At 40.9% G+C, this 144,179-nt stretch overlaps 3 protein-coding genes, 1 long non-coding RNA gene and 1 pseudogene across 6 annotated transcripts; 2 read left to right on the top strand and 3 right to left on the bottom strand.

Annotated features, from left to right (window-relative positions):
• Nucleotides 1–36,165: 36,165 nt before the first annotated feature.
• On the top strand, nt 36,166–55,139 carry BIRC3 (baculoviral IAP repeat containing 3). The gene is made up of 9 exons (XM_084893581.1): nt 36,166–36,763; nt 40,848–44,257; nt 44,349–44,448; nt 46,150–46,228; nt 47,675–47,723; nt 49,819–50,061; nt 53,796–54,050; nt 54,314–54,355; nt 54,472–55,139. The coding sequence occupies exons 2-9, from the start codon at nt 43,408–43,410 to the stop codon at nt 54,663–54,665; spliced, it is 1,812 nt and encodes a 603-aa protein (XP_084749707.1). The 5' UTR covers nt 36,166–36,763; nt 40,848–43,407; the 3' UTR covers nt 54,666–55,139.
• A 6,461-nt stretch (nt 55,140–61,600) lies between these two features.
• On the bottom strand, nt 61,601–63,191 carry LOC311627260. Its single transcript, XR_014795873.1, has 2 exons — nt 63,081–63,191; nt 61,601–62,771 (listed from the first exon to the last, which is right to left on the bottom strand). It is a non-coding gene; the product is annotated as an uncharacterized lncRNA (long non-coding RNA).
• BIRC2 (baculoviral IAP repeat containing 2) lies at nt 62,769–84,414 on the top strand. Of its 2 annotated transcripts, none has more exons than XM_084893582.1 (9): nt 62,769–63,396; nt 64,709–66,846; nt 66,942–67,041; nt 68,274–68,352; nt 69,171–69,219; nt 80,656–80,898; nt 83,040–83,294; nt 83,574–83,615; nt 83,731–84,414. In XM_084893582.1, exons 2-9 carry the CDS (start codon nt 66,012–66,014, stop codon nt 83,922–83,924), a joined length of 1,797 nt encoding a protein of 598 aa, XP_084749708.1. In that variant the 5' UTR covers nt 62,769–63,396; nt 64,709–66,011; the 3' UTR covers nt 83,925–84,414. The 2 variants fall into 2 exon arrangements, with proteins under 2 accessions (XP_084749708.1, XP_084749709.1); XM_084893583.1 differs by having other exon boundaries at nt 63,288–63,396; nt 66,095–66,846.
• On the bottom strand, nt 71,196–72,562 carry LOC311627259 (ubiquitin-conjugating enzyme E2 L3-like; annotated as a pseudogene). The gene has a single exon. The product of its transcript is annotated as a ubiquitin-conjugating enzyme E2 L3-like (transcript).
• A 7,429-nt stretch (nt 84,415–91,843) lies between the features above and the next one.
• Nucleotides 91,844–131,009, bottom strand: TMEM123 (transmembrane protein 123). Its single transcript, XM_084893598.1, has 4 exons — nt 130,677–131,009; nt 98,218–98,559; nt 96,387–96,540; nt 91,844–94,278 (listed from the first exon to the last, which is right to left on the bottom strand). The coding sequence occupies exons 1-4, from the start codon at nt 130,774–130,776 to the stop codon at nt 94,254–94,256; spliced, it is 621 nt and encodes a 206-aa protein (XP_084749724.1). The 5' UTR covers nt 130,777–131,009; the 3' UTR covers nt 91,844–94,253.
• Nucleotides 131,010–144,179: the final 13,170 nt, after the last annotated feature.

Here is a 144,179-nt window from a genome sequence, read left to right as displayed (position 1 = left end):
GGGGGTGTATACGGGGGGCAGCTGGTCGATGTTTCTCATTGATGTTTCTAACTCTCTCCCTCTCCCTTCCTCTCTGTAAAAAAATCAATAAGATATATTAAAAAAAATAAAGAGTATGGACATATAGTGCTGGCATATCAAATGAGGAAAACAGATCTTTTTACTGAGAAGTGGGTGTGAAACTACACACATCACAAAACTCTTCTTGGAACTTATAATAGAAAGAAGGGATACCTTTTCTGCCTTTTTTTTGTGTGTGTTTGTTATGCTTATTTATATTTGTTTTCATGCACACACCACAGGCATTTAGTTATCAGAGTTATCCTAAGATTTAAACCTGAGGAAAATTAGCTGTTGGACTTGAGTCCAGAAATAACATTCATCTGGGCTGTGTGAAGAAATTTAGGAAAATTCCTGGAAGTGCATGTGGTGGGCAGGTGCCTGTGGATTGGACCTGCCAGTTCCGGACCTGCCAGCAGTGGCCTGTCTGACAGGATTGCCTCAAGACCAGAGCTGACTGATCTAAGGGGGAACCCTGAGCCAGATCTCTCAGCAAACATCCAAAATGGAGCCAGAGTATGGTAAGAATGTTAATTAATAATAAAATGTTTAATTTTCAGTTTTTTTATATTTTCCCCATGATGTTCAATAACATAAGAAAACTACTCAAGTACATTCAAGAATTAGTAGCTGGCCTGAGAAATTTTAAGAATTGAGGAAAAGGGAAGTACTTGAGATAGTATAAAGTAGTTAACAAATACAAAGGCACTTGCAAGTTGGCTCATTCAGAAGTTCCTTTACTCGTTATAATCTATTTGTATGTTCTTTATTAAAAGCAAATTTCACCGTTAAAAAAGAGGGGAGCTAGTAGCTGTGTATTATCTTTATGTTTGGCCTCCAAGTTTGAGACCTCTGAACCAAACCAGTGGCTGAGGGCTACAGCACCACGGTGCGGCCTCAGGTTCGTCTGGCTCCCATGAGAATGTAAAGCTCACCAGGGCTTAGAATTACAGTCTCTCTTGTTCACTGTAGTTAAATAGTACTTGTCACATAGTAGACAGGTTTTAAGTATTGGATGGATGGATGGGTGGAAAGTTCAATCACTTGCCACTAGGTGGCGATGTTTACCCGGATCCGTGCTGCAAATCTGCAAGGCATCAAATGGCTACAATAGGATCACATCAACCATACAAGCTAGACCTCCCAGATCCAGCCCCCGCAGGGCTGCCCCTTCGTTCCCACCAACCTCTCCCATGCTATGCAGTGTTTCCCAAACGTTTGACATATGTGTGCCCCTTCTATAATTTTCGTAACGCTGAGTGCCCCTCGTACTCATGAGAAGGTAGAATTAGGCGCAGCTAAGCACGGTGCAGTGCATATCCCCACCAAACTCTTCCCGTACCCCTGGGGGTACGCGTACCACACTTTGGGAAACACTGGGTTAGAGAATCACAAGATTTCTTCTTGGTAAGGAATCATAGATATCATTGTTCTAGCTCTCCAATTTTTCATTCCCACAGGCCAGTGGAAGAGCTGCGTGTGGCTCGTGAGCTGCAGTTTGCCGACCATGGCCCTTGGGTTTGCCAAGCCCAAAGCTCACAGTGGTAGTCGGGCCCTCAGCAATTAGTTTATGTCAGATGTCTCAAACTCGGGAGCCAAAATAAAGATAACACACCGGGCTCCTGGCTCGTGGAAAGAAAAAGACCAGGAGAGTTTCCTGTAGCGGAGACCTCACACCTCCACCTCTGCAGTCACCCCGTTTCCCGTTCTGTGCCAGCTCTGCAGTCCTACTTACTGTTTCCTCCTGGAGCAGTTTCCTGCAGATCGCCTGGCTCCGGCATCTCGGTCCTGAAGCCCGATCTGTTTCTCCATTTGGCCTCAGGCCCAGCTGCCCTGGCTTTCCCGCCATGGCTTCCGTGGGACCCAGAGGTTTTTACTTTTTCGAATCCTAATATTTGACAGCACCAGAGCAGCTCTGCTGTGCATGGTTCCCTTAGTCACATTCCCATGCTTTTTATCCATCATTCAAGGCGCATCTTTTATCAGAGACGTAGAGCAATCGAGCCATCGTTCATTAATCTGTTAAACATTGACTACATAATATTACACTAGAGCAGACTCTATATCTGCCTATAAAAACAACGAAGAGGGCATGTCCACTCTCAAAAATTAGAAGTGCAATCAGATAAAGTACAGTAAAATGCACAGACGCATATTGTTGCGTAGTAAAAATAAATGGGTCTTTGGCCAAACGGAAATGAGAAATCACGCTGGATGGAATACAGACCACTGCAGATGAGCCTTAATCTACAAAACAGGAAAGCCAGTGCCACCTCCCAGGCCGGGGTGAAATCAGGGGGATCTAGTACAGCTCCCGGCCTGCGGTAAGTCCAACAAACCCTCCTTCCTTCCCTTCTCTGGAACGGAGGCATAAACAAGACTTTGTAGCAACACCGAGGAAGGAGCGATAAAGATAAGAATTTCCTGAAAACTCTGCAAAGGAAGTGACATTGGCGTTGGGGCTGGAGGATGAATGGGGATTGGAAGGCACGGGAAGAGGAGAAAGTTCCCGGCAGAGGGCGAAGCAAATAGGCAGAGAGGTTTGTCTCCCAGCCTCTCCTGTCTCTCAGATGCTGAGGCCCAGTGAGGAGTACTGGAGGCTTATTTGGAAGCGATGTCTGTGAGATAGAAAAGAGACTGGGACCGGGGAGTGGGCAGAAGAGCCTCTGACTGCTGCAGGTCTGCCTCTGGCCACCACCAGGGGGCACTGGGGCCAGGCTGCCTCTGGGAGGAGCCCTGCGTGGGGCAGCAATAGCCATGCTGTCCCGGGAAGAGCATGACCTCTGCCAAAACCCCACGGAGCCCGAGGCAGTAACCTCACTCTTGGCAGCTGAACAGCAGGATTGTTCCTGGAGTGAGATCTGAGAGGTACACCTCCATGCCTGTCCCCGGAGGCACACTGCTTCCTCCTCGTCAAAACAATAGGGCCCACGGTCACTTCCTCCTAGGGTTTGCAGAGTGCCACTGTGCCCGGACACTGTGCCCAGACACAGTAGCCCACCCGGTTACTCTCAGCAGCCCTACGAGGCGGGGATTCCCGCTTCACAGTGAGCACAGTGCGTTTCAGCCCGTGGTCTTGCCGAGCCGCCCGCTTAAAGCAAGACCAGAGGCGGCTGTGGTCTGAATCAGCAGAAGGTACCCAGGGCTGGAGCCAGGGTGAGACGTGGATGCAGAAGCACAAGCTGAACATCAACTGGAACTGGCAGGGTCTAGTCAGAACAGTAGGGACCATGGTCCCTGGGTAACCTTGGAAAGGCAAGTTCAAAGAGAGCATGCAGTGTGACGGGAATCATGTGATTCTGCTGTGTGAAACTTCCCGCGCCTTCTCGCCGGCTCAGAATGACATGCAGGCACCTTACCTACCGCGGCCTCCTGGGCCCTGCCTGAGGCTCCAGCCCAGTCCTTCTCCACAGGGGGCCGTGCTGCCCCCCAGGGGGCATTTGGCAATGCCTGGAGTTCGTCACAACTGGGGTGAGGAGAGAGCGTGACCCGTATCTAGTGGGTAGAGGCCAGTGGTGCTACTAAACATCCTGTAATGCACAGGACAGCCCAACGAGAAGCTACCCAGCCCTGGCTGGTGTGGATCAGGTGGTTGGAGTGGTCCTCCCCTCAGGGCACATACTTAGGTTGTGGGTTCGAGCCCTGGTTGGGGCGCATATAGGAGGCAACCAACTAATAGATGTGTTTCTCTCTCTCTCTCTCTCTCTCTCTCTCTCTCTCTCTCTCTCTCTCTCTCTCTCTCTCTTCTCTCTCTCTCTCTCTCTTTCTCTCTCTCTCTCTCTCTCTCATCAATAAACATATCCTCAGGTGAGTTTTTTTTTGTTTTGTTTTTAAGAAAAGAAATTATCCAACTACAACGTCAACAACCCCTTCTGCTCCCCCAACATGCCAAGGCCTCTCCCACTCCAGGGCTCAGCAATGCTGCTCCCTCTTCCGAGAAGCTTGTCTCCCAGCTCCGCCTGCCCTAGTCCTCCCTCAGGTGTCCACTCAGCTGCACATTGGTCAGAGTCACATGGACAGGGGCCCCAGGCGTGTCCCTCCCAAACTCTCCAGATTCATTTCAAGGATTTGATTTTGTCTCCCTCCTCACGCCATAAACTGCACACACCAGGCTCCGTTCCGCTAGCCACGTGCCGAGTGTGTGCACGTGCTCCAAATGGACTTGCTGAGTGCGTGAGTGCCATGACCCGAAAGATGCCTTGGTTTGGGGGGGATCTAAACCCCAGGTGTATTTATCGGGTTAATGTAATGGCAGTTTAGTTGCAGTGAGGTGTTGGTCATTTATTTTATTATGGGTTGTCCCAAAGTTTTAGTCACCAAGTTCTGTTTGGAGAATGTCCTATGATATTTCTAATGTAGACTACGTATCTCATTATAAAAGTGAGTTATACACGAAATAGAAACAAAATGTAAACACCCGCCTTTTCATGGCCTTCCTTGCCCCCACCCATTATCCCGTGCTCACTTAGCCCTGGCTGCACGCCAAGCAGTCTCCGTGCCTCCCGAGCCCTGGACTCCCCTCCCCACACCCCCCCCCCCTCCGCCCGGGCCTCTCCACCTGCTCCCCCTCTGCCGGGCCCCCTTCCCTAGTCCCCCCAACACGGCCTGCTCATGGCTGCATCCTGGCCCCTGAAGTCCCCTGAGTAAATGCCGGTGAGTGGATAGGGGAGTGTCTGAGTTCTGGGGTCAGAGAAGGATACTCAGTACCGCTGGGTAGCAGCAACTGTCCTTTCTATAGAAGGCGCCTCCCGAAGGAAGGGGCAGATCTCACCGCTCCCTCCAGAGATGCAGCCACCGTGTACTCCGCTACGAAGAGTGTGTTTTGAGCCCTAACCAGTTTGGCTCAGTGGATAGCGCGTTGGCCTGTGGACTGAAAGGTCCCAGGTTTGATTCCGGTCAACATCCCCAGGAGGAGGTGTGCAGGAGGCAGCTGATAGATGTTTCTCTCTCATTGTTGTTTCTGACTCTCTATCCCTATCCCTTCCTCTCTGTAAAAAAAAAAAAAACAATAAAAAGCCGAAACCGGTTTGGCTCAGTGGATAGAGCATCAGCCTGCGACTGAAAGGTCCTGGGTTTGATTCCGGTCAAGGGCATATACCAGTGGGGGGTGTGTGCAAGAGGCAGCTGATGGATGTTTCTCTCTCATCCTCTCTGTAAAAAAATCAATAAAATATATTTTTAAAAAACAATTAAAAATATTTTTTTAAAGAGTGTGTTTTGAGCCACCCTCAGATGGACTTCGCACTGTCCTGTGGTACCTCTCACCGCCTCCGCTTGTGTCGGGAGCAGGGAGAGAGGGTGCCTGAGGAGGAGGAGGAGAGGGTGTCAGGAGGAGGGAGAGAGGGTGCCTGAGCGTCTGGTGGGAGGAAAATCCTGGGAACAGAAGTTGTCTCAGACTCAATTCCACTCCTGGTCACGGGCTTCCTATAGTTCAGGACAGTAAAAGCCCTACAGCGTTTTAATGTCCTAAACGACCAAACTAAACACTGGAAGACTTCCCTTACGAGGGAAATGCCAGATGAATTATGTCCAGAGCTCTGACGTGTGGAGAAGAGCGTCAGACGGTCTTCATGAGGGCGTGTCACTGTCTCACCGTCATCAGGACAGGATGCTGCTGGAAGGAACCGGGGGGCTCATTCTTCGTCAGTTCCGTCCCCGCCCAATACGGCCGCATTGTCTTTCTCTTATTACTAAGTGTGCAATGTCATGTCTTCTACCCTTGTTGCCAGATGGATGTCAATGAGCACAATACCGTTCCTATTAGCATTTCTGTCTAAATGTAAGTCAGTGTAATGCTGAGCTGGAAACTATGTAAAAAAGTAATTAACCATCTACAGTTTAAGTAGATGTTGAAAAATCTAAGATATTGTGAAAAGTTACCAAAAAAAAAAAAAAAAGCACAGCAACCTAAAATTTCCTGAAATATCTTGACCTTTTTTTTTTTTAAAAAAAACACCTACCATTCTTGGTTTCATATTTAGGATGAAATTATGTTCTGAATTGACTTTAAAGTGTTTTAGTTTCTTCTTTGAAGTTTTATAATCTTTGTGGCTATACTAACAAAAGGAAAGAAAATAAATAGCACAAAGCTATAAATTATGTTTATTTTTATTTTACTTAAAAAACAACAACAACCCAATACTCCTGAACCACCATGGCCAGGTTTTGCTTTCCTACCACTAGATGGTGCTAACAACACTGTTAAACAGAAGTTCAAGTGCGAGCAGTTATGTGAAGCTGCCAACTGAGCCCACAAGGAAATAATTACGTGTTTATTTTTGAAAATTCAACCCATAATAGTTTGATTTGAAAAGACTACATTAAAAACTTGTTTTTTTGCTGTAATGGAAAAACACCTAATCATACCTTTTGTTTTAAATGTTCAATCTAGAAAAGTAATAAAGAAGGAATGTAAAAAAAAAATTATGTTTTCGTCTCAAAAATATATTGAAGTAACCTGAGGTGTATTCTTGGACTCAGTGACCATTCTTGAAATTTGTGCCAAGATAAAAACATCAGACAGGTGAGCATAAAATGAGTGAATAAAATGTTTATCTCATCCATTTAAAATACTTTAGAAGGGCTCTACTATGGCATCTTCACATAGCGGAGCCGTGTGTAATAAGAAAACAATGGTGCAGATCTGGGCTTATTGCCATGGGAAGCTATCACATCATATTAATTAAATTAAAAATGCAGCTTACAAAATAGTGAGCTAATATTTCATTTAAAGAATTAAACGATGGGGAAAGGGGGACAGCATTCACTAAATGGCATGATTCTTTATTTTCTGGTTGTGTGATCTTGAGACGTAATTGTAATTTCTCTGTACCTCTCAGATTCGTCAGTGGCACCTCACAGCGGGCTGGAGGAAGGGAGTCTGCACAGGACTCCATAGAAATGTCCGAGCCACATGGGCAGTAGGTGATGCAATGGGCCCCAGCGCTTCTGTAAAGCCTGTGTACTTTGGTTGGTGGAATATGGTGAAATGCTACATTTTACATGATTGCTGGTACTGTTTGGACGGAGAAGGCAGGTGTGGATGCAGGATTCTTGAGGCATAGGGGATCACGAGAATACATACATTTCTAGAAATGCATAGACATCTAGGACACCCAAGGCCATGAAACTTGGGCTCAAGGCCATCTAGAGCTTAAGGGACCTGGGAGCGAGGGCTCCAGCACCCAGGTTACATAAAAATGTGTGTGGTGCGTGCATGTATGTGAGAAAGAGAGAGAGAGAGAGAGAAAGGGAGAGGGGGAGGGAGAGAGAAGAGAGAGATAAAGACAGGAAGAGAGAGAGTGGAAGGGGGTAGAGAGAAATATCACAGGTATTGAGGAATGGAGACAGAAATCAGTTGTGCTTATAAAAAAATTCAACTACATTTGCATTGAATGGCCAGATTATTATGATCTCTGAACGCATAATAATCTGGCCACTCAGTGTATATCCTATATAATAAAAGGCTAATATGCAAATTGTCCCTCAACCAGGAGTTCGTCCAGCAGGCAGGCTGGCCAACTGCCCATGTTCCCTCCACCTAGCCAGGCTGCCCGGACCCCACCTGTGCATGAATTCATGCACTGGGCCTCATATCTACACTAATAAAAGAGAAAAGTGCTAATTAACCATACCTTTGCTACGCCTACAACCAGAGGGGGCATGCAAATTAACCCAACAAAGATGGCGGTTAATTTGCATATGCTGAGGGTGGGAGGAGTAAAGACTGAAGACAGCATAGAAGGAAGAGGGAGGGAAAGTGGAAAGCGAGGTGGCTGTGGCTACTGGAGGGAAAGTGTGGGTGGCGCATGTATATACTGAGTGGCCAGATTATTATGCGTTCAGAGATCTGGCCACTCAGCATATATCCTTAATCCTGTAACAGTCGTATTTCACGCAAATGACTCTTCTGGTTTCCTCCTTGCTTCCGATTAGTAGTTGAATGGATTGCCCAATATCCTTAACAAGCAAATATCTCCAGCCATTGCGGGAAGTCCTTTCTACTTTTGAAAAAGTTTCTATTTTAGAAAGTTCTTCATATTGAACTAAAAATGTCATTTATTAATTCACCTAACAAATATTTATTAAGGGTCGACTATGTGCGAGGCGCTGTGCTGTGCGCTGAGGATGTAAGGCCCTTGCTTTCATCAGACTTACTTGGTAGAGGGTGCAAAGAGTAAGTGAATAAAAGGTATATACTGTATCAGGCGGTGTGATGGCGTATGCTAAGTCTACCATTCAGGCAAGTACTGAAACGGAAAACAAACCTCGGGACTGCATGGACTGGAGAGACAAATGAGTGAGCTGTCAGCTCATAACTGCCTTTAGATGAGGGGTGACAGTGGTGCTGAGGAGAGCCCAGCGTTAGCATTCTGGGCGATGGGAAGAGACTGGTAAAGCAGCAAGGTGCAGATTCCTGTAACTTCCGTTCCTGTTCACTGGAGTAGAAGCTCTTCCTTAGGAAGGAAACGGTTTTATATTTGAAGATCACTACCCTGCATGGAACAGGGAAGCAGCTTCCCTCCCTCCACAGAGGAGCTGCTGGGACTGTGCCCAGGCAGGGTGGCAGTGGCAGCAGCCACCAGCAGGGGCAGAGGCCACAAGGCGGCAATGCCAGTTGCTGAAGAAACCTTTACTGGCCCCTGGAAGAAGGGAAACCACCCAGGGGGGAGGGATTTGCATGGGTCCAGAGTTCCTGTAATTTAGAGTGACTAGAGGCTGCAGTCACCATGACCCATTGTCCTGGAACTATATGTTCTCCTCACAGCCCTTCCTGCCCCACCCCGCCCGGGCATGGCCAGGCTAGCACAGCTTACACTGCAAACACACGCCTGCCGTTCCATTCTTGAGCTACCATGCCTTGTGGAGGACAATTCGAAATGAAAACCTCACCCGTTTAAACCTCTAAGCCGCCAATCCTATATTTCTGCCACTTGCAAAAATGATGAGCAGTATCTTCATCCAAGCTGTGCTTTTCATTAGTATTTTTTCAATTGAAGTTGACATTTGATAATCCAATCTATTTTTAAAAAATATATATTTTATTGATATTTTACAGAGAGGAGGAAGGGAGAGAGATAGAGAGCTAGAAACGTTGATGAGAGAGAAACATCGACCAGCTGCCTCCTGCACACCCCCTACCGGGGATGTGCCCGCAACCAATGTACATGCCCTTGTCCGGAATCGAACCTGGGACCTTTCAGTCCGCAGACCGACGCTCTACCACTGAGCCAAACCGGTTTCGGCTCCAATCTATTCTTAATGATATTCACTAAAATATTGTAAAGGGCAAATTTGAGGTCAGACTCCGAGGCATCCTCTCTTCAGACATAACATCAGCATCTGCAGGGAGAACAGACCTGTCTGACAGATACCAAGTTGCCTCGAACATCAGATAGAAATCAGTGCCAAGCATGCCATCATCCCGTCAGTTTCCATCCACTTTGCCACCAAGATACCCTGTTTCCCCGAAAATAAGACAGTGTCTTATATTAATTTTTCCTCCCAAAGTTGCGCTCAGTCTTATTTTCAGGGGGTGTCTTATCTTTCCAGGCGCTAGGTCTTATTTTCGGAGGATGACTTATTTTCGGGGAAACACGGGTATCGTGAGAGTCCTTACCCAGGGCTTTGAGGAAATGCAAATACCTGCTGCGTTGGCTACCTTACTCTCCGTCTCACAAGCTTATCAAACAGGAAGTGGGTGTGTCAGGCCCAGGTTTTCCCAGATGATGGCAAACCATGTCACAGTGATCACTATTTCCTAAGAGCTTACAAACTCCCCTTCGACTAATTCGTAACAGAGTCTTGGTTAAGACGGTTATGAAATGTATTTACTCTAAGCTGAATACAGAATTTCCTTTCTTTTTTTTTCTTTCTTTTTTTTTTTTTTTTTTTGAAAACCATATCCAGTTCTTCCATGATTTGTGTGATTTTCAAAAATAATTGTCAATAGTTCAATAATATTTTCTATAAAGTATTTTTTAAGTCATTTGTCCAAAATGAGAAATAAGAATTATTTAGAGTGGTTACTTGCTTTTCACAGCCTCCTCATTCATCTTGACCTCTGTTTCTGAAGCATCCATCTTATATAAAAACTTCTCTTTGACATTTTAACCCTGCTATTTGCTTCTGTAAATGCTTGCTTGCTTAAATAACAAGGAAAATGAGACTACTCCTACTTCAGAGAGGCCATTAAACCTTCTCCGGACAAAATATCAGTGCTGCCACCAGGCCAGGCCTTTGGTTGAGGTCTCAAGGCCCCAGTACATAGGGGCTCTTTAAGAACTTGTGAAAGGGGCCGGAAAACCCCATATTTGGGAGACAAAGAAGGTGAAAATATATAAAAAGGGAAATTCCTATATGCTAAGGTCCAGAATTTGAGAGACATTTCCTCTGGACCCGCACGTAATAAATGTGACTCCAAACTCTCCGAGCATTGCTTGATTTATTCCGGTTCTCTGTAACATTTCCTTCTTACTCATGTTTGCCCGTCCTATTCCGCCTCTGGCAGGGGATTCGGGCTGGACTGGGAGGAGCCCTGACCAAGGAACTGCGGCCAGAGGATGGGACTAAAAGCTGACACAGAGCTGACTTGTTCAGTGGGCCGCAATGAGAGACTGCCAGAGGAGTCTGAGCTGATGTCTAGCAGGAAGGATCAAGAGTCCAATGCACAGCAAACAGAAGGGAAAAGTTGGGCTTGGAAAGCGAGTCAGGACCAAGCAAGTAGAGGATAAGGCGATTGTGTTACATTCGGTGGCCGCTAACCACCTGGGCTCCTGGGCCGTTGGAAGGTGGGTAGCACCTCTGGGAAACTGGATTTTTAACTTCAGTTTTATTTTAGCTAACTTACATTGGAATTCTAGAAGTGAATCCACGTGAAATACTTTTCTGAGAAATGCAACCCCATTTTAAAACACATAGATATAATTTTTTACTTATTTTTAACACTTAAATTAAAAAAAAAAACACAAAAAACTTTAGACAGAGGAGTTACCAGTGCAGTACAAAGAGTTCGTGTCTACTCTTCACCCAGCTTTCTCTGCATGACTGTGGGACAACCATTGAGCACAAGTAATTAACACCTGAACAGTAAATTAACTAAACTATAGACGTTACCTAGATTCCATCAGTTTCTCCACTCATGTCCCTTTTTGTTGTTTCAGCATCTAATCCAGGACACCACACTGTATTTAGTTGTTGGATTTCCTTTGTCTCCTCTAGTCTGTGATAGTTTCTCTGTCATTTCTTGTCTTTTTCCACCTTGATACTTTTTTTTTATTATTGATTTCAAAGAGGAGGGGGAGGGAGAGAGAGATAGAAATGTCAATGATGAGAGAGAATCATTGACCGTCTGCCTCCTGCATACCCCCCACTGGGGACTGAGACACCAACCCAAGCATGTGCCCAGACCAGAATCGAACTGTGACCTCCTGGTTCCTAGGTCAAGGCTCAACCACTGAGCCACACCGGCCAGGCCACCTTGACACTTTTAAGAAATGCTGATTAGGTATTTTGTAGAATGCCTCCCAATTTGGTTTTGTCTGGTGTTTTTTTGTTTTTGTTTTTCCTTCCTTTATTATTAATTTTTATTTTTAAATATATTTTTATTGATTTCAGAGAGGAAGGGAGAGGGAGAAAGAGATAGAAACATCAGTGATGAGAGAGAATCATTGACCAGCTGCCTCCTGCATGCCCACACATGTGCCCTGACAGGGAATTGAACCATGACTTTCTGATCCACAGGTCAAAGTTCAACCACTGAGACATGCCAGCTGGGCTTTTTTATCTTTTTCAATAACAGTTGACATTCAATATTATATTAGTTTTAGGCTTACAGCTCAGTGTTTAGACATTGATATAACCTGCAAAGTGATTACCTCCATAACTCTAGTACCCACCTGACACATGGGTACATACTACAGTATCACTGACTATATTCTCTAAGCTGTACTTTACATTCCTGGGACTGTTTTTATAACTGGCAATTTGTACTTTCTTACAAATCCCCTCTCCATTTTTTACTCATCCCTCTCTCCCCCCTCCCATCTGGCAACAATCAAAATGTTCTCTGCATTTATGAGTTTCTTTCTGATTTGTTTGCTTGTTTATGTTGTTTTTTAGACTCCTCACACGAGCAAAATAATATGGTAGTTGTGTTTCTCTGACTTATTTCACTTAACATAATACCTCCAGGCCCACCCATTGTCTCAACTGGCAAGATTTTATTCTTTTTTATGGCTGAGTAATATTCCAGTGTGTATATGTACTATATCTTCTTTACCCAATCATCTGTCATTGAACACTTTGGTTGCTTCCATATCTTGGCTAGTGTAAATAATGCTGCAGTGAACATAGGGGTGAATATGTACTTTTGAATCAGTTTCTTCCAATAAATGTCCCAAGTAGAATTGCTGGGTCAGATGGCAGTTCTATTTTTAATTTTTGAGGCACCTCCAAACAGTTTTCCACAGTGGCTGCACCAATTTATATTGCACCAATAGTGCATCAAGATTCTCCGTTTTCTCATCAATACTTGTTTATTGATTTAATGATAGCCATTCTGAAAGGTGTGAAGTGATCTCTCATTGGTGATTAGTGGTGCTGAGGCTCTTTCCATATATCTATTGGCCATTGTATGTACTCGTTGGAAAAATGTCTATTTAGGCCCTCTAACCATTTTTCAATTGGATTTTTTTTTTTTTTTTTTTTTTTTAGTGTTAAGTTGTATGAGTTCCTTATGCACTTTGTATATTAATTTTTTTTACAGAGAGGAAGGGAGAGGGATAGAGAGTTATAAACATCGATGAGGGAAACACCGATTCAGGTGTCTTCTCACACCTCCTACTGGGGATGTGCCCGAAAACAAGGTACATGCCCTTGACCAGAATCGAACCTGGGACCTTTCAACCTGCAGGCCGACGCTCTATCCACTCAGCCAAACCAGTCAGGGATGTGTATTAATTTTTTATTGGATATGTCATTGGTAAGTGACAAATATCTTCTATTGAGTACGTACAACCCCATTTTGAAATAAGGCTACATTTCACTTGTTGTTGTTGTTGTTAAGCCTCCCTGGAGGATATTTTTCCCATGGATTTTAGAGACGGCGGAAGGGAGGGGAAAGGGAAAGAGGGGAGAGAGAGAAAAACATTGATGTGAGAGAGACACATCAATTGGTTGCCTCCTGCATGTGCCTCAACTGGAGCAGAGAACCCAGGTGTGTGCCCTCGATCAAAATTGAACTCAAGACCCTTGGATTGTTGGGCCAATACTCTAACCACTGAGCCACGCCAGCCAGGGCAACTACATTTCACTTTAACTGTTGAATAACATAAAATGTCATTGGATATGGTAGTGTGCATTGTGGGCATGTGTTTTTCAACCCAGTTGATGTCAACAAAATTATTTAAAGTATTTTTCTAAGCACTTGGATGTTTGTGCAGCAAGCAGCACAGTAATACCTATGTAAATTGTAATTGGTAATTAAATGGAAATACTTAGTATTTTAATTATAACATAATTATATAATTGCTTTAATTTAAATATGAAGTATGGACAACATTTTCAGTTTAAAAGTAGGACATATTTAATATAGAATTAAATTTATATTTAATACAGAAACCAGTCCTGTAACCAGAACACTAAAAAAAAAAAAAAGATTGAAGAAGGTTTGTCTCAGATTTCACAATGAATGGCAATTGGAAAGGCAAAACAAAAGAGATGTTAGCTTGATGTTAAGGTAATAAAGTAGGCAATATTTCAGCCAATCCTTAGTGATTTTGATGTTTTCTCTCAACAGTCAAAAAAGAGTTAAAGAAAAAGTAAGTCACCTGAAATTAGAAATAAATATCCAATAAGATTATTAAAAATTGTTTAATAGGTTCTGAGTTTAAAATTTTTGCTAGCTACTAAATGGTTTAGATTATTGCACAAAAAAATCACACAATTTTTAGATGGTGACATGATGATAAAAATTATTTCAGTTATGAAAATGTTATAATTTATTAAGAAAAGAATCTTATTTATGAAGATTCTAAATTAAAAGAATCTAAATTATTAAGAGAAGAATAATATTTTATAAAACAGTAAAATATCTTTACTGAAATTACAAAGCAAGTAATCATAGAATACAAGTCTTTTTTAAGAATATCAAAGATCAATGGATTCAAAATTTGAAAGATTGCAAGTAATTTTCTTTAGCTTGAGATGAGTCATGCATAATTAATACTTTGAGTATGTTTTGTCTCAAAGGAATTTCAGATTTATGAAGAAGTGTTATAACTCATAGACTAAGACATCAAACTTGTGGCGTAGAAATATTTGAAACTTTATGACTGTTAAATAATAATTTCAGCTAAAAAATAGGAAAAATAGTTTCTAACCTGATGATGGAGGTGTTTCAGCTATTAGGTCAAAAATATGGATTTAATAGAATTTTTAAAACAAGAGACTGGTGTTTTCCTTATTGCTTTATTTAACCAGATAACACACATTGAAAATATTTGTGCTCAGTTGTCTGAGTCAGATACATGGAAAGAGATGGATACAGTTATTAAAATTGTTCACAGATACATGTCAATGGGCTGAATCAGCACGTTTTATGGAACAATTGAAAGAAGTAGAAGACAGTGAATTTAATGATCTGGTGTAGTTTACCAATGCTCACTGGTTGAGCTTTGGTAATTTTACAAAGGTTTACTTTGTTGTTAACTCTAGTTCAAGATTTTCTTAAAACAAGCATGTCTGTCGAATTTTCAGTAGGCAAACCTGTTGGCATGGCTTGTGTTTTCTGTCGTATCACACTGCATATGCACAAGCAAAACCTGACACTCCAAGGGACAAAGCTTATCATAACCTAGCTCAATGGGAGAATTCATGTTGATATTAACTTGTTGGGTAAGAAAACTCAGTAATAATCTCACATATTTTTCTAACATTAATATGCATTGTATCTTAATTATAATCAACAGAGCTATGTAAATTGGCTGAAGAACAACTGGAAAAAATTGAATAAGAAACACTTGTTTCTAATGATAATTTAGAGTTGCTTTGCTTCCCCACAGCTTTATTGAGATACTAGAGGCCCAGTGCAGAATTCATGAACAGGTGGGTCCCTCGGCCTGGTCAATGATCGGGGCCAATTGCGGCCGATCAGGGCCAGCCAACCCAGGGAAGGGACCATGGGAGGTTGGCCGGCCACAGGAGGTTTGCTGTGGGAGCACACTGACCACCAGGGGGCAGCTCCTGCATTGAGTGTCTGCCCCCTGGTGGTCAGTGTGCATCATAGCTACCGGCCGGTCGTAATGGCTATTTAGGTTTTTATATATGTAGTAGAGGCCCATTGTACAAAGAGATTTGATCAATAGGCCTTCCTTCCCTTAGCTTCCAGCACCGGTTTTCCTCTAGCACCTGGGACCCAGGCCTTTGCTCTGGCCCGAGTCTGCTGCCTTTGCTGTAGGCTCCAGCCAGAGTCTGCCATCTCGGTCTTCGCTGCAGACTCCAGAGTCTGTAGTCTTCGTCTTCACTATGGCCAGAGTGCCACTCCTATAGATAGATCCCTTTGCTCCCCACCCTCCTCCTCATAGCAGGCGTCTTGTCTCACCCAGCCACTCTGCGCCTGGAGCAGCTGAGTGGTCGCCATCTTTCTCCTTCTAATTTGCATATTCCCTCCTGATTAGCTGGTGGGCATAGCAGAGTGATGGTTAATTTGCATGTTTCTCTTTTATTAGTCTAGATATAGACTAGAGGCCTATATCTATCAAATTTTGTGCACTGCGGGAGGGGATACCTCAGCCTGGCCTGTGCCCTCTCGCAGTCTGGGAGTCTTTGGGGGAAGTCTGACTGATGGCTTTAGCACTGCCATGGAAGCTGGAGAGGCTCCCACCACTGCGGCAGTGCTTGCCAGCCGTGAGCCTGCTTCTGACTGAGTGGCACTCCCCCTGTGGGAGCGTACAGACCACCATGGGGCAGCTCCTGCGTTGAGCAGGATCAAGCCAAAACTAGATCTCCAACATCCTCTGAGGGGTCGCAGGTTGTGAGAGGGTGCAGGCCAGGGTGAGGGACCCCACCAATGCAAGATTGAGGCCGGGAAGGGATGCAGGAGGTTGACCAGCTGGGAAGGGACCGCAGGAGGGCTCCAGGGTGTGTCCAGCCCATCTCTCTCAGTCCCAATTAGCTGGACCCCAGCAGCAAGCTAACCTACCAGTTGTAGCATCTGCCCCCTGGTGGTCAGTGCATGTCATCGCAAGTGGTTGAGCAGCCTTAGCATATTATTAGCATATTACGCTTTGATTGGCTGACTAGATCAGTGTTTTTCAACCTTTTTTGGGCAAAGGCACACTTGTTTCATGAAAAAAATTACGAGGCACACCACCATTAGAAAATGTTAAAAAATTTAACTCTGTGCCTATATTGACTATATATAAAGTAATTCTCTTGAATAGGAATCAAATAAACACAAAGAAAGTATTTTATAATTACTTTATTATGAAATATTAAGTAAACAAAATAGTGAAAAATTATAAAATTCTTGTCTTGTCTGCACCTACGGCACACCAGGCAACATCTCGCTGCACACTAGTGTGCCGCGGAACAGCGGTTGAAAAACGCTGGACTAGATGACCAGATGACCAGACACTTAGCACATTAGGCTTTTATTATATAGGGTAATTTACATATAACATTATATAAGTTTAGAGTGTGCAACATGATGATTGTGTTGTTTACCACAATAAGATTAGTTAACACATCCATCACTTCACATAACTACATTTTTTATTTTTTATTTTTTTGCTAGGACAAGGAGTGTTGAGAACATTTATAATCTACTCTTTTAGCAACTTTCCAATGCACAATACAGCATTGTTGCTTATACTCACCACACTGTATATTAGCTCCTCAGAACTTAATTATCACTGGAAGTTTGTACTCTTTGAACAACATATAGTTGCTTTTCAATTTATACAATACTCCTTTGAATTTGAAATTAATACTAATTTGTCTTAACTTAGTGAATTTATTAGACTTCGATGGACATAGTTTTGAAATTGATATACTTTTTTTTTAAGAATGCCAAACTTGATAAGCCCATATTACATCACAAATAAATAATTAAATAAGTAAAAAGCTGTTCTTGGGGGGAAGGGGAGAGAAGAAAGAATGCCAGTTTCTTTTACTGCATGATGTTTGCATAAGAAGAAATATTATTGAAAACTCTAAAACATCATACAATCATCAATAACCTAATTATTAGCTTTATACTTAAGGTAGGTAGGTAGGTAGATATATAATCTCAAATTTAAAAATTAGTTCCAAAAAAGTAGCATGATGAGCTTTTAAATATGGCTTATATTTGTAGTTTTTTTTAAATATATATTTTTATTGATTTTAGAGAGGAAGGGAGAGGGGGAGAGAAAGAGAGAAACATTGATAATGAGCGAATCATTGATTGACTGCCTCGGGATTGAGCCCACAACCCAGGCATATGCCCTTGGCTAGAATCAAACCTGGGACCCTTCAGTCCGAAGGCCAACTCTCTACTGAGCCAAACCATGGAGGGCTATATTTATAGCTTTATGTTATTGAAAAGTGCTTCCAATGTACTGCTGGAAAGTTTGTAATGGTGCCAGTGGTTATAACATTACAAAGTAAAAAACTAATTATTTTTATGGAATTAGAATGCTAACACTGAGATAGTCAAACTGCGATTAGCTTTGAATTCTCACTCAGATTAAGTTGATATAATCTAATTTAAAAGACCTGTTTTATAACCAATGAAAGTCGATTGAATTGTAGTTATGCATGTGGGATAATCACATACCTGAGTAGGCCTGAATGGGGAGGCCCAGACCCTCTCTGGTTGGTGTCAGTGTTCTGGGCTCTGCAGCAGAAGCCTTCCCGGGAACAGTGCCCTTTGAGCACAGGAAAACGGAAGGGTTGACATTCTGCTTTTCAGAGACACTCACACAGCCCTTTCCTGTTGTCTGACAATAAAAACCAAACATCTCTTGTGACCGCTCCTCACTGGTGGCTTCCCGTCTGTAAGGTCTTATTCCCACATTAAAAGTGGTTTTATCTGTTACTGTGAATCAGGTTCTTCTGATTCTAATGGCCTTTCGTGATCTGCACAATCCACCAGAAATGCAACGCCGCCGCCGAGAGCAGGAAGCAGTTTTTCTACATTCCCTGAGCTTGACTGTGTCCACCCAGGTCATGCTAGAATTGGTGGTTCCTCTGAAGTGGACGCACTGCTGGGACATGCCCAAGTCTGTCATCTGTTAGCATGTGTAGCAATGTTTAACATGTTTGAAACAACTTGGGTATGTCTGTCTACTTTTTCAACTTGGAATATTTATTTATTTATTTTTTAAATAGTTTTTCATTTCTTTTTTTTAATATATATTTTTTATTGATTTTTTTACAGAGAGGAAGAGAGAGGGATAGAGAGCTAGAAACATCGATGAAAGAGAATCATCCATCAGCTGCCTCTTGCACACCCCGTACTGGGGTTGTGCAGGCAACCAAGGTACATGCCCTTGAGACCAGAATCGAAACGGGGACCTTTCAGTCTGCAGGCTGACGCTCTATCCACTGAGCCAAACCGGTTTCGGCTCAACTTGGAATTTTTAGAAATCTAATACAGCTCAAGTGTTTTGATGTAAATTCAGCATCTGAATTGAGATGTGCTGTAAGTGTAGAATACACAAGAATATTAAAAATGTAGTACAAAAACAGCAAAATATTTCTATCTTGAAATGTTAATGTTCTGAATTTATTGAATTAAGTAAAATATATGACAGTTTCACTGCTTTTTACTGTTTAAATGATATGGTTACTAGAAAGTTTCAAGTTACATATTTGGCTCACATTATATTGACATCGTACAGCATGGGTCTAAGGCTCTTGACAGAGTCTAGAACTCATCTTTTCACACCTACGTGGGTATGACCAGAGCCAGAGAAGACAAATTTAAACCTCAGTTCTACTGGATGGTCAGCGAAAGTGGGGTGCATGTTTAACAACTGGCTCTGGGGAAAAAGATCTCTTTCGGAGCATTATCCAATATCTGTGGTGTAAATACCCCTACCATGGGCCATTTCAAGTCACCCACTTGACACCACTGGGAGCTGGGAAGAAATACTGGTGAGTGGCCCTCACAAGCAGGCAGCAGCCGGCTTTGGCACCACTAGTCGGGATTAGTCTTCTTGGCTGTTTCTGCAGGATCTTGCACCAGATCAGCAAGGACTCAATCCGTTCTAAGTATTTGTTCAGTGAATGAATGTTTCTGACACCTACACATCTGTGGTTTCAGCTTTTTCCTAATCCTTTAACCTTTCGGAAATGTGCGTTCCTCAAGTTGAGGGTAGATGTCTGATGACAACAGGCAACAAGCCTTCTCTTCCTTGGCCGTGGTCATGCACGCCCAGATTCCCCGTTAGCCCTGAGGCACGCAGGACCCCGGCTGTTGGAGTCTTGTCTGCTGATGGCACTCAGCGGAGAGCTGAGTCTCCCGAGGCAGTGAATTGAGCTGCAAGGAGCCGCCTCCCCCATGGTTTCCCAGGCAGCATCCTGCATCCAGTGACGGGTCGGTGTGGGAGTACAAGGCCTGGCCCCTGCCATCACAGACATTCCTGCGTGCTGTCCTAGTTTCAGAGCTCCATGGGAGATCTGCCCAGACCTCTGTTGCAACTGCTCTGCAAATCCGTTCACAACTGCTCAATCCTGCTTCTTTCTTTTCTTTTAAAAATATATTTTATTGATTTTTTTTTTTACAGAAAAGAAGGGAGAGGGATAGAGAATTAGAAACATTGATCATCTGCCTCCTGCACACTCCCTACTGGGGATGTGCCCACAACCAAGGTAAGTGCCCTTGACCGGAATCGAACCTGGGACCCTTGAGTCCACAAGGCTGATGCTCTATCCACTGAGCCAAATCGGTCAGGGCTCAGTCTTGCTTCTTTTATTCCTTCCCGGGCATTGTCTGTGAAAGCAGTGTGTCCCATGACCCCCCTGCATGCAATCCCGTCTTAAGGTCTGTTTACCAGAAAATAAAATCTACAGCAGTTATTTTTAAGAAAACCAAAGACCACATTTCTTCTTTCCCTCACGGTCCTTGTTATTTTTTACTTCCTAAACAGTTCTTCCCCGTTGGTTACAATAAGGATCACAAGAGATACCTTTATCAGCAAGGTAAGCCAAGAAGTTATCTTTGAGGATACCCTAAGAATTTTCATTGTGGATGCATTTAACAACATGAGGTGAAACTCTCATAAACTAGTATGTCTTACTACTTTTTTGGCTTGCTACTTGGAAGGTTTTGATTTTCATTACGTCATTGTAGTGAATACGTACTTAGCCACATTTAAATTTCCCCCACACACCAGAACAGGAATGACTGCGCAAAGCTGAAGCATTCCTACCTTAGCAGATGAGGGCAGTTTTCAAAACTCTCTTCCTCACAAAACCGGGCACTCAAGAAATCTGTTTCTGAGTCAGTATGCTGTGCTTTTCATCTGTAGAAATGAATGCTTAAATTTTAAGAGAAAACATTTCTCAATAGCTCCAAAAAGCAAATATATTGACCTTTTCATTTCCAAATTCCTGTTCTTTTATACTTGAGTTCTCAAGTATAAAAATTGGATAGCATAAAGTGAGGTAGATTTATTCAATTGCTGTATAAAATTTTACAGACCATTTTGAAAAAGTCCAGTGCATGAGCCTAGAATTTTTTTTCTTTAACAATTCTTTTTGCCACAAATTAGATTAAATTGTTATTTTTCTAAATTGACCTGCAGACTAAATTAAAGGAAATTATACAAAATGAAATAGTAAGAATTAGGTGTTTTTTTTATTTCCTGATCTTTATTCATTTAGAAATTAATCTAATATTATCATCAAAACGCATAAAAATCTTTTTCCCCCCAATATATTTGCTAGACATCCAGAGGAATATCTCTTATTTATTATAAGGTTTTTTTTTTTTATATATATATAGTACCTAATATGAAAATACAATTGAGGAAAATATCTAAAAATGTTCTCCGTAAACTCATTTTTATCAGCACCAAATCTGACATTTATTCTCATTTTCATAATATACTTCTAGAGAAATCAGAGTTCTTATTGGCAGTTACAAATGGCTTTTCAAATGAGTCTAAGAGATAATCTGTTCTTGAATATTCACTGCTGGCCGCTTGTGGTGAAATGAAGCAGATGCCTGAGGCTTAGTAATTTCTGAGAAAGTCTCAGCCTCTGTATATCGGATTTCCCCGGCTCTTTATTATCTCTTCTGGATCTTGAATTAGGCAAATATAAGACCTGTCCTCCATGTCCACCAACATTTTCATTTTTTAATTTCTTCATCTCTCTTTGCTGCAACTCAGTAGTTTCTGTAAGTTGTCTATCAAATTCACTAATTATATCTTCATTAGTAGTTTAATTATTTCATTAAGGTTTCAATGTCACTGATTATTTTTCAGTTTTTAAATGTTCCATTTTGAGTTTTTACAAATCTGTGCGCTCATTTAAAAAAAAAAAAATCTTCACCTGAGGATATTTTTTCCATTGATTTTTCTAGACAGAGTGGAAGTGATGGAGGGAGGGAAGGAGGAAGGGAAAGAGATAGAGACTGATCTATGTGAGAGAGACAAATGGATTTGTTGCCTCCCGAATGCGCCCTGACCAGGATCGGGGAACGAACCTGCAGCCAGGGTATGTGCTTGTGACCAGAATTGAACCTGAGACCTCGAGCCAACGCTCTACCACTGAGCCACACCAGCCAGGGCTGCGTGCTCATTTTTAATAATCTCTTGTTCCTTACCCATGTTTTCAATTCCCTCTTTTGTTTCTGTGTAAACATGGTAGATGTACTTCTTTTATAGTTGATGATTCCAGTGTGCCCTGTGAGTTTTATGTGTAAACTCATATTTATTGAGGCTTGGGAGACCCAGTGTGAGGATACATTCTTCCAGAGAGAATTTGAATTTGCTTTGTCAGGAACTTATTACTTTTTTATAATATATTGAATTGAATGTTCATGGTCTAAAGCACATGTGTCAAACACAAGGCCCGCGGGCCAAATCCAGCCCGCCAGGCCTTGCAATGTGGCCCGCACCGCGCTGTCATCACTGCACTCCGCTGTCAGTTTATGACATTGTCAGTTTATGACTGTTCAGTAAACCATTCGGCCCGCGATTTAGGCTGGATTTTAGATTTTGACCCCTTCTCTGATTGAGTTCGACACCCCTAGTCTAAAGTTTAGACTCTAAACATTCAATTCAATATATTCAATTATTTCGACTCTGACAGAGCTATTGAGAGGGAGCAGAAAGGGATTGAGTATTTCCTATTATTATATGAACTAGAGGCCCAGTGCCTGAAATTTGTGCATGGGTAAGGTCCCTAGGCCTGGCAGGTGATCAGGGCTGATTGGGGCCTTTGGTCCACCAGCTGGGGCCTTCCTTCATTCCACACCACCCCCAGGTGATCAGCACACATCATAGCAAACTCCCATGGGGACAATTCGAATGTTAGGCTTTTACATATATAGATTACACTTTGAGTTTGTTTTTTCAGTTGTACCACTGGGTTGCTGCGAAGCATTGACACAATTCAGCTCGTACCTTGGAATTTATGGTGTAAGCAAAGACTAACTTGGCCTGAGAAGCACCATTGCTAAAACAAGTGTAATGGTGAGCCATTCTGAAATTCATTTTAAAGAACTGCCATATCTTCATAGAAGATGGTACCAGCCTCTTATATTAACAACTAAACTTACTGACTCTATGTCTCAGACACTGTCAAGTACCTCCCAAGTATCAACTCATGTAATTCTCACAACATTCTTCACATGCGTGTGATATTATTATCCCCATGTTGCTGATGACGCGAAGATCGATACCCAATGGGTTACTTGCTCCAGGCGCCACTGAATTAGCCTCTCCGGGAGCAGAAGCTGGCACAGGGATTCAGAGACATGTGATCTATGGAGAGTGTATATGGGAGGCAGCTGATCAGCAGCAAAGCCTGCAGCCAGGGGGGCAGCAATGCACAGCAGCGGGATTGAGCTGCGCAAGGAAGGAGCCCAGTGTTAGCCTGATCCACAGGAGGAATGGGTATCAATCTGCACATCAGCATTGCAATGGCAACAGCTGTGGGAGTGGCCTCCATCTCATGTCAACCAAGGGCAATGCTCCAGATGGGTTCGGGGGGTAATCCATTAGCAGCAATGAACCATCTGAGATTTGGGTGTACAGGGTGGTCAGGGGGGATCTGGGCTGGTACCAACAGTGTCTGCTGCACTCACAGAGGGAGGAAGGGCGAGGGGGGTTCAAAACCAGACCGCCTGGTCCCAGAGTGGCCCTGCTGCCGGTGCAGGCCTGTCTCGAACTCTCTCACTGTTGCCCTCAAACACCGGAAGCACAGTTTACCAGGAAACCTCTGAATTGCCAAACAAAGCACCACACCCAGATTTGTAAAGTTTAGATTTTTTTGTCTGGAGAAAATTTTGTACCCGATTAATTCAGAGGTTGCAGTATCAGTTCAACAAGAACTCTCTTACAGGTTTCCAGTGCTCCCAATTCAGAGAGGCCTGTTCAAGGCAATTTTGCACGTGCCCAGGGCCAGAGCTAGGGTGCACAGCCCCAGGGCGAGCACCTCCTTCAATGGTGTGCCCTAGGAACCCCTGGGAGAGGGGCTATGATCTCACACCCTCCCTTCAGACAGCAGGGAGTCTGCTTGGTGAGAAGTATTCCTGGTCTTTCTCTCTCTCTCTCTGTACCTTGTCAGTGGGGAACTGGAGAAGGAGGGAAGTCGGCATCTGGAATTAATGACTTTAGCTTTTAAAGTTTCTGGTCTGAGGAATGTACTTAAACCTTCACAGGCATGGAGTGAGCAGTGGAAGGCTGGAAAGCTTTGAGAGTGGAAAAACAGGTCATCACTAGAGTCCTCCTACATGTAAACTACTCTGTGGATCTCTCTCTCTCTCTCTTCTCTCTCTCTCTCTCTCTCTCTCTCTCTCTCTCTCTCTCTCTCTCTCTCTCTCTCTCATAACTTCTTCAGTTATTTCTCCTTTTTTAAATTGAATTTATTGGGGTGACACTGGTTAACAAAATTATACGGGTTTCAGGTGCATAATTCTACAACACATCATTGATACACTGTACTGTGTTTTCACCGCCCCAAGTCAAGCTCTGTCTGTCACCGTTTATCCCTCTATAAACTCTCCTCCACCTCTTTTTATCCTTCCCCTCAGCAGTCACCACACTATTTTCCATTGTTTTTCTTTTTGCTTAATAGCTTCTCCAATCCAGTTCCTACACACACACACACACACACACACACACACACACACACACACACCCTTAAGGTGTCATCCTGCTCTCTATGAGTCTGTCACTATTTCTTAGTTCATTTATTCATTAGATTCCACATATGAGTGAAATCATATGGTACTTGTCTTTCTCTGACTGGCTTATTTCACTTAGCAAAATGCTCTCCAGGTTTATTCGTGCCTTTGTGAAAGGTAAGATTTCTTTTTCTTCTTCTTCTTCTTCTTCTTCTTCTTCTTCTTCTTCTTCTTCTTCTTCTTCTTCTTTTTAATGTTTTTTAAATTGATTTTAGAGATGGAGAGAGAGAAAGAGAGAGAGAGAGAGAGAAATATCAAAGGGACAGAGAGAAATATGGAAGTAAGAGGGTACATCGATCAGCTGTCTCCCATATACACCACACCTAGGGATCAAGCCTGCAACCAGAGCATGTGCCCTGACCAGAAATCAAACTGATGACCCATCAGTACATGAGATAATGCCAAATAGTATTTCATTGTGTAAATGTACCACAGCTTTTTTATGCACCCATCTACTGATGGACACTTGGGCTGCTTCCAAATCTTTATTATTGTAAATAACACTGCAGTGAACACATGGGTGCATATATTCTTTAGAATTAGTGTTTGGTGCCGGAAGCCAATTCCAGCTTGTCATAATTGCAGGAGTTTCATCAAAAGGTTGATGGAACTTGGGGACTCAACAAGGGCTGAGTCACATGCATTATCGCCTGTTGGGAATGGCTAAAGGCATTTCCCCAAACCTGAAAAGGATGACTGCTTGCTGCCAGACAGTGCAGGGCATCTTAATCTACATGTTATTGCCTCCTACTGGCCACACATCTGAATAGCCGAAGGCAGTTTCTCCCAAATCTGATAATCTGACAATGGACTCTGTATAGGAAACCCTATCCTTTGATGTTTATATCTCCATCTTGCCTTAGGACAAATTGTGTTAATAAAGAGCAAGGTGTCCTGAGACTCGGAGAACTTGGTTTCCTTAGCCAAGCTCCTCTGGCCCCATAATGCCTTCAAAAACTATGTTCTGTCTCTGGACTCTTATTTAATTTACGCACAGTGCTTCTCCAGGTCCTTGAACCCTTCTAGATGCTGGATCTAGACTCCCAGCATTATTTCAGGTTTCTTCTGATATATTCCCAGAAATGAAATAGTTGGGTTATCGGCAGTTCCATTTTTAATTTTTTGGGGTTACTCCATATTGGTTTCCATAGTGGCTGCACCAGTCTGAATTCCCACTAACAATGCATGAGTGTTTCAGTTTCTCTACATCCTTGACAACATTTGTTTGTTGATTTATTGATGATAATAATCCTGACACATGTGAAGGGATATCTCATTGTGGTTTAACTTTGCTTCTCTCTGATGATTAATGAAGAGCATCTTTTCATGTGCCTATTGACCATCTGTATGTCTTCCTTGGAGCAATGTCTATTCAGGACCTTTGCCATTTTTAATTGAATTGTTTGTTTTGGTATTAAGTTTTATAAATTCTTTATAAATTTTGGATATTAATCCTTTACCAAATTTATCAGTGAATATGTTCTCCCATTCAATGAGTTGTCTTTTCATTTTGTTGATGGTTTCTTTTGCTGTGCAAAAACTTTTTAGTTTGATGTAGTCTCATTTGTTTATTTTTTCTTTTGTTTTCCTTGCCTAAGGTGATATGTCAAAAAAATACTGCTATGAGAAATGTCTGAGATTTTATTGCCTATGTTTTATTCTATCATTTTTATGGTTTTGAGTCTAACATTTAAGTCTTTAATGCATTTTTTTGTTTATTCTTGTGTATGGTGTAAGAAAGTGGTCTAGTTTCATTGTTTTACATGTATCTGTCCAATAGTCCCCATACCATTTATTGAATAGATTATCTTTACCCCATTGTATGTTTTTGCCTCCTTTGTCAATATTAATTGAGCTTAAAGGCTTTGGATTATTTCTGGGCTCTTCATTATGTTCCATTGCCTATATGTCTGTTTTTTATTTATAATAGTATGCTATTTTAATTACTATGGCCTTGTAATATAGTTTGATATCAGGTTGCCTGTGGTTTCTCCATCATTTTTGTTCTTCTGCCTTACGAACACTGTTGCAATGCATGATGTTTTGTGCTTCCTTATACATTTTTGGAATATTCATTTTAGTCCTATGAAATACACCTTTGGTATATGCTTTTATTTTTTAAATATGTATTTTTTTTAATCGATTTCAGAGAAGAAGGGAGAGAGATAGATAGCAACATTAATGATGAGAGAAAATCACTGATCTGCTACCCCTGCATGCCCTCACTGGAAATTGGGCCTGCAATCTGAGCATGTGCCCCGATGGAGACTTAAACCGTGACCTCCTGGTTCATAGGTCAACACTCAACCACTGAGCTATGCTAGTCAGGCCACCATTGATTCATTGGTATTTTGATAGGAATTGCATTGAATCCATAAATTGCTTTGGATAGTATGGACAATTTATGTTAATTCTCTCAATCCATGAATACAATATATGCTTCCCCTTATTTGTATCTTCTTCAGTTTCTTTTTTAAAAATATATTTTATTTATTTAAGAGAGGAAAGGAGAGGAAGAGATAGAAACATCAAGGCCAAGAGGGAATTATTGATTGGCTGCCTCCTGCACGTTGGACGGAGGCTGCAACCCAGGCATGTGCCCTCGACCGGAATCGAACCTGGGACTCTTCAGTCCGCAGGCCAGCGCTCTATCCACTGAACCAAACGGGCTAGCTAGGGCATCTTCAGTTTCCTTTTTCAGTGTCTTATAATTGTGTGAGTATAGATTTTTTACATCCTTGGTTAAATTTATTCGTAGGTATTTTATTTTATTTACAGTATTGGCATAAGGATAGACAAATAGATTCCTAAAACAGATTAGAGTCCAAAAAGGAATTTCCAGAAATAAATTCAATTGATTTTTAAAAAATATGTTCTTAGTATTGATTTCTAGAGAGAAAGGAAGAGAGGAGAGAGAAACATTAATATGAAAGATAAATAGCAATCAAGTCCTAGCTGATTTGGCTCAGTGGATAGAGTGTCAGCCTGCAGACTGAAGGGTCCCTGCCGGGTTTGATTCTGGTCAAGGGCACATACCTGGGTTGCAGGCTCAGTCCCCAGTAGGGGGCGTGCAGGAGGCAGCCAAACAATGATTCTCTCTCATCATTGATGTTTGTATCTCTCCCTCTTCCTTCCTCTATGAAATCACTAAAAAAAAAATATTAAAAATATATATAAGTAGCAATCAGGTGATCATTTGTCTTATGTCAGTACCCTGCCTGGGGATTGAACCCAAAATCTGGGAGAGTGCCCTGACCGTGAATCAAATCAGCAGGCCTTCAGTGCATGGGATATTGCTCAACCAACTGAGCCACACCAGCCAGGGCAAATTCAATTGATTTTTGGCAAAAACACTAAAGCAATTCAATGGGGAATTGGGACTTTTCAATATATTATGGTTGAATATAATCTTTAGAGGAAAAAATGAACCTTGATCCTCAATTCACACCCATTGCAAAATTAATTTGAGATAAACCATAGTCTTAAGTGTAAAAGCTAATACCACAAAGCTTCTAAAAGAAAATGTAGAAGAAAATATTTATGATCCTGGAGTAGGTAATGATTTCTTAAATAGCACACTATATATAAAAGAAAAAATTGTTAAATTGGATTTCAGAATTAAAATATTCTACTCATTAAAAGAAACTTAATAAAGGCAAAGTCAAGTCACCAAGATGGAGAAAATATTCACAATGCACATATCAAGGGACTCATATCCAGAATATATAAAGTACTCCCTTAAATCAATAATAAATAGTCAATCAATGCAGTTTAAAAAAAGGACAGAAGATTTGAATGGCACTTCACAAAAGATGATATATAAATCATCAAAAAGCATACAAAATATATTAGAGATTATTAAACATGAGGGTAATAAAATTAAAAACATAATGAGATATCACTACATACTGAAAAGAAGACCTCACATTTGTTCTTTTATTTATTTATTCTTGTTAATCCTCACCTGAGGATAGTTTTCTATTGATTTTTAGAGAGAGTGGGAGGGAGAGAGAGAGATAGAAACATCGATGTGAGAGAGATACATTGGTTAGTTGCCTTTGCTGGAGCCTGCAACCCAGGTACATGCCCTTAACCAGAATCAAACCCGGGACTCTTCAGTCTACAGGCGGACACTCTTTCTACTGAGCCAAACCAGCTAGGGCAGAGCTCACATTTAAAAAGTTGACAATTCTGCCAAAACCGATTTGGCTCAGTGGATAGAGCGTCAGCCTACAGACTGAAAGTTTCCGGGTTCGATTCCGGTCAAGGGCATGTACCTTGGTTGCGGGCACATCCCCAGTGGGGGTATGCAGGAGGCAGCTGATCGATGTTTCTCTCTCATCGATGTTTCTAACTCTCTATCTCTTTTTCTTCCTCTCTGTAAAAAATCAATAAAATATAATTTAAAAAATAAAAATAAATAAAAAGTTGACAATTCTAGTCTTAGGAAGAATGTTCAGAAACTAAAATTCTTATATATTGTTGGTGGGAGTATAAAATGGTGCAAACATTTTGTAAACAGTTTTTGGCAGTTTCTTATAAAAATAAGTATACAGCTATTGAATGGCAATTATATGTCCAAGTATTCACACAATAGAAATGGATCTATAGATTCACAAAAAGCCTTGAACTGAAATGTCTATAGCTTCTCTTTTCACAAGGGGTCAAACCAGGTAATCCAAATATCCATCAGCATGAGAATGGGTAAGCAAACTATGGCATATTCATTCAGTGGAATACTACATGGCAATACAATGTGCAAACTACTGCTGCATGCTACAATGTGGATGAAACTAAAAATATGTTAATGGAAGAAGTCTTTATGAGCACAAAGTATTCTAGTCATATGAACTTCAAGAACCGAAAAAACATCTATGACGATAGAAATCAGAATAGTGGTTGAGGTGGTGAGATGGTGATCAGATAGGTATTGACTGGAAAGAAGCAGAAAGGAGCTTTCTCAGGTGATGGAAAATTTTCTTGATCTTGGTCTGGTTGGTGTTCACCTAAGTACATAAAGTTGTTAAAATTCATGAGCTGTACACTGAGGATGCGTACACTCTTGACTATCTAACTTATATGTTATCTAAATTATATGCTATTAAAATATTGTCAAGATAAAAATGAAAAGTCAGCCACCATTTATAAGGCAAACTTCATTGAGAACAGGTCTGTTTATATTTTTAAAAATTTTTATTTGTAGATTTCCTCATTAGCATTTGTTCAAGGCTGATCTCTGATCTAGCAGTATTTTGTTTGCAAGATATAAAGTTATCACATTAGGAAATTCCCAGCATTTACTTTCATAATTACCTTGGAATCAGAACAGTATGTTCCCTTTGTTACATTTCACTTTTACTTTCATTTCTAGATTCCTGAGTAGAGTCCTTATGTATTTATTTTTATATTTTATTTTATTTATTTATTTTTTTTTTTTTTTTTTTTTTTAATTTATTTATTTTTTAAATAAATTTTTATTGTTCATATTATTACAAGTGTTCCTTTCCCCCCCCTTCCCACCCCACCCTCTGCCCTTTCCCCACTCCCCATTGTCCTCATCCATAGGTGCACAGTTTATGTTCAGTCTCTTCCCACATTCCCCTCTCCCCTTTTCCCCAAGAATCATCAGTTCACTCCCCTTCCATACCTCTGATTCTATTATATTCAACAGTTAATATTGTTCATCAGATTTTTTTTTTAATTTCCTTGGTTTTTAGATTCACTTGTTGTTCATAATTTTTATCTTTATTTACTTTCTCTTCTGAAAGAACCCCCTTCAGCAATTCATATAATTCTGGTTTGGTGGTGATGAACTCCTTTAGCTTTTTTTTATTAGTGAAGCTCTTTATCTGACCTTCAATTCTGAGTGATAGCTTTGCTGGGTAGAGTATTTTTGGCTGTAGGTTCTTGCTATTCATCACCTTGAATATTTCTTGCCATTCCCGTCTGGCCTGCATGGTTTCTGTTGAGAAATCAGCTGACAATCGTATAGGTGCTCCTTTATAGGTAACCACCTGCTTAGCTCTTGCTGCTTTTAATATTCTCTCTTTGTCCTTTGCTCTTGGAATCTTAATTATGATTTGTCTTGGTGTGGTCCTCTTTGGATTCCTCTTATTTGGAGTTCTGTGTGCTTCCTGGACTTGTAAGTCCAATTCTTTCCCCAGGTGGGGGAAGTTTTCTGTCACTATTTCTTTCAGTATGTTTTCGATATCTTGCTCTCTCTCATCTTCTGGGACCCCCATGATTCTGATGTTGGATCGTTTGAAGTTGTCCCAGAGGTTTCTTACATTATCTTCAATTTTCTGGATTCTCTTGCCTTCTAGCTTCTGCAGAGGAGTGTCTTCTGGCTCTTTATGTTCCAAATCTTTGACTTGATTCTTGCGATCTTCTATTCTGTTTTTAGGACTCTGTAGAATATTTTTTATTTCAGACAATGTATTCTTTATTTCTTGTTGATCCCTTAGCATTTTTTGTTGATCCCTTTTCATATCCTCATAGGTATCATTTATTTTATCGGCCTTTTCTAGGAGTCTCTTGAAAAACCCTATAAGTGTGGTTTTGAACTCTATATCCAGTTGCTTTTTGTCCTCCATTTCTTTCGTCTGTGATCTATTTGGTTTAGGCATTTTCGCAGGCAGCTTTTCTGATGGGGCGGAGTTTCAGGGTGGAGCCTACAGCCTTGGCTTCCGTCAGCCCCGCCCTATGCGACTCCTGAGACTCAGGGTCCTTCAGTACTTGTTGCAAGCGCCTCTGAGAGAAAGGTGCCCTCGATTTTCGCCTGCTACCAAACAGTGTAAGCTCTCCCGCAATGGGCCCGAAACTGGGGTTCAGTTCAGTTGGAAGTGGAGTTGGAGGTGGCGTTCAGAGCAGTCTGGAGCCTGTCTCCTTCCCGCCAGGGCAGTCCTACGGCACAGCCGGCCGGCCCTTCTCTGCGCGCTGTGTGTGCGCCTCTGGGACCTCCTTTCGCGGCTTCCCCGGGTACCGCCTTACAGCCCAGCTCCCTCTGGATGAGCCTGGGTCCCCGGGGTCTGGCCCAGAACTGGGGTTCAGAGCAGTCAGGGGCCCAGCACAGTCGGAGTTTTATCTCCTTCCCGCTAGGGAACGCCAGCCAGGCACTCGGCCTCCCTCCTCTCCGGCTCCGTCCTCTCCACGCGCGCCCGCGTGTCTCCGTACCTTGGGCTTTTACAGCTCCTCCGTGCTTCCTTCTGGTTTTCTCCTTGCTTCTCGTTGTAGAATTTCCAGTCAGTTGACTTTCCTGTAGTTCTGGGTAATGTCCATTTTATATTTTAGTTGTATTTTATTGAAATTGTTGCATGCGGCTGCGGCTAGGTGCCTACCCGAGCAGCCATCTTGGATTCTCTCTCTTATTTTTATATTTTATTTTATTGTTATTCCTCACCCAGCATATTTTTTTCCCATTGATTTTTAGAAAGCGTGGAAGGGAAGAGTAGGGACAGAGAGAGAGAACATCGATTTACATCAGGTGGTTGCCTCCTGCACACACTCCGAGTGAGGTGCATGACCTTGACTCTAATCAAACCCAGCACCCTTCAGTTCTCGGGCTAATGCTCTCACCACTGAGAAAAACCGGCAATGGCTATTTTATCTTATTTTAAATTTATCTTTATTGTTGAAAATAATACAGATTTACCCTCCCCCCGCTCCCATTGACACCTTCCAGCCCACCCCCATGCCCTGCCCCAGGTCTTCACCCCACTATTGTCTGTGTCCATGGGTTATGCATATATGCATATAAATTCTTTGGTTAATCTCTTTCCACCTACTCACTCTCACATCCCTCTGAGATTTACCAGTCTGTTCCATGTTCCTATGTCTCTAGCTTATGTATTTCTTTAATTAAAAATGTTAGAAACTTAGTGCAATAGCATTAGCCTGGTATTAAAGTTGTTACCACATTATTAATATGTGGAATTCCTTTCAGAGAAAAAATTTTTTAGCATGATCACCCTCAGAGAAAAAATACTTTAAAGTTGATTATTTAATAATAGAATATTGAGTATGTACCATTGGTAAGAGTCATCCAAACTCCAAACCAGGAACGGAGTGAAAAACCCTCTCACACACTTGTATCTTGCTTACACACTGGCAGCAGAAGAAAACTGGATAACTGGAGAAAGGAATGGCTCTCTGTGTCTATTTTGCCACCTTTCTCAAACATTTCCTTCCTTATTTCTATCTCTAAAAGAGTATTTGGAGAGAACATATATTTATTTTTAAATATATTGCTGGAAAGAAGAGAGGAGGCCCATTGCATGACATTTGTGCACTGGGGGGCGGGGAGAGTCCCTCAGCCCAGCCTGCGCCCTATAGCAGCCCAGGAGCCCTCGGGGGATGTCCGACTGATGGCTTAGGGTAGGGGTGTCGAACTCAATCAGAGAAGGGGCCAAAATCTAAAATCCAGCCTAAATCGCGGGCCGAATGGTTTACTGAACAGTCATAAACTGACAATGTCATAAACTGACAGCGGAGTGCATGATGACAGCGCGGTGCTGGCCACATTGCAAGGCCTGGCGGGCTGGATTTGGCCCGCGGGCCTTGTGTTTGACACATGTGGCTTAGGGAGTGGCCTAAGCCACAGTCAGACATCCTTAGCGCTGCTGCGGAGGTGGGAGAGGCTTCCACCACGGCTGCTGTGCCTGCCAGCTGACAGCCCCACTGGTGGCTGAGCAGTGCTGCCCCTGTGGGAGCTTTCTGACCCCCTGGTGGTCAGTACGCATCATAGCAACCAGTCGTTCAACCGGTCGATTTGCATATTACCCTTTTATTATATAGGATTCGGGATATTCAGATAGTTAGAGGGGAAGTGTAAGTAAGATATGGAATACTATTAAAAATTTGGATGCAGTTTTGGAACAAAGTAGGCCCAGCTGGATAGATGGACGCCATTGTTGTGAGTCAACAATGACTTATTGAGCGTCTACTATTTGCAGGTGCCCTGCTAGCACTAGCATAATGCTGTGAGTAACATAAACACGGTCCTCGCTCAGACACAACTTAGAATTGTTACAGGTAAACAATTACTTTTTTAAAAATCAGCAATTAAAGTTGTGCAAAATGCTCCAAAGGAGACATATTGATCCACCTCAGGACCTAACAGCCTGATCACAGCCATTATTAATGGGAAGAACTTGGGAATTCTAATCACGTCAGGATTTCCTGGTCTTGAAACTGGGAAAAACGTTTTTTTGAGTGAACGTACCAGTTCTTTACAAAGATTTAGCTGTGCGTCAGCAAGAACTCAAATAGGTGTAAGAGAATTAATCTGATGTTATATTTGCATAGGTAGTTTTTCTACATGTGGTTTTTCCTAAAATCGATCTGCTTGAAACCAAGATTATGGTTGCCAGGTCTCTTCTGTCTTCTCACCAACCTTTTCACAGCAGTTCTCTCTTAAAAAAACACTGGCTAACCTCTTGCCCACCTTGGGTTTTACAATGGTGTGTTGACCCTGGCTGTAAAATATTCATTGTTAGTGTTGAGAAAAGGAATGTTTCTAATACCTGAGTATATAGATGCCAGATAAAAGATAGGTACACCTTGCCCTAACTGATTTGGCTCAGTGGAGAGAGCATCAGCCTGCAGACTGAAAGGTCCCAGGTTCAATTCCGGTCAAGGACATGTACCTTGGTTTTGGGCACATCTTCAGTAGGGAGTGTGCAGGAGGCAGCTGATCAATGTTTCTCTCTCATTGATGTTTCTAACTCTCCATCCCTCTCCCTTCCTCTCTGTAAAAAGTCAATAAAATATATATTTTTAAATATATAGGCACACCCAGTTAAATTTGAATTTCAGATAATCAATATATTCCATGAATAATATATTACATGATTTATTGTTTATATCAATTTTAAATTTAACTAGAGCAAAAATCTATTTTCTAAGTCATTGATTTAAACAAAATTGAGCTGTCTACTGATAAATTTTTGGAATAAAGGTCAGTAAGTGACTTTTGGGCTATAAAACAAATGTTTAAAAAATTGTGAGAAGGTTGATATGATAACATTTCTCTGGACCTATCTATTTATCTATGTAAAAAAGATTTTTCCACACTTACAATCTTTAGAAATGAAAAAAAGGAACAGAATCTGTGGTGAACCTTATCACATTCTAGTAATTGGTAATATTCATGAACACACATGTGAATAAATTGTTAAACTATAACTTGCAACCCCATTAAGATTGCATTTATAATAGAATTTTACTTCTTATCTTTAGTAATTATCAATATTTAAATATATTTATATTGTTTTGACCAATTATGTAATAAGTACCAAAAGTAATATACATGATAATGCAATCAAGGAGAAATTTTTCTTTAACTTGCCAAAACCGGTTTGGCTCAGTGGATAGAGCGTTGGCCTGCGGACTGAAAGGTCCCAGGTTCGATTCCAGTCAAGGGTATGTACCTTGGTTGTGAGCACATCTCCAGTGGGGGGTGTGCAAGAGACAGCTGATCAATGAGTCTTTCTCATCAATGTTTCTAACTCTCTATCCCTCTCTCTCTTCCTCTCTGTAAAAAATTAATAAAATATATTTTAAAAAATTTCTTTAACTCTTAGAGGTTTAAATCACAGGGAAAAATATTAAATATGGCAGAGTGATCATAAAGATGTCCATTATGAATATATTTTAATATTCTGCAGAAGTAGAATGTTCAAATACAAAAGGAAATAATATAAATTTTTCAATTATTTTTTACAGTATCAGCTTTTATTTATTTATATATTTTAATCCTTTATTGTTTAAAGTTTTCAATTATTAAGGATGAACTGAGATGTTAATTATCAAAGGGATTGCGGTAGGTGTCAAATGGCTATGGTATTTGCAGTCCATCGAATACATGTCAAAAAGAGCTGGATCGATTTTATTCTATAATATCTAGGTCTACATTTTGTAGTTCCTTAGCAATCACTACAGCTTTTATGTTTTAATATCAACTTACAAATGTCCCAGGAAAAGAAGAGTTTTTCAAAATGCGTTTGGTGGGTACATGATCAAAAGCGTGTAAGGCCCGCACAGTGTTTCCATTGTCTCCAAGCTGAATTGAAATGGCCTGTAGTTCTGAGCTCAGCAGGCTCCAGGGTGGGGTGAAATCTCTACACCATAGTATACAGACCAACTTAATCTTTCTGACAAAATTCTCCCAGCTGGAACGAACAAGCTTATCCCAGCCGCGGTGAATGCAATGGGCGTCCCTCCCGATGACCCCATGCATTATATTGTGGGCTCTGCTTCTGCTTCCTGGTTACCCTAGATCACCTGGAAGGCAGGAAAGCCCAGTGAGCTCTCCCAGGTCATGAGCTCTTCCCGCACACTCTGTCCAAGAAAAGGTGCGTCCACCTCCTGCTGAGAGAGGGAGGCTGAGGACTGCGAGGCAGCGCAGGGAGCCCGCAGGTGCAGTTTCCAGGAGAAAAAACACCGCCTTCACCTGGAGATCTATCTCCCCGGTGAGACCAACGATGGCCTTTTTCACAGACAACTCTGCCCCCAGGTAGGAAAACACCCAACCACCCAAAAAAAGTTTCAATGCAGGGAACTAATAAGGTGATCTCCGTCTTTAAAAAGAGTAAAAAATAAACTGAAAAGGAGAATCAAGCCACCTCTTTGCATGCCACTGCACTTCCACGCATGCCTTACTCTCTCAATTAGAACAAAAAGTTAAGCATTGCCATGAAGGTTACACAAAACGTCGTGTGTGAGTGTGTGTGTGCGTGAGTGTGTGTGTGTGTCTCTGTGTGTGTGTGTGTGTCTGTGTGTGTGTGTGTGTGAGTGTGTGTGTGTCTCTGTGTGTGTGTGTGTGTCTGTGTGTGTGTGTGTGTGAGTGTGTGTGTGTGTCTCTGTGTGTGTGTGTGTCTGTGTGTGTGTGTGTGTGTGTGAGTGTGTCTCTGTGTGTGTGTGTGTGTGTGTGTGTGTGTGTGTGAGTGTGTGCTTGCATAGACATGCGAGATGGACCTTTTCCAAACAGGCTGATCAATGATTATCTTCTCTCCGCGGCTTATCGATATTTCCTCTGATCCTCGAACAAGGAACAGAGGTTCTTTCTTTCGGTAAACGCCCCCCGCACACGCTAAGATGAAGAAATAGCGGCGCTTGTAGGTCACGGAAATCCCCGGGGAAGGGGAAGTGGCTGCGGTTGTCAGCCCGGAGTTCCCCTGGCGGGAGGAAAGCACCGCCGGCGCGCGGGGCGGAGACGTTAAAGGCGCGGAGACTGCAGCGCACGAGCCGCCAGCGACAGGTGTCCCCGGAGCCCAGGTCCCGGCACCTCGGCCCGGGCAGCAGGTGGGTGAGCAGGGCGGCAGCGAGGCCGTGCGTGAACCCTCTCCCCCGTCCCCCACCCCCGCGCCCGTCCGGGTTGGGGACCCCGGGTTGGGGACCCCGGGGAGAGGACCCCGGGTTGGGGACCCCGGGTGGCTCCGCTCGGAGGCGCGCGGGGCCGCGGAGGTGGCCGAGGGCCGGCGGGGCGGCGCGGTCACCAAACCCCGCTGCAGGGCCCAGGGGTCCGCTGCAGGCGGCGGACCAGGGACAAGCAGAAGAGCGGGTCCCCTGGAGCCCGGCGTCTTCTCCCTTCGCTGTCCCCCCAGGGGAGGCGCTGGGCGCGGGGTGCGAGGGCTGCCTGCACCCGCACTCACTTTCCGTCCGCCTTGCTGCAGAGTGCTCAGTTCTCTCTTACTTGTGGGGCGATGGCCAGTGACTGGGGAAGCTTTGCTGTGTGGTTTACTTTGCTCTCCAGGAGGTATCGCCAGGCCTTTGAGTGTGCAAGTCAACCTCAGAACAGAGCCCCGAAGCATCGAAGTAAGGTCTCAGTAAAATATTTAACGACTAAATGGAGGAATGTTCCCAGTGGTGGCAGAAAGCAGAATTTTGATAGTTCTCCTGGTGATCAGTATGGACATTGTGTAGTGCTCTTAATTTTAGTAAAGGGCTGGAGGCATTTGCCTAATGCTAACAAAGTAGTATTAACTTAGTTTGCTGTTATGTGTTGCTAGCATTAGATGTTGCTAATACCTAGCATATGCTAGCGCCTCCTCTGAAGACTGTACAGGTGTTCCCACAATCTTAATAATCAGTTACCACCATGAGCTTGTTGACAGGGAGGAAACTCAGGCTCGGGGAGATGTGCTTGCCCAAGGTTACACACCCTGGTCAGGGAAGGCTGAATGGCATCGGAAACCCAGGATGTTTGACTCCAAAGCCTGGTATTGAACCATCCCTGTGCAGACTTTGTGGTCATTAATATAAAATCGATATCCTTAACACAATGCCAATGAGGGTATTGTGGTTATGGGGGAGCTCAGTCAAGTTTGCCCACATTCATTTCTTCAACAAAACGTCTCAGTGTCTGCATTATATGCCAGGCTGGGTGGATATTGTGGTTGGGAGAGCTGGTACAAAGTGGAAACATTAGTTCTGATTTGAAGGAGCTCACAGTCTAGGGCAAAGGTCGGCAAACTCATTAGTCAACAGAGCCAAATATCAACAGTACAATGACTAAAATTTCTTTTGAGAGCCAAATTTTTTTTTTAATATATTTTATTGATTTTTGTACAGAGTGGAAGGGAGAGAGATAGAGAGTTCGAAACATCAATGAGAGAGAGTCATCGGTCAGCTGCCTCTTGCACACCCCCCACTGAGGATGTGCCCGCAACCAAGGTACATGCCCTTAACCAGAATCGAACCCAGGACCCTTCAGTCCTCAGGCCGACGCTCTATCCACTGAGCCACACTGGTTAGGGCGAGAGCCAAATTTTTTAAACTTAAGCTTCTTATGCCTCTTCTTCAAAATAGACTCACCCAGGCTATGGTATTTTGTAGAAGAGCCACACTCAAGGGGCCATAGAGCCGCATGTGGCTCGCGAGCCGAGATTTGCCAACTACTGGTCTAGGGAGAGTCAGGAGAAAAAAAAAGCAAACTTATTCTATAGTGTCGGAGATATGGATATACTAAGTGCCCAAGAGGCGAGAGACACCCAGCAGCTCTGGGCTCAGAGAGGTTGCTCGCTGGAAGTGACAAGAGTAAAAAGGGAAGAGGCTGGGGACTTGAGCCAAACAGAAAAGGAAAGAGGAAATCCAATAGTGAGGTATCCGAATCCAGAGGAACCAAGTATTTTAAGAGGAAGTGGGCTCCAGTGTAAAACACAGTTTCCACTGGTTTTGGCAAAGAAGCTGGTTTTATAAATATTGAGACTAGTTTTAAGTGGTGCTGGCTAAAACCGATGCTAGTGGGAGACCTTCACCATAGACACTTACTTGTTCATGCACTTGGCTGTGAAAAGGTGAGATAACGAGATAGCTGCTAGAGTTCAAAGAGGAGTTTTTTGGTTTGTTTTTATTTGAAAGCTGGGACAGACGTAAGCATGCTGGTTCTATTGAGGGAAAGAGCCGGTAGAGAGTGAGAGTTAAACAAACGAGGGGCATGAGTTAAGAGCAAGATTTCTGAGGCAGTGGCCGGCAGGAATGGGGATGAGAATGCAAAGGGGCAAATGTCGCTATCTGAGGTAGCAAGTAGGTTGCAAGTGCTATCTACTGAGAGCAAGATGGAGAGCAGGGGAGGAGAAATGGGAGAACACGGAAGGTTTGGAAGAGTTGTGTAGGGCAGTGGGATAGGAGCTGACCAGGGGCAGGCATCATTGTCAGGAATGGTGACGGGCCAGCCACAGTGGTGCCTGAGGTCCTGTGGTCCCGGTCTGCAAGGCTGCAGACCTCCCCCAGCAACATTTGCAAGTCTCTGTGTTGCAGATGGTGAAGACAGTTTGAACTGATCCAGGATTGGCACCTTGGCAGATTTTTGTGTATATATATATATATTTAATTTTCCACAGACATAGGCCTTCTTTCCACACCAAAGCTTCTTTAGGTAAGGTCTGGGTAAGGCAGGGGCAGGGGACTTATTTTTCTGCCAAGGGCCATTTGGATAACATCGTTCACAGGCCATACAAATTTATCAATTTAAAAATGAGCCCAGTATATTTGGTCAAACGTTTCATTAACTCACCCCTAATGCTTTGGCGGGGCCAGGCCCAGTGATTTCAAGGGCCTCAGATGGCCCACAGGCCAGATGTTCCCACCCCTCTGGAAGGGATTTGCGATCTCACACACCCAGGGGCCAGGCAAGGGATATAAATGAACAAAACTGTGGGTGTCTCTTTTAAACAAAAAACACATGTAATCATGAAGGAATGTTCTTCCTTTCCACAAAGAAATATGGCATTCTCATTTTTTCTCTAAACACGTGTTCCTCGTTGTCTCCCTTTCATTTTGTTACTTTTGATAGATACGGGCATTAGGACAGTTGCACTGTAAGAAATCAGGGGAGCCAGCTCAGTGACAAATAGCCAGTCTCCACACTGAGGAGTGAAAGTGCGGTGCCAAGCCGGAGAGCACATGCCCTCTCTGCAAGGGGCAGTCCTGCTCGGAGCTGGCTGGCTGTTGCCATGTGGGAATGTAGACCCCAGGTGGCCAGATCTTCTAATTTTTCTAACATTCTACACTAGGGAATGTTACGGGAAGTTTCTTACTTTTTAAAAATGGTGGCAATTAACTGAAACATTAAAAATACCGTGGTCCACCCTGGCCAGTGTGGCTCAGTTGGTTGAATATGGTCCTGTAAAGGCTGCTGGTCCGATTCCTGGTCAGGGCACATGGCCCAGGTTGCCAGTTTGATCCTCAGGTGTGGGCAGGAGGCAACTGATCGATGTTTCACTCTCACATTGATGTCTCTCTCCCTCTCTCTCTCTCTCTCTCTCTCTCTCTCTCTCTCTCTCTCTCTCTCTCCTCTCCTCTCTCCTCTCTTCTCTCTCTCCTCTCTCTCTCTCTCTCTCTCTCTCTCTCTCTCTCTCTCTCTCTCTCTCTCTTATCGTTAAAAGATATAAAAACTTTACAACAAAAAAAAATACTGTGGTCCAAAAATGTACTTATTTAGAAGACAGGTGATATTCAAACAAGGCATACAGATGAATTAACAGCATTGTATTAATGCTAATTTCCTGGTTCCTATAATTGTACTATAGTTATGTAAGATTTTAACTTCGGGGAAGTTGAGTGCATGGTATATGGGAACTGTTATTTTTGTAAGGTTTCTCTAAGTATAAGTTAATTTTAAAATAAAAAAGTTAAAAAATTAGTAAAACATTATAGTTAATTTTGTGTAAGCCAAATCTAATACCTCTAGTGGCTCCCGGTTTGAGCCCTCTGCTTTTTGTCTGGGCTTTCCTGGCTCTGCCATGTGCAGTACAGCACCTTGTGCACAGCGGACAATCAGTAATACTGCTGCTCTATTTTGGAGAAAATATTTTTTAAAAATGTCATTGTATTCTATGAATTATTTGACTTTTAAAACTGTCTCTCTCCCTCTCTCTTTAAACAGGTTTTACAAAGGAAGCAAACTGTTTTACTTCTTTTATATTTTTTCCATTTTTTTTTTCTTTCTGTAAATCAAAACAGCTCGACATGGAGGCCTAAAATCTTTAAAGGGACTTAGTCTAATCTCCGGGAGGTAGTTTTGTGCATGAATAAACAAATTAAGTAGTTAATTAGAGTTTGTGGCTTCCAAAGAATGTTATCATTTAAAAAATATGATCAAGTTATGTGAAGTATAACAATAAAATAATATTGAGTTTTTTTAATTTGACTGGGGAAGTGATCTGAGTTGGGACACATTGTTGAAATACTCTTCAAAATTGACTGAGCAACCTGGCTGCTGTGTAGACTAGGAAAAAAAGTACCTATGGTTGTTAAAGATTTAGAAATGAATGACAGTTATCTAGAACAAAGAGTTAATATTCAACCCTCTGTTAAATTAGAGATATATGCAAACAAGATCTTTGACATGTTTAAAGAAATGTCAAGAACAAAACTTTTTGTTAAGTACAAGAAGTTTAGACAAAGTAGAAAAGATGAACTTGATGATTGGTGAATAAATTATCTAACCATTGATAAGACTATTGGTATTTTAGATTGTTCAAATGGGCTATTTATCTCTGAGATTGATAAGAATAAGAACGATGGCTAGATGGTTACATTTTGATAAAGGAACAACCTTATTCAGAAATAAAATTTGCAGAGACAAAAATAAACCCCAAAAAGGTGATTTAACAATGTGTAAAATTTTTGACCAGTGAAAAACTGAAATTAGATACAATAACTCACCTTTGAGATATGGGTGTTTTTTTTTTTTTTCCACCTGGAAATAAAGCATTAAAGTCTGCAGTGGAAAATCTCAGTATAAAAACAAAAACAAAAGAAAAAAGAAAGATCCCAAAAGGAAACCATGTTTACAAATTACTGCTAGAAAAACCATGATGACTTGTTTATTGGTCATTGCTGATATTGATGCAGAACCTATTCATTAGTAGCTAGTCATAATGGAGATAGTCTGAGTCTTTAGGTCTCTGCTGTTCAAAAGGAGTGGATTGTGACAAAGTAAATTTATTATTATTTTGTCTTGATAATTTCCAGTTCAAGGTGTGCTATCTGTGGAATATTTTCTGACCATGCCATATTTGTACCATTTGGCTATCCATCTTAGCCTATGGACTTGGCACTTTTGATTGTCTTAAAACTAAATCCACTATCAGAGTGGAAGATTTGATGTTAGCCCTCAACAGCATGAAGCTGAATTTCAGAGACCCACCGAGCAAATAAAATAGGATGTCTAATTTGCTAAGTACGATCTAATGGTATCACTATTGCAAAGCAACCAGTTTCCTGACTATTTATGATCAATAATTATTCTTTACCAGTAATAAATTTTAAAATCAGGCCTTAAGATGTCTTATCAGTTAATTCTGTTACTACTTAAACTCTATCTGGAAGAAAAGTTGGGATTGCTTTGTTCTCCGAATTAAAATGATTGTAGGAAGAAAAATTAATCTGAGCAAGATTTGGGACATACTATATTTCATTGAATCTAAGATGTCATCCTATATAATAAAGGGCTAATATGCAAATTGATCTAATGGCAGAACTGGTCACTATGATGCACACTGACCACCAGGGGGCAGACGATCAATGCAGGAGCCTCCCCCTGGTGGTCAGTGCGCTCCCACTCAGCCAGAAGCTGGGCTCACAGCTGGCAAGTGCAGCGGCCGGCTGTGGTGGGGGCCTCTCCTGCCTCCGCAGCAGCGCTAAGGATGTCCGACTGCTGGCTTAGTCAGACATCCCCTGAGGGCTCCCACATTGGGAGAGGATGCAGACCAGCTTGAGGGGCATCCCTTCCCCCCCAGTGCACAAATTTCATGCACTGACCATAAGGTATACCATAATTTTATGTACCTCTAAGAAATAAAAATGCTGCTAATTAAAATATAATATGGCATTAATTTTAAGATACCTCTTGATAACAGATATTAAAACATGCATCTTAGAATCAGTGAACTATGTATGGTATTGCATTCTTTTTCTCTATGCCTTCTACTTTCCTGCACCCACTACCAAATTTCACAATCTAAATAAAGCAAAACAAACATAGTTAGTGTTTATTTTTCTGTAGAGTGCTTATCAAGCATAACTTTCCACCATGGGAGCAAGCTAGCTGTGTGAGTGGGACGCTTTATCGTTAGGCTGGCTGAACGTCACTGAAGCATTCTTCCATTGACCTGCCTGTTGACACTCAAAGGCAGCTTGCTGACCTAAAGCTCTCTACACTTACGAAGGGTTTGCATTTTCATCACAAGGTACTATAGAGCGTCATGCTTACATTGCATGATCATACAAAGGTGCTGCTATGGGTAATTGTTCCTTAAGATATACCCATGTGGGATTTTGATCTCGCTGTGCTAAAACCCTGAAGACATAGGAGAAAAAAGGAGAAAATATTCCCGCTCTAGGTGTTCAACCTAGAACTAAAACTAGAAAAATCAGAGCCGTGCACAAAACTACCTCCCTAGAGAAAGACTAGTCCCTTTTCCCTCCTCATCCATTTCTTTATGAACGTCGTAGAGAATAGCGAGTTCTTATCCAAGCTGATGAAAAGCGCCAGCGTGTCTGAAATGAAATACGACTTTTCGTGTGAACTCTACCGGATGTCCACATACTCGACCTTCCCCGCCGGTGTTCCTGTCTCAGAGAGGAGTCTTGCTCGCGCTGGTTTTTATTACACTGGTGTGAACGACAAGGTCAAGTGCTTCTGCTGTGGCCTGATGCTGGATAACTGGAAACAAGGAGACAAACCTATTGAAAAGCACAAGAAGTTGTATCCCAGCTGTGGCTTTGTTCAGAAACTAAATTCAGGTAACATTCTGGGAGCCACCTCTCGGCTTAATTTGCCTTCCTCGGCGACAAATTCCACACATTCAGTCTTTCCAAGTTCGGAAAACACCAGTTATTTCAGTGGCTCTTATTCAAGCTTCCCCTCAAGTCCTGTCAACACCGAACCAAACATAGACACCTCTGCCTGGAGAAGTCCCAACCACGGTGTCATGAGTACGGAAAACGCCAGGTTGCTTACTTTCCAGACGTGGCCACTGACCTTCCTGTCACCGGCAGATCTGGCAAAAGCAGGTTTTTACTACATAGGCCCTGGAGACAGAGTGGCCTGCTTTGCCTGCGGTGGAAAATTGAGCAACTGGGAGCCCAAGGACGATGCTATGTCGGAGCACCTGAGACACTTCCCCCAGTGTCCGTTTTTGGAAAGTCGGCCTCAGGACACTTCGAGATACAGTGTGTCTAACCTGAGCATGCAGACGCAGGCTGCCCGCTTCAGGACGTTCTGTAACTGGCCCTCGAGTGTGGGAGTCCATCCCAAGCAGCTTGCAAGCGCAGGCTTTTATTATATGGGTAAGAAACTCAATCTGAAAAAGTTCAAAATGTCTTACACATCTTAGTGTATATGATAAGATGCTAAGTTTTGGTCCAACATCAATTTCAGGTCACAATGATGATGTCAAGTGCTTTTGCTGTGACGGTGGCCTGAGGTGCTGGGAATCTGGAGATGACCCATGGGTACAACATGCCAAGTGGTTTCCAAGGTAACTGTTTTGAAATTCTCGTTGCAAATGTGTGCGATTTTTATGGGATGGGTTATATGTGTTTACCCTTGTAGTCAGCTGTTAGTTGATTCTTTGTTTCAGACATACACTTGTGGATAAATTTAGGATGCATTGCTTAGAAAAACAATGACTTAACATATTTTGATTGGGGGTGGGGAGTCCCTTCTCCCCTCCCTCCTTGGGAGTCCATTCTGTGGGACTCTTTCTCTCCCCACGTGGGAGTCTGTACTTGATCTTCAATAAATCTCCACCTTTGTTTAACCAAAAAAATATATATTTTGATGGAAATTTAAGACAAAGAAGAAATAAGTTTAGATTTTTTTTTATTATTAATACATATTTTAAAATAATACATAAAACCAAAATCACATGTGTTAAACAGGTACAGAGACAAAAAAATTTAAAATGCCCAGAACTCACAACCTAAGATGGCTACAGCTACCATTTTAGTGTACATCCTCCAAAACCTCTTTATGCATATGTACATATAGGGTGTCCCCCCAAAATGTATACTCTTTGAGTAATTATAAAGGCAGTGTATATTAAAACACATTTCATTTTCAAAATTGAGGTATCAACTGTTGAAGTGTTTTGGGACACTCTATGTATGTAATTTCTCTACATGAATTATATATTATATATAGTGTTTTGAGGCTCTTTTTTAATCAATTTTATTATCTTGGGTGTATTTCCTTCACTCAATATTCAATAATATTAATCGGCCATCTATTACCAGGCATTGTTCCAGACACTTAAAATACTTAGTGGGACGATACTAAGACTTATGGTTTCATACTGATTTTACAGCAGGAGAGGGCAGACAATATAACCTTAATAAAGAAGTCCTGTAGCATGTTGGAAGGTAATAAGTACTATGGATAAAAAGAAAGCAGAGCAGGGTAAGGGAGATCCGAAGTGCCAGACAGATTGCAATATTCAATGGGGTGATCAGGGTACATCGCATTTAGCTTTTTGATCACTACCTAGCTTTTTATTGTCATGTCTTATACTTTTGATTATTCCATACTTGTTTTCGCTCTTCTTTTTTTTTTAAATTAAAATCAGGTGACCTATAATTATATTTTTCATGGTCAAAACTTTTAGTATTTTTAATGTTGATTATTAAACTTGGCATCCTAACTTCTTTTCATTTCAGATGCTTTTTTAAATATAAAACTGTATCTTCATTTGCAGCAACATAGTGCTCCCCAAATATTTCAGATTTCAAAAATTATGAAGGGATAAATAATTACTTAGATGTCTTAAAAAGTGCTGCTTTTTGTAAATATGTAAAAAGAATGGTAAATTTGCTTTGGCAGTGTCATGGATTAATTTACTTAAATTTGACAGTGGATGTGTTTTATCGAGGAAATGTCAAACTTGTGAATATCTGACTTAATAGAAGATATGTCTGGTGTCCTCATTCTTTCTTCTTGTTCCCCTTTGTATATATTTTCATCTTTGAAGCACATAAAGCTAATTTATGAACAGTATTACCAGAGACAGCCTTCTTGCTTACATCCTCTTGCCTTTGACTTCAGTGTCTCTTAACAACACTTCCATATGCTACATGAATAGTCAGATGGTTATATGCATATTTGTGTTAGTTTAAAATGTTTAGCAGCCTATAATCGATCAGATTCAAATAACTCCTCAAACTTAATTTTGTTTACATTTTAGGTGTGAGTACTTGATTCGAGTTAAAGGACAAGAGTTCATCAGTCGAGTTCAAGCCAATTACCCTCATCTACTTGAACAGGTAGGGTCTTTTTTTTTTTTTTTAATCGTTGGTTAACAACAGATAAATTATTTTGAAATAGAGAGTAGTATTTTACTACAAAGGCAAGACTTGCTTTAAAAATAGTAGGTTTTCTGCTCTGGCTGGTGTGTTCAGTGGTTAGAGTGTCAGGCCACCTAACCAAGGGTCTCCAGTTGGATTCTCAGGGAAGGGCATGCACCTAAGTTGCAAGTTCAATCCCTGGCCTAGTTGGTCGACATGAAAGTCTTTCTCTCTCCTTCTCTCCTCCTCTCTCTTCTTCTTTCTTCCCCTCCCTCCATCCCATCCACTCTCTAAAAATAAATGGAAAAAATGGCCTTGGGTAAGAAATACCCGCCCCAATAAAGTTTTCTCTTTTACAACACCCAGCATGATCTTAGAGTACTATTTTTAGGATTAAAAACAGATTCAGAATTAGAAATCTCCTGAAAAATAATATTTAAGTTATATCTGTCTCTAAGCATTTTTCTAAGGAAGTTCCAAAATTATTTGAGGAAAAAAAATTGGGTGGAGGGGAGAGCAGAATTATGATGGTTTAATATATTAATTTTTCTTTAAAAGATTTGAGAAAGAGAATTGTATTGCTCTTTCTAATCTTCCTGGAAAAGCAAATAAGAATTTATACAGTAGTTTGAGGACCAAACGCTTTCTAAGCATAGCAAATGGAACTTATAGAGGGTCCAACTTATCCCATAGGGTGATCCAGGAAATGTAAGATATTTGGGATGAAAGGCAAACAATGATTTTCATGGATCACTGAAAAGATCTAGCCCTTCTCCTGCTTTAATAAAAATAGAATTTATAGGGAGATATGGGGGAGATGAGAAATCAACCAAAGGATTTGTATGCATGCATATAAGCATAACCAATGGACGCAAAACTCTGGGGAGGGAGAGCATGTATGGGAGTGTGTGTGTGTGTGTGTGTGGGGGAATTGGTAAGGTATGTACACATATAATACCTTAATAAAAAATGAGGGGAAAGAAAACAGAATTTAGCCGAAACCAGTTTGGCTCAGTAGATAGAGCTTCGGCCTGCGAACTGAAAGGTCTCAAGGTTTGATTCAGTCAAGAGCATGTACTTTGGTTGCGGGCACATCCCCAGTAGGGGGTGTGCAAGAGGCAGCTGATTGATGTTTCTATCTTATTGATGTTTCTAACTCTCTATCCCTCTCTTCCTCTCTGTGAAAAATCAATAAAATGTATTTTAAAATATAGAATTTATATGTTAATATATATATATACATACACACACACACACACACACACACACACAAGGAAATTACTGCTGAAACTAGTGCTTTTGACATAAATTATTCTGCCAATAAACAAGTCAGAAAGTTGAATAAAATAGGCCTCTTGATTTATTTTTGTTGCAATGAATAGGATAAGATTTATATTTTAATTTTATATTTTTTCCCTCCTATAGCTGTTATCTACTTCAGAAAATCAAGAAGATGAAAATGCAGAGTCACCAAGTATGTACAATGATAATAATTGCTACATGTAAATAGAACCACTTGGTACTGTTAAGATAGAAATTTGATAATAGTTGTAATATACTAGAGGTCCGGTGCATGAAATTCATGCATAGGGGATGGGGGAATCCCTCAGCCCAGCACCCTTTTGTAATCTGGGACCCCTCAGGGGATGTCTGACTGCTAGTAGGTATTGGGCCTAAACCGGCAGTTGGACATCCCTCTTGCAATCCGGGACTGCTGGCTCCTAACCGCTCACCTGCCTGCCTGCCTGCCTGATCACCCCTAACCACCTCTGCCTCAGCCCCCGCACCTGGGACCCAGACTTTCCTCCCTCTGATCTGCTGCAGGCACCCAGGACCTGGGTGGCACCCTCCAGATCCCAGCTTTGTCAGGAAGGACGTCTGTAAAACGTCTGCTCTGTTGGGTCTAATTAGCATATTACCCTTTTATTAGTATAGATATTTATATAATTTACAGTACATTTTCAAATACATTAAGTTGGTATTTCTCAAAACTTCAGGGCATATCATAATTTCCTAAGGAAGTTTAAAAAATATTACAGATTTCTAGTCTGCATTTCAAACCTACTGAATTAAATCATAGTTATCTAAGGGCAGGGCTTGAGCATCTATTGTTTTACATCCAGCCTAACCCTTGTTCTCAGACTAGTGTGAGAACAGATGCACTGTATCATTAGCTTGCTCACATATTCTTTCCATGAAATGGAGAGGGTAGAAAATATTATTTTCAAATAGAGACTCTGAGAGGTAAAGTGATCTGTCCATCACCTTAAACCTAAAAGGTGATAGAGCCTATATTGGAACAAGCACTTCTATTCTATTTATTACCTACCGTGTTTCCCTGAAAATAAGACATCCTCCGAAAATAAGACCTAGCGCATGGAAAGATAAGACATCCCCTGAAAATAAGAGCTAGCGCAACTTTGGGAGAAAAAATTAATATACGACACTGTCTTATTTTCGGGGAAACAGGGTAGTGTTCAATTAAAGTCAATGAATACTTATTGTGTATCTGCTCTTCTGAGGATAGGTTAAAGAACAGGATAAACATAACTCCTGTTCTCATGAACTCATAGGCAAGGGATACAGACAAATACATAGACAGGAGAGAGGGATGTGGTGGGAAAGGTAAGTGAGCTCTGAGAGTGCATGAGGAAAGATCAAAAAGGCTTCAGATTAGACGTATTGGTCTTCTCATAGAACCACGGGGGCCAATAGGGGTTAACCGAGTGGCAAAGGGAAGAAAGAACATTCCGGGCAGAAAGAACGGCACATGAAAGACTTCAGTGACAAAAGAGAACAGGCACATTTGAAGAACTGAACAAAACTCTGTATGGCCAGAAGTAGGACTTGCAAACAGATGAATGAATGAATCAGGTTGGCAGTAAGAGTAGCCAGCACTGTAGGCAGAATTTGTGACTTCTGGACTAGAGTATAAAATACAAATGAGTAAATGGCGAGAAATCCATCAGTTTGCAACTCCTGGGCTAGAGTGTACTGTGCAAATGAACAAGTGGCAAGAGATGAAGATGAAGAAGTAAATGGGGTCCAGAGATGGTGTGAGATCTTACACGCCACAATCCTAAGGACAATAGAATCGTTGGTGGGATTTAAGGAGTGTGACATAGTCAGATTTCTGTTTTTAAAATGTCACTTTGGCTGCAATGTTGAGAAAGAACAAATGGGAGCAATACTGAAAGAGGCTCTTGCAGAAATAAAGGTGAGCGATGACAATGGCCTCTTTTGGAAATATGTGAAACATATTTGATTTAGAAAGCTCATTTGTTCATTCAACAAGGGGAAAAAAGGACCTCTTCTGCTGGGGTGATCGCCAACATTCCTTCTCATACTCGCAGTTATGCTGGATAAATCATATTTCATATCTGAATACAATATTCCATATTCTTATTCTAGTGACTGGACATACTTATCATTATTTTAAATTTAATGAAGTTAATATAAAATGGTACCTTTATGTTTCTTGGGCTCTATGCTTTTGAAATTGTAATAACTTTTAATTTAAAAAATATACAGATGATCCCAATATGTGTTAAATTCTTTATTCCATGTAGTTATTCATTACGGACCTGGAGAAAACCATTCGGAAGATGCGGTCATGATGAATACACCTGTGGTGAAAGCTGCTTTGGACATGGGCTTCAGTAGAAGGCTGGTAAAACAGACAGTTCAGAGTAAAATCCTAGCAACTGGAGAGAATTATAAAATCGTCAGTGATCTTGTATTAGATTTACTTTATGCTGAAGATGAAATAAGGGAAGAGGAGAAAGAAAGAGCTACTGAGGAAGAAGAATCAGGTACACCTATTTGTTAGTACAGTCTATATTTCCATAAGAATTTGATCTCACTGCATATAAAATATACTCAAATATACTCTGAATTCAGTCAGATTTTTCTTATAATTAGTATTCTGAAGAATTTCTTCTCATGAAAATATATTTGAATTGCTTAGTAAATTAAAATGTATATACTTAATGAGATAATTTTTCCTGCCTTTTCTTAATTTATATTTTTATTCTGGGTAGTTGATTATGTATGTAATTCTTGGCATGTTTTTAACCTCAGGCCAGTTGCTTGCCTTAAATTGAGATGGGATCAGTAACAATGATTAATTTTAATATCGGCATAATAGTATGTCTTAGCCTGTGACTATAAATTAATGTACAAGTTATGATGAAATCTCCTACCTGCCTATACAAGAACTGAGTTTCCCTTCCTAGTGTCCGTCTAGTATTTAGGGAAATCCTAAGATAGGTACTATTTCATATTCTCTCAAGATAACTTACCCATGTCCTTCCATACTAGCTTTGTCTGCTACTCTATTGCCTTTCATCAAAATTCTTCCTCAGAGCATGTCCGGTCTCAACTGGTTGCTCTCACTGCTCCCATCACTGTGGCTTAGACAAAGATGTGATCTCTCCTTTGCCACTCTTCCCCAAGCATGGACCAGTTCTGAGTTCTTTCAACATAGCTAAACACAGACTGTAACTTTTACAAGCTCTTACTGGAGATTCAGGGATAACAGAAGAGCAGTTTGGCACAAATGGCTCTTGGTCCCTGAAGCTCATCCTCACAAATCTCTCTTCCTAGCTTTAGGTTTATCTCTGCATAGCTCTGGCCATTTACACTAATGACCAGGAAAGCATGTTTTCCCTAATCAAGGCTGGTTCCCAAATATCCACTAAGCCCAGAAAGAGAAAAGAGGTTGCCCCTTATTCTTATTCCCCAGGCCATCTGGGATCTATTTCTTCCCAGGATTATGGACAGAGATATTGTTTACTCCATTCCTGAGTAAACCTACTCTTGCCCACTAAGGTGGTTTTGCCTTCAGACTACAGTAATACAGCATTATTTATTTACCAAAGTGTGAGATATAGCCTTACACACCACCAATTCAGTGGCAAAATAGTCCAAGTTCATCTCTGCCCACTCTACTCAAGTTCTCTTTTTCACTGTGCAGTGAAAATCAGGCTGCAGGTCCTTCCTGTATTCTTCTCAGTTTTTGCCATTGGTCATTAGTAAACAATAGCGGAAAGAAGAGAACACCCATCTCCACAATTGTGTATAGACTCCATGAAGTCTAAAGCCATCCAGCTGTAAAATATTTATGTTTCCTCTGAAGAAAATCAACAAATTTTCAGATATATCCCCAAGTCAACAATCTATATATATAAAAGGCTAATATGCAAAGTGTCCCTGCGGGAGTTTGACTGGGTGTTCTATCATGCATTGACCACCAGGGGGCGGTGAGGAATGAAGGAAGGCCCCAGCTGGCAGCTGGCAGCTGGGGAAGGGAAGCTCTGACCAGCAGCCGGAAGGCCCTGATCAGCCCTAATCGCCTGCCAGGCCTAGGGGCCCTATCTGTGCACAAATTTTGTGCACTGGGCCGCTTGTATACAATAATATGCATTGTCAAAATGATCCCTTCACCCTAACTGATTTGGCTCAGAGGATAGAGTGTCAGCCTGAGGACTGAAGGGTCCCAGGTTCGATTCTGGTCAAGGGCTTGTACTTGGTTATGGGCACATCCCCAGTAGGGAGTGTGCAGGAGGCAGCTGAATTGATGTTTCTCTCTCATCAATGTTTCTAACTCTCTATCCCTTTCCCTCTCTGTAAAAAATCAATAAAAAATATTTTTTTAAAAAGATCCCTTCTCAGGTTCAACATTATATCTAGACTATGCACATAGTGTCTATATTCAAGAAATGTTTTTTGATTGAGTGAATGAAAATACATCCATTTAGGTTACTGATTATTTAAAGTTTTCCCAAGAACAGTGGGTAATTTCTTGACAGGTGTGTAAATAAAGAGGAAATTAAGGATATTTTTCCAGAATAAAATTACTCTAAGGTATTTTCACCTAATAGAAGACAGAATACATACAGTCTGTGATTTTGAAATAAGACTTTTTCATACAGCCGCTAGCACTCCAATTTTAGACATCTTAAAGAATTTCAGAAAATTGATTACATTAGGTTAAATCAGTGTTTCCCAACCTTCTCTCATGATGAGAATCACCTGGTGGAGTTGTTAAAACACAGATTCCTGAATCCCAACTAAGAAGTGCTAAACTAGAATTTTTGGGAACATATAGGTAAAATTGTATACTTAACTAGTGCTCTAAGACAGATTTTATATACAGAGCACTAAGTTAGGTATGCAATTTTACCTATATGTTCTCAAAAATTCTAGTTTAGCACTTCTTAATTGGGATTCAGGAATCTGTGTTTTAACAACTCCAACAGGTGATTCTCATCATGAGAGAAGGTTGGGAAACACTGGGTTAAATAACATATAATTTGAAAAATTAATCTTAGATTGAAAAATATACTTCAACATCAAGTTGTGTATTATATCTTAATTTTCTAATATATCACTATTTCTCTAACATAATTGAACAGAATAAATTAAGTTCTAATTCTCTTCTCCCTCTATTACTTCTTTGTTCCCATTGCTCTTTAAATTTCTGAGGCTTGGTTGTTCATTTGTTCAATCTATATTTTTGGAGCATTAATCTTGTGCCAGATACTGTTCTAGGTTCTGGTCCTTTTCTCATTTATTCTCAGAGCTTCAATTATCTTGAAAATGTATATCTCTAATCTTGACTTTTTTACTAAACCCTGTATTTTATTATTTATTAAATGGTTCTATTTTTGTGTTCTATTACTTGGCAAAGTCAGTGCTTCTAAAATCTAGAAATCTCTCCCAAATACATTTTTAGACAACCTAGCTTCTGTTATTAGTTACTTCATAGAAATATCTTTATGGATCATGGTAAAACGATATGATAATTAAATTTAAAATAAAAGATAATTAAACTTTCAGAGCTTCAAAATAGGAAACATTTTATCAGTAAATAAAAAAATCTAGATCTCAGAAAATACAATGATCCTAAATGACAAGAATGTCATTGACAAGTAGCATTTAGTTTTCAAAATGCTCTTAGTGTCTTTCCCCTTTTACTGCAAAATATTTAGGTAATGACAATATCAAGTCTAATTTAGGAAAATAATTAAAAATTTCATCTTAAAATGGTAAATGGTAATTTAAGAAAAATATTCTATCATTTAAATAGCTTGACTATTTTTTTTCACAGTTTCACTAAATAGAAATTTCAATTTTATTAGGTTCTAAATTATATTTTATAGCAGTATTGCCAAATGGTTGAATGCACAGATTATGAGGCCAAACTGCCTTGGTTTGACTTTTGCTAATTGTTTCCTCATGTAATTTACTTGCCACATTGTGCCTCTGTTCTCTCATCTGCTAAATTAAGATATTAGTATCTACCTCAAAGGGCTGTTGTGAAGATGAAATGAGTAAATACACGCTCAGTGCATACCACAATGCTTAGTATTATAAGTAACATTGCTATTAGACACAGGGGATTGGGTATCCCCAAACCTAGCAATCAACTTTAATGCCTGATTATGAATTATGATCATTTCCCCCCCACTCAGTTATATGTATATAGGTCTGGAAGGAAGTTTGTGAACAGAGATTGAACATGTTTACGTTCTTTTTCATAAAGATGATCTGTCATATATCCGGAAGAATAGAATGGCACTTTCTCAACATTTGACTTGTGTGGTTCCAATCCTGGATAGTCTACTAATTGCTGGAGTGATTCATGAACAAGAACATGATATTATTAGGCTGAAAACACAGACATCTCTGCAAGCAAGAGAACTGATTGATACTATTATAGTAAAAGGAAATTTTGCAGCCACCATATTTAGAAACTCTCTACAAGAAAATGACCCCGCGTTGTACAAGCGTTTATTTGGTGAGTGCTAGACAATTACTTTTGAGAACTTTCTAGATCAATTGAAAATATGCTTATTAATAATTGCGATTATTGAAAAAATCCAATCAAATATATAAACTAGTAATTTCACAGAAGACTAAAGACTTTTTCTGCCTTGACATGATGACAGTTATTTATAGCATTTGTCTGGAGTCTAAGCTGTTACTTTAAAAATATATATTCTGTGACTAAATATTAACCTTATTTGCCCTACTGATGCTTTTTTTCTTTTTCCCCCTTAGTGCAACAGGACATAAAATATGTTCCCACAGAAAATGTTTCAGGTAAAATAGTATTAATGATTTAAACCAGTAGAAAACATTATTTTTATTTTTTTTGGCTTTTCATTGGGAGAGAAGCACCAAATTGCCTTTTATTAAAAATGTATTTCTCTTCTTAGATTTACCGATAGAAGAACAACTGAGGAGACTACAAGAAGAAAGAACATGCAAAGTGTGTATGGACAAAGAAGTTTCCATAGTGTTTATTCCGTGCGGTCATCTAGTAGTATGCAAAGATTGTGCCCCTTCTCTCAGAAAATGTCCTATTTGCAGAGGTACAATCAAGGGTACAGTTCGTACATTTCTTTCATGAAGATGATCCAAAATTTTAGCATTATGGGTTAAATATATTGTAATTTTAACTTTTATATTGCTTTAGTTTCCTTATTTTTAAAAATTTATTTATAACTCAGAAAATTTTGTTTTACACAAGTATAAATATATTTATGTAAACATACAGCTAAACCATATAAACATATTTCAGATAGCAAGAGAATATGCTTTGTTCTTGTGAACAAAAAATAGGGATAGCACTACAAGTACAATACTAAATTAAAATTTCAGCGCTATTGAATTGTAAGTGAAGTAAAATTTAAGATTTGTTAATTAACCTTTCAGAATTTTAAATATTTTGGAGTTGTATTAAGAACCAAGAACATGGATCCTCTGTCTTTTTTGATAAGTGTCCTATACGTAGATCTTGATATTTGTTTGAGTGACTTTTTATGGACATGGTGTTTTTGTAAAGAATTATGTGAGAAATGTTTTAATAAAGCAATCAGAACTACTCTTATTCTTAATATTTTTATTTCTATGATGTCAGATAATTTAGGCATTCCTAGGCTCCTTCTTTACCAACTTAAAACCTCTTCAATATTGAACTACTAGAGGCCCAGTGCATGAAATTCATGAACTCCGAGGAGGGGAGGGGAGAGGAGGCGTTGTCCCTCAGCCCAGCCTGCACCATGTCTCAGTCCGGGAGCCCTCGGGGGATGTCTGACTGATGGTTTAGGCCCAACTAAGCCATCAGTCAGACATCCTTAGCACTGCTGCAGAGGCAGAAGAGGCTCCTGCCACTGCCACTGCGCTTGCCAGCCATGGGCCCAGCTTCTGGCTGAGTGGCGCTCCCCTGTGGGAGCACACTGACCACTAGGGGGCAGCTCCAGCATTGAGCGTCTCCCTCCTGGTGGTCAGTGCATGTGATAGTGACCAGTCATTTAGCTGTTTGGTCAATTTGCATATTAGCCTTGTATTATATAGGATAGTTTCGTTCCCTTTCTTTAAGATGTTCCATCAGTTACACTTGTAGAGCACACCTGGCTTTAATTTATGGAATTCATTGGGGTGTCTGATATGAAATCAAACAATCCTTATAGTGTTTGTTTATTCATTTGTCTATTGATTCAGTCAGGAAGTCTTGTGCCAAACCTATCCATTGGGAAAAGTCCGTTTTATTCTCACTACCAAAGTATTAATTCTGGGTCTTAAAGTACACTGAGTAACAGCCCCTGGAACCAGCAGGTAAATAAATATGTTCTACTAAAGGCCCGGTGCACAAAATTAGTGCATGAAGGTGCGAAGGTTGGGGGGGGGGAGGGGGGGTGTCCCTCAGCCTGACCTACAAAGACTCCAGCAACCCTCATGACCTCTATCCTGAGGTTCCTCCCCTCCTTCCGCACAGCCCCTGGGAAGATGCTTGTCCTGGGGCCTCCTCAGGGCCCCGGCCCACGATGCCCTGCAGCTCGGGTACTCGGGGGCTTGGGCTCTCAGGTCTGGCTTCCCCACCTGGCACGGTGAGCATCAGCTCCCATGGGAGCCACGCCTCAGAAGTCACCCCCTTGGACCACAGTACTTGCGAGTGTGTGTGTGGTGGCGGCCTTGGTGGCAGTGATTTGATGTCTGTAGCGTGCCTGCCAGACACCCCCCGTGCTGCGGCGCCATGCTGGTCACGTCTGGACTGCGGGCAGGGGCCTTCCAGTCTGCGACTGGGGCTGCTGGGCTGTGACTGGGGGCTGCAGGTGGAGGACCCCGGATCCCATAGGGCTCCGTCAGCATCAGGAACTGGAAAGACCCATTTTTCTTCCGCCCCTCCCTCCGTGCGGCCAGAGCGCGGATGCTGGGCTTACGGCCCCAGAGGCCCCTTCCCTCCCTCCACACTGAGCTCGCACTGTTCGCACTCCCTCCACAGCCAAGGGGCAGATGCTTGGCTCCCATTGCATCTGCTATGGGCACTGCCATTTTGCTGTGGAGTGACGGTTAATATTACTTAGATAGGATACTGTCAATGCATTACTTTTTGGTAACACATTCAAAGGATAATTCTCTATCCTTTGTTTCCTATAAAGTTGTCAGGTCTTTAAAACCAGAAGTAACTCTATAGTGGGGAATACTTTTGGGGGGATAAGCAAAGGCCAGTCTAGATGTATGCTAGGGTTGCGCAGAGGGAGATTAGGCACCAAGCAAGGAGGAAGAGAATCCATCTCCTTATTCTGACACTAAGAGACTATTTCTTTGGGATATCACTGATTTTGCCTCTCTGTTCAAAGGCTCAATTGGTTAGCCACATGCTAACCAAATGGCTCTCTTGGGGTACTAGCCTGTATTGTAATACTGCTTAGGTTATCTGTAACTCAGCTATAAGATATATAGACAGTACGTGGCTTTTTTTGCAACACCTATTTTTAAAAAAAATCCGGTTCTTATTGCATACTACATAATATTTGAACTTTTCTATCTCCATTTTGTAAAACTCTTGTTCAATTCTGATTGTAGTAATCTATAGCTAACATAATCAACTTACTTATTCAAACACCTTATTTCCCTAAGTATTAGTTAAATTGAAATTTTGTTTTGGAAAAAATAAATCACTATAGCTAATACTGGTAGTTCCATTTTTGGCTGATTGATGTGTGGTAATTCGAGTCTCTCCAACTTCATTCCCCATCCAACTTGGCCTTCAGGTCTCAGAATTGGGTAGATAATTTAAACCTCAACATACAATCTATATATATAAAAGCCCAGTGACCGGATTGGCGGAATGACTGGTAGCTATGATGCTCACTGTGGCAGCCAACCAGCCAGATCTGAGCCCCGATGGCCCCCCACCCCGTCACTGCCCGGTCCCCAATCGGCCCCCAACACCCCATCCATGCACGAATTCATGCACTGGGCCTCTAGTTTATGTTATAATTCACAACTTTGCAGCATGCTTAATATCATTCTTAGGTCATGCTCATTATAACTTCCACCCACTCTTTTTATTCATTTCCTTATGTTACTTGACAATATTAGCTAAGTTCCTTTGTGGCCACAAGCAATGTCATTCAACCACATTCACCTCCTTCTGACATCTTACACATCATAGCAGACAGTGTGGATGCTACTAAATCCCAGGCAAAACTATATACCTGCTCCGTATCAGATTGGGACATGGCCCTGTATAGTACTTAACCTCATTTTCTGTCACTTTCCCCTTGCTCACTATTTCCCAGCTCTCTTGACTTCTTTAGTTTCTAAACATGACAAGCTCTTTTGCTTCAGGGTTTTGATTGGAATGTTCTTTCAGTCACTCTTTCCCTGACAAAGTCCTACTCATGCTTCAGGTCTCACTTAGCCTAGATGATACTTCCTCAGAGAGGCTTTCTCTGACTTCTCCCACCTCAATTACATCCCTTAGACTGTCTTTTAAATGGCCTCCTGCACGCCCCCTACTGGGGATCAAACCAGGGACCTCCTGGTTCATGGGTCAATGCTCAACCACTGAGCCACATGGGCTGGGCAAAACCTTTTGTTTTTTGTTAATCCTCACCTGAGGATCTAGCTTTGGCCAGTTTAATTTTCAGCGCCTCAGCTAAAGAACCTAAGATGGGCAGAGGTAGAGATTTTTCTTTCCCTACAGTATATACTCATGTAGGGAAGGAAAAATAATTTTCCCCAACCCTTCTGAGTTCTTGGCTGAGAACACTGTAATAAGAGACAGATTAACAAGAGGAAAAAAACAGAAGTTTAGCAAAGATGCCCCCCCTCACCCCCTGCACTTGATGTCCCTACTAAGTAATTTTACACCCACTGACCCTCTTATTCTACTGGTTGGCTATATATACATCCTCAGCTGTCTGCTGTATTCAGAATTGAGCCTTATCTCTCTGTCCTGAATAACCTTACCTTTTCTTATTTGTTGACATCTTAAGTGTCAGAATAACTTTTTTTTTTTTAACAATACCACACAATCAATCCTAACATTCTTTATGCTTATTTAAATAAAACTTTACATATGCAATTGATGCATATAAAAAGATTTTTTATGTCATTCATAATGGAGCAAAGAAATTAAAACTATACTGAAATAGGGATTTCTAGTTAAATGGTGGCATAGATACTAGCTTCCTTCCACAACCACATCAAAATTACAACTAAGCTACAGAATCATCATCATTCAAAACCACCTCAAACCTGGCTGAACAGAAGTCCTATAACTAAGGATATAAAGAAGAAGCCACATGAGACTGAGGGGAGGAGATGCAAAATTGGTAGTTACAGAATAGTCATAGGGATGTAAAGTACAGCATAGCGAGCTTAGTTAATAATATTGCAATAACTATTATGGTATCAGGTGAGTACGAGATTTATCAGGATGACCACTTAGTAAGTTATATAATGTCTAATCACTGGATTGTACAACTGAAATGAATATTGTCAAATGTAATTGAAATACAAAAGAAGTATTCAAAATAAAATATATATATATTCTGAATACATTTACTATATTACCTAGTTCTTTTATTCAGTAGGGAGAAAGGAAAAACAGAAGGGTTAAAAAACCTAGTACCATTTCCCACCTACAAAATTTCTCACTGTCTTAAAACCAGGATTGTTAAATATGGTAAGGGCATTTCCTCCCACCCCCTTTCCAAGTCTTTTTGTGAAAGTGGTTTTCCTTTGTTCATAATAAAGGTGAGGACATCCATAGAAAACCAATGTCTACCTATTGATAGCCTCAAGGCAGAGCATTATGCATTCTGGGACAGATAATATATATGTACATCTTTTTTTCACATATGCATACAGACCTATATGTGAGAATGAAAAGTGTTATGAAAGCATTATTCTGACATCTTCTAAGTCAACAAAAACTTTGTCCTTAAACGCATGTTTTATTTTCTCCAAATAAAAATTACCTTTTATTTTCCCCTAGTTTTATGCAAGGAAAAAAAAAAAAAGCCATATTGGAGCTAAAATGGAATTTACATACATTGCTGGGTGGATTGAAAAATGCTAACACTGCCAATATTTATCCATATCTAGCAAAGTTAAGAATTTATCATTAGATCTAACAATCTAACTTCTGGGAATATGTCCTAAAATAAAATTTATGTCCATAACTATTTATTACAGCACTATTTGTAATAGTAAGAGATTGGAAACCATTCAGAAGTATATTCATTAGGGAAATAGTTGAATACATACGGTCTAGTTGAATATGTTATTGGTACATCTACACAAAATAAGACCACATTATCCAGCTCTGTCCATGGATCAAGTTATTGGCTCAATGGATGGAGCATCAGCCTGTGGACTGAAAGGTCCCAGGTTCGATTCCGGCCAAGGGCATGTTGCGGCACATCCCCAGTAGGAGGTGTGCAAGAGGCAGCTGATCGATATTTCTAATTCTCGTTCCCTCTCCTTTCCTCTCTGTAAAAAATCAATAAAATACATTAGAAAAAAAGTTATATAACAAAAAATACAATTCAATAAAAGTGGGCACCACAAACATTCAGATTATAGTTTATAAATACCATTTCCCATGAAAGGAACCAGGGCACCCTGAATAAATGGTACATTATAGAAATGTACAAAATCAGCCTGGAAATCAATCAAAGATTATTATGACCATGTAAAAGGACTCAGAAACTAGTGTGTATACTCCTATAAGCCCAAGATTAAAAATACTTGAGCACCAATAATGGCAATAACTATAATGGATTACAACTCACAAAATACACTTAAAACCCCAGATTAATACTATTCACTTTTAGAGTTTTTAATCTACCAGGAATGTCTTTAATAGTTTAGGTTGAGATCTAGCTTTTTTAAAAAATGTATTTTTATTGATTTCAGATAGGAAGAGATAGATGGAAACATCAATAAGAGAATCACTGATCGGCTGCCTCCTGCATACCCCACACTGATGATCAAGCCCACAACCTGGGCATGTGCCCTGACTGGGAATTGAACCGTGACCTCCTGGTTCATAGTTTGATACTCAACCACTGAGCCATGATGGCTGGGCAAGATCTAACTTTCTATTAAAATATTCATTCATTTAGCATTACTTATTGAATAGTTAATATTCTTATCACTAATATCAATGTCATATATCAAATTCATATATATGTATCACATGGATGTATATATATGTTCTATATCTTTATATCTGTACCTATCTACCTACCTATCTGTACACACACTTTTTTTTTTAAAAATATATTTTTATTGATTTTGTACAGAGAGGAAGGGAGAGAGATAGTTAGAAACATCGATGAGAGAGAGGCAGCTGATCGAGTCATCGATCAGCTGCCTCTTGCACACCCCCTACTGGGGATGTGCCCACAACCAAGGTACATGCCCTTGACCGGAATCGAACCCGGGACCCTTCAGTCCCCAAGCCGAAGCTCTATCCACTGAGCCAAACCGGTCTCTGCTGTACACACACTTTTTTTGTTCTTTTGTTTATTTGTCCATTCTTGTGTTACTACAATACTGTCTTAATTACTGTGGCTTTATTATATACAACTCATTATCTGGTAGACAAATCCCTTCAATCTTATTTTCTTCCTTAAAATTGTCTTGAATCCTGTAAATATCTTTTCTACATAAATGTGAAAAATATTAGGATGGCAACTTCAATAGAAATATACAACTTATTTTTTTAAAATCACCAGCAACTCATTCTAGCCGGTTTGGCTCAGTAGATAGAGAATAGGCTGCTACAGACTGAAGGTTTCTGGGTTCAATTCTGGTCAAGGGCACATGCCTGGGTTGCAGGCTGATCCCCAGTAGAGGGCATGTAGGATGCAGTTGATCAATGATTCTCATCACTGATGTTTCTGCCTTTCTCTCCCTCTCCCTTCCTCTCTGAAATCAATAAAAATATATTAAAAATAAAATAAAATCACCAGCAACTCTACAATGAAAATATGAAAAAGTTTAACTGAATAAATTTAACACCACATTACAGCTTATACAAGATTAAAGTTACAAAGTAGTATTTATTATAACTGAAAGTTATTACAAACTTTTTTTTACATACTTTTCTTACATACTTTTCAATGTTTGAAATTGGAATTTTCCCCTATACCGAAGTATGTCCATTATCTTTTTTTGGTTAGGACAAGAATTGAAAAAGAGAAATAACCTTGAATTCAGAATGAACAATTCTTGCTATATATATTTCCCACATATCTAAGGAAGATTCTGTAACTTTCCGAGAAACGGTGACTTGAACTAAATACTGAACTATTACCAAAATTCACGTGCCATATTTGGAAGTTTGTAGTCATTCGGAGCCCATGGCATTTCTTTTCTTTGAGTCACAGACTTACAAATACTTTCTTTATCCTATTAACAATGGAACAAAAAAACCTTCTGTCCTGTGACTGAGTGGCAGACAGAAAGGACAGGGACAGAAAATGGGAAATGGTTCAGGATCTTGGAATTCCCGGCTGCCTTACCTAAGTGGCCTGCTATTTGGAAGTTTTTGAAATGTTTGCCCTGGAGTTCCCCTGAAAGAAGGCGTCTGCTATCAATGCCAAACGGCGTCCTCACAGAACACACATGAAGAAATGTGCTCGCGCTGAAACCCGTTTGGCTCAGTGGCTAGAGCGTTGGGCTGCGGACTGAAAGGTCCCAGGTTCGATTCCGGTCTAGGGCATGTACACTGGTTGCGGGCACATCCCTGGTGGGGGGTGTGCAGAAGGCAGCTGGTCGATGTTTCTCTCTCATCAACGTTTCTAGCTCTCTATCCCTCTCCCTTCCTCTCTGTGGAGAATCAATAAAATATATTTAAAAAAAAAAGAAAAAAGAAAGAAATGTGCTCGCTGCAACATGACATTTACTGTGACACCCGTCGGTGGCATTCATGGGGATGGAGGCGGGGGTGGGACCAAAAACGTCCATGACGAGCAACGCCAAGATTTTTGAAATAAAAGGACACACTTTCGTTAGTGCCATCTCTAGCACAGAAATCCGAGAGTTTAAAAACAAACAAAAGTTTAAAAGTAAAAGGCCCACCGGTTAATTATGAAATAGGCCTACTTATAATAGTATCCCCCCTAAACGATGATAAAAATCAGGCCTTCAAAACGAAGCTGACGCTGTTCTCCTTTCCAACCCTTCTGCTTGCTTCCATTTCCACGGCGAGCTGTTGCAAGGGGATGAAAAAACGGTTACCACTGCTTGAAAACAATTATAATGGTTACAATTGTTTGCAAAAATGGTTGACGCTACTCTCCGATGCAGGAGTCCCGCCAGCGGCCAGCGGCCCGGAGCCGGATCCCTTAGCTGCGCGGTGACACGACGACACGATGACAAAGGCGCACCCCCCTCCCCCGCGCTGGGGCGTTTCCTCAGGATTTCCCAAGATTCAAATTCTCCGCGTCACGGTGCATCACGTCCCCCACGGAAGAATGTTAGAGATAAGGCGAGAAGGAAAGGTCAGAGGCGTCCAAACCTCGAGGTTAGAAGCCGGAGCACCAGCTGCGGGGCACGGTGCTGCCTCACTCGCTGCCGGCTGACCCACCGACCGCAGCGGAACGCGCGCTGCCACCCGCGCCCTCGGACCGCAGACTCCCCGGCGCCGGCGGCGCGGTGACGCAAGCCCGCAGGGCGCGCTGACGTCACCGTCGCCGTGCGTCAGTGTGGGCGGGGCCTGGGCGCTGGGGTGGACTTCGGGAGCTCCTGCCCGGGCCTGTAGGGTCGGCTGCACGTCGCGTGGGCGCCGCTGCCGCTGGATGTGGAGGCCGAAGGGCAGCCGCGCCGTCTCCGAGGTGAGTGCGCCCGTCGCGGGCACCGCGCGAGGCGGGTTGGGGCGCGGGGCCCGCTTCCCCGGACGGCGGCAGTGGCGGTCGCCCCGAGGGCAGACAGCCTGGCGGCCGGGCATCCCGTGCGCTGCCCGCGCTCCCCGCTGTCGCCCAGGCTTTCATTGGATTCGGCAGCTCCGACGGCCAAGACCTGCTGCGGCCGAAAATAATGTTTAAAAAATGGACCCGTTGGCCTGCCCGCTCTGGCCGCCGCCCCCTTTTCCGGCCCTCTTGGACCTGGACCAAGAAAAGATGTTTTTTCCTCCCAGAGCGTTTGCAGGGAGGAAGGAAAAAAAATATTTTTATTTTTTATTTTATGAACCCTTTTTTTTCATTTGTTGGAACCAAGGCGTTTGTTGGCGGCGAGTCGATGAGTCTCAGCTGTGCCCCGCGCTTTGCTGGTCCTTTGTGAGCGGTGAGGACAGCCCCGGGGAATCCATGGGTGAATCCCACAGTTGGTCTTTTTCCCCCCCCTCCCAGGCTATCCCCCCCGCCAGCTGCAGTTTGCATAGAAGTGGTTAGAATCCACAGCACCGTGCTTGTGGGTAAAAGTGTGTAACTTAAAGGGGTGAGATCGCGTCCCGCTGTAACGGAGGCATTTCCTGCAAATAGTGGTCTCGGCCCCGAGGCCAGGGCGGGATCCCAGGCCTTTGTGTTCTGCTCTGTTTTCCAGACGCCATCTGAGGCTGTTGCTTTAGAATTGGGAGGGAATTGTGGAGTGTTTCAAGGTTTGTATTCGCGAATTCCTGGTGCATTGCACTCGTCACTGGTCAGCTTGCCCAAGTCCTGGAGAGACGTGGCACTTAAAAAAAAAAAAAAAAGTTAACTGTCTAATGACTGCTCCAATGTTGTTGATGGGTGTCTCTCTTTCGCCACTGCCTCCTTTTGCCAGGGAAATTCTTAAACTATTAAAAGTTGTCACTATCTCTCTCTCTCAAGAAAAAAAAAAAAAGTTGTCACCAAAAAAAAAAAAAAAAAGGGGGGGGGGGAGGAGACCAAGGACAAAATGTTTTGATCTAAGTAAATGTCCATCTGTCTTTAAAGTTGTATGTTTAAAACATAGATCTGTACTTAGTGCTAAGGGGCCTGTCTATATTGCATTTATTTTAATTAAAGCTCTCCCAGTTAGAAAGTTTTTGGGACAAATTGCTGGAATTAACATGTATTTTCTAAAGTGTAAATCATTTTTAGACCTTGTTGAGTAAATTGAATGCTAGTGTATAAATGCTTTTTACTATGGAAATAGTTTTCTAAAATAGCTTTTTTTTTTCCCCTCCAGGTTTACAGCTTTGAAGAGACTACTTTTTTCCCCTCATTTTCCCCCCCCCCCCGCTGCAGTAATAAATCCCATTATGGTGACTCAGAAACTTTATAAAAGGATATAGCTTGAACTCTGTGGAGTGTAATTTTGTGTATGATTTATATTTTTTAAATATGAAGGGTTTTCAGAAATAATAGTAAAGTTAATTACTGGCACATTATGTAATACAATTCTTTATTGGGCATTTATGATAATACTATAAAGGACAAGCTGTTACCTTGATAAATTTATTTATCTGTTATTACAAAATGAATGATATAGGTGCATGATCCTTAAATGAAAGACAGGTTAATTTTTAAATGCAGAGTAGAAAGTTTCTGCTGTGGAAATTTTATGGTTAACTAGTTAACTTTATAGAGAAAATACCTTCAATTCATCAAGCATAATAATAAAGTGGTATGCAAAGTTAGGGAGAAAAACAACATAATATGATGCTGCAGGAAATGGAAACATATAGACAATAATTAACAAAGGAGGAGAAATTAGTAGTTTGTGAGCTTTAAGCAAAATTACTTTCTTTTGACATCATACACAGCATAACAGGAATAAGTTCAAAAAGCTTGTGGGTATTGATGTCCCCCAAAACTATCTAAAACTAATATAACCCACTTAAGTAAGTATTCTGGTATTAAGTTGTGTGAATTAGCCTTTAGATAATGTGACCATATGAAGACTTTAATTCTTGTTTACTAGACTAAAATAAGATTTTTTATTTTTGGAAATTATATTAAGGTGCTTGTAGAGAAAGAAGCCTGCATAAAGTTTTTTCTTTTTATAACATAATCAGTAATTGGCTTGATAACCAGGCTTTGTAGTTACAACCAAAAACAAACTTAGGTATTCTGTAGTTGTTTAAAATTTTGGGAATATAAACCTCCTCGAAAAGTCAGTTAGTTTTAAATATTTTCAGAAGTGTATCAACTTCTTTCAGGTCATTGTATTAGTGTTACACTAAATAATGACTTAATAGCATCTAAGTTACCTAAAAGAGTTAATATAATCCCAAAGAGTACTACAGAGTATCTTGGTAATATAGATACTACCCAAGTGTAAACGTAGGTGTAAATCCACTAAACTAGGCGTAGTGAATTTTAAGTAGGCGCCTATCATTTGATTCTTTTTTACAGTAAAAATTTAATTTAGTATGAAGAGATAAGAAATTTCATGTGAAAGTTTTTGCCCACCTAGAAGTAAAATCATTCATGCACAAAACTACCTCCCAACGACTTGTCCCAAGTCCCTCATATAAAAAAAGATTATAATGGAAGATAGTACGATCTTATCAAATTGGACAATTGACAACAAACACAAGATGAAATATGACTTTTCGTGTGAACTCTACAGAATGTCTACGTACTCCACCTTCCCCGCCGGTGTTCCTGTCTCAGAGAGGAGTCTTGCTCGCGCTGGTTTTTATTACACTGGTGTGAACGACAAGGTCAAGTGCTTCTGCTGTGGCCTGATGCTGGATAACTGGAAACAAGGAGACAATCCTATTGAAAAACATAAACAGCTCTATCCTAGCTGCAGCTTTATTCAGAATCTGGTTTCTGTTACTGGTTTGGAATCCACCTTGAAAAGTACTTCTTCCTTGAGAAACAGTTTTCCACATTCATTGTCTCCTACTATGGAACAACGTGCGTCATTCAGTGGTTCTTATCCCAACCTTTCACCAAACCCTCTTCGTTCTGGAGCAGTTGAAGACTTGTCCCACTTGAGGACTAACCCGTACAGTTATGCGATGAGCACTGAACAAGCCAGATTGCTTACTTACCACCCGTGGCCATTAACTTTTTTGTCCCCATCAGAATTGGCAAGAGCTGGTTTTTATTACATAGGACCTGGAGATAGGGTAGCCTGCTTTGCTTGTGGTGGGAAACTAAGCAACTGGGAACCAAAGGATGATGCTATGTCAGAACACCGAAGACATTTTCCCAACTGCCCATTTTTGGAGAATTCTGTAGACACACTGAGGTTTAGCATTTCAAATTTGAGCATGCAGACACATGCGGCCCGACTGAGGACATTTATGTACTGGCCTTCTCATGTTCCAGTTCAACCTGAGCAGCTTGCAAGTGCTGGTTTCTATTATGTGGGTAAGAAACCTACATAGCTCTACATTGTATCTAGTTCATTTTAATTGACATATGAGAACACGTGTGTGTTTAATTTTCGTCTTTTGTTTCCTTAGGTCGAAACGATGATGTCAAATGCTTTTGCTGTGATGGTGGCTTAAGGTGCTGGGAATCTGGAGATGACCCATGGATAGAACATGCCAAGTGGTTCCCAAGGTAATTGTTTTTAAAGGTATTCCTATGCAAAACTGCTTAAAGAAGTAGGAATCCTGGCCTGGTTAAATTTACATCTCAATATCACAAAGCTTCTCTTATGCTATTGGGGAATGAGCCTTTTAAAACTTCCAATTTGAACTTTAGTTATTTTGATTGAAAATGTAGGATGTTCCGTGGATTTTCATTTTCTTAACAGCGATGAACAGACATTTTTAATTTTGATGATGTCAGTTTATCAGTTTTCTCTTGTGGATTATGATGTTGGTTTTTAAAAAAATATATTTTATTGATTTTTTTACAGACAGGAAGGGAGAGAGACAGAGAGCTAGAAACGTCAATGAGAGAGAAACATCGACCAGCCGCCTCCTGCACACCCCCTACCGGGGATGTGCCCGCAACCAAGGTACATGCCCTTGACCGGAATCGAACCTGGGACCCTTCAGTCCACAGACCAACGCCCTACCGCTGAGCCAAACCGGCTTTGGCTGATGTTGGTTTTTTATCTAAGAATTTGGTACCTAACATGAGGACAAAAAGATTTTCTGTTAGGTTTTCTTCTGTTTAACATTTTATATTTACATAATAGGATTTGTTTTGTTTATTTTTGTATATAGGATGGGAATAGATTGAAGTTTATTGTTCTTTGCATATGGATATCTAGTTGTCTAGCACTATTTGTTGAAAACAAAAGGAATGAAATGGAAACAGATGTTATGTGAACTTCCTGGAACACCTTTGAGAAATCTTAGTAATTTGAAAAATGAGTACTTGGGAAATACTGTCACATTATAGATAAAAATATTTGGTTCACTATTTTTTGGAGGGTGGATTTGTGCTTTAAATGAATGGAAGAATGAACACTAAAGAAAGATTAGCTGTTATTATATTATGAAAGATCACATCTTAGGAATACTGGATTATAGTTTCTGAAACTATGTTAAACTGCCAATTGTCTAGAACAGCATTTTTCAAGCCTCAGTTTGTGTTCCTTTTGGAAATCTAGACCCTTTTATTGTTGTGGTAAAGGATCTAAGTAGAAAATATCAGAATGCATCAGCACATAGTAAAAGTCTAATATTTAATAATTTTGTTTCTGTTAGGTATGTATGTATGCTACATTGTGATGTAAAGTTTCTATTATGGGGACAAAAAGTATGAAAGCCCCTTTTCTAGAATGATCAGGTTATATATTTGATCTAAAACAATTTTAAAAAGTTGTCTCTCTGTTTCAGGTGTGAGTTCTTAATACGCATGAAAGGACAGGGGTTCGTTGATGAGATTCAAGCCAGGTATCCTCATCTTCTTGAGCAGGTAAATAGATTTTTATAATTGACAACATTGAATTCTCCTAAATAATAATTGCAAAAAGTTTTAGAAGTAATTGTTACCTTTGTTTTTCAGGTATAGTTACAGGTTTTCTATTCATATTAATACCTTTAATTTTTATTTTTTTAACTACCTTGTTAAGGGATTATAAAGAAGGTTATCTTTTGTTTTTAGTTTTTTGGAAATCACTCAACATGCTACTATACAATTTTTAGTAAGTTGGAGGAGGATCTTCAATGTCTCCTCCATCTTTTCCAGAAAAGAAAATACAATTGTCTGGAGTTTGGAACCTCTGAGAGTGGTCCATTTGAAATATGACTTTCTAAAAGGAATGTTAAATCATTTATACTTTTTTTTTATTTTCCTGAAACTAGAGAAATACTTGAATTCTAGTTTGGAAGTAGGTGAAGTTTAAGGACATTTTTATGATGATTAAGGTAAAACAAAGCAAAGTGAAGAATTATTTTTTAATATGTTACTGATATTAGACGGGAAAGGGGAGAGAGAGAGATAGAAACATTAATGTAAAGTGAAACATGTTGGATGCCCCCACATGCACCCTGACTGGGGATTGAACCTGTGATCTGGGTGTGCACCCTAATTGGGAATCAAACCAGCGATCTTTTGTTGCATAGGACAATGCTCCAACCAGCTGAGCCACCCTGGCCAGGGCAAGCAAAGTATTATGTAAATTTTCCAGTTTTCAAAGAGTATGTACATTATCTACAGAAAACTTAAGGTTACTCTGTGCAGGCTATTTGAAATTTTTTATTTTACCTATTAATTTTTCTTATGTTTCATAGTTGTTGTCAACTTCAGACGCTCCTGGAGATGAAAATGCCGATCCACCCAGTATGTATGAAAATACTTTAAATATGGAATGGGAATTTTTATAAGAATGTTGGGAATGAAAGTATGTAAACCAAGGATTTTTGGGGTCATAGAAAAAAAAGGCTGGAAGTTAATTATTAATAATGAGTGTACTAAGTCATGACATTGTCAGGATTTTTAGAAGTATACTAATCTTTCTTAAAGTACTGACATTCCAAGTGGGGAGATAAGACACATGTAAAAGAAAAACAACCATAACAAGTAGCTAAAGGAATACCAAGGAAATGTGCAAATACTAAGCCCTCCAAGGAGGAAAAGTTGTTTGCTATAAGCTAGCATATTTGAAAAGGCCTAGTTCACATCTGATTTAGAAATTGGGCTAGATGTTAGGTTTGTGGGTTGTTGTTTTTTTTTAAAATATGTTTTTATTGATTTTAGAGAGAGGAAGGGAGAGGGAGAGAGGGATAGAAACATCAATGATGAGAGAATTATTGATCAGCTGTCTCCTGCTCCTCTTCCCTCCCCCACTGTGGACTGAGTCCATAACCTGGACATGTGCCCTGACCAGGAATCGACTCTACCTCCTGATTCATGAGTAGACTCTCAACCACTGAGCCACACAAGCTGGGCTAGATGTTAGGTATTGTCAGGAGAGCTTTTTATCGTGAAAGGGGGTGAATTTTCTCAAATACTTTTTTCTGACTCTATTGAGAGGATCATGTTTTTTATTCTTTATTTTGTTAAAGTGGTTTATCATGTTTATTGATTTGTATATGTTGAACCATCCTTGCATCCTTGTACAGAAGATATAAAATTCTTTTTTTTTTTTTTTAATTCTAAGGTCAATTTTTATTTCTACAAAAAAAAGGCAATCAAAACAATATAAAACACATGTAGAGGATATTACTCAGTGAGCTTCAAGCGGAGCTTGACTCTGCACGGGCTGTGAGTCCAGAGGAAGGGAAGGCCTTCTTGTTCCTGGGCGGGCCTGGCCGGCTGCTTCGAAGGAAGAGGCCAGCAGGGCATCGGTGACCCCAGACTGGTTCTGGCTCTAGCCGAGTCCTGCCAAGTCCAACCCTGCAAAGGGCCAAACTGCTGGAGGAGGGCTGAGGTGGGGCTGCTGCACTGAGGAGGTGGAGGTCGGGCTCCGTGGCACGTTCGGATGGAGCTTGCTGACGGGTGAGCGTGGAATTTCAAATGGACATTCTGGCTTTAGCATTGTCTGGAATGGCCAGCACATCTAAAATGGCTGCAGGGAGGAGCGTAAACCTTTGACCTGAGGAGCCTCTCTGAAGCGAATTCCTCACACAAGTGCAGTGTCCTCAGGCTGGCAGGCCCTCCCTGGGTGGCCACAGACCTGATTTTGCAGAGTCCTCCCAAGCAGGCCGGGCCAGGCTAGTGTTCAGTCACACACACAGAAATCAGGGTTGCCATTTAATCAGTGTTATTGTGGTAACATTGGCAAGATTTTTACATAAGAGGTGGGCCTCCTTTTCATAGTTATTTCTTTTTTTGGGGGGAGGAGGGGAGGAAAGGGGTGGTTTGCTTGTTTAAAAAAATTTTTTTTTTTTAAGTATGTTATAAATTGGGATCAGGAGAACTTGAATGAACTCCTACACGCATTGCAACATGGGAGAAGAGAAGCCACCAGACCGGACAGAGCTGCCTCTTCTCCTTTGTGGAGAAGGTGGGGCCTGGTTCTGGGAAAGTGGATGAATGAAAAAGAAACTGAATGCAAGAGTGGCTGGGAAGGGCATGGGGAGAAAGGGAACCACAACCTTTTATTTTAAACCTTAAGGCAGGGGTCCTGAAACTTTTTAAAGTGGGGGCCAGATCACGGTCCCTCAGAGAGCTGGAGGGCCAGACTATATGAACTACTAATTCCTACTGTAACACCTCGGCTGCGCTCACTGCCCAAAAAACCTGGCGGGCCGGATCAGACTCCTCTGCGGGCCGCATGTGGCCCGCGGGCCGTAGTTTGAAGACCCCTGCTTAAGGTCTAACTGTAAATTGAAGATGTTGGGTAAATTTGGACAGGAAAAGAAACACCATTCCTTTTAGAGTAGACTGAAGCAGTGATTTTTAAAACAAAGAAAGCAGAACTAGAACATCTTAAATTTTTAATCCTTTCTTTACAGGCTACCTAAGACCACTTTTGATTAAGAAAACTGTAGAAAGTTAGTAACTGCCACAAGCAAACGCCAGGTGGTGGCCCGTGTCAATTTTCCAGAGTCCTGCTTTGCGGGGTGTCTGATGCACTGCTCGGGGTCTCTGCTCACATTTGCTGGAATCAATCGTGGCAGATTTTAGTCCACAGGTCGCTTTTCCCCATATTTCTTTGTAAACTCTTCCTCATTCTTAACAGAATTTTTTACGGTCCTTAGAGTATTCTTCAGCTAGGTCAGCCCGAAGCGGGCGCTCAGGCTGGGGGTCATTCACCAGTGCTATGAGAGACTGGATTACTTGGTCGGTTTTCGTTGCTGGCTTCCAGTTTTCAGCACTAATTACTGGCAGACAGACCTGTCCCTTTTCATCGATGTTGGAGTGATAGATCTTTGTTTTAAATGTGATCTTCGGTGGTTTGAATGGGTATTCTGCTGGAAAGTTGATTTCGATTCTGAAGGCCCCCTTATCATATGGAGGGTTGTCAGGAGCAATAAGCCCTTGCCAAGTCAATAAATTAGCTTCATCAACCTGGATGTTACGGAAGTTTTTCATTCCACATTTGCGGATTTCTTCAAGCTCCATCAGCCTCCTGTTGGCCGCCATCTTGGATCTCGATATAAGATTCTTTTATTGCATTGTTTAATTGCTTGCTAGTATGTTGCTGAGAACATTTGCATCTGTATTCATCAAGGATATTGGCCTGTAGTTTTCTTTCATTTAGTGTCCTTATCTGGCTTTAGTATCAGGGTAATGCTAGCCTCATAAATGAATTTGGAGTTTTCTCTCTTTAACTTTTTGGAAGAGTTTAAGAAGGATTGGCATTAATCTTTTTTAAATCTTTGGTAGAATTCACCAGTGAAATCTGGTCTCAGTCTTTGTTGGGAGGTTTTAGATTACTGCTTCAATCATTTTAGTTGTTCTTAGTCTGTTCACATTTTCTATTTCTTTATGATTCTTTGTTAGTAAGGTGTATGTTTCTAGGAATTGATCCATTTCATCTAGACTATCCAGTTCGTTAGCATTAGTTGTTCATAGTAGTCTCTTAGGATCCTTTGGGTTTCTGGTGTTGCTCTTGTGATGTCTTCTCTTTTGTTTATAATTTAAGCCTTCTCTTTGTGTCTGTATGAGCTTAGCTGTGGTTTTTCCATTTTGTTTATCTTTCCAAAAAACCAACTTTAGTTTCTTTTTTTCTATTTTCTTTAGAGTTTCTAGATCATTTCCCCCCCCCCGCTCAAATCTTTGTTATTTCCTTCTTTCTGCGAAGTAGGGCTTAGTTTCTTTTACTAATTTCATGATGTTTCAAGTTGGGTTGTTCATTTGAGACTTTAAAAAATATATTTTTATTGATTTCAGAGAGGAAGGGAGAGGGAGAAAGAGAACGAAACATCAATTAAAAGAGAATCACTGATCAGCTGCCTCCAGTACACCTGAGCCTGCAATCTGAGCATGTATCCTGACTGGGAATTGTACCATGACCTCCTCCTGGTTCACAGGTTGACGCTCAAACACTAAGCCACACTGGCTGGGCTTGAGACCTTTTTTAAAAAAATATATATTTTATTGATTTTTTTTTTTTAGAGAGAGGAAGGGAGAGGGATAGAGAGCTATTATAGAAACATCAAAGAGAAAGAAACATCGACCAGCTGCCTCCTGCACACCCTTTTCCAACCAACATACATGCCCTTGACCGGAATCTAACCAGGGACCTTTCAGTCTGGAGACCGAAGCTCTATCCAATGAGCCAAATCAGTTTTGGCAAGAGACCATTTTTAATGCAGGCATTTATTACTATAAACTTCCCTCTTAGAACTGTTTTTGCTGCATCCACCCTCTTAAGTTTTGGGTATGTTGTGCTTTTGTTTGTTTCAGAATATTTTCTAATTTCCCTGATCCATCGGTTGTTCAGGAGTGTGTTGTTTAATTTCCTTGTATTTGTGAATTTTTCCATTTTCTTCCTGTTAATGATTTCTAGTTTTATACCATTGTGTTTAGAAAAGATACTTGATATGATTTCAATATTCTTAAATTTTTAAGGCTTGGTTTGTGGCCTGACACGTGATCCGTCATGGAAAATGTTCCGTGTGAGTTTGAGAAGAATGTTTTTGGTGCTATTGGATAGTGTCTATGTATGTCTGTTAGGGCCACATAGTACTCAGGTTCCATTTACAGTGGTGCCTTGCATAAAGAACGCCTCGCACAGCGAACGCTGCACACAACGAACTTCATTTCATGATTCATACAACGAACTTCGTTTCACACAACGAAGTCGCCCGAGCTTCCACGACCGCTTTGCCCGAGCTTCCACGACTGCTTCGCCCGAGCTTCCACGATCGCTGCCGATGTATTGCATCCTTCCGCGCAGGCATTGCAGGCAGTCGTTAGTCACTGCGCTTAACTTAAGCACGTATCGCGGCAATCGTTCTTCATTACGAATTAAATCACGCACGTATCACGGCAGTCGTCCTTTTAAGTTAAACTCAATATTTTTTTTATATCATGGCTTCTAAAAAAAGCAGGAAGGTGATTTCTGTTTAAATGAAACAGGAAATAATTAGAAGGAGTGAATGTGGGGTAAAACAGTGTGACCTCGTCAAAGAGTTTGGCCTCAGCAAGACCACCATTTTCACCATTTTGACAAATAAGGATGCAATCAAATCAGCCAAAGTAGCCAAAGGAGTATCAAAACTATTTCATGAAAAACATAGGTCTTCAATCCACGAGGAAATGGAGAGGCTATTAGCGATTTGGATTAAGGACAGGCAGGTGAAAGGTGACGTAACAACCCAAGATATTATCTGTCACAAAGCCAAGAGAATTTATGACGATCTAAAGAAAAACGTCCCTGGAAGTAGCAGCAATCAAGATAATGAAGAAGAATTCAAAGCCAGCAGGGGGTGGTTTTTTAGATTTAAGAAAAGGTGTGGAATCCACAACGTTACTATGCATGGTGAGGCTGGCAGTGCTGACAAGAAAGAAGCAGAAAAGTTCTCTATTAACTTTCAAAAATGTATTAAGGATGAAGGATACTGCCCACAACAAGTGTTCAATGCCGATGAAACGGGTCTTTTCTGGAAAAGAATGCCGAGCAGAACCTTCATTACAAAAGAGGAGAAGAAATTGCCAGGACACAAAGCCATGAAGGACAGACTTACCCTTATGTTTTCGTCTAATGCCAGCGGAGACCTCAAGATCAAACCTCTATTGGTTTATCACTCTGAAAATCCAAGAATTTTCAAGAAAAATAACGTTATTAAGTCCAAACTGCCCGTCCATTGGAAGTCCAATCAAAAAGCCTGGGTGACCCAAGTTATCTTCAACGAATGGATTCTGGAAACCTTTGCTCCTGCCGTGAAGAAATTCTTGCTGGAAAAAGAACTGCCGCTCAAAGCCCTTCTGATACTTGACAATGCCCCTTCTCACCCAAAAGACCTAGAGGAAATATTGCAGGAAAATTATCCTTTTATCAAGGTGCAGTATTTGCCACCAAACACCACATCCATTCTTCAGCCAATGGATCAGCAAGTTATTGCGAACTTTAAAAAACTCTACACTAGAGCCCTCTTTAATAAGGTGTTTGAAGAATGCGAGTTTGGTGGAGACAATATGACTGTCCGAAAGTTTTGGAAGGAGAAATTTGATGTCCTTATGGCAATACGACTTATACAGAAGGCCTGGGAAGAAGTGTCACAAAGGACCCTCATTTCTGCTTGGAAGATGCTTGTGCCTTCGTGGACCCAGGAAGAAGCAGTAGTTGATGACACAGAAGTGGTGAAGGACATCATCACAGTGGCCCAAAGGTTGGAATTAGAGGTAGAGGAAGAGGATGTAGAGGAGCTTATTGAGGAACACGAAGAAGAGCTGACAACTGAAGAGCTCCAAGCACTTCTGGTCCAGCAACAGGACAATGCTCAAAGGGAAGCGTCATCTGATAACGAGGAGCAACAATCAAACAATCAACCAATCCCAACTGCTGACATCAAGAACATCCTGGTCAAATGGAAAGCAGTTCAGGAGTTTACCAATGCCCACTATCCGGATTCAGCTGAAGCAAACAGGATCAACGATCTTTACTCCAATACTCTTGTCCGTTATTTCCGGCAGATGTTGGAGAAAAGAGAAAAACAAACGACTTTGGACAGGTTTTTCATGAAACCATCGGCCAAAAAGCAGAAAATGGATGAAGATGTGCAAGATTCGGTAGACTCTACTTAGTCTGTCTTAAAATTAAAAAAATGTGTGTTTTTTTTAAAAAAAAATTATGTTTTTAGATGTATCTAAATAAAAATAATAACAAAAAATTTATCTTTTTTTATGTCATCTTAGCATATTTTATGCTACAGAACGAATTATTTTTTTTAACATGTATTGTTATGGGAAGACGCGTTTCACATAACGAACTTTTCGCATAACAAACTTGCTCCTGGAACAAATTAAGTTCGTTGTGTGAGGCACCACTGTACTCAGATTCACTATTTTTTTTGTTAATTTTGTGTCTGGATGACCTATGCAATGTTGCAAGTGGGGGTATTGAAGCCCCCTGCTATTATTATTTCTCCCTTTAGTTCTGTTAATATTTGCTTTAAATATGTATGTACGCCAATGTTGGTACACATATATTTACAATTGTTAGAGCTTCTTGATGAATTGATGCCTCTATAATGATTTTCTTTGTCTTGTAACTGATTTTAACTGAAAGTCTTATTTGATGTGGGTATAGCTACTCCTCATCTCTTTTACTTACCATTTGCATGAATATCTCTTTACGTACTCAGCCTATCTGTTTCTTTAAAGGTGAAGTAAGTCTCTGATAGGTAGTATATTGTTGGGTCCTGGTTTTTTAAAGCTATTCAACCATTGTGTATCTTGATCAGAGAATTGTCCATTTACATTTAAAGTAGTTACTATTATTAATATATTTTTATTGATTTCAGAGAGGAAAGGAGTGAAGAGAGAGATAGAAACATCAGTGATGAAAGAGAATCATTGATTGGCTGCCTCTTGCACATGGATTGAGGTCACATCCCAGGCATGTGCCCTGACCAAGAATCGAACTGGGATCTCCTGGTTCATATAGGTCGACCCCTGAGCCAAGGTGGCCAGGCTAAAGTAATTATTGATAGTTAAGGAATTACTGTTATAATTTTTGTTTAGTTTAGTTTTTTTTGTTTGTTTGTTTGTTTCTTTTTTTTTTTTTTTTACAAGTTTCTTAGTTCATTGCTGTCTTCCTTTTTGATTATTTTTTCTTTATTTTTACCATGAGGCTTACATGAAACATAAGACTGTTTTGAGCTGCTAACAATTTACTTACCATATACAAAAATTACACTTTTTCTTCTTCTCACCCACATTTTACACTATTGATGCTATACTTTTACATCTTTTTATATTAACACATTAGCAAATCATTGTAGCCATAGTTATTATAGTTGTTTTTTTAACTTTTATACTAGAGATAAAAGTGAATTTTGCACAATTGTTACAGTTCAGGGTATTCTGATTTTGACTATATGTTTACCTGTTAAGTGTTTTATATGTCTTATGCTGTTACTTAGTGTCTTTTCATTTTAACTTGAAGAAATCCTTTTAGCAGTTCTTTTAAGGCAAGTCTAATGTTGAACTACCTCAACTTTTGTTTGTCTGAATATCTTTACCTCCCCTTCATTTCTGAAGGACTGTTTTGTGTGGTTGACGGTTTTTATCTTTAGGCACTTTGATATATCACGTCACTCTCTGGCCTGCATGATTTCAGCAGAAAAATCTGCTGATATTCTTATGGGATTCCTTCTATGTGAGAAATTGTTTTTCTCTTGCTTCTTTGGAAGAATAAGTTTGTCTTTGACCTTTAATATTTTGAATATGTGCCTTGGAGTAATCTTTGGGTTTATCTTGCTTAGAGTTTTTTAAGCTTACTGTTCTTGGATATTCATAATTCTTCCAAAATTTGGTAAGTTTTCAGCTGTTCATTCTTTTTAAAAAAAAAAAAAAAAAAAATTTAGTATTTTTTTATTCTTTATTGTTTAAAGTATTACATATATCTTCTTTCCCCTCCATCGACCTCTCCCTGGCCACTCCCACCCTCCAGGACATATCCCACTGCCCCAGTGCCCATGTCCATTGGTTATGCTTATATGCATGCATATAAGTCCTTTGGTCGATCTATTACTCTCCCCCCCAACCCACCCCCATCCTCCCCTACCTTCCCTGTGAGGTTTGATGGTCTGTTTGATGCTTCTCTGTCTCTGGATCTATTTTTGTTCATCAGTTTATGTTGTTCTTTATATTCCACAAATGAGTAAGATCATGTGATATTTATTTTTCTCCAACTGGCTTATTTTGCTTAGCATGCTGTTGTGAATGGTAGGAGTTCCTTTTTTTACAGAAGCATAGTATTCCATTGTGTAGATGTACCACAGTTTTTTAATCCACTCATCTGCTGATGGGCACTTACGCTGTTTGCAAATCTTAGCTATTGTAAATTGTGCTGCTATGAATGTAGGGTTGCATATATCCTTTCTGATTCGTGTTTCTAATTTCTTGGGATATATTCCTAGAAGTGGGATTACTAGGTCAAATGGGAGTTCCATTTTTAATTTTTTTGACTTCCCAGACACCACATTCTTGGTTTTTCCCTAGTTGATCATGGACAATCTCCTGTGATGACTATACTTCTTTTTCAAACCTTCAAATGATGGAATACCTCTCGATACTTAGGCTATGTTGTCCAACTACAATACATATTTAAACCTCTACTTAACTATAACATTTGTTCCCCTCTTTCATCCTGTGAATTTGTTCCTACTTTGGTTGTCCCCATCTCAATTAATGGCACCCATTTGCTAAGGTCAAAAGTTGACTGAGAAAACTGACCTGACTGGTATGGCTCAGTTGGTTAGAGTGTCGTCCCATGTACCGAAGGGTCTTGAGTTTGATTCCTGCTCAGGCCATATACCCAGATTTCAAGGTTCGATTCCTAATCAGGATGTGTATGGGAGGCACCTGATCGACTTTTCTCACATTGATGCTTCCCTCCTTTCTCTCCCTCCCTTCTCCCTTCCTTTCTCTCTCTGTAATCAATGCAAAACGTATTGTGGCGTGAAGATTTAAAAAAGTTAACTTAGTCCACAGGCCGATGCTCTATCCATTGAGCCAAACTGGTTTCGGCTTGATTCCAGTCAAGGGCATGTACCTTGGTTGTGGGCACATCCCCAGTGGGGAGGTGTGCAGGAGGCAGCTGATCCATGTTTCTCTCTCATCGATGTTTCTAACTCTATCCCTCTCCCTTCCTCTCTGTAAAAAAAAAAAAAAAAAAAAAAAAAAAAAAAAAGTTTAAAAAAAATTAACAGGCATTATTCCTGATTTGTCTCTTTACCTTATATGTTTAATTAGAAGTCCTTTCATCTCTACCTTTATAATATGTTCCTAATCTTACCACTTTTCTCCATTTCCATCTCTATCAACCTAATCCAGACTGCCATCATCTTTTATAATATCCAAACAGATCTCCCTGATTCCATTCTACCTCATTTAAATTTATCACCAAACTGCCAGAATTATCTTTTGGGGGGGAAAAGTCAGGTTTTATCACTCCTCTGCTTAAAACCCTCCTAGAATGTTCTGGCAAACAGAAGAAAATATAAACTTCTCGCAAGGCTCTACAATCTGGGCATCCTCCTCCTCCCTGGCTTTCACCACCTTTCTGTTTCTTGAATATACCTTGTATCAAGCTTTACTCTTGACTTAAAGTTGTATACTTGCTTTTCTCTTTGCCTGGAAGACTTCTTCAGATATTCCCATAGTTTACTCCTTCTTATCACTAAAGTATTTGTTCTTGTGCTACCTCTTCAGACAGGGCTTCCACATATGTTTGAGCAAGGGAGCACAGCACACATGGTAGCCAATGTATATTTATATCTATATATATAAAAGGCTAAGCAAATGACAGGCCGACTGGCTGGTAGGTATGACGCACACTGACCACCAGGGGGGCATATGCTCAACACAGGAGCTGCCAACTTTGCAGAGTGCCCTCTGCCACTCCAGGAGCCCTCAGGGGATGTTGGACTGCTGGATTTTCCCCGATCTCCCCCAGGCCAGGTTGAGGGACCCCCCTGCTGGAGAGACCCCACTCACTCTGCAGACGCCCTTTGAGCCCCAGCTCTGCCCCAAGTGCGGCTGATCAAGGATGTTGGCTCCAGGGTGTCTCGCCCAGTCCTGCCCCGCTAGCTACCTAATTTCCTTTCAATGTACACAAATTTGTGCACCAGGCCTCTAGTGTGTATTATAACAGTTTTCCAGCAGATGGCAGTAAAGCATCTTGAAGAATTAATGTTTTTGTAATTTTCTTTTTTTTAAAAGATTTTAAAAATACATATATTTTTATTGATTTCAGACAGGAAGAGAGAGATAGAAACATCAATGATGAGAGGGAATTATTGATTGGCTGTCTTCTGCACGTTGGACCAAGCCCATAACCCAGGCATGTGCCTTTGACTGGAATTGAACCTGGGACCCTCCTGTCCACAAACCAATGCTCTATCCACTGAGCCAAACTGGCGAGGGCTGTAATTTTCATAATATGTCATATTGGCTAGCATTGATCCTGTTATCAGAAAATGCTTCCCTGATTACCTTATTTGAAGTGTCCTCCTGCCTCCTAGTTTGTTTTAATCACCTTTACATGGCTTTTTCTTCAGAGCATCTGTCACTTCTGAAATCATATGACTGTTTACTTCTTTTATCATATTTATTTACATGTTTAGACATATTTTAGGTGAACCAGCCTTCTATTTTACTATACTTCCTGTCTTCGCTTGTTATTCTTTCTGCTTTATCTTCATATCTTTAGATTCTGTTCTTTAAATCAGAGCTCTAATGCCACTTTTCCATGAAATCTTTGTTGATTTCCCCAACTTCCCTGGCTGAAGTGAGATAATTTCTCACTTTTAAATTTGTATAGCTTATTGGTTTCTAAATATGACTGTACATCAGAATCACTTGGGGAATTTTAAAAACATACAGATTTGTAAGCCCCATCCCTATTTTCTCTTTAGTTGATCTGGAATGTAGCCTGAGAAGTGGAAGTGGTATTTCTTAAAAAGTACAGCATATCATACACACTCATTTGATCCTGATCAAGTTAAACTTTTGTTGGAGTTATAGGTAATGAGTGCATCTAGTTCATCTCTCTTACCAGGATATAAGTAATGTGAGAGTAAAGTTTATGTCATAGACATTTTCCTACATACTTTTATATTTGTGGAATTTAACATTGGTGCATGTCATTTCAAATAGTTGTTCATTTTGGACCTGGAGAAAGTTCTTCAGAAGATGCGGTCATGATGGATACACCAGTGGTGAAAGCTGCCTTGGAAATGGGCTTCAGCAGAAGCTTGGTAAAACAGACAGTTCAGAGTAAAATCCTAACAACTGGAGAGAATTACAAAACAGTTAATGAGATTGTGTCAGCACTACTTCATGCTGAAGATGAAAACAGACAAGAAGAAAAAGAAAGACAAACGGAAGAAATGGCATCAGGTATTTGGGAAGGCTAGAAAACTTCATTATTTCCCAGAGGGGCTCACAGGATTGTCTCACATGTCACGGGAAAGTTAATATCCTCATCTATCCACTACCTGCTGGTAGCAGCCTCCAGTCATTTCCAAACTGCACACCCCCTTCTCCACTATTTAACAACTATTGACTATACCTTTTTTCTGTGTTTATTTTCCAGTAAGATTCCTTGATATATGCTAATCAGAGGATTTTAGTTTAACTCTTCTTGAGTCCTATTTACTTGTTATAACAAGTTAAAGTTCTGAAAAAGCAAATTTTTTAAAGTTGAATGCAGGTCTTATTTCTCTTTAAGTTCCTTCAAATCATAGTCTTAATATGATATTTGAGTTTGTAATCCTGTAAGCGATCCTTATACAAAAAATAGAACTGATGATAAAATCCTAGTGCTTGGTGAGAAGCTCCTGTCCAACCCAAAGATAGGGAATTGATTTTGGTATTCTTCAGATGATGTTAAGTCTCAGACTCCCAAAACAAGTTTTGAGTAATCATTTCTTCAACAAGTATTTATTGAACGTGAACACTTATAGGAGTCATGGTGCTCATTCTCAAGGAGTTTATAGACTATCTGTGGAGACTAGGATGCAAAAAATAGGGTTAAAGAGCTAGCAGAAGTGAAGGTTGCTTATATAGTATCAATTGGGGCATTTAGATGGGAAGATCCCTTTTCTGTTTATTTTTAAAGAAAGGAAAATAGAATTCACTTTTCATACTTATTTCTCATTAAACTTTAAGTAAGTTTAATGAGAAATAAGTAAAAAATATATATATATATATATATATATATATATATATATATATATGAATGAATGACTTTGGGGCCATTTTTCAGTAAAATAATGGTTACTTGAAAGCACTGCAATACCATGACAGTCAACCTGGCAACCTCGTGGCTGACATGTGGGTAGCGAATACAGCGTAGATATACTGGACAAAGGAATTTTTCACCTCCCAGCTGGGACAAAGAGATTTATCACATTACTCAGAATGGTGCACAATTTAAAGCTGAAAATTTTTTTATTTTTGGAATTTTCCATTCACTATTTTTGGACCATGGTTGATTGTGGGTAACTGGAACAGTGGAAAGTGAGACCACAGATAAAGGAGGTCCACAGTACTGCTTCATAAGCATGGAGTTAAAAAGAGGACTAGGAGACCATGGTCTGCAGCTGATGTTTCTGTAACCTTGGACAGGTTCTCATTTTTTTTTCTGAGTCTTCCTATTTTAAAATGAGAAGCAATCATACCCTACATTGTTTAATTGACAGAATCTTTTATCAAATAAGACAATTTATATAAAAGTGTAAAAGTGATATTTTTAAAATTAGATTTCGTTTTCATAAATATCAGAAGTGGAATTACTGGGTCGAATGCTATATCTTTAATTTTTGGAGGACTCGCCATACTGTTTTCCATGGGGAGTACACCAATTTGCAGTCCCTCCAATGGGACATCCTCACCAGCATGTGTTCTTTGTTGACTTTTTGGAATGGCCATCCTGACTGGTGTGAGGTGGTATCTCGTGGTTTTGACTTGCATTTCCCTGTTGAGGGTCATCTGTATGTCTTCTCTGGAGAAATGCCTTTTTATGTTCTCTGTCCACATTTAGTGGGGTAATCACATTTTAATGTATGAAACTGTCAGATCACTCTGTTGTACACCTAAAACTAATATAATAAATATAAGATTCTATACCAACTATTCTTAAAGTTTAAAAACTTAAAAAAGTACAGCGATATAATACAAGGAGAAGTTAGCATGCATTATTAATTCCATGTGGGAAAGTACAGAAGTGGGAAATTTTTGCTATCCTCTAACATTCTCTGCTTGCTTTCAACAGAATAAAGGAAAAGCAGGCTTCTAAACATTAATATATTGACTTAAGAAAGGGACACAAACAAAGACTCTGTGTATACTATGTGCCTTAGCAAAATCTTCGGGGGGTTTTTCAAGGGAGAGACATTAATGTGCAAACAAGTAAATTTGCCCTTCTTTTCCAAGTTCCTATTTATTTAGTGCCTAAATTGCTTATAGGGTTGGTATAGGTTTAGTTGGAGCGGTATAAAATCTAATGGATTTTTTTTCTCTCTTTTTTTAAAATGAAGATGATTTGTCATTAATTCGGAAGAATAGAATGGCTCTCTTTCAACAGTTGACTTGTGTGCTTCCCATCCTGGATAATCTTCTGAAGGCCAATATAATTAATAAACAAGAACATGATATAATTAAACAAAAAACACAGATACCTTTACAAGCAAGAGAACTGATTGATACTGTTTTAGTTAAAGGAAATGCTGCAGCCAACATCTTTAAAAACTGTCTAAAAGAAATTGACTCTACATTATATAAGAACTTATTTGGTGAGTTTTTTGGTAAAATTGTTTTAAAAATCCTTCGGATTACGTTCATCTTTGTATCTGACAAAAAAATAAATAAATCCGATTAGCAAACTATGCTCCATAATTTTTAACATGTTCTAAAAAACGTCTTTTATTGCCTAAGTTGTATGGCTAAGTCTTTTCTGATAATATACACTTAGAATCTATGTTATTCAATAGATAGTAGGTAAAACAGATAGGTAGTAGGTTAAGCAGTGCTGTATTTGGTAATGGTCTTTTTTGTATATTTTCTTTCCTTAGTGGAAAAGAATATGAAGTATATTCCAACCGAAGATGTTTCAGGTAAAAAAAAATCAAGACTCAAGACCAACATGAATTATTACTCATATTATTTAATGGGAACTATTGATAAAATGGAAATTAAATTTCACTAAAGTTTTTTTGCTTTTGTTACTAGGTCTGTCTCTGGAAGAACAGTTGAGGAGGTTGCAAGAAGAAAGAACTTGTAAAGTGTGCATGGACAAAGAAGTTTCTATTGTATTCATTCCTTGTGGACATCTAGTAGTATGCCAGGAATGTGCCCCTTCCCTAAGAAAATGCCCTATCTGCAGGGGTATAATTAAGGGAACTGTTCGCACATTTCTCTCATAAAAGAAATATGGGCTACATGTTAGCCTGTATGTAAAAGTCTTCAAATAATTGTTGAACATTTGAAGCCATCTGAAGTAGAAAAGGAGTTACTGGTTCTCTCATTAGTAACATATGTGTTCTACCCTGATTGGTACCAGTAATGTGGTTTCCAAAAAAATATATTTAATTTTAATTCATATCAATGGGAAGATTTATGCTTGGTGGACTTTATTAGTGTATATGTGTGCATATAGGAGAAATTCAGGAGTAAGGACTCTCAGTGCTATTATGTATCATTTCAGGAGTGACTGAATTTGATATTTCTGAAAGCTTTGAGCACTACATGAGAGTGTAGTTTAAAAGAACTGGAAACCAGGAACTCGAGTTTATCCAGTTATGATGCCAAGTTGTCTTTGGTGTTTTTAATTTGTGTTAAATATATTTCTTGTACTGACAAATAAGCTTTTTCTTAATATGTGAAAAAAATCTTAATAAAATTCTTTGAAAAGATTACATGATCAGAAATTTTTTCTCTTGACTTAAAAAATTTTATGTCTTTAAAATGTTATAAGGATTAAATGGGTAATATATATAAGCATTGTTCCTGTCATAAGCACTCATATGCTAATTTAGCATTTAGATAAATTAGATAAAAGGTTGAACTCATGAGATAAATTACTAAGAAACATTTAGCCCTAACCAGTTTTGCTCAGTGGATAGAGCTTCCAATCAAGGGCATGTACCTCAGTGGCAGGCACATCCCCAGTAGGGGGTGTGCAGGAGGCAGCTGGCCGATGTTTCTCATCAATGTTTCTGGCTCTCTATTCCTCTCGCTCTCTGTAAAAAAATCAATAAAATATATTTTAAAAATTTAATTTAAAATTCCTTTAGATAAAATTCTTCGTCTAGTTTTGTATAATCTATCTCTAAGCCCAGTAGCTGTTACAGCTGAACGACCAGAACAACTGGTCGCTAAGATGCATACTGACCATCGGGGCAGATGCTCAACACAGGAGCTGCCCCCTGGTGGTCAGTGCGATTCCACAGCAGGAGCACCACTCAACCAGAAGCCAGGCTCACAGCTGGTGAGCATAGCAGTGATGGCAGGAACCTCTCTGCCTCCATGGCAGTGCTGAATGGCGAGCCAAGAGGTAAGGAGTGATCAGGCGGGTGGTTAGGAGCAAGGGCTCCCAGGCTGCAAGAGGGAACGGGCCGGGCCGAGTGACCCCTTCCCCTGCCCAGTGCACAGATTTCATGTATTGCGCCTCTAGTATAGATACAATTTGAATTAAAACGTATATACAGATTCTCAACTAAAATTAGATAAATGTGCAATGGATTTTTTAAAAATAGTGTAGTTGCTTTGTTGCATAGGTGTTAGTGGGATGAAGAAGTAGAATATAGATAATCGTAATTATCTCCTTTTAGAGCCCAATCACATTTGACCTTTCCCAGATCTGGGTCTTGGGGCCAAGTGGAAAGGAGATATAATATTAAAAGCTACATTTTTTTCTTTACCCTACAACTACTTTAGAACCCTTTAAAGACTGCAGTGGAAAGAGCAAACATTTATCCTTCAATCTCTCCTTTTGCCTTTATTTCCATCTTGATAGGTATACGATTTCATGTCAGTGAAGGAAAGTTTCTTCTTGCCATTATAGAAGGGCTATAAAGAGGGAATTAAATCCTTTTAGAAACTGTTCTCTCTACCTTTTGCCTAATAATAGCTACTTTATATTAGGATTCGCTGTGTGCCAAGCATAGTTGTAGGGAGCAATTATAGGGGTAAGCCTCGGACTGACCAGCTGGCCAAGTCGCAAACAAGTTCCAGCTTAGAGGGCACAGCCCTCTTAGCATAAATAAGCTTGATCTTGTGACTGCTCCCTAGATCTGCATGGGCTGTGGGAGGGGCAGCAAGTGCAGCCAAAACAAGTGAAACTTAGAATAACATTGTAAATTACCTTGTTTACCTCTGACTATAAATAAACCATCAGCTTGCAGACTGGATCTGTTCTGTGGCCTCAGCCAGGCACAGAAGATCCATCTAGACCCAGCTTGTTCTCTTTGCCTTTCCATCCTTCACCAGCCCTCCGAACCCTTGGCTGTGCGGGCGCCGCACACACAGTGCTAGGTTCTTTAAACAATTAAGATGTGTCAGAGGCTGAATTGTGCCCACACAAAATTCCTATGTTGAAACCCTAATTCCTGGTAACTCAGAATGTGTCTATTTTTGGAGATCGTATTTTTAAAGAGATAATTAAGATAAAATAAGATTATATGAGCCCTAATCCAATATAAATTGTCCTTATAAGGAGAAATTAGGACACAGACGCACTCAGAGAGAGGCCCATGTGAAGATACTGGAAGAAGATGGCCATCAACTAGTCAAGGTGAGAAGCTTCAGAAGGACCCAAATCTTCCAACATCTTGATCTTGGACTTCTAGCCACCAGAACTGTGAGAAAATACATTTCTGTTGTTTAAGCCACCGAGCTTGGTACTTTGTTATGGTAGCTTTAGCAAACTAATACAAGGTGCTAGATACTTCAGAGCATATTAATTCTACTCTTTTCAACAATTGCAAAGTAAAATTTGAACAGGGATCTACATGACTCCTTAGCTTATGCTTTTGGAACAATTGTCCTGTGAAGTGGTACTAATATTTGTAAAAATTGCATGGGCTGCTATCCAGCATAAGAACTATAACTTTGTGAGGTCTATGGATTAGAGAGTTTATCTTAGTTTTATTTAGCTACTCAAGTTTTAATAATGTACAAGAACTTACTCATATTATTTCTATATATATATATATGTGTGTGTGTGAAGCATAAAATAGAAGTGAATGGTAATGTCTTATCCACTTGCTGAATTCTGTGTATCTAGATTAGAGTGTAGGACTTGAATTCTTTATCTTTTTGCCCTCATAATAGTGTCATACATGTATTCATTATGTTGAACAAATAGATGAGTGCCAGATGTTTTGTTAGGTTTATTTATTGCCTTATTTAATCCTTAAAGTCCTAGTAAACATGATATCCCTTTTTGGATATGTAGGAATTTAGGATCAATGAAACGATGTAGATTGCTGGAGATAATAGATGGTGGACTGTGAATTGTATGTGGTCTAGGTGGGAATGACTCCAGAACTTTTACCTTTTACAAATTTAGTCTGTTAAACCACACTTCAGTTTTTCACTTTCCTACTTATGTTTGAAAATAATGTGTCTTTATTTTTTTACCTTCTTAACATAAATTGGGGGAATTAAGTAATTTATCATTTGTTAGGATTCTTATTTTCACCTGGATGTTTCCAATGTTCTGTCTGAAGGCAGCAGGGGGACTGGGGCTGAACAGATTTCTCTTCTGTTCCCCACTAACCAAGTAAAAGGTCCATGGATACAGGCAATAGTGGGGTGAAGACCTATGGTGGGTGGGTAGGGGGAAGTAGGTAAAAGGGGGGAAAATAGGAGGTATCTGTAATACTATCAACAATTGAAATATATATTTAAAAAAGAGGTCCTCTACTTGTTGACTGCCATTCATTGAGACAGTGGACAGCCTGCTGTCTGCTTTGCAGACAGACCTAAGTTTTTTTTTTATAGAAGTGTAACATTTCACTCAGTATCTCCTACTATATGTAAAGTAAATCTGTTGTGCATGGTAGCAGTTCTTAAATGTTTTGGTCTTGTCTCGGATCCGATTTTTACAGTCCTAAAAAGTTTTGAAGGACCCCAAAGAGCTTGTGTTTATGTGAGTTGTACATACTGATATTTACCATATTGGAAATTAAACACAATTTTAAAATATTTATGAATTCATTTAAAAATAAATTCATTACATATTTTAAAAAATAAAGCACTACACATTGCATATTAAGGTAGTACTTCTTATGAAAAATATTTAAGATATTTAGTGAGAAGAATGGCCTTATATTACGTTTTGGCAAAGCTCTTTGATGTCTTGCTGAGTAATCTTTTGTAATATGTATTTTATTTTGGTTGAAGTATATGAAGAAAATTTCAGCCTCTCAGTATATTTGGAAAAGAATTTTTCAGATAATTGTGGATATTCTTTTATTCTTCTTCTTTATTGATGCTACCCCAAAACTTGACAAGTGTCAGGCAGTTCCTTAAAGGTAGTTGGAATGTGAAGTCATATTAATAGTCTTAAAAATTTTTTTAATTAAAATTTAAGAACTTTTCATATTTTATAGTTTAGAATAATTTTAAGTTCACGCCAAAATTAAGGAGAAAGTACAGAGTTCCCCCCTACTCTCTGTCCTACATATGTACAACCTCCCCACTGTCAGCATCCTTCACCAGAACAGTACATCTGTTACAGTTGATGAACCTTCATTGACACATCATTATAACCCAAAGTTAACAACGTACATTTGGGTTCACTTTTGGTGTATTGACAGATATATAATAATGACATGTATCCATCATTTTAACATATAAAATAGTTCCATTGCTCTAAAAACTTTCTATGCTCTACCTTTTAATCCCTCCCTCCCAGCTAGGCCCTGGCAACCACTGATCTTTTTACTGTTCAGTGTGATCTCTGTTTTCTGTTATATAAGATCCACTGGTGGATTTTTCCCTTGGAATGGGTCTTACTCATGCATAATCTTATAACATGTGTTGGTCATTTGGAAAATATCTGTTTACTGAATTATGCAAGAGCTCCTACATGTTGACACATTTCATTACTCGGTATCTAAAAATCACATTTGCCGGGACCGGTTTGGCTCAATGGATAGAGCGTTGGCTTGGGGACTGAAGGGTCCCGGGTTCGATTCCGGTCAAGGGCATGTACCTTGGTTGCGGGCATATCCCCAGTAGGGGGTGTGCAAGAGGCAGCTGATCGATGACTCTCTCTCATCGATGTTTCTAACTATCTCTCTCCCTTCCTCTCTGTATAAAATCAATAAAAATATTAAAAAATAAAAAAAATAAAAATCACATTTGTTCTTAACTTCTTATATCATTAGGGCAAGTCCAGGTATTGGGACACTCTCAAGCTGATAGTGGTATATACACGTTTCTAAAATTTTAATTTTTGCTGAAAAGGTTGATTTTTATCATTAGCTACAAACACTGTCAGTTGTTTTCACAGACTCATTTCAACAGAATAACTGCCAAATAGTTAAGTCTGTCAGTATTATTTTATCCGAGTTAAAATAATTTTTTAAAAAATTATAGATGACATTGAATATATTATTTTGAGGTGTACAACATAATGGTTAGACATTTATATAACTTAGAAGGTGGTCCCCCAATAAGATTAGTACCCACCTGGCACCATGCATAGGATCTGTCAGCATTATTTTTTATCAGTTATTCTTTTAAATAAAATTGCTATTTCGTGAACAAAGCAGCTATTTCAGCTTGCAGTTTAATCACACAAGTTGCTTTTGTTTGAAACATGGCACTTTTGTCCATATCTATCAGCTGCCTCCTGCACACCCCCTGCAACGTGCATGCCCTTGACCAGAATCAAACCTGGGACCCTTCAGTCCACAGGCCAATGCTCTCTCCACTGGGCCAAACCGGTCAGGGCAGTTTGCAGTTTTCTTGTGGTGTGTTTGGCTTTGGAATCAGGGCATTGCTAGCCTTAGAGTGAGTTAGGAAGTGTTCCATCTCAGTTGATATATATATATATATTTTATATCCTTTGGGTACAGAGCATATGCAGGTCCCAGAAATTTCTTGCCTGATCCCATAGCTATAGGACAGGATGGCATGTTCTGAGAAGCCTTTTATGTGTCCCTTTCTCAACTTTTTGAAGCAACAGCAGCAACAAACACAAAATAGGAGAGCAAGCTTGGATGCATAGGAAAAATTCTCTATAAGAGATAATTCAGTTGGATTTTAAGTGATAGTTAAAAATGATTATGATGTTTTATTAAAAATAGGCAAGGCCTCTTAGAAATGATAAATCTAGACATTTTGGGACAGAAGCTCACCCATCTCTTCCTCGATGGGAAGGCAGAAAAAAGCCAGAATGCTAGTACTTTCTATTCACAGAAGAAATCATACATGACTTAATCTTAGCTAATTTTTTTACTTAGTTGTTAGCTATTTATATCAAGATGTCTATTATGTTCTTTACTACCAACCTGCCAATGAATTTGTAAGATCACATAACAGCAGAGTAGACATAAAACATTTGTATTTTCTTTTTCTTATGCATAATTGTTTAGTCCTTATTTTGTTGCTTGAGATGTCATATCCAAAAATTCATTGCCAAGGAATTTTTTTCCTGTTTTCCTCTAGTTTTATGGTTTCTGTTCTTAACTTTTAAGTCCTTAGTCCATTTAGAGTTAATTTTTGTGAAAAGTGTAGGATAGGGGCCTTTCATTTTTTACATGTGAATATCCAATTTTCTCAGTACTATTTACTTAAGAGATTGTCCCCCACCCCACCCCCCCATTAAGTATTGACACACTTGTGAAATATTAGTTGATGCTGTATGCATTATTTCTGGGCTCTTGATTCTTTTCCATTGGTCTATCTGTTCTTATGCTAGTACCATACAATTCTGATTACTATAGGGTCTATTTTATTTAAGTTGATCTTTTTCACCACCCCACCACCACCTTTAACAAGCACATATAGCTTCATTAATAGCTTGAAATCAGAAAGTGTGATACCTCCCACCGTTCCTTTCTCAGGATTGCTTTGGCTATTTGGTTTTCAGAGTAGAGGTCATTCACCGCCTATGTTATTCCTATGCATTTTGTTTTTGAAGGTATTATAAATGGAACCATTATCTTTTTTCAGATGATTGTTAGTGCATAGAAATGCTACTGCTTTTTGTACATTAATTTTGCATCCTGTAACGTTAGTGAATTTGATTACACCCAACTGTTTTTTGGTGGAATCTTCAGGATATATGTAAAACCAGGTCATCTACAAATAGAAACAATTTTACTTCTTCCTTCTCAAGTCTAATGACTTTTATTTCTTCTTCTTGCCTGGTTGCTCTAGCTAGGACTTTCAGTCCTGTGTTGAGTAGGAGAGATGAGAGGGGAAGCAAAGTCAAGAACAATCTTTGTTTCTTTCTTGGCCATGTCATTCATTCTGAGCATTTTTTGCATATGTAACACACTTAAATTTTTTTTAAAAGTAAACTGAAGCTTAAAAGATGTTTTTCCCCCCCTGTACAGATGTACTCTTTATTACATCTTCTCCCATACCACTGGGTCAAAAGCAAGACATATTTTATGTCTAAAGTTGGTGGGGGTGTAAACTCTGCCCAGAGTGAACCAAGCAAGGGTAGGGAGGAGGGAGGAATTGTGTACAAATAATATTGTAACAGGGTACCTTTTTTTTTTATTAGCTAAAGGATTTTCTGAGAACTGTAACCTTTCCTCTTGATTACCTTATAACAAACATTTGTTATTCGCAGATAGTTAAATATATCCAGTTTTAAAGGAAAAAATAAAGACTTGAATACTATACATTAATTCATTTGCATCTGATTTATATAGGAAATGGTAGTTTTTTAATTTCTGCTAGGAACATACCTTTTTAAATTTACCCAGCAGAATACAGACGTGGCTTCAAATGGAAGTTCTTTGAGCAGTGCCTCTCAAACTTTGGTGTTCATCAGAATCACCTGGTAGGATTGTTAAACCATTGACTGCTGGGCTCCTCCCGAGGTTCAGTCAAGTTTCAGTGGGGGCTCCAACACTGGCCCTCCGAACAAGTGTTGATGGTCCAGAATCCAAAGGTTTCCTTAAACCAGCAGTCCTCAACCTTTCGGACCCCATGGACAATCGGTGGTCTGAGGACCACTGTTTGGGGACCGCTGCTCCAGATAACTTCACTTATAGTGTCAGGTTAGCCCCAACAACCTGATTTTTTTACTTGGCGCTTTTCTTATTGTTAATTTCTCTTGAGTTTGATAAAGTGAACAAAACCACACATATAAAACTCTTAGTGGACAAAATTTTATTCTAAAAATAGATCTTAGTAACAATGAAATACCCAAAGCTGGTCATCATAATAAAAAGAAAAAAGAGGAATTCAATTTAAATGTTTCTTCTGAAAAATGCAAAATTATCACTGTAATGTACTGCCAACATTTATCTGTATTTGAATTTATTTTAAGGATTATCTAATGAAAATTTAAAATTATTAATTGGATTCTGCCCAATATATACATCTGGATTGCTTTTATTTTCAAATTAAATACACTCTCAAAGAATCCAAACAAAATTGAACATTTGCTTCAAGTAAACATACTTAGGAAAATAATTAGGAAATGTGTTCCAAAGCAAATTATTGGCTTGTATCACCGTTTCTCTCAATTTTTGCACATAACAAAAAAAAAACAAAAAAAAACCCACCTGACTGTATTGAAGTACTGGTCTTTAAAAGTAACAAAACAAGTTATACAACTTATATACAGAGAAAATTCAACTAAATTATTTCAAACCCAAAGCACAGAACTAAAGGCATATACTAGTAACATTTAGTACTTAAAAAGTGGTTTTATATCTTCAAAGTGCTAAAGAAAGAAGTACTCAAGAAAATTCCAGGCCTGTCTACAAAGTTCTGGCTGATTTCAGTACTAAAATATCAAGAACAAAGGGGACAAAACAACTTAAAATTTAAAAGGCCCCTGTTACTATTAAAGATGTTTAGTCACATACAACTTACCTATCAGCCCACATTTTTCAAACTATAAAATATAACCACATGCTTTTCATAATATTTCTTCCATATTGCATGTGTTGCATACATCCAGCCATATACACACTTTGAATATTTATCCAGCCATATACACACTTTGAATATTTATCATCCACATTCATCACATTAACTGGCCGTTCTGCAGTGAGCAGAAATGACCTTTTTATATAAAAATGTGTATATGACATTCCCCATAAAGCAAAAGCTGACCACAAAAGTTGTATTTAATTTCTATTAGAGGCAGGTTCGTGTTTATTAGGACATCTTAGCTCCTTTTTAGGCTGTTAGAAATTGGTATGGTTCACTTTGACTAATCTAATATAGGAATACTATCTTAGTATGTATGACTAAATACCTCTTTTGTCTTGACCCTGAGTTTTGAGTGCTGGAAATATAAACTAGAAAAGTGAAAACACTCAAAAAAATGTTGGCTAATATTAGTGTCCCCACAGTACTCTGCTTTTTCTCTCCAGTAACAATACATCTAAAAGTGCCTCCTCTTTAGCAAAAGAGGAGTGGTGGGAAAAAATACCCCAATAAGGAATTCCTGTTTTAAAATTATTCCAAAATACATTGGTTTTAATATAAAAATGCAGTTTCCCCAAACTTTTTACAGTGCAGAAAAATATAATATTTTCATCTTATAGGTTTAGTAGCTTGAGGGGGGCTCTATAACCCTTGGCTTGAGAAACAGATTAATCTATAGTTCTGACTAGACAGAGTGCTAAATGTTTTTTGGAAACCATGTAAGGGACTTTTAAAGTTACGTGTGTTTATGCTGCATTAAACATTTCTATATATTGAAAGCAACTCTACATAGCTTTAAATATTCACTAAACATATAATTAATAGCTGAATATGAAAAAAGGCAAATTTCCAGTGGTGAGGCTATTCTCACAGTAGCAAATAATCTAACTTATTTAATACTAACAATTAAGTCTTTAAAACACAAAACACTATCATGTTAAACACTGCAGTTTGCTGAAATCACAGAGGGGGGGGAAAAGTAATTATATCAACTGCCATTGAAAGCTCAAAAGGGATTTTTAAAAAATATATAAGCTAACATGGTTAAGCCCCAGTAAGGTTTCTGATTTTATTTGAATTTTTTTCCAGGTGTGTGTGTGTGTGCATTTTGTTTCTAAACCAAGTATTGTGCTTTAAAACATAAAATATTGATGCTTTCTAAAGAGACACAAACTAAAATCATGCTTAAGACCCGGTTTACTTATAACATTTCTGCTGTGAAGCATTAGTGAGACAAATATCCAGCTCTGAGTAGCACTAAGTTCTTTGTGTGAGCAATAAAGACAGTCAACATCCTGAGTGTTGTGACAAGCTCCTATTTGGTATGTCTTCCAGGTACTGGCCCTGCGTGACCAATGCCACAGGACAATGCGACAGGACTTGTCTTATATATTTTCTAAAAGTGAATATAACCATTAACTAACTGTACGCTCCCAATGTTCATTAAAAACCCAAAACAAAACTTTTTTAGCTTCAGTAATCATGAGGAATTTTCACGTTTATGTGATACATTGTACATTATGTGCATGACCTGTTTATACTACTTAAAAAAAAAGAGAATATTGGCTTAAACTGATCGATAGGGTTGCATCAATCTTCCTTCCGTTGGTCCTTAGATTTCCTTAAATGATGGCATCATGTTCATCACTGCAATATATCAAAAGTTAAAATTACTTTGTTTTGTATCAAATCTATTTATATATTCATATTTTTATAAAGTAGCAATGTCAAGTTTCAGAATCAAAGTGAATTGTGATTCCTTTAAGTAAGAGTACCTGGTATACTGTAGTGGTTACGGATTCAAGCAGGGGTTCAGGTTGTCAAACAAGCCTAAACTTAAATCTCTGCGCGGCCTCTTAGGGCTGTGTGCCTTTCCACCAGTTAGCTAGTATAATATTTCCTTCTTTAAAAAAAGAAACCACCATATTTCTTGAGCATTTACTCTGTTCCACATGTTATACTGCAGACATTACATCCATAATTCAGTTCATCCTCATAGTAACTCTGCAGAGAATACTTTTATTTACTTTATTCACTACCCGGTTCTGCAGGGGATCAGAAGCTAAGCAGGCACGTGAACTCTGGTCTTGACCACTGTGCACTGGGCTACCTCATTTATACAAGCATGGGAAAGCACCCTGCCAGTCCGCAGTCAACCAGACTCGAACTAAGGCTGTCTGCCCCAAACCCATGTCTCCCCATTTCACTCCACGGTCTCTCCACCAAACTCTCAGAAACATAGGAGCTAACATTTTAATCTGTGTCTTAATCAATCATTACCCAATAAATGAGAACTAGAAATGCTCATTAGTACTGGACATAGAAGGTCTCAATTTCTTTAGTGGGACAAACATGAAGTCCTTACTTATGAAATGCCTTTTTTTTTTTTTAATAACTTCAAAGGAATTACTGGCTTTAAAATTATTTATTTTTTTTACATAGCACTAAGAAAAATATAGCCAATTAAACTGTAACACAAGGCTTTCTCATCCCATAGACTGTAAGATATAGCCTAATTTCAGAGGTATTAAAATGTGTGTGTGTTTGTGTGTAGGGAAACCACAAGAAATATGTACTTGAACTCAAATAAATATGGCATTTTCATCATCTACTGGTTCCCACACAAAGATAAGACCCTTTTAGAGTCCCAGCTCTGCTTCTGCCAGCATAGTGCCCTTTGTGGAATGGAGATTCTGGACTCTGACTTTCTCCACAGGGCACGCAGCATCATGTGGTCATGTATGTGTGAGGAAAATTTAGCCCATAAAGCTAAAATTGTGTACTTGTAGTTAAATCAACTTATATTTTAATTATTTACTATTTTACTAACATCAATTGTATGAATATTGATACTATAAAAATAAGTGGTTTTTGACTTGCTATCAAATATGCTTTTTCTTTAACTGCTTAAATTTATCAAGAAAATAGATGATAAATATTTCTAGAAACACTTAGTGCTTTTAAAAATTATTGCAAATTTCAAGGTTCAATCCCTATTTCCCAACTGTCTCTTAAGTGGAAAGTCTGTGTGGGATGCATATGCTTACAATTTAAGATGAACAAATTTTGGGAAATGATCATTTATTCGATGGTTTTTATATACATTAACTTCAAAAGAATGAATTGGTACTTTACATATAACACTCAAAAGAAAAACCCAGAAGGCCTTTGTTGGCAAAATGAAAGCTGGGAGATAATACCTCAAAAATCCTAAGGCCCGTACAATCATACAAAGGTTAAACATGGTTTCGTGATCAGGACTTGATAAAACTCACTTGAAAAATAGTTTTACTACCAATAAAATACATTATGTTAGCAACTCATTTGGTATCGTAATTTAGCAGGGGAGATGTGACTGGCAGGAGAATTTATTCAGTTGCTTTGCCTTTGTCATCAAAAGCAAAAACCATGTTTTTTTCAAGTATGCTATTTCAGTGCTATTGACAAACACAGACATGCTAGGTCAATAGCCGTATGAAATCTGACGTATAGTACTTCTTACAATTAGAGATATAAGGAAGTAGAAAGAGTTGGCTTAACTTGGGCCTCTGATAACAAATGTATGAATATAATAATTAGAAGCTATACACATAATTTATTTTGGGCATAGAGGATTAATGGGAATATAATTCATACATCTATGAATTTATAATATCCGAGATGAACATTCCCCTATTCCTGACATTTTGTCATGATATTTAAATAAAGAAACACAGAAATAATCATTTAAAAAGTCGTGTGTAACCAAAACTCACATGGTTCTGTACTGAATGCCTCTTCTTGAATAATACATTCTGCATCCAACGTAAAGAATAGATATAATTCCCAGTGTCAATGCAATACCACCAACAAAGCTGCCAATATCAAATTTTGATCCTTTATTTTCTTTGGAATTGATAGTTGCTGTGACTAGAAGAAAACACAAACAAAATAGGCTTTAACACTTTTAAAAAACATAATAAACTAAAACTTTCTGAATTTCTATATAACTGAACACTAAATTGGGGACAAGGGCAATCTAAGCATAGAATGTTGCTTTCCAGTGTATCTAGCGAGTTGCCTGGCTTTAGCTTTCTTCATTTTATCTAACATATCTATACTATTAAAAGCCTAGGAGGCGTCTCACCCTCACAGCATCACAAGATAGCCACCCCCATGTTGTCATAAGATCAGGGGAGGGCAGTTGGGGGCCATCAGGCCAGCAGGGGAAGGCAGTTGGGGGCAAGATCAGTCCAGCAGGGAAGGGCAGTTGGGGATGATCAGGCTGGCAGGCAGAAGTGATTAGGGGCAATCAGGCAGGCAGGTGAGTGGTTAGGAGCCAGCAGTCCCCAATTGTGAGAGGGATGTCCGACTGACCGTTTAGGCCCGATCCCAAAGGGGTCCCAGATTGGAGAGGGCACAGGCTGGGCTGAGCAACCCCCCTCCCCAACCAGTGCACAAATTTTGTGCACCGAACCTCTAGTCTCTTAATGAAAAAGCCTAGGTGCCTGCAGCCCCAGGATCTTAAGGTCTTCAATACTACTGGACTTGGATGGTCTACTAAAACCTCAGAGGCATCAAGACTCGGAAAGATTTTATTTTATGAATCTTCTAAAGTAGCGATTGCCAACCTTTTAGACCTCACGTGGTCCACGGACCACCAGTTGGCAACCGCTGCTTTAAAGAGTTCATGCCTTAAAAAAATATGTCCATGGAACACAGCTATAATCTGAAACTGGATCCAATCTGAATAAAAGTTTCTAAGTGAAATTTCTCCTTTTAAATAAATTGAGAATCTAAACCAGGGGTCTTCAAACTACGGCCCGCGGGCCACATGCGGCCCGCAGAGGAGTCTGATCCGGCCCGCCAGGTTTTTTGGGCAGTGAGCGCAGCCGGGGTGTTACAGTAGGAATTAGTAGTTCATATAGTCCGGCCCTCCAGCTCTCTGAGGGACCGTGATCTGGCCCCCACTTTAAAAAGTTTGAGGACCCCTGATCTAAACTATTTTGTTTTAATCATGTTATTAAAGTTGATTTCAATACATAAATTGTAGTAATAAAGAAAACATATAAAAATACATAAAAGAAACTAGAAAGCCTGCTATTTGTTCCAATAAGTGTAATCACTAGCTTTTAAATAGAACTTCAATGTTGGATAACTTAAAAAGACGACCTTCTTAAGGTTTTTGAATTCACAGTTTCATAAGCATTATATTTTTAAAAATTAAAGTGTGCTGAGACTCTGATAATACATACATGATTATATCTAATACCATATTAAATATCTTTTTGGCACAAATTAATTAAAAACAAAGTTCACCATGATTTTAAAATCATGTAGATTGAGCCTGCCTAATTCCTTCCTACAATGAGGCAGAGAGTTAAAGGTATGATAAGTTTTCACATCATAAAATAAAATCAGTATAAATTACTTATTCACAGATAGGTCTTATTTGGTATGATTATGTCAGAAACCCATTTTTTTTTTTTACGAGACAAGAGCACTAGGTCAACTCTATTCCTGATCTCTACAACTAATTTATTTAATAGGAAGTCAAATTTCTGCATTTATTTTTTGCAGGAGAAATAGATCATTTTTAATACATACTTGTTACCGATGAAGAAACAGATGTCGCTGAACTATTGTGGGTTGTGGCCATCGTGGATGTCGACATGTGGGATGTGTGTTGTGAAACAGTTGTTATTTTGGGGGTAGGCTTTAAGGTGGTGGAAGTCATATTTGCTGAGACCCCTTGTGTTGTCATCCGAGAAGTTGCTATGGGTTTCATGGTGACGGCTGTCACATTTTTTGAAGAAACTGGAGTTGTTGATGGCTTTGCTGAGGATTTCGAGGTGGTGTTTGTCACTGGGGAAACTGGATTAGTAGATGGTTTCACAGTGCTGCTGGAAGATTCACTTCTATTGATGGCAGACACAAGTGCAGTATTCCCTGGAAGGATATAAAAACAACTTTAAAAGAGCAGAAGGGAGGGGCAGAAAGGCAGAGCAAAGAAGGAAGCGTATGGTGTCAACTTTCCCCCTGCAGGCTTCCAATCCTGAAGTAGGTCGGGCTGGCAAAAAGAAGAAATTCCAACTTTGAATCAGTGTAGAGTTTTATTAGTTTGGTATTATACTGGAAATGAGAGACATGCTACTAAATACAACTCATTCAGTAAAGTGGACACAGTATGGATAATACCTTAGCTAGTGTAGGTAGAGGTGGAGCTGCCAGGAAAGGGGCATAAGCAACACATAGTTGTTGATGCTTAGTGTTATGAGTTGAACTGTGTCCCCCTCAGATTCATATGCTGAAGTCCTAACCTTAGGTCTTTACCAGGCAACCAAGTTAAAAAGATGTCATTAGGATGATCCTTATAAATGGGTTAAGTGGGGGTTAAGCAACTGGTGCCTATAAAATGGGGAAATCTGAAAGTGACACACACAAGAAGAACATCATGTGATGATGAAGGCAGAGATCAGGGGATGCTTCCATAAGCCAAGGACGCCCAGCAAACCACCAGAACGAGGCAAAGGGCGTAGAAGAGATTCTCTACAGCCCTTGGGGGAAAGCCACCCTGCTGACAGTCCAGCTCCAGCACTGCAGACAATACATTTGTGGTTTAAGCCAGCTGGCTTGTGGCCCTTTGCCGTGGCAGCCCTAGGAAATCAATACGCTCAGGTTCAGTTTTTCATTTCTTACAAATGTGTCTCTCGGCAGCTGCACTCCCTAGTGGTTGTGCTGAGCTGGCTCCCTTTACATATCTTCCAATACTTCCAAATCATTCCCAAAATGTGTTTAGATAAAACTTGAAGTCACCTATACATTTCTGTTAGACAATTTCTCAATCTTAACCCCTGGCTTCAACTAACAATCAGGAAAACGAAAGGGCTGTAATCAAGTATCTGTGCACCATCCTTCTCATAGTTCAGGAAGAGAAGAGGAACAAGATAAAGAATGTACATCTGGATCTGAGTGCTGTTCTGTCGCTGCTGTGGAAATACTCAAAACGGTCCGATCAGCTCTTCATTTCTGTTTTGTGATAAGAGAACTATTCTCTGTACACAGTTTTTTATGGTAAAATGAGAGCTTCCATTTATTGAGCTCTTCTATTTTTCAAATGCTGTTGATGTTTTCCAGGCATGGTGGGTACAAGCTCAAGCTCTGGATCAGCTCAGCTGGGTTACCACAGACAGGTTACTTAACCTGAGATCCACTTTCCTTCCCCATCTACTTAAGAAAGGGAAGTCACAAATATTTGGAAGAATTAACTCAGATCACTTGTGTTGAGCACTTGAGTACAGTGCCTGCTAAAGGACATTGTTTTATTAAATACTAGAGGCCCAGTGCACGAATTTGTGCATGGATGGGTTTCCTCCGCCTGGTCAGGAATTGGGGCTGATCAGGGTTGGAGGCTGGAGAGGGACCACAGGAGGGCTCCAGGGTGTGTCCGGCCCATCTCGCCCAGTCCTGAACAGCCGGACCCCAGCAGCAAGCTAATCTCCTGGTCCAGAGCATCTGCCCCTGATGGTCAGTGCACATCATAGCGACTGGTCCACCAGTTAACTGTCAGCCCCTGGTGGTCAGTGCATGTCTCAGCAAGTGGTTGAGCGACCTTAGCATATTACGCTTTGATTGGTTGAATGGATGACTGGGTGACTGGACACTTGTCCTATATAATAAAAGCCCAATATGCTATCTCTCTAACAGAGAGATACTGTACAGTTCCCTATAGAAAGCTGAAGAGTAGGCATGGTCAGATCTCCTATTTCTATGGTTGTCATAGCTGGAATAACATCATATCTGAATAACATTACATTGAAGAGGATGCTGTTTGGGATATTTTCAGTTCATCTATGTAAATATCCAAAAAGAAAAAAGCGATGCCCCAGGACTTTTCCTGTTAACACCAGCTGGCACCTTCTTACAGCAAGGCCAGGGCACTCTGTAGCAGCCTGTTGTTTTTTCCTAGTACCAAGTAAAAGTACTCATCCTTTCCAAAGTCTGGATTTTGCCAACTGTCTTTGTATAACTCTGCTGTGTTGAAATAACTTTCCTTATTCCTATAACCTTGTGTCTAAAAATATCTAAGTGTCATTTTCCCTAGAACCTAAATGTGTCAAACTTAGGGATGACAATTTGTTTTCAGCAGGGCATCAAATACACACTTAGTTCAAAGTTGAAAATACATATCCAATTTAAATTTTCCCCCCCAGTTATTTAAAAATGACATAGTAATAAAAAATACTGAGCTATTTAAGGCATGGGCCATAAATTTCTGGTGCCAGAGTTATTTTGAGATCTGTGATTCTAAGCACAGCAATATGCAGCTTGAGGAAATAAAATAAAAAATAAAATAAAATAAAAAACCAGCTCAGTGCAGGGTTCTGGGAATATTTTTAAACACTGAGAACCTTGTTCCTATAGAGAAACTAAATACCAATGCAATCCCCGAAATGTTCATTCTTTAGAAAGCAAAGAGGCCACTGCAGAATGTCAATGGACTCATGCCAAAAATTTTTCTGAATTCAAATTACCCGAGGACCAAAAATCCATAGAATTGAAAAAAATACAGATTAAAAAAAAGAATCGAATAAGGAAACGAGGTTTCTTTTCATAGAGAACTGTCCATTTTCTGATTTACAAGCTCCTAAATTTATTTTATTTTATTTTTTAAATATATATTTTATTGATTTTTTTTTTTTTTTTACAGGGAGGAAGGGTAAGGATAGAGAGCTAAAAACATTGATCAGAGAGAAACATTGATCAGCCTCCTCCTGCACACTCCCTACTGGGTATATGTACGCAAACACTGTACATGCCCTTGACTGGAATTGAACCCGGGACCCTTGAGTCTGCAGGCCAACGCTCTATCCACTAAGCCAAACTGGTTAGGCACAAGCTCCTAAATTTATAAATTAAAAAATTAATATTCCCCATAGGAAAGATACACACACACACATGCGCGCGCGGAAAAATAACTGGGGTGCTTTAAATAAGTTATTGGCAATGCATTTCATTTCCACATTTTAGTTTCACTATTATTTGCTTAACCTAATTAATATAAACAGGATGTTTACTCTGGAAAGAACTGAAAGAGGTATTTTCAAAGTAATTATCTGCCTTAAGGACAGTGAGAATTAAACACTGTGGGACGCAGTGCAGATTTGTCAAAGGAAATTCAGCCTGATATTCCCAGAGCTGTGTGGAATAAAGTGGCTGAGCAGCGAGGGTTGAAAGCAGCAAAGCTTTCCAAGGCAGTCAGAGTGCCACGAGACAAGGCCGAGTTGGCTGGGGCGATGCAGACAATGTCCAGGCTTTGTTATGTGTTTGTCACAGGCTTCATTCATTCTATTCCATACTCACACTTAGTAACCCTGGCAGATTACACAAAGAACATGAATCACAGTCACAAGGGCATCAAGCATGACTATTGTCTCTCCGTTCCTGCTCAAAACTTTCCAAGCCTCTCATCCTGACCATCCTCACGCTCCATGCAACAGAATTCACTATTTGCTATGTTTACGAATACACTCCAGTTAGCCTGGCTTCTCACTACTCAGGAAACAGCCGTGATCACTCCTCCCAACGCCTGTTTAGTACTCACTCCATTGCAAGAATGACACTGGCAGGCTCTGAAGACACAGAAAAGATGCAATCCTTACCTGAAGGAGGCCATGGGCTAGTGAGGAAGACAGGAAGCAATACCATCACAATATGTTGTGTCAGACACCAGTCCCATTTTCAGGAACCTCTGTTTTTACTGAATGCGATGAATTTTTCATTTGTTTTTACTGAATGCGATTAATTTTTCATTTTTCTGTACTCTTAATTGTATCATTATTACCATTAAAATATCTTGCTTGATCTTTTCAATAGCATTAGCTGGTTAACAATTGCAAGAACTGCATCTTGTATTTTCATTTTGCTCTATTAAAGTACCAGGCACTGCTTTAAAAAATTTGGTCATTTTTTGCATTTGTTCCAGACTATGTAAGGGACTACAGTGAAGACCAAAGAGTTGTCTAAACTCTTTGCCAAGGCTCCTTGGCTGCTTAATGTTCTGCCACTTCTGTCTGTCCAAAGAGATCTAACATCTGACCTTCATCCTGGCATGAAGTTCACTTCTATGTTTCTTTATTGCTTTTTCACATTAATTCCTCTGCCTGAAATGTTTTCCATACATTCTCAGTCTGGTGAAACCCAGGGCTGGCTGAGGCTTGTGCTGCCAGCAGCAGCAGCAGAGATGTGATGGGGACATTGCTTTCCCCTAATTGCCGGGTCGCCTCCCACCCCTGATGGCTCCTGGTCTGTGAGAGGGGGCAGGCCGGCCGGAGGGACCCCCCTCCAGTGCATGAATTTTCATGCACCAGGCCTCTAGTCCTATTTTATAAAAGCCTAATATGCAAATCAACTGACCGGCAGAATGACTGGCGGAACAACAGGTTGCTATGATGCACATCGACCACCAGGGGGCAGATGCTCAATGCAGGAGCTACCCCCAGGTCAGCCAAGGTGGGTGTCCATGTGGGGGCCTCCTGATCGCCCTGAAGAGGAAGGTGACAGGTGGAGGTGGGTGGCAGGGCTGGTGAGTGGGTGGCCAAGGCAGGTGCCAGCTGTCTCCTCCCCCTGATCACCTCGCTGGTTGCCTACAGAGGGAGGTGACCAGCAGCGATGGCAGCGGGGGGTGGGCCGGCAAGTGAGCAGTGTCAGGCTGGCCAAGGCAGGTGCCAGTGGGGGCCCCCTGCCTATTGCTCCAGAGATCCTCCCTGATCACCAGCCAGGCCTAGGGACCCTACCCATGCATGAATTTCGTGCACCAGGCCTCTAATTCAAAAATAATGGATTAAAGTCTTAAATGTAAGACCTGAAGCCATAAAACTAGAAGAAAACATAAGGAGTAAACTCTTTGCTCAATCAGTCTTAGCAATTTCTTTTTAAATAGGTCTCTTTGGCCAAGGGCAACAAAAGAAAAAAGCAAATGGGGCTACTCAAACTAAAACGTTTTTGCACAGTGAAGGAAACAATCAACAAGCCCTAGAAACTGTGATGGACACTTCCCATTGGTCCCTCCAGATCCCTCCCTCCCTTGTCCCGCCTGCTCTCCGACCTGAGAAAGAGCCATTGCGAACTGCATTGTTAGGCTCCCTTGCCATCTAGGCTTCTGGTTTGGTCCGGCCAAAGAGAAAGCATCACTTGTTAATGCTTTATATTCCTTGTTTTTATTAGCTTGTATAACTAATTTAACTGAAAACACGATGTATTTTACTGCTTAGCATTAGATCCAATCAGGAACAAGCTCACAAAGTCTCAGGTCCAGTCCTGTGTGCACTAAAGCTATCCGTCTGTCCACGTCCTGTTTATTTAATCAATATTTAAACAGCATTCATTCTGAGCCAGACCCTGTTCTAAATGTCTGAAAAATACTCCCATTTTCATAATTACCCTAGGAGGCAGATGCTAGGTCCCTTGCACTTTACAGACGAAACTGAGTCATGGAGCAGTTAACTTGAGCACCAACTAGTAAGGGGAGGAGCCAAGATTTGAACTAAGGGAGTTTGGCCACCACGCTGAAAAGCTTTAGTTGGGATGGGTGAGTGTGTCCTTGCCCCACTGTTGACCTTCACTGAGAATAAGCTGGCCATGGATTTTAGGTAGAAAAGATGACGTAAACATTCTCAGAATCTCGTAAACCTCAGCTGGGCATGTAACAAATACTCTTCATGTTCCATGCTCCACAGACCTACATACAGAAAACAGTATCGGTCCATCTGCATTGTAAAACACACACAAACCAGCAACAACTTCTCATCTCCGGAAAGATTTTCGCTATAACGTGTGAGAGAGCAGGTCTGAAATATTCTGAAATAACTCTGTTAGGACTATAACTGCAGCCTCAGAAGGCCATGCAGGTGGGGCTGTCAGTCAGCTGCAGGAGATCCGCGGCCCACCGTGGAGAATGAGCGTGCGTAATGTGCAGCTGCCACGGAAGAATTTGGTCATTAACGAGCTCAAAGCACCACAACAAAGAGATATTCAGTCAGCAAAAACGGAGTCTGCTCCACTGTCAGCAGAAACAAATCCCTAGGAATGACAACTGTACAGGTTAGCATCCACTGGTACGTAATTTCAATTCATCATGTAGACTCCAGGAAATGTAATATTTAGTGTTGTACATTTTTTCTTGCACAAAAGAAGAAAAATGTAAAACTTAATGTTACTAAAAATACATACTTTATTAAATACTAGAAATGAGACCAGAGTCCAGACTGGGTTTGCTCCTCACAAGTGGGGTTCGGGAGGTGAGGTAAACGCCCATCGCCGCTCACTGTCAGGTGGAGCGGGAAGCAGACCTTACCACAGGCTCCGGACTTTCCCAGAGCAGGCGATCTTTTCACTGCTTTGGTCATTTTTCCTGATGAGAATCCATCCTAATTGCAGAGCCTTAGGTACTAATTTTATCACTGACTCTCTTTATTGCACTAAAATCACTTTCAATAAACAAATGTACATAAATACCAAAAGCTGAAGCTAAAACAAGAGCTTATTAGATTTTTTGTTGTTGTTGAAGATACTTTTCCATTGCTTTACAGAGAGAGTGGAAGGGAGGGAGGGAAAAATGAAAAAGGGAGGGAGAAATAGAGGAAGGGAGGAATAGGAGGAAGGTAAGAGAGAGAGAAACATGGATGTGAGAAAACACATCGACTGGCTGCCTCCCAAATGTGCCCCAACCAGGGGAAGGGGATGAACCTGCAACCCAGGTACGTGCCCTTGACCAGGAATCGAACCCGCAACCCTTCGGTGCATGGGCCGACACTAAACACTGTGCAACGATGGCCAGGGCAGATTTTTAAATTTTAAATTTAAAAATCAAGAGCTTCATATAATTTTTATTAAGCAATACTGAAGACTTACAAAAGGTACAAAGAATAATACAAACATCTGTGTTCTCACCAACATGATTAAGAAATAAAACTTTGCCAATTAAGAAATCCCCAAAAGGTGTGCTCCTCCCCAATTGTAATTCTGTCAGAACCACTATCCTGAATTTATTATAAAATTCTTTGTTTTTATTTTACACTATTTCTAAGCAATATAGTACTGTTTGTCTCATGTTTAAATTTTATATAACTAGCATCATGTTATAGGTACCTTTCTGTTCCTGCTTTTTGTACTCAACATTATATTAATGAATCTCATTCACGTTAACATCGACTCCTCTATGGATTTCACTCATTCCTCCTGGTATTTAAATTCCTCCAATACTGAGAATTATGTTTGGAAATGTTTTCTGTTTCTATGAGACCGATTGCATGCAACGACTAGCTCAAATACCTTTCTGAATGATCTACTCAGAACACAACTGAAAGGCAAAACGCTGTCTACACTCAGGCTCTTCAGTTGTATTATAAGAGATCTACCCCCGTGCCCTCACACAAAACCCTAGCAACTACTGACCCAACAATTCCACTTCTAAGAACCTAGCTAAATGCTAGTTCAAGCTGGTAAAGGTATGTATGTACAGTCACTGCAGCACTGTCTAAGAGTAACAATATCCATGAGTGGGGGGCCCGGTCAAGGAAATTATGGCACATCCATATTAGGAAACACAACATAAATATGAAAATGAATCAGGCAGAGCTACGTGGGGGTTTTAAAATATGCCCACAAATTCTTTATATCCCTCCCTTTAAAAGCTGAAGCATAATTCCACTTCCCTTATAAGTTAGAATCTTGCTTTTAACAGAATGTGGCAAGTAATGGTGTGTGACTTCTGAGGCTAGGTCATTAAAAAAAGCCAGCTTCTTTCAGTCTCTCCACCATCTAGGCATCTTCAGGAATGCTGGTGGAAGAGGGCCACCATGCTGTGAGGATAGCAAGCAGCCCGCTCCTACATCAGGGGAGGAATTGAAGCCGCCTAGAGCCACCCTGTAATCTTGTTAGCTCACCTCCGAAGTGAGTCCCCTTCAGCCTCACTCAAGCCTTCCTGACTGCAACCTCAAATCTGACCTCAGCTAAGTCACTACTTAACTCCTCGTCCACAGGAACAGTGAGACAATAAACCACTAAGTGAGATAATAAATAAACCACTAACTAAACCAATAAGGTACTAAGACAAAAAGATCAATATTCCAAATTCCAGTCAAAACTGTAACCTTGTAGAATGTTGAAAATATGCCTGTTTTGGATATTCATACCAGCAAACAGTGATTATATCTAGGGAGTCTGGGAAGAGAAAGGGAGGGTACAGAGTCTTTTTATTTTATTTTATTTTATTTTATTTTATTTTATTTTATTTTATTTTATTTTATTTTATTTTATTTTATATGTTTTCGCATTGCTTGAAAGATTAAGTGCATATGTTATCAACTTCCAATGAAGATAAAACCAATAAAGATTTTTAAAAAAATCTCTCACCCTTTGTAAAAACAAAGAACAAAATTTCCTTAATTTTAGACCCATTGCTACCAAGTTCTATTGTGTGGTTTCCTAATTCACTGCTGATTAAAAGTTGTAAATTGAGGGAGGAGTGAGCTATTAGAGGGAGGCATATTGCCAGTACAAAGACATGACAGTTGAGTCTGTTACAAACAGGAGACAGAAGTTAAAATAAACCATCTGAAGCCACTCAAGCGCAGAAACAAAGACTGCTGTGTATCTAGAAGCCTCTGAGGATGTAACTACCTCACAGGACTATAATTATAAAAAACAATCCTATATAATAAAAGGTTAATTTGCAAATCGACCAAACAACATAACTGGTGGCTATGACGCACAATGACCACCTGGGGGCAGATGCTCAATGCAGGAGCTGACCCCTGGTGGTCAGTGTGCTCCCACAGCAGGAGCAGCTCAGCCAGATGCCCTAAACTGGGCTCATGGCTGGTGAGCGCAGTGGTGATGGCAGGAGCTTCTAAGGATGTCCTACTGATGGCTAATGGACTGCGAGAGGGCACAGGCCGGGCTGAGGGACTCTACTCTCCTGAGTGCACAAATTTTGTGCACCGGGCCTCTAGTATTTATATAACAGTAAATAGTTTACAAAGTATTCTACATACAGAATTTTACTTTATCCCATAATAAACCTTGAGGCATAGAGAAGTATTTTTACTGCCACTTGACTGATTTGGAAACAAACCCAGGGAGTGAGTAGAGCCAGGGCACAAAACACCCAGAATTCCATTCTAAAAATTCAAACTTGATTATATAATAGCACATTCTCTGACACTGAAGAGAGAGGGTCAAGCTTATAGATGTGGGTCACGACATCACTACAGCCTACTCTGCGTGACTGTAGGGTCAGAAGCAACCTTTCCAGAAGCAGTCTCGGTACAAGACAGACAGATATTCTTCTCAGGGGGCTACAGGGAATGGGGGAATGGTGGAGGCGGCAAGAAATCATTGTTGAAAAAGTAGAAGTGGGAATGCAGGAAATTCTAATTTGTACCAATTTCTATTCTCCAGTTAACAGCATGTCTAATTACCTGTTAATCACCTGAGATTCTGAAGAGGTAACCAGGTACATAAGAAAGAAAGGCAGGGCCCTAGCCAGTTTTGCTCAGTGGATAGCATGTTGGCCTGAGGCCTGAAAGGTTTCAGGTTCAATTCCAGTCAAGGTCCTATACCTTGGTTGCAGGCTCAATTCCTGGCCCTCGCCAGGATGTGTACAGGAGGCAACTAATCGATGTCTCTCTCAGTCCTTTGCACTCTCTCTTAAAAAAGAAGTCAAAGGAAAAATATCCTTGGGTGTGGATTAACAAAATAAATTTTTCTAAAAATGCCCAGCTTGTATGGTTCAGTGGTTGAGTGTCCACCCATGAACCAGAAGGTCATGATTCGATTCCAGGTCAGGGCACATACTCAGATTGCAGGGGTGTAGGGGACAAATGATCAATTATTTTCTCTCATCATTGATGCATTTATTCCTCTCTGGATCTCCCATCCTCTCTCTGAAATCAATAAAAAAAATTAAAAAAAAAAAAAAAAAAAAAAAGGCAGGGTCAACCAGTCCTGTCCTTAAATGGTTATAAAGTCATTTTCTTTCTGTACAACTTTTCCTCAACTCTAAAATAGGGAAAACTAATTTATTCATTTGGTTATTTTGTGGAATTCATTAACAGGTGAAACACCTATTTAATGCCTGGCAACAGCATTATGTTCAGCAGTGGTTACCATGGTTACCACCACTACCATCATTTTACAACAGGGTGGCCTGGGCTGCTTCTCAGCACAGACCTTCCCCCACACCTTTCTTCAGGTCTCCAATGACATGCCTGTTTTCCCTCACTCCACCTCTGAAGCCACATCCACTCAGACCTAGTTCATGCTAGTTCCTCTAAGACTTCCCAAAATGAAAGTGATCTCTCCTTCTTGAGTGTTCACTTATGTTTTTTTGCACTTTTTTCACTACACTTAGCATACTGGTCTTTGATAATAGCTGCTTTTGTTTTTATTACCTTTCCAATTCAATTGTAATCACCTGAAGGGCAGTATCTATGTCCAGCTAATTCTCTGCAATGCCCATAGTACCTGGCACACTCCCAAAACACATGAAGTTCAAAATGAACATTTGCTGAGTGAAGATAGCAAAGAAATATCAGAGGCTTATATAGCAGAATTATCACTACACTTCAATAGGAAGATCACAGTGTTTTTGTACCTTTGAATCTAACTCTAGTAACCTATTAGAACTCTGATTTCTCCACTCCTGACGACTGTACGTGGATCATTATTAACAGTAATAGTTAACATGTAATAATTAACATGTACATAGCACTTATTATGTGTCATGCACTGTTTTAAGTTCTTTACATATATTTACTCATTGCATTATTATACAATGCTATAAAGTAGTACTAGGCGTAAACTAAAGCATAATTTTTTTTTTTTTTTTTTTTTTTAGATATATTTCTATTGATTTCAGAGAGGAAGGGAGAGGGAGAAACATCCATTATGAGAGAGAATCATTAATCAACTGCTTCCTGCACCTCCCCTACTGGGGATTGAGCCAGCAACCCAAGCATATGCCCTTGATCAGAATTGAACCCAGGACCCTTCAGTCTGCAGGTCAACGCTCTAATCCACTGAGCCTAACCAGCTAGGGTAGGGGTGTCAAACTCAATCAGAGAAGGGGCCAAAATCTAAAATCCAGCCTAAATCGCGGGCCAAATGGTTTACTGAACAGTCATAAACTGACAATGTCATAAACTGACAGCAGAGTGCAGTGATGACAGCGCGGTGCGGGCCACATTGCAAGGCCTGGCGGGCTGGATTTGGCCCGCGGGCCTTGTGTTTGACACATGTGAGCTAGGGCTAGGCACAGAGATTCACATCATAGTTCCTTTCCCTCCAACTGTATAAGAGAAAGAAAGGCCAATGAAAATGCAAATCAGTCTAAATAAGAGCCAACAATTTTTAAAAGCTATAATGGCCAAAAAAAAAAAAAAAAAAATTTGATTAAGCACTGCAACACTCTATACAATTTACGTCAAGCAGTCTTCACAAAACCCTGTGGGTTGGAATCAGTTGTATGCTTCACTTCCCATTCTTTTCCTATTTATATTTTAATGGATATCAATGTCTATGCTTTCTCCCCCAAAGTAAAAGAAGTTTCTACTATCCATCATCTATAATCAATTACTACCATTCTCTGGGAACACTTAGTTACCTCCAGCTAATTACTGTAAAAGTTAAGCCTTAGATGTACATAGGAACTTACTTTGCTAGAGGTCAACTGTGTTGCAACTAATCAGATTGACAAAGCATGTATAATAAGTATTTTAAAAATAAAACATTTTCTAAATAAAACCCTTGGAAAATTTCTTAGGGTCAATTTCTTTACAGTAATTTATCTCCACGTAATGAGGTTGCTATATAAGTTTTAAACAATCTCAAGGAAGTTATAAAAATTGTCTTTGACTTCATACTATCTTCATACTAATAGAAAATCCCAGAAAGGTTACAAACAAATAAGGAATGCAAGGATTTTGGTATGCCTTTCGTTGCTGTTAATAGTGAAAGCAAATTTACTTAGTAGAATATGAAAGATAACGAATGAATAAGCATGTGCCTTAATGTTAAAAAGGCTGTTTGATTCCCCACTTACTGTTCAACATCCAGGACTGGCTATTACATTCACAATTAGAAAACTTCTATTTGATTTGGTGACATCCCAACTACTACAGAATAGCGAAATAACTAAATGATGTAGGTGCTCTGACACAAAACTGAATAGCCAGTTGTGGATCCAAGTTTTGGGTCTGGGCATATACATCAGTTACTGGATACTAGAGGCCTGGTGCGTGAAATTTGTGCACAGGGGGCAGGGGTGTGTGTCCCCCTCAGCCCAGCCTGCACCCTCTCCAATCTGGGACCCCTTGGGACTGCTGACTCCTAACTGCTCACCTGCCTGCCTGCCTGATTGGCCCTAACCACTCCCCTGCTAGCCTGATTGATGCCTAACTGCTCTCCTGCTGGCCCAATTGTCCCCAACTGCCCTTCCCTGCCTGCCCAATTGCCCCCAACTGATCTCCCCTGCAGGCCTGATTGCCCCCAACTGCCCTCCCCTGCTGGCCATCTTGTGGCAGCCATCTTGTGCAAGCATGTGACGGTCAATTTGCATATTACCTCTTTATTATATAGGATTCTATTGTACTAGGGACATCACTTTAAATCAAAAGCTAGATATGGTCGAAACCGGTTTGGCTCAGTGGATAGAGCGTCAGCCTGTGGACTGAAGGATCCCGGGTTCGATTCCAGTCAAGGGCATGTACCTTGGTTGCGGGCACATCCCCAGTGGGGGGTGTGCAAGAGGCAGCTGATCGATGGTTCTCTCTCATCAATGTTTCTAACTCTCTATCCCTCTCTCTTCCTCTCAGTAAAAAATCAATAAAATATATTAAAAAAAAAAACAAACAACTAGATATGATTAAGCTTAGCGAGGAAGGCATGTCAAAAGCTGAGACAGGCCAAAAACTAGGCCTCTTGCACTAGTTAGCCTAATTGTGAATGCTAAGGAAAAGTTCTTTAAGGAAATTAAAGGGCTACTCCAGTGAGCACACAAATGATAAGAAATTGAAAAAGACCATTGCTGATATGGAACAAGTTTTAGGGGTCTGGACAGAGGATCAAGCCAGACAGAAGCCTGATCTAGAGCAACACCCTAACTCTCTTCAGTTCTACGAAGGCAGAGAGAGGTGAGGAAGCTAGAAGTTGGTTCATGAGGTTTAAGGAAAGAAGCCATCTCCAAAACAAAAATACAAGGGGAAGCCACGACAGCTGATGGAGAAGCTGCAGAAAGTTATCCTGAAGATCTAGCCAAGATAACGAATGGAGGAGGCAACACTAAACAACAGCTGTCAGTGCAGGTGGAACAGCCAGCAAGGACTTGCACAGCTGGAGAGGAGACGCCAATGCCTGGCTCCAGAGCCTCCAAGGACAGGCTGACGCTCTCTACTCTGTCTGTGTTCTGTAAACAAACAAAGCCTGGGTAAACAGCCAATCTGTGAACAGCATGGTTTACTGAATACTTTAGGCCCCCTGTTGAGACCTACTGCTCAGCAAAAGATATTTCTTTAAAAATATCACTGTTCAATGACAAAGCACAGGGTTACCCCAGAGCTCCCATGGGGTGCACAATGAGATCCATGTTGTTTTTGTGCCTGCTACACAGCCTTCATTCTGCAGCCCATGGATCCAGGAGTAATTTTGACTTTCGGGTTTTATTACTTAAGAAATATATGCCCCATCAGGCTGTCCGCCGCATTGGATAATGATTCCTCTGGTGGATCTGGGCAAAGTGAATTGAAAACCTTCTGAAAGAATCCACCATTCTCCACATCACTGGAATGTGAATGGAAACTGTCACGACAGAGTCACTTATCATGGGAACTTAAACGGAGTCAGGTCATGAAGAGGTCGCCTTAGGCTCATCCCACCCATGAACTTTTGAACCAGATCATATCCTAAACATGACTTCTTTTTCACCATGGCAACGAGACCATCTCAAGTCTCCATCCTGTCAGGAGCCAATCCAATCTCTGTATCTTTCATTTGCATAGAGGACCCAAATGAGGTTTGAATTCTTGGCCTTTCACACTTACAAAGAGCAGTGATTTTTCAACCGCTGTGCTGCAAGAATTTTTACAACATGCCACACTGTCAGGGGCAGAAATAGAATATTGGAAACTAATGACAAGAAGTATTAAATCATGCTCTGTTAACCATGACGGTTCTGTTCTGATTAGAAAGCACATTTTCACTTGGCTGGGAGTTGTACATGGGAGCTTAATGTCGGAATGCAGTCCATCCTCCGGTCCGAGAACCGCCTGTCAATATGGAAAGATTTACAAACTCTCGGCTGAGACAATCAAGTCCTAGAGGCTCCTGCTCTTTACGACCCCTAGTCCCCATTACCTCAAATCTGGTCCGGGACGCACCACCTCCCCTCAAGCCCACGTGACTTGTAACTGTAATGATTATCCCATGCCCACTTCCCCATGCCTGTAACTCCTCCTTTCCCAAGTAATCTTTGTCCTTCTACCCAATATAAGCAGCTGGCTTGTGGTGGGCATAGAGCAGATTTTTGTGGATGACTTGCTGCTCTCCCGCGCTGCCGGCATCACTGGAATAAACGCTCATGTATGATTCAACCCTGTCTCTGCTTCATTGGCTGGAGTAGTGACAGGCAGCCTGGACCCCTCGGGTGTCCGCTTACAATATCTGACTATTTAGTCAGGGGCACTGACATCTTTTCCCTTAAGACTTTCAAATAAAATAAAATAAAAATGAAAACAGCTAACACAATAATTGCCTGGTATAAATAAATAAAAATTACCCCTATTTTTTGTCAGATAGGCAAAAAATATATATTTTTTGGAGTCCCACAGAATTTTAGTTCATGTGGGCCATGAGATGAAAAAGGTTGAAAATCACTGCCATAGAGGAACACCTGGAACTTGCTCACAGTGGGCCCTCACTACCTGAACCTAACCAATCCTTTTTAACTAGTCATCACATTAGACAGCCAACAGGAAAAGCTTTCTTTACTGTATTACAAGATGTGTGGTTTTGCCTTTATAAACTCTGCCTTTCTTTGTTCTCACTGGAGTGCAGAGAGAGCTGCTATCTGAATATGCACCTCCCAGACTAGAATTCTGTAACATCCAAAAGGAACTTCGCATTGCTACAATCTCAGCATAAAACTTGGATGCCCTAACCAGTTTGACTCAGTGGATAGAGCATTGGCCTGTGGACTCAAGGATCCCAGGTTCAATTCTGGTCAGGGGCCTGTACCTTGGTTGCGGGAACATACCCATTAGGGCGTGTGCAAGAGGCAGCTGATCGATGTTTCTCTCTCATAGTTGCTTCTCTCTCACTGATGTTTCTAACTCTCTAACCTTCTCCCTTTCTCTCTGTAAAAAATTAATAATAAAATATATATATTTTTTAAAATAAAATAAAACTTGAATGGATGAGGATTTGCTCCTGATAACGGAGAATATAAAATAGAATTAGCACTGCTAAGAGAGTCCCTTAATATGGAGCTGGGAGGCCCTGAGGGAATGGGGCCTGGGGCCTCAGAGCTGCTGCTGAGATGCTAACCTGTTGCTAACCTCTGCTCAAGGCTGAGCCATAAACATCCTGGAACAACTGCCTGTGGACACATAGGGACTTTCCTTCCTCCTGGTAGTTTCATACTGGAACTAACCAATTCCCCCTCACCTGGCCAGCACCCTTCATTTGCATGAAGAACCGAAATGGCACGGCACCTGTGATTTCATAAACAAACTCTGCCTTCGTTCTCTTTGAGTTCGATTTGGGTTGCCGTTTAAATCTATTCCTCCTGGACTGCAATCCGTTTTTCTCAAATAAATGTTTTTTTATTTTCTTCCGTATGGCCTAAATCAGTGGTTGGCAAACTGCGGCTCGTGGGCCACATGCGTTGGCTCTTTGGCCCCTTGAGTTTTCAGCGAAGACCAGCTTAGGAGTACCCTAATGAAGTTAATAACAATGTACCTACCTACATAGTTTAAGTTTAAACAATGTGGCTCTCAAAAGAAATTTCAATCGTTGTACTGTTGATATTTGTCTCTGTTGACTAACGAGTTTGCCGACCCCTGGAAACCCATTCTGTTCTTTGGTAACACTTCTTATGTGAGCAAACAAAGCGGTTTCTGTAGAGGGAATCTCCTCCTGGTGAAGAGGCTGCGAAGTCTGTTGAAATGACAACGAAGGCTGTAGAATTATCACATAAGTTTAGTTGACAGAGTAATGGCAGGGTTTGAGAGAGGACTACTCCGATTTTGAAAGAAATTCTACTGTCAAACAACAACTCATGCTACAGAGATATCATCTGTGAAAGGAAGAGTCGACCGACGTGGCACCTCTCATTGTTGTCTTAGTCTCAGAAATGACCACGGCTGCCCCACCCTTCAGCAGCCACCACGCTGAGCAGCCAGGAGCCTTCGACAAGGAGCAAGGCCCGCCACCAGAAAATGACTGCGATGTGCTGAAGGCTCAGATGTTGGCATTTTTTAAGCAATAAAGTATTTTAAGTGAACGTATGTGCTTTTTTTTAGACAATGCTACTGCACACGCACTGACCATAGTCAGCGTGAGCTCCTGTGACTCCCCCTTTTGCCGTGGTCCGGAACTGGACCCACAATATCTCCACGGTATGCCTGTGCATGGTGGTGAAAAATAGTTTAAAAAGCACTGACTGCATATCTGCATATGCGAAGAAGTTATTGGGACTGATGTCACCAGATGATGATGAAACAAGAATTTTAGGGGAATACAGGCAGGCTTAGGGAATTTTTTAGAATTGTGACCCATGTAAAAACACAGGGCTGACTGGGAGAAGGCACATCTCCATAACACAAGGAAGCCAGGTGCAGCTACATTTCCATAGGACAAGGAAGCAGCAACAGGCACATCATAGCACAAGGAAGCCAGATACAGGGAGCAGCAACAGTTGCGTTCACCTAAGGCAAGGGAGCTGGAAGTAGCCAAAAAGGTCTGACCTTTCTTTGAGTTCATGAGTTACTTTAGTAACTAGTCTGAGGGAATAGTGACCCAACGGGATATATCAAGGCACCAGGATCTGCAGCCTTTATAAGCCAGAGGGAAAAGGAGCTCAGTGGGATTCTTCCCCCTCCCCACTTGGGAGTCCGTTCTGTGGGACCTTTTTCCCTCTTCCCACATGGGAATCTGTACTTGTTCTTCAATAAATCTCCACCTCTGCTATACGATCTTCTGTCTGTGGATTCATTCTTCGATTCTGGGGAGACAAAGAATCCGGGTTCCAGTCCAAAAATTCTGTTTCAGTGATAAAGGACATTCCTGACTTGGTTCCCTCAAGATCAACTAACAAGTATTCATGGACAAAACACCACTGAGAGAATCCTAGAACACAGGGGTAAGAGGTTGGAGGTGTGTGTGTGTCTGAAGTACTCCTTGCATCACAGAGACCAAGACAGACTACATGAAGAGCAGGAAGTCACTCTCCTCCAGAATGGCACAGAACCAGGCTGAGAGGTCTCTCCTGGGCCTATAGTTCACTCAGGAGGGAGAGAGAGCCCAGAGTGGACATAAGTCGGCAATCCTAAACAACTATTCCAGCCAGCAGTACCTTCTTCCATGGACTGCACAGCCCAGACAGTGACCTCACCCAAAACAGACCCGCAAGCAAGCCCCGCCTGCCCAAAGGTGTCACCAGCAGACATGTTCAGAAACCCAAACTCGGCTGATCAGTGGAGAACTTTCTCCGCCAAAGCAAGTCTATAAAGTCTGGAAGAGGGGACCGCTAATTCAGATGTGCAGATACCAACAGAAGGAATCACAGGTCACCAAAAAACTAGTGCCAATGACCCCACCAAAGGAAACAAACAAAGTGCTAAGTGAGGCTGTCGGAGGGGCTCTGTGGGTGACTGGGTTCTTTGGCCAGGGTTTCTGGGTGGTTGGGACTGGGAACCATACTTGGCAGTAGGCGGCGCTAGAAATGAGCTTTCTCTGCCCTGGCGGGGCAGCAGGATGGGCCTCAGAGCTACACAGCTTGTTGTTTCAACCCAAATCAGGGAAATGCTATTTGTAACGGAACCAAGCTCTGACTGCCTATCACCATGAACACCAAACTCATGAGACAGATGCTAGTGAGGCTACTGTCCAAAGCTCATTTTTTGCATCTCAGTACAAGCAGTGGTTTCTGTAGGGAGGGAGAGGAAGAGCAGAACAGAGAGCAGGAGGAGGGGCTGTGAGCCAGCAGGCAGTGTCCTTGCTGGCCCCGATAAGGACTGCGAGTGCCAGCACACTGGAACTGGCCAGTGCTAGCCAGATTCTGCGGCTGGGTGATCTGCGTCCACCCAAGTCATGTGTACAAGCAGTAACCTGCAATACGCTTACAAAGAAACTGCCAATATGTGAGTTCCTTTTATCAGTTTATTAGTACATTTTATTCTAATTCCACTTTATGGTTAGGCAGATTAGTATAAAATTTTTACTCACTGTTACATGTTCACTGTGGTCTGCTGTTGACTGAAATGTCATGTGGTGCATAACTAAGTTTTCAAAAGTCAAAAACAAAGCATTTGGAAGCAGTAAGAGAAAGGAGAAAAATTACATACAAGGAAATCCCTCCTCATAAGAGTATCAAAGGATTTCTCAACAAGAATGTTTCAAGCCAGGAGACAATGGGATGTTATATTCCAAATATTGAGGGAAAACAAAACCCGCCAACCATGAATTCTATAGCTGGCAAAGCTGTCCTTTAGAGAGATAGACTTTCCCAAACAGGAACTGAAGGAACTAATCACCATTCCACCTGCCTTATGAGAAATGCCAAAGAAGTTATTTGAGCAAAAGAATGCTAATTAACATCATAAAAACATAAGAAGGTAGTATAAAATTCATCGGTAATGGTAAATATATAGTCAATGTAAGATTCTGTAATATGGTACTGGTGGTGCACAATTCACTTAGAATTCTAGTTTAAAAGTTAAAAAACAGATATAGTAAAAATAACCCAAGCTACAATAATCTTTTTTTAATTAAACAATATAAAAATATGTCAACTGTAACACGAACAGACTGAAATGTGAGAGGGAATAGAGAAGTGTAAAGTTTAGAATTCTTTTGGAGTTAAGTTGTTACCAGTTGCAAATAGGATGTTATAATGTTAAGTCTCATGGTAACCACAAGGGAAAAACCTATAGTACTTACACAAAGGAATATGATAAAGAAATCAAGGCATGCCGGTACCAAAAGACTTCAACACACACACACACACACATACACACACATACACACACACACACACACACACACACACACACACACACACACACAGAGAGAGAGAGAGGGAGGGAGGGAGGGGGAGAGAGAGAGAGAGAGAGAGAGAGAGAGAGAGAGAGAGAGAGAGAGAGAGAGGGGAACACAGCAGGATGCAAAACAAAGAACAATGGGTATACAGAAAAGCCCGAAAAATATGTAATCAAGTTTGAGCTTGTAAGCAACTAAAAGTAGTTGGTGAAAGTAATTTGAATAATGATTAAAAAAATGCTTTGCTGTAGTGTCCAAAATTTCTATATTTATACTCAGGAAATAAATGAATAAAGACACAGACAAGCTAACAAAATGATAAGCTAATAAGTGACAAACAACCTAATTAAAAAATGAGCAAAGGACCTGAATGGACATTTCTCAAAAGATGACATACAAATGATCATGCAAAGATGCTCAACATCTTTCTTTAGTCATCAAAGAAATGCAAATCAAAACCACAATGAGATACTGTTTCACACCCACTAGGATGGCTGGAATAAAAAGTTACAAAAAAACAGTGCTGGTAAGGATGTGGAGAAATCAGGATGCTCAGACACTGCTTTCGGGAATGAAAATTTGCAGCCAACACTCTGCAGCAGTTCATTAAGCAGAGAGTTACTATATGAGTCAGCAACTCCACTCCTAGGTAGACACCCAAGAAAAATACATACATACATCCCAATAAATGTTCATTGCAGCATTGTCTATAACTGCCAAGAAGTGGGAAAAACCCTGATGTCCTTGCCAGTCACAAAATACAATATACCACATGACTCCATTCCCATGGAGGTCCAGAACAAGGACATTTACAGGGACAGAAAGTAGATTAGTACTCCTTAGGGTTGAGGGTGGAAGTGGGGTAGGGAACAAGGGGATGGTAGCTAAAGGGCACTGAGTTTCTTTGTGTGGTGATGACAATGTCCTAAAACTGACAGTCAACCACTGTTGTTTTTTATAGTCACAACTTTTGTTATAGTCACAACAAATCTGTGACTATACTAAGAACCACTGACTTGTACAGCTGAAAGGAGTGAACTGTATGGTATGTGAATTATAGCCAATAAAGCTGTTTAAACACACACACACACACACACACACACACACAAAATCAGTATGAAAATATTCTCAAATTTACTCATAGTTTAAAGGAATGTAAGTCTAAATGATGACACTTTTTTAATCACATCTCAGCCAGGGGGAGTACACTGGTGTTACTTCTTGGAAGACAATTTGGCAATATGTCACCAATTAAAATACACACACCGCCCACCCAGCGATTCCACTACTAGGAAAGCGCACCGCGGGAGCAAACCTAGACCGACCAGGAAGGATGCTCACTGGAGCAGTGCGTGAAACAGCAGACGGCAAAGAACCTCACTGTCCATCCACAGGGACCCGGGAGAACGGGTTCTGCTGCATCCGCGTTGGGGACTGCTGAGCAGCCATTGGAAGGATGAGGTGTAAGTGAGACCAACTAGGGAGAGAACAATGCTCAGCATTGTTAATAAAGAGAACAATGCTCAGTAAGTTAATAAAAAACTTACATACCATGTACAGATTACGCTTAAGTTACTTTTTGGAAGGAGGCATGCGACCCTGGTAACCATTTCCGTCTTGAGACACTAGACAAATGGTTGTCCCACCAAGGGAGATGAGAAACACAACATCGGCTCTTCGGCTGAAAAGGAGGAGTCTCTGGCTTCTGACTGTTCAGTACGTTTGAGAAAAGGACTGCTGGGCTCCATGGGGAAAGTAAGACTACTATTATATACATAATGTTTAGCCTTTTAGAAATCATGTGCATATCCTAGTTTAATTCTACAATAAATTTTTAAAATTTTATATTTTATTGATTTTTTACAAAGAGGAAGGGAAAGGGATAGAGAGTTAGAAACATCGATGAGAGAGAAACATCGATCAGCTGCCTCCTGCACACCCCCCACTGGGGATGAGCCCACAACCAAGGTACATGCTCTTGACCGAAATCGAACCTGGGACCTTTCAGTCTGCAGGCTGACACTCTATCCCCTGAGCCAAACTGGTAAGGGCTCTACAATAAATTTTATGCAAAATGACACATTAAAAAAAGACACAGACAAGCAAAAAGAGGAGGGGACAAAAAGTTAACGCCTGCTACTAACTACTGCTTAAGTCTAACCAGCACATCATACAGTCTCTTCCTGAGAACTTTATACACATGGGAATGTTACTGGAGGAATCTTTATGTATTACTCAACGCAGAGGGTAAGCCTGAATTTTAGTCTGAGAGAAGTCACGAGAGGGCAGAGCCAGCCTGCCAGCTTTCTCTGAAAAAAAGAGTCGAATAGAAAAGACAAAAAAGGAGGTGCCATGCATTCAATCCCAGCTGGGCCCTTTTCCTACGCAAACTGGAATTCAGATTCAACAAGGACCTACTGTGCAGCCGGGGTGTGCTTGACCATCACAGGACCCGTCACAGGCTTTCCCGAAAGACCAAGGAGGCAGGAGGCAGGAGGCAGGCGGTGGGCTTTTCTGCCCCAGGCGCACTTTTTAGAGGGAAGTGAGGAGTGGCTATGTTTCATCATCTATCCAGTGGTCGGCAAACTGTGGCTCTTTGGCCTCTTAAGTTTTTAGCAAAGGCCAGCTTAGGAGTACCCTAATTAAGTTAATAACAATGTACCTACCTATGTAGTTTAAGTTTAAAAAATTTGGCTTTCTAAAGAAATTTCAATCATTTTACTGTTGATATTTGGCTCTGTTGACTAAAGAGTTTGCCGATCACTGCTATATACCGTCTTGTTTTTCTTGCTTTTGAAAAAAAAAAAAAAATATATATATATATATATATATATATATTCAATATATATATATATATATATTCAATATATATATATATATATATTTAATTTATTTCAGAGAAGAAGGGAGAGGGAGAGAGAAATAGAAATATCAATAATGAGAGAGAATCATTGATTGGTTGCCTCCTGCACACCCTTACAGGGATTGAACCCACAACCTGGGCATGTGCCCTTGGCCGGAATAGAACCCAGGACCTTTCAGAACCCAGGTCGACCTCTATCCACTGAGACAAACCAGCTAGGGCTGAAAAAAAGATTTTTTTTTTAAGAATAGCTCAAGCTTTTATTTTCCTCTTATTTCTGTGGCTGCTTAGTCTTTTTCAGCATTTCTGGGAATTTTGCATGTTCCTCGGTTCATGTACTTCCCCCACTGTTTATCTTTCCGAACCCTAAGTGCTCCTTTTGGCAGCACATACGCTATCTCTCCTAAACCCTGGTTTATCAGACCTCCTCCCTCTGCCCTCCCTCACAAACCCAAGCCAACATTCACAATTTCCTGGGATTTCCCAGAACTCCTTCAACAGGCTGGTTACTCGGCCCCATCTCTCTAACCGTTAACATGCTAAATGGTCCTCACCAGGCTGAGCAGAGCAGCAGGTCTTGGCCTGGACTAGAAGCATTTTTTGGGGCCCCCAACGGCAGCTTTAGGACAGAGGCATGCTTCAGAAAACACACCAGGACCGGCCCATTTTACTATCACACCTGCTGCCCCGGGGATGTGAGAGAGTGCAGGTGCACAGTGGCTCAGAATCACTATTGCATTTTAATGCTTTCAGAGCTACACCCTCCCCCAATTAAGAAAAAATAAAAAGACCTGGAGAAGTCAATGAAAGTTGCCAGCATCCACATCTCCTGCCTTCTCTTCTGGAGCCTCTCCTACTGTTTCAAAATATAAATCTCCTACCTTAAATACTGACTGTTTCCTACCTTCCTAGATGTAATAACATAACTACAGTACAGACGCACCACTGTGTGCCAGCCGCAGTGACCTGCCTGCCTCTGCTCCCTGGTAATTCTCTACCACATTCACATATACATACTTATATCTATTCATTTATCCCTGTTCATTTTTTTTTTTTAATCACGATCCCAAGGCATCTTCCTTTGTTGCTTCTCTCCTTATAGTCTGGATCTCCCCACCTGGATATAAACTTCATGCAAGCAGGTATTCATCCGTCTTATTTGTCACCAGACTAGATGCCTCTGCCTAAAACAGTGACCGGCAGTGTGAGCAGTCAAAACAAACATCTGTTCACTGAGCAAGTGAATCTAAGCCCAAGTGCATGATTTCCCTACTCTACATTCCTTGAGACAACATCTCATGATGTTAAAAATTACCAGCAATGTTCACATGTAATCTCAAAAACATGAGCTGAACACAAGTCTTTGAGGAGCTGAGGCAGTTTAAGTACAAACAAGTTTTTCATAGTAGTTTGGGAAATTCTTTCCTGGAGCTGGTTCCTTAGCCCTATATCTCTAACCCTTAAGGTGTTAAATATTCTCCTTTATCAATCTCTAGTTAAAATATCAGCATCTATGGGTCTGACTGTTGTTTCCCTGTCTGTCTAAAGCAACCCATCAGGCCACTGATTCTTGTGTTACAGCAGCTAACAACTGAGCAGCAAGTTTCCAGCTGGTATTTCTTTCATGCACAAAAAATTTTACCTAAAATAAGTAGAAAAAGGTAGTAGGAAACAAAAAGTGATGTACATGATGGATTCTTTCGACCTTACTAAGACTTCTAGTGTTTCCATGGGGGATAAAAAATTGGACTACAAAATTATCTGAGTAAGTTGTTCCCAAGTTTCCAATGCCCTCTTCTGCAGAAATCTAAGCCCAACCCACGTTTATCTGCTCAAATGTGTTATGGCCCTGCCAGGTCTCTGGAGAAAGCCAACCCTATTAGAATAGCCCACGTGACTGAACCAACGTGGGATGGGTCACCAAGCCAAAGGCACTCATGTACAGATGGAACTTTAAGGGAGAAATGGCTTTGAAACTGGCTTGGCACAAACTGTGCCCAAGAAAGGAGCTTCAAACCGGATGTAAGTGCCCTGAACCCCTCAGGTTCCTCTTTCTGGGGACTCACCAAGGCTAAGTACTGAGAGAAGGCTGTGTCCTGAATGACAGCGAGCTACAGAGGAGACCCGGTATCCTGAAGCACGCCGCGTTCTCTTGCATCCTTGCCCAAACTCCCGTTACTAAAAATCATCTGGGCATGTGTCTTCCTTGCACCACAAAGAATACATTCACCCACCCAGAGACCCTAAAATATAAACCGCCCAGCTTTACATGAAACGGGAAAACCATTTTCTCCATAATCCGGAAACACGAACAAGTCCCTGCAGAAAAGAATGTCAAAGGTATGGCTGTTCTCGAATAACAAGGGCATTCAAAAAATAAAAGAACTGCTACGTGTAATTCAGTGGTATCATTCGGAAGTAAGCTTAATTCCAGTGTCTTTGACCTCAGGCATCAATCTTACTCTATAAATAAGAAACCCCCTCTCCCTGCACCACACTATAATAAAAATGGGTAAGATTATCACATGGACCAGTCATGTCTGCAAAATGTATGCAGTGGTTCTTCAATAAAGATAAGTCAGCTATTATAAAATATGTCTTTGGTTCCATAATTCAGTTCAACCAACATGTGTGCATATCTGCTATGTATCAGGCACAGGGTGAGGAGCTAGAATGAATAAATCATCATACCACTTCCAAGGAACTTAGATGGAGATTTTAAAAAAGTAGAGAAGGAAGATACACGGAATCCAATGTGGTAAGTCCTATAAAAGTGATGGGCACCTCCTGTGGGAAGTAGTACTGCTGGCAGCCTCCACTTTCCCCTGAAATACACATCATACGGGCGTTTGCCAAAGGAAGACGTTATTTTCCTTTTGGGATCGGTGCCAATTAAACTGGGCTGAATAGCACCAAACAAACTGGTAAACAAACAGTATGTCCAAAAAACAGTGTTTCAACAATTAGAAACACCCGTGCTACTTAACAGAAAATACATCATGTCCTACACAGATTCAACATGTTACATAAGGGCTTTCAAGATTCAAAGAAGATTCAAGCACTTCCCATAACTGTTATGCTATCGCCGCTATGGGAAGGGTTACACACTGAACAACCAAAATTGTTTATAAAAACCTGTATTATCTGATCTGGTAAAAAAAAAATAATTTGAGGCCATGCTTTCTTTTTTCCCCCTCCATAATTTTTCCTGAGTTACAGGGGCATTCAAAATCCTCCCGCCAACTCTGAAGCGGTCCCCACAGCACTGTGCTGATCTTGAACAGCTTCACAGTGATGTCAGCAGTGGTATATCTTGGCTGAAAGGTGTTTTTTAAAGTTAAGGCCACACCAGTTTTCAGGATATTCAGCAGTAGAGAATTAGAGTTAATAAAGGTCAAGGAAAGACACCTAAGAATTCAATAAACTATTGTAAGAAAACCCTCCCACAGCTGCCTAACAATAACCATTATTACATTTTGGGGTAATCTATATAGTCTTCCCCTCCAATAAAAATGAGTCTGTAGAATTACTGAAATTGAAATAAAATATCCTATGTTCAGCCAGCAACCAGTAGGGAAAAGGCAGCCTATCTAATAAAATAGTAATATGCAAATTGATCATCACTCCAACACATAAGATGGCTGCCCCCATGTGTACACAAGATGGCCTACAGGGAAGGACAGTTGGGGGGGGGGAACCAGGCCTGCAGAAGAGAGCAGTTGTGGGGACCAGACCTGCAGGTAGGGCAGTTAGGGGTGACCAGGCCTGCAGGTAAGAGTGGTTAGGGGTGACCAGGCCTGCAGGGGAGTGTAGTTAGGGGCAAACATACTGTCAGGGGAGCAGTTAGACATCAATCAGCTGGCAAGGGAGTAGTTAAGGGGTAATCAGACTGACAGGTAGAAGTGGTTAGGGGCAATCAGGAAGGCAGGCAGGCGAGCAGTTGGGAGCCAGCAGTCCTGGATTGTGAGAGGGATGTCTGACCTGTTTAGGTCTGATCCTGGTAGGAGTTATATACATGATGGATCGGGCCTAAATGGGCAGACGGACATCCCTCATTGGGTTCCAGATTGGAGAGGGTGCAAGCTGGGCTAAGGGACACCTCCCCTCCCCCCCCCCCCCCCCCCCCCCAATGCATGAATTTTATGCACCGGGCTTCTAGTAGATAGTGAAAAAACACAGAGGTAAACCAAAAGTATGAACTCCCTGGAGCACTGTACACCCCCGAGAATAAAACTCTACAAAGCTGAACAATGTGAATGTACCTATTGCCACTGAATTCTATACTTTAAAATGGCCAACATCATAAATAATGTTCTGTGTATTTTTCCACAGTGAAAACAAGCCAAAAAAAAAAAAAAAAAAAAAAATCCAACAAGCCAGGGCTTGGTCCATTTTGTATCCTGAGCATCTAGAACATGTCAGCACATTAGAGACACTCAATAAGTATTTGGTGAATAAAACTAGGGCCTGGCAATAGGATCTGTGTACCTTTTCCCTAGTTTCTACCTCAATCAACTCTAAAGAATAAGGATAATAAAAAGATAACCTAAATATTGCTTGCAAGAAAACATGCCCTGCTAGTTTACTACTGATATTTAAGACATCAAACTGGTTCCTATAGCATCTTCCCAGCTAGTGAACTCAGAATTCCAAGGAGGAATCCACTTGTCCCAAACTAAAAGCACGGGGGAAATGTCTCAACAAGTGTTTCAACAGGGAAGCAGATGGGGGTTGGGAGGACTGAAGTCCGATGGTTGCAGTGTAAGCAGGGTCTACTCAGAGTCCGCCAAGGCAACGTAAGGCAGTCATGGCTGGTCAGCTTAAAGTGACTTTTCCCCCAGCAAGACCAGCAGCCTTATATACATTCATATTTCATGTGTATGGGCAGAGTGCAAAAACGTTACACCTAAAAATGTGCTTCAAAATACAGTATGAAATACTAATATGTTTTAGAATATATTCACATCTTTGCTAGACTGAGAAAGAGTATTCATCCAGTGGACTGTATCATTTATTAATGCCTACTAAGGGTAACCCTTGGGATAGGCTTTAGGGGTTCATGAATAAAGGACGGTTAAAACAAGTGAGTATACCACCTTTCATGGACTTGCCTGCTGATACTACTTTATGTATTCCAGACAGATCAAAATCCCTTTCTTGAACCCTTCTAAACGTACCTGCTGGCTCAGTCTAGAGGAATGGGGAAATGTGGAAGGCTGTCTGCTTGAAGAGCCTACAAAAATAAACAGCTTGTGATCAATGAGCACATAATAGTTATCTAAGAACACTGGCGGTATATTGTGGTGGAGGTGTGGGGAGGGTCATTATGCCACAGGAAGTGCTAAGGTCTGCTTTTGCCACGGTTGCTATGAAATATACTGTCAGAAATCTGTAACTGCGTTACTGGTTTTTCAAGAAGAAAACATGTAGTTTATGTAACAAACACTTACATAGTACTTACTACAGTATGTGCCAGCCACTGGCTAATTATATAACAGCTTTTCCAAAATTCATTCACCCACAGGAGGACACGGTGACTGGGGAGAGAAGCTGATTTCTGCCACTACAACCCTGCTCTTCTGAGTGGAGGGGACTGTCATGGGAGGGCGCCTTTGTATTCATGGGCGCTCCAAGGGCTTGCACTAACACTCCCAACTTCATACGATTTATTTTATTTATTATTTTTAAAAATACATTTTATTGATTTCTTTACAGAGAGGAAGGGGGAGAGATAGTTAGAAACATCGATGAGAGAGAAACACCGATCAGATGCCTCCTGTACACCCTTTACTGGGGATGTGTCCACAACCTAGGTACATGCCCTTGACAGGAATCGAACCAAGGAGCCTTGAGTCCATAGGCCGACGCTCGATCCACTGAGCCAAACCGGTTTTGGCCTAACTTCATACATTTTAGAGAAGATAACTCTACTTTTAATGGAAAGCCTTCTCAGGATGATGAGTCGTCGTCTTTTTTTTTTTTTTTATGTGCCCCAGGCATGCAATAGCTCCGGCTACCCACACACACAGGCATCAAGCTAGGATGAACTAAGGACTGCACGTCTGCTTTGCCCTTGACCAATATAAGAGCAACACCACCAATCAGGTGTCTGGGGGTTATGACTCTTAATTTTTAACTAGCACCTAAAAGATTTGGAAGAGGTTTAGAAGAACTCCATGCCCGTCACGCATCTTTTTCAGTTGGTTTATTCATCTTGAGTCTTTGTATAAGTATATATACACCACCTGGGAAGAGAGTAAGTGTGCTATTGTATACCTTTCACAAAGGTAGCCTTCCTCCACACAAAAAACCCTCAGAGTACAACGAAAGGAAGGCAATAACAAGTTTGAAGGATCTATCTTAATTGTGTGTGCAAATGTCTTCCTCTTGATAGAACTATAATCCACACACACACAAGAATCTGGTGTGAAGATTAAACTTGAAAAAGATCAAGGTCAGTAGACCGTACAGAAGTATTCAGCAGTAGGTGTCAAACAAATGTCAATGCTATGAAGAGCTTGGTACACGCCGGGCCTCCTGGGGAGCATGTAACGTGCATTAGCTCCTCCCCCTCCACTTCTGAGGTAGGGATCCTGTTCTGCAGTGACGGGAACCGAGGCCCAGAAAAGGCTGCCCAGCTAGTAAGTGGCAGAGTCTGGATTTGGACCAGGCTGTTGAATTCCAAAGCCTGGGCATGTGAGTGCCAAATTGGAACTGTTGATTTTCTACTGTAATCCCGCTCTCCCCATCTTCCCAGTTAATGTATCACCACTTGTTCAACCCCAAACCAAGACATACCAATGTGGTTCCTCCCTCTTCCTCATTCCACCACCCCCTTCCATCCAGTCCATTAGCAAGTGACTTCAGTTCCACCCACTCATCCCCACTATCAGGTGCCACCATCTACTGTCTGGACTGCTGCCGGAATCTCCTGTTTCTGCCTCCCAGCTGTTGTCACACTTAGGAAGGATGATTTCCTGGTCACCCACTTTTAATTCTTTTGCTTGAGAAAGAAGTCAGGCTCTTCCTAACTTTACTAACTTTTCTCCTTTTTTCAATAAACATGTCTCAAGTATCTCTGTGGGCAGGCACTGCTTTTACATCCTGCGAGACTCATGGACAACCATACGTACAAAAAGGCTGAAGACTTGACAGAAAGAACAAGTATTCAATTGAGTAATACACCGAATTGGAGGGGCTGGGGGAACACACACACTTAAGTTCATGATGTGGTCTAGACTCAGTATGGATTTATTTCATTTCCTAACTGGGTACCCCTTATGGTGGCCTTTGAAACCTGAGGCTCACTTTAAAAAGTCCCCGTTATGTGAAGTGTCATGTTCTCCCTGATGCCCCACTCCCAGCAGTCTGAGGACAGTTTATGGTTTGCCTGAGATTTGATAGATGTAATCACGAACTGGAAGAGCCATCTCCTGGCAACCTGTGTGAACTCCTGAATACAGCATTTCTGAATCCTTGGACTTTTTCGTTGAAGAGTTAATCAAGTCCCTTCTTGGCCCCAAGGCTGTTCAAGGTGGGTTTCTATCACTTGCCATCAAGAGACCTAAGTAACAGCCTCTCCCTCCTGCCCTCCCCTATGTCTCTCATTGCACCTTCAAGTTCCATCCAGCTGGCTAACTTGCTCATGGTTTCCCCACCTCCTCCAACTGAGGATATTTTTGAAACTATGCAACAGACTGGGAAAGATATTTTAAAAGAGGAATTTCAATGTTTTTATCTTCTCCCACAATATTTTGGGCAATGGCCATATTGTGGGTTTTAAGCATTATCTACTTGAAAAGCCAACATCACCCAATGAGGCAAAATGGTTGAGAGTTTGGATTCTGGTCTCTGAAATCAAACATGGATCAGCTGTTTTACTTAGAATAAGTTAGGTAATTTCTAAGCCTCCATTCATTTATATAATGGGGATAATACTGTGAGGATTTGATGGGAGGTGGTGTGGACCTCAATTAGCATAGGTAAATAGGGAAAAATGTCTAGTAAAAATTAGCTATTTTTAATAATGACACTCTATTTAAAAAATATATATTTTATTGATTTTATACAGAGAGGAAGGGAGAAGGATTGAGAGTTAGAAAAATCGATGAGAGAGAAACATATATCAGCTGCCTCCTGCACACCTCCCACTAGGGATGTGCCCACAACCAAGGTACATGCCCTTGACTGGAATCAAACCTGGGACCTTTCAGTCCGCAGGCTGACGCTCTATCCACTGAGCCAATCCTGTTAGGGTGATAGTGACACTTTATACAGATTACACACTGTCTATTAAGACTAGGACCTTTACTTGCTTTTTAAAGAAATCCTCTACAGAGTCTCCCTTTATTTTAGCTTCTAGGTAACACTGTTATCTGTAGAAATGGATTCCAGCTTATGTTGGCTACACTAGTTCATGACAAAGGCTTTTGTATAGTAGAGCATTCATCCTAAGTTTTCCAAATAGCACTAACCTCAAGTGAAATATTAAGTAATAAACATGTAGTAAATATTAAAATAGGGCAGAGTCTTTTATGAAGGCAAAAGGAAACAAAACAAGGACATTCCATTTCTCTAAGCAATGCATTAGAGAATCAATAAAGAAGTTTACACTCACAAAGTAACAAATAAAAATTATTGGCATAAAATTAGCACCAACAGTTTCACTCCAGATTGTTCACTTTTACACTAAGACACCTAATAATACTGAAAATATGATGATCACGATTTACTGATCCTTTTTGTTAAATGATCTCAAAATTTGGTCTACAAAGCCAGTTTGTCACGTGCACAATTCAACAAAACAGACAAGAAATTCAGTAAAACAAAAGTTATTGTCTCACTCAGATTATTCAAGCAAAAGCAGGTATTGTGTCTCTTTATCTGGGTAAAACTAATCTACAGATAAATATACAACAGGTGGATATAACTTAAATCCATGAAAAACTTTAGTCCCTTAAAGCAACTTATCCTAGTTTACTGATCATTATCCTACTTCCAGAATAGTTTACAAAAAAGATTATATATATATATATATATATATATATATATATATATATATATATATATCACAAATCCTAGTTTCCTGGCCTTATCCAAACAGGACGTTTTCAAGTCCCTAGAGTGAAACCCCCTTTTCTCAAAAAAGAGAAAATTAAAACTTAATTTGTTCTGACCTCCTGACCATGTCGTGGGCGCCAGGCGACCGTCAGCCGTGAGCTGCTGCGCCCTCGGCCGGTGAATGCCACACCAGAGGCAGGGGGCGCCCTTCCCCAGGGGGCACGAGCCGCCTCACCTGCTCCGGGAGGGCCGGATGCGCTTCCCCAAAGCTCCCACCATCAGCCCAAAGTCTTTTAACTTGAAACGCGAGACCTTGAGAATAGCCATCATCTGTTTGCTGCGACTACACAATTAGCGGATCAAACGCCGAGGAGACCACCCCCCCCCCCCCGACCTCCGAAAAGGTTCCCCAACGAGCTCGTAGACCCGCTTCCGCAGGAACCGGTGGACCTATTGTCCGCCCCCCTGCACAAGGGCGCCTCCGAGAACGGGAAAGGCTGGGGCGTCCTTGGGTAGCTCAACAGGTACCGCGCACTCCTACAGGTGCGCCGCCGCCGCCGCCGCCGCCGAAAAACCTGGGGGAGGTGGGGGTTCAAGGACCGGGCAATTCCTTCAACAGGGGGCAAGTGGGAGCCGGCCGGAGCCTCAGTTTCCCCCCGAGACCTCGCCAGGCACCTCCGGGTACCTCCTGACCGGCCTCGTGCGCTCGGCATCAGATGCGCAGAACTTTCCCACCAGCAGATCCCCAACTTGGGCAGCGCGCCTCCCCCCCTACGCCCACCCCTTCCCGGGGACGCGGCCCGCACCCCCGCCACCCCTCCTCACTCACCCGCCGGGACTTCGCTGTCCACCACGGCCTTGAGCAGCGCGAGCGCCAGCAGCGCCCCCAAGAGGAACACGGCCCAGCCACCGCGCGAGCCGAGCCCCATTGTTCTCCGGCCGGGACGCGACGGCCTCGAGGGTCTCCGGCTGAGGCGGATGGATGGAGGCTGCTCCGGCGAGGACCGCCCTACAGCACGCGAGCCCGTTCCCTCGTCCTCTTCCGCCGCGCACGCCTCCCTCCGCCACCTGCCCCCCAAACACCAAATAGGGCGCCGCGGGAGCCGGGCTGGAGCGCGCGCTGCGTGCGGAGCCCAGGCGTTGGGACGGGGGCGGGGCCTGGTCGGGGGCGGGGCCTCAGGGAGTTTGGGGCGGGGCCTGTGTGGGGGCGGGGCTTGCGGTGTTCGGCGCCTGGGCTCCTTCCCACCTCCCCCTCTGATGTGCGCCTTTGAGCCCGAAACGCTCGAGCAAGTTTCCTTTGTTTTCGGAAATGGCAGTTTTGTTCTCTCCGATAAAAGCGAGCGCCGCGGCCCCTCCGGATGCAGAGCACGCCGGGCTCCACTGAGTCCGGAAGGATATCTTTGAAGAGCAGCTTTCGCGTGAAGTTGGGGGAGTTGAGGGGGAGGGAGGGATGCGGGGCAGTTGCAAGCGAGGTCAGCAAAGCAAGGGGTGAAGGGAGAGACTCAGAGTGGATGGCATTGCATTCCCTCTGGGAGGACCTGGCTTTCCGCGCTCTTCTTTCTTGACCCAGCCTAAGTTGGGAGGGAAAGGGGGGTTGGATGGTGATGCACAAATGCATTGCTTACTTCATATATAAAACACATGATCTCTATACCCCAAATTGTACGCCATCCTCTTCCACAGGTTCCCTGCACTTGCTGTGTCCTTGCAAAAAGAGAGGAGTGGAGTGGGCAGGGATGAGGGGAACAGCAGAGTTGGTGGCGTTTCGCAGGCCACCAAGGCTGAGGTTGCACAAATCTAACCAAGTCTCCTCGCCTCGGTGTCAGCTGATCCAGTTCAGGTGGAACAACGTGCCTGGAATAGTCTCTGGTTAAGCCCTTGGTGCCAATTCTCCTCACCTGTTTTGACTTGCAGTGCTTCTATAATCTGCATCTTGTTTCCGCTCAGAATTGTGAATGGGCCTGTAGCAACATTGGCGGATACAGGAGAAAAACAAACACTGAGCCCTGGTTTGGGACTCCGCTGAGATGAAAGACAGAAGGATCCAGGGCACTTAAAATCAAGGAGAACCCCTCACATGCACAGCTCTAAATGCTGTTGATCTTTGGTATCTGACCCAGATTTTATGACATAAAGGCCACGTTGCATCGCAATTCCCAAAAAATGTGTTATGAGAGACAGTACGTTCTGCACTGAGGCAAGTCTATCAATATGGAGATGACCCGTCATGGAGATTAACTTGGGCAATTTATCCTAAATTTATAAACTTCCACCTGTTGATTCAACCAGGCCTGTAAACACTCCCTGGCATCCACCCTGGGCAAAAAGCAATTACTGCACACTTAACTTTTGGTCACCCATTTCACTGGGGGGTCTGGTTTAAGAATAAATTGTCCTGGTGACTGCTTACCACCTTGTCCAAGCCTTTCACAATCCAGGCTCCCGTAGTCTGCCCAGCCTTGGTTTGACTGCCCACAGACAACGGTGCTTCCTGGCATTGGCACACATTGTTTTCTCTTTCTGAAAAGCCCTCCTCCTCTTCCATTTTCTTCACCAATCCAAATTTAGCACTTCCTGTAGGACTCCGTGTACATCTGTCTGGGGTCTGGAGTGGAATAGGAGATGCCCGCAGAAGTAAAATGAGAAAGTATGGCGGACAAGATGTCTACCTGACAATTTCTCCTGGGACTCACCACCACGGAGAAGCTCTCAGACCCTCTGCTGTCTGATTTCTGTACCCCAGAGAGGAGTGGGTGTGCCCAGCTTCACTTTGATAATCCCAGAGACCTGTGGGTTGCTCAAGTCTGAGGAGTGGTGAGAAGGGCAAGGAACTGTGTCCTTTCTGCCTTCTTAGGAACTCCAGTGAGAGGCCAGACCTTTCCCTGGGGAAATCTAGCCTTAGTTTTGTCTCGGGCTCTGCCCACATCACTGTAACAACACTTTACTTTGCTGACATGAAAGGCTAAAAAAGCAGCATGGAAGCCCTTGGCAGTCTGGCTGCCCCCTGCTTTTCCAGCCTCGTGTCTGGACCCCTCTCTAACCTCCCCAGGCTACTGCAAGGTCTGCAGAGATGCCAGGGCTTTCCATGCTCCTGTGTCTGCTCCTCTTCTTCCCTTTGTCCCAGAGGCCTTCTGACCTCTTCTCCTGGGCCATTTTCACTCATTTCCCAAGACTTCTCTCTTATATTATCTTCTCCCCACCTGGGCAGATCTATATATATATATATTATTGATTTCAGAGAAGAAGGAAGAGGGAGACATCCGTGATGAGAGAATCACTGATTGGCTGCCGCCTGCATGTCCCCCACTGATCAAGCCCGCAGCTGTGCCATGCCAGCGAAGGATGTAGAAAAGACAAAAGAGAATAAGCTGGGTCTAGGTCAGTGGTCAGCAAACTCATTAGTCCACAGAGTCAAATATCAACAGTACGATTGAAATTTCTTTTGAGAGCCAAATTTTTTAAACTTAAACTTCTTCTAATGCCGCTTCTTCAAAATAGACTCGCCCAGGCTGTGATATTCTGTGGAAGAGCCACACTCAAAGGGCCAAAGAGCTGCGTGTGGCTTGAGAGCCAGAGTTTGCCGACAACGGGCCTAGGTGGATCTTCCTGTGACTGGCTGAGGCCACAGAGAAAAGTCCGGGCAGCAAGCTGATGCTCTATTTTATAGTCAGAGGTAAACAAGGTAGTGGTCACCATAGTTACAATGTTCTTGTGAGTTTCACTTGTTTTGGCAGCACTTGCTGCACCTCCCACAGCCCGTTAGCTACCCAGGAAGGATCTAGGGAGCGGCATAAGGTCAAGCTTAATTATGCTAAGAGGGCTGGAGGGCTGTGCCCTCTAAGCTGGGACTTGTTTGTGGCTTTGCCAACAGGTCCGAGGCTTAACCCTATAGCCGCTCCCTACACACAACCTGGGCATGTGCCCTGACCGAGAATCCAACTGTGACCTCCTGGTTCATAGGTCGATGCTCAACCACTGAGCCACACCAGCCGGGACACCTGGGCAGATTTTTGTGCTCTAATCTCTCAGCTCATACTTTGGTCAGTTTGGTCTCCCTGCTCCCACCTGCTTCCCTTCTAATATGTTCTTCACACGGCAGCCAGTGTAATCCTTCTACAAACGTCAGATCAGGCCATTCCCCTGCCACCTTTCCAAGTCCAAAGCCAGGGTCTGTGTCTTCACGGCCTGCACGGCCCTACAGGACATGGTCCTCAGCTGCTGATCTGTTTCCATCCCAGGGCCTTGGTGCTTGCTGCTCTCTTGCATCATTTAGGTCTCTGCTCGTCTCAGAAAAGCTTTCCTTGAACCCCCTACCTCAGAGCTTTACTTGTCTTTGTAGCAACTAGTGCTACCCATCATTATGCTCGCTTATATTTATTGTTTGTCTCTCCTACAAGGGTATAAGTTCCGTGAGCACAAAAACCTATGCCTGAATGCATAACTCGGGTTTAGCTCCTATCACAGATTGCTATGGGACAGTGGACATCTGTCGTTTCTATGGATACCCATCGTCTTTTGAACAGCTTTCCTTTATTTAGAACTCAAATCCAGCCCCTAAACAATGTGACTGAGGCTCTGCCAGTCAGGCTCCCACATGTGAAACTTAAATGCAGGTACGAGCAACCAGAGGGAACAGGCTCAGGGCGGCACTTCCAGTTCTTCTGAAATGAGTAACCTCAGAGTTGGCTGGCGCTGGCTGCAGCAATGTCGTTTCTCTGTGGTCGCAAGACTGGGTTGCCGATGCAGAAGTGGCATTGGTAGGGAGCTGCAATGGAGACAGTTTCCCCACTGGACTCGTTCTGCAGTGGTTTGCTTGTTTGTTTTGCATTATTCTTGGAGGCTTAGCTTTAGTCATGATTCTCTACACTAGGGGTGTCGAACTCAATCAGAGAAGGGGCCAAAATCTAAAATCCAGCCTAAATCGCGGGCCGAATGGTTTACTGAACAGTCATAAACTGACAATGTCATAAACTGACAGCGGAGTGCAGTGATGACAGCGGGGTGCGGGCCACATTGCAAGGCCTGGCGGGCTGGATTTGGCCCGCGGGCCTTGTGTTTGACACATGTGCTCTACACCCTCCAACAATTCTAAGAGCTACCCAGGATCTTCAACGTACTCCTTTTCTACTACATCAGCAAGAGTCAGCTTTTTGCCAAAACCGGTTTGGCTCAGTGGATAGAGAGTCGGCTTGCGGACTGAAGGGTCCCGGGTTCAATTCCGGTCAAGGGCATGTACCTTGGCAAGAGGCAGCTGATCGATGATTCTCTCTCATCGATGTTTCTAACTCTCTATCCCTCTCTCTTCCTCTCTGTAAAAAAAATCAATAAAATATACATTTTTTTTTTAAAAAAGAGTCAGCTTTTCTTTCTCACAACTAAGGATCCTGACTTGATACAGCTGACTATATCTTTCCCCCCAGGAGGCGCCAATCTCCATTCGGTGATTTGCTGTTATTGAGTGCTTGCTATGTGGTGGAAAATGTCCTCACAGAGCTCACAGTCTAGGTAAGACACTTACAGTCTAGTGTGAGAGACGCTAAGATGTGATCATGGAAAAGCACACATTGGGGCCAGGATCTGGGTCTCCATGTTAGTATTTGAGGGTCTATACTTCCCACCATATTGAAATAATTTTCTATAAATTTGGATGGAGATAAACAGAACAGAAAACTTCTGGTACTCTACTCCCTTAACAATGTTCTCTTTTCATCTGTCCTATATTTCCCATTTATCTGTGTCTTTGACTTAAGGTCAACTGAGGGTAGATCAAAGATTAGAACCATGACTCATTCATTCATTCATTCAACCAGTCAATATCCAAAAATTTATTAAACACGTGACATGTACCAGGTATTATGCTAGGTGCTGGGAATAAGACAGATCTATTTGCCTCATAAAATGGCAGACCCCCAGTGAGTGTTTTAAAAATCGGTTGGATTCTAGAGAAGAACTACAGAAGCAGCTTCTGATAGGATTGTACAAAAGATACTGAGATTTCATCTTTTCCCACTTATACCCCATAGAAAATTTTGATTCATTTAGAAAGAAAGAGGTGATAGAGGAAGGCCCATATGGCTTGATGTCCACAGCTGGATATAAATCAGTCTGTTGATAACTCAATATGTGCATGAGGAACAAAACATAACCTGGCTGACTTTGAGCCTGTGAGGTAGCCGCAAATAGGGCAAAGCAGTGGAAAGATTTAACACACTAGCATAAGTTGGCCTGTGCTCTTTTTCATTTCTGCCCATTTCCTGTCAAGTTTCATTTTAGCTGACTGACAACGTGTTATGAACTGTGGTTAAGTCTTTACAATGAAAGTTGATTTATTTATTTTTTCCCCCAACCTTCCAATCTCTGCTTCCCCTGCCTACATGCTAGGTCCCGTTTTTCTTGCATCTTCTCTCTCCTTTTAGTTTTTACTTCCTGTTTCTTCCCTCAGAGTGTGAATCTATTCAATAAGTCAAAAAATTTATGGAGTATCTATTTTGTGTTCAATTCTATATAGGATTTTTAGCTTAAGACAAAAGCAAAAGTAAACTTCAAATTGGGAGACATTCCAATCCCTACTCCTATATAAGCATGCAAATAGGTGTAACTTGAAAAATGCATAAACATCCAACAGTTTGAATTTATAGTGTTGATGAAAGAAATCATTTTTTTTGTTATTAATCCTTACCCAAGGATATTTTTTCCATTGATTTTTAGATAAAGTGGAAGGGAGGGGGAGAGACAGAGAGAGAAACATCAATGTAAGAGAGACACATAGATTGGTGGCCTCCCCCATGAACCCCAAATGGGGCCTGGGTTGAGCTTGCAACCGAGGTACATGCACTTGACTCTTCAGTCTGAGAGCTGACACTGTAAACACTGAGCAAAACAAGCTAGGGCTGGAAGAAATAATTCTTTTTTTTTTTTCTTTTTTTTTTTAATAAATTTTTATTGTTCATATTATTACAAGTGTTCCTTCCCCCCCCCCCCTTCCCACCCCACCCTCTGCCCTTTCCCCACTCCCCATTGTCCTCATCCATAGGTGCACAGTTTATGTTCAGTCTCTTCCCACATTCCCCTCCCCCCTTTTCCCCAAGAATCATTAGTTCACTCCCCTTCCATACCTCTGATTCTATTATATTCAACAGTTAATATTGTTCATCAGATTTTTTTTTTTTAATTTCCTTGGTTTTTAGATTCACTTGTTGATAGTTACATATTTGTTGTTCATAATTTTTATCTTTATTTACTTTCTCTTCTGAAAGAACCCCCTTCAGCAATTCATATAATTCTGGTTTGGCGGTGATGAACTCCTTTAGCTTTTTTTTATTAGTGAAGCTCTTTATCTGACCTTCGATTCTGAGTGATAGCTTTGCTGGGTAGAGTATTTTTGGCTGTAGGTTCTTGCTATTCATCACCTTGAATATTTCTTGCCATTCCCGTCTGGCCTGCATGGTTTCTGTTGAGAAATCAGCTGACAATCATATAGGTGCTCCTTTATAGGTAACCACCTGCTTAGCTCTTGCTGCTTTTAATATTCTCTCTTTGTCCTTTGCTCTTGGAATCTTAATTATGATTTGTCTTGGTGTGGTCCTCTTTGGATTCCTCTTATTTGGAGTTCTGTGTGCTTCCTGGATTTGTAAGTCCAATTCTTTCCCCAGGTGGGGGAAGTTTTCTGTCACTATTTCTTTCAGTATGTTTTCGATATCTTGCTCTCTCTCATCTTCTGGGACCCCCATGATTCTGATGTTGGATCGTTTGAAGTTGTCCCAGAGGTTTCTTACATTATCTTCGATTTTCTGGATTCTCTTGCCTTCTAGCTTCTGCAGAGGAGTGTCTTCTGGCTCTTTATGTTCCAAATCTTTGACTTGATTCTTGCGATCTTCTATTCTGTTTTTAGGACTCTGTATAATATTTTTTATTTCAGACAATGTATTCTTTATTTTTTGTTGATCCCTTTTCATATCCTCATAGGTCTCATTTATTTTATCGGCCTTTTCTAGGAAACTCTTGAAAAACCTTATAAGTGTGGTTTTGAACTCTATATCCAGTCGCTTTTTGTCCTCCATTTCTTTCGTTTGTGATCTATTTGGTTTAGGCATTTTCGCAGGCAGCTTTTCTGATGGGGCGGGGTTTCAGGGTGGCTTCCGTCAGCCCCGCCCTATGCGACTCCTGAGACTCAGGGTCCTTCAGTACTTGTTGCAAGCACCTCTGAGAGAAAGGTGCCCTCAATTTTCGCCTGCTACCAAACAGTGTAGGCTCTCCTGCAATAGGCCCGAAACTGGGGTTCAGTTCAGTTGGAAGTAGAGTTGGAGATGGCGTTCAGAGCAGTCTGGAGCCCCTGTCTCCTGGAAGAAATAATTCTTTATGTGTACTGTAACACTTGAAATATGCAGGAGCTTAGGGAATATGTTTATTGCTACTTCCAATTCTGACCTGTTAGTCCCATTAGTCGCAGTAGTTTTGTTTTAACATGGACTTTTCAACTGTGTTTCCTGTTCAACTACCAACAACTTCTGTTGTACACTCACAAGTTTAACTATTGTATCATAACAGTATTATATGTCAGCAGAGTGGTTATGACCTATATTGATATAAAAATCAAAATTTTAGTAAAAAAAAAAAAAGACAAGAGCAAATCTATATAATAAAAACCTTAGTGTCCATTATGGTGGAACAACCAGAATGACTGTTTGCTATGATGCGCACTGACTACCAAGGGGCAGACGCTCAGTGCAGGAGTGTCTGGTGAGTGCAGTGGCAGTGGAAGGAGCCTCTCCCGCCTCCATGGCAGTGCTAAGGAGCAGCGAACAGGAGGGCGGTAAGGAACGAGAGCTCCCAGACTGCAAGAGGGCACGGGCAGGGCTGAGGGACCCCTTCCCCCTCGGGTGCACAAATTTCGTGTACCAGGTCTCTAGTGTGAAAATAAAACAAGTAATAGTAAAGGATAAACAAACAAAAATGAATAGAGAACAATGAGCTCCGACACAATTTTTCTCTTGAAACAAGGAGACCAGAGGAGAAAGGGTCCTGAGCAGGCTAACGTTTTTAAGGAATAACTTCTCCAAAAGGGAGTGGGAGCTGTGTCTGAATCCCAAGGATCTGGTTGGGAGAGAGGTGGTGATGGTGAGTTTTCAGTATGAGTCCAAGGCAGGATTACGTTGTGCTAGGAAGACAGTAAGAAGATGAATATGGATTCAGAGGCTGTGGGTGGGCAGAGGGAAGCCCCGTGGGCCTTCCCATTGTTAAGTCCCAGGATATTTATCAGCTCCTACTTGGACTTTTTTTTTCTTTCTGTTTTTTTTTTTTTTTTTTTTTTTTTTTTTTTTTTTTTTTTAAAACAGGAAAGGAAGGTAGGCTGAAGCCTACGTGGATTCAGCCTACCTTCCTTTCCTGTTTAAAGTCACCACCACCGGTTCCATCCTTTGGTGTATTTCTTCAATCCTTCATATATGTTGCAAGTTCTCAGGCCATTCTTCCTAGCTGCCTCAGACCATAAGTACTTTCTATAGAAAGAGTTACATGGCTAATCATGCCAGAGATATTAAAATAAGATAAAACAGCTATTGTGAGGAAGTAAAAAAATAATCTGAAGTAAAATTCTTAGATTCTCATCCCCTACTCAGTATTATCTTCCACCTATGAGATAAAGGAGTAGAACTTACCATTTATGCATTCCACAAAATTTGAACAATTGAGTCATTGAAAATATACACGTAAAAAACAATTAGAAATAAATGTTGTGCAGGAAAAACAGCAAGGTGATGGAGAACAGCTGAGTGGTTACTTTAGCATAACTAATCAAGGAAGTCCTCTGTAAGAAGGTAACAGTTAAACTGAGTCTTTTTTAAGAGGAGCCATGTGAAAACCAGGGGGAAGTACATTTCAACCACTTGATGGGAACTGAAAGACAGCCAACGTGGCTGAGGCTTAGTGACAAAGGGCAGAGAAGTACAAAATGAAGTCTGGGGCTTTTAAGGTCAGGAGTTTGGAATTTAATTTAAGCATGATTGAAAGCCATTCAAGAGTTAGTGAGTGACATATTATGATTTATACAATATATTGTTAAAAGATTACATCAGCGGCTATAGTGAGGAACAAGAAGAGAAACAGAGGGTCCATTTAGGAGGCTGTTGTTCAGTGGCTTGAACTTGGGTAGAGGTAGCAAGAATGGAAGAAATGAATGGATTTGAGGTGTGGATTGAGTGTGGAATTATTGCATGTGATGGTTGAAGGAAAGTGATATTAAGGCTGACTCCTGAGTTTGTGTCTTGAGTAACTGAATGAGTGGCAACTCCATATCCCATATTATGAAATACACACTTTCCAGACTCTGTCCCACTGTCCTTCTGTCATTTCTGAGACCCTTCTGGCAGCCTCTGTCAAGAATGCATACAGAGAGAGCCAAAGTAGAACAGCAAGTTTCAATAATCATCTGTTGGTAACTACATAGAGTAAGGAAGTAACGAGCAGTACTAGGTGTTACCTAAGGCTACCGTCACCCAGAAGTAGTGCACTTTGTGTATTACCTGAGCTGAGGGTAGAGAGCTAGTTAAAACAAAACTAGTTAGATAAGTGAAACAATTTTTGTAGGGTGTTCCTAGTGTTGGGAAAATAAAATAGAAAGACTCCAACAAAAGATCTTTCTGTACCAATACAAAAGAGAGAAAGAACATCATTTTAACTGGATAAACATTATCAGTGATAACATGCTTACAAGGTAACACAAAAGTGACTACACAGTCTGGAAAAATTTTCATACACATTTATACAATGTGTATGAAATCAATGAAAACTTATCTCCCTAAGAGACGGGAGGATGTACTTTGTGTTTGTCTCATTATACCCATGAAAGATGTCTGAGTTAAATCGAGTTAAGTGTTTACAGCTTCGAGGGTCAGAAGGCCTATGACTTTGTAAGATCAAAAGGTCAGACTGCCCTGAACAGTGTGACTCCCCCATTTGATTCTAATCAGGGCACATTCCCAGGTCACTGGCCTTGTGTACAGGAAGCAATCAAATGATGTTTCTATCTCTCCTTTCCCCTTCTTCTCTCTCTAAAATTACAATAAAAATATATATTAAAAACAAAGATCATTTATTTCAGGCCTCTTATGTCCTCAGGATGACACCATAAATAGGAGAAGGTAGAGAGGCAATGATCTCCTTCCTTAAATTTTTTTCATTAATTTATCTTTACAATTTGCCACATATTTTTCCCCCAAACACCTTCCACATAACCCCACATAAATAATATATGAGAATTTCATTGAATGATAACAATAAAAGAAAGGACCATACCTTACAAGCATTTGTGATTTCTTCCACCTCCTTACCTTTCTCCTCTCCTCAGTCCTAACTCCTGTGTCCCTTTCCAAGAGAGGGGCTAAGTGTGACAACTCCATTCATCACTCATCAATGAAAATGATGCAGAATTAGAGACTAAAGAGAGAGGGGGTGGTGAGCTGAAGAAGTAAGAATGAATGCTAAGATGATGCAAAGGGCTGTAACTTATTTGCTGGAAGGAATCCTATCTAATAAAGAGGGAATATGCTAATTGACTCTCTTGCCATTGCAAAGATGGTGGCGCCCACAGCTAATAAGGAGGGAATATGCTAATTGACTGTCATGCCCTCAAAAATGGCAGCGCCCACAGCCACAGGATGGTGGCACCCAGTCCCTTCAGCCCCTCTGGGGTGGCAGGTGTGTGGCAAGGCTGGGCCATCCCTGTGTGCCTGCCTCTGGAGTCCCCCAGTCCTCCAGCCCACAGTCACCCAGGGCTGACCAAAGCTCAGGTAATGAGGGCCACCCAAGGCTTACGCTGCCAGCAGTGGCAGCAGCAGAGGTGTGATGGGGCATCGCCTTCCCCTGATCTCCAGGTCGCCTCCCACCCCTGAGGGCTCCTGGACTGTGAGAGGGAGCAGGCTGGGCTGAGGGATCCCCTCCAGTGCATGAATTTTTATGCACTGGGCCTCTAGTAGGAATAGAAAAGCAAAAGCAAAAGAAGGGAAAGAAAAGCAACACCAAGAACCATAAAGAACAAAGTTTAGGGAGAATTTTTGGTGATGATTTTGGTGATGACTGAGGCTTTGAGTCAGCTGTGAACTTGAGACATATTGAAGTGAGAGAACCAGGGTGTTTTAAGAAGTGCTGTTACAAGTTGAATTTCCTTTTCTATTCTTCAAGTAATGGCAATAAAGATTCAAATGACTGTTAAATCGCCTTTGGTTACGGAACCAATTGCTTAGAACATGAAACCCTGCCAAGACCACCGTGGAGAGCCTGGTTTGGGTTACTCCTTATGGAGACCCAGAGGAGTGTTAACCTTGAAGATGACAAAATCACTAAAAATCACCCAAAAGCCTACTGAGTTTGTAGCAATCTATGAGGCGTGGAGGAAGAAACCAAATAGTGTAATATGTGGCCAAGCCACTGAAGCTCTTATATATGCAAAACATTTCCATGTGACAGGTAAGGGATGTCATAAGACTGGGCTGTGAGTTGGTACGAAGGAGTACTAAGTGTATGTTAGGGGCTTTCCTAGAACTTAATATCTATTTTCCTTATACTATGTTTTAAGCTTGCCCCACCAAATTGTAATAATTTTTTTAAGCTTTATGAGTCTATGATTCCAATGATATATAACAAACAGAACCACAATTCTTAGGGGGGAAAAATGTCTGGGGAAAACGTACTGGAAGGTTAACGGTTAGTTTTCTGGTTGATTGTTCTCTAGGTGATCTAATTCCCTTTATCTTTTCCACTTTTCTGAATTTTCCAGTTTTTCTAAAATGAATGTTGATTGCCTTTCAAATATCTTTTGAAAGCCCCAATTTTAGAACAGGGTTAAAAAAATCTATGATTATTCTACAATTAAATATGAGGTGAAAAACAAATCTGACTTAATATTCTAGACCTTAGACCTGAAGACAACGATGAAGAAGAAGAAGAAGAAGAAGAAGAAGAAGAAGAAGAAGAAGAAGAAGAAAGCAATATTTTCTCCATGATGGAGAGCAAAATCCAGAACTTATTCATATTCTCTCTTCCAAATAGCAAGTGATCTATTTCCAATGGCCTCGTCTTTGTGTAGACATGGCTGCAATATGCCTGATCATCTGAATTAAACTTTAGTGGAGTTAACCTTGGAAAGAGGGCTGTATTGGGAGTCAAGATACCCTGTTTCCCCGAAAGTAAGACAAAAATTATATTAATTTTTGTTCCCAAAGATGCGCTGGGTCTTATTTTCAGGGGATGTCATATTTTTCCATGAAGAAGAATATGGTACACATTTATTGCTAAATGAAAATAAAGGAAATTTATTACCTGTATACAGTACGTAGAACGGTAGTTGTCAACACAAACCAGACAAACTGAATCCTACAGTATCAAGAATTTACTCATTTATTCAATGACAATCATGTCATCATCTTCTGGAACATCATCATAACAATCCAATTCCTGAATTTTCTGATGAATTTCTTGTGACTCCATTTCTTTCAGAATCAGTGGACCAAATCTCTCATGTTTAGCCTAGGGGGTGGGGCCTTATTTTCGGGGGATACCTTATATTTCACTTAGAAGGAAACCTGTAAGTAGGTCTTATTTTCGGAGGATGTCTTATTTTCGGGGAAGCACTAGTTATTTCTGATATCAGCTTGACAGTTGACTGAATGGGTATATAGTCAGCTATATACCCAGTTTTACCATTCATTTCTTCATCTTAAAAATGAGGGATTTATAAGTATTACTGGTGGGAATGTAATTAAATATAAAACTATCATATTATCCAGCAATTATACTCTTAAGTATAGGGGACGAATAAAAGAATAAAAGTTGGACCTAAACAGATATTTTTAAACTGATGTTCATAACAGTATTATTGACAATATCCAAAAGGTAGTAACAACCCAAATGTTCATCAATAGGGAAATGGATAAGCAAAATATGTACACACATATAAAAGGCTCTGCACTAATTTCCACCACCAGGTAGCAGTTTCCCACACCAACAAGCAATGCACTGACACCAGCTGGGTGTCCTACAATTTAATTCAATTCTGACGCTACCCGCCTGGATTTCCCAGGTTAAGGGTCCAGTCCTGTAAGACAGCCACCCCACCCTTCAGAGGCCAGTTTCAAGCTCTTTGTTTTAAGTATTCTTTTTTTTTAAAATATATTTTATTGATTTTGTACAGAGAGGAAGGGAGAGAGGTAGAGAGTTAGAAACATCAATGAGAGAGAGTCATCGATCAGCTGCCTATTGCACACCCCCTACTGGGGATATGCCCGCAACCAAGGTACATGTCCTTGACTGGAATCGAACCCAGGACTCTTCAGTCCCC

Source organism: Pipistrellus hanaki, assembly GCF_964339955.1.
Source record: "Pipistrellus hanaki genome assembly, chromosome: 9".
NCBI classification, from domain to species: domain Eukaryota; kingdom Metazoa; phylum Chordata; class Mammalia; order Chiroptera; family Vespertilionidae; genus Pipistrellus; species Pipistrellus hanaki.
This window is presented reverse-complemented; position numbering and strand designations above follow the sequence as displayed.

Bases quoted from the DNA above. Each gene is read 5' to 3' on its own strand.
- BIRC2 (XM_084893582.1), top strand. From the start codon at position 66,012: ATGGAAGATAGTACGATCTTATCAAATTGGACAATTGACAACAAACAC. The intron at 67,042-68,273 runs GTAATTGTTTTT...TCTCTGTTTCAG, and splicing joins CATGCCAAGTGGTTCCCAAG to GTGTGAGTTCTTAATACGCA. The intron at 83,295-83,573 runs GTGAGTTTTTTG...TTCTTTCCTTAG, and splicing joins ATTATATAAGAACTTATTTG to TGGAAAAGAATATGAAGTAT.
- TMEM123 (XM_084893598.1), bottom strand. From the start codon at position 130,776: ATGGGGCTCGGCTCGCGCGGTGGCTGGGCCGTGTTCCTCTTGGGGGCG. The intron at 96,541-98,217 runs GTATGTATTAAA...GTTTTCTTCTAG, and splicing joins TGTTTCTTCATCGGTAACAA to TCACAGCAACTATCAATTCC. The intron at 94,279-96,386 runs GTGAGTTTTGGT...GATATATTGCAG, and splicing joins GGCATTCAGTACAGAACCAT to TGATGAACATGATGCCATCA.
- BIRC3 (XM_084893581.1), top strand. From the start codon at position 43,408: ATGAACGTCGTAGAGAATAGCGAGTTCTTATCCAAGCTGATGAAAAGC. The intron at 44,258-44,348 runs GTAAGAAACTCA...CATCAATTTCAG, and splicing joins CGCAGGCTTTTATTATATGG to GTCACAATGATGATGTCAAG. The intron at 46,229-47,674 runs GTAGGGTCTTTT...TCCCTCCTATAG, and splicing joins ACCCTCATCTACTTGAACAG to CTGTTATCTACTTCAGAAAA.